Raw genomic sequence first — 144,179 nt, forward strand, 5'->3', positions numbered from 1 at the left:
GTCTATTCAGGTATTCCACAGATGCAGGGTACATCAAGTTGATTGTGGAGATTTAATCTGCTGCTCTTGAGGCTGCTGGGAGAAATTTCCCTTTCTCTTCTTTGTTCGCACAGCTCCTGGGGTCCAGCTTTGGGTTTGGCCCGCCTCTGCATGTAGGTTGCCTGAGGGCATCTGTTTCCCGCCCAGACAGGATGGGGTTAAAGGAGTGGCTAATTAGGGGGCTCTGGCTCACTCAGGCTGGGGGAGAGAGGGGTACGGAATTTGGGTTAAGCCTGCGACAGCAGAGGCCAGCATGACATTGCAACAGCCTGAGGCATGCCGTGTGTTCTCCTGGGGAAGTTGTCTCTGGATCAAGGGACCCTGGCAGTGGCAGGCTGCACAGGCTCCCAGGAGGGGAGGTGTGGATAGTGACCTGTGCTTGCATACAGGCTTCTTGGTGGCTGCAGCAGCAGACTTAGCTGTCTCTGGGGTCTGTGCTGATAGCTGCGGCTTGAGCCCACCTCTGGAGCTCATGTAGGCAGTGTTCTGAACCCCCTCTCGTTGTGCACCGGAAACAATGGTCTCTTGCCTCTTAGGCAGATCCAGACTTTCCCCCAGACTCCCTCCCAGATAGCTGTGGTGCACTAGCCCCCTTCAGGCTGTCTCCATGCAGCCAGTCCCAGTCCTCTCCCTGGGATCTGACCTCTGAAGTTGGAGCTTCAGCTCCCAACCGCCACCCATTCCGGTGGGTGAGCAGACAAGCCTCTCAGACTGGTGAGTGCTGGCTGGCACCGATCCTCTGTGCGGGCATCTCTCCACTTTGCCCTCTGCACCCCTGTTGCTGTGCTCTACCCCATGGCTCCAAAGCTCCCCACCCCGCCCACCCCCATCTCCACCCGTGAATGGGCTTCCTAGTGTGTGGAATATTTTCCTCCTTCACAGCTCCCTCCCAGAGGTGCAGGTCCCATCCCTATTCTTTTGTGTCTGTTTTTTCTTTTGCCCTACCCAGGTACGTGGGGGAGTTTCTTGCCTTTTGGGAAGTCTGAGGTCTTCTGCCAGCGTTCAGTAGGTGTTCTGTAGTTGTTCCACATGTAGATGTATTTGTGATGTATTTGTGGGGAGAAAGGTGATCTCCATGTCTTATTCCTCTGCCATCTTGAAGGCGACCCCCCCCCGTTATTTTTTCAAGACCTAGTTCTTCTTCCCAAATTTTATTTTATTTTTTTGAATTTTATTTTATTTATTTAACAAACTTTACAGTATTGGAATCATACAAAGTATGTTCTCCCAACACAATGGAACTAAACTAGAAATCAGTAACAGAAGGCAATTTGGGAAACTCACAAATATGTGTAAGTTAAAGAATGAACTCCTAAATAAACAATGAATCAAAGGAGAAATCACAAAGGAAATGAGGAAATATCAATGCTTTGAGATAAATGAAAATGAGATCACAACATTGAAACAAACTCAATAAGAAATGTAACATGTAAACAAACCTATAATCAGTAAAGAAACTGAATTAGAAATTTAAAAACTTCTCCAAAGAAAGTCCTAGTTCCAGATAGCTTCACTGGTAATTTCTACCAAATATTTAAAAGATATATTACCAATACTTCACAGGCTCCTTTGAAAAAATAGGAGAAAGGGGAACACTTCCAAACTCATTCTGTGAGGTCAACATTAATCTGACGCCAAAACCAGACAAAAAGACAACTGATGAAAATAAAACTACATACCAGTAGCTCTTATAATAATTGACACAAAAATTCTCAACACAATATGTGCAAACTGAATCTAGCAACATAAAAAAAAAAGAAAATTATACACCATGGTCAAGTGGGATTTATCCCAGGTTGATTTAAAATGTGAAAATTAATTATACCATGTTAATAGAATAAAGGACAAATACACATAATCATATCAATAGACAGAAAAATTGACAAAATTAAACACACGTTCATGTTAAAAATCCTCAACAGTCAGGAATAGAAGGAGTTTTCCCAAGTGAGAAAGGGCATCTGTGAAAAACTGACAGCTATTATATTTAATAGTGAAAGACTGAATTCTTTCCCCATAAGATCAGGAATAGAAGAAAGATGTCCACTTACACCACCTCCATTCAATATTTTACTGGAAGTTCTAGCCAGGGCAATTAGACTAGTGATGGAAGTAAAAGACCCAGGTTGGAAAGAAAGAAGTAAACTATATCTCCATTTACAGATGATGTGATCTTGAATATAGAAAATAAGGAATTCACTAAAAGAACAATTAGAACTAGTAAATAGGTTCAGCAACATTTCAGGATACAAAATCAACATAAAAATTGTATTTCTACACATTAGCAATAAGCAATCTGAAAATGATTATTAAGAAAATTCCATGTACAATAGCATCAAAAAGAATAAAATACTTAGGAATAAATTTAACAAAAAAAGTGCAAAATTCATACTCAGAAAACTATAGAACATTGTTGAAAGAAATTATAGAAGACCTAAAAGAATGGAAAAACATTCTGTGTTCATAGATCAGAGGACTTAAGTTGTCAAGATGTCAATACTCACCACATTGTTCTAGAGACTCAACACCATTTTTGTCAAAATCTCAGCTTCCTTTCTTCATAAATTTACGAACTAGTTCTAAAATTCATATGAAGTTGCAAAGGACCTAGGTTAGCCAAAATGATCTGGAAAAAGAAGAACAAAAATGTAAGGACCAAACTTCATGATTTCAAGACTTTTTACAAAGCTGGAAAAATCAAGGCAGAATGGTATTGGTATAAGTATGGACATACGGATAAATGAAACAGAATTTAGAGTCCAGTAATAAACCGTTATCTTATGGTCAATTGATTTTCAACAAGGACGTCAAATGATTCAATGGGGAAAAATAATCTTTTCAACAAATGGTGCTGGAACTACTGGATATCCACATGCAAAGAATGAAAATGAACCTTTTCCAAACACCATACACAAAATTAATTCAAACTGGATCATAGGCCTACATGCGATAGCTAAAACTATAAAACTCTTAGAAGTAAGCATAGGAGTACATCTTAGTGACCCTGAGTTAAGTAATGGCTTCTTAAATGCAGCACTAAGAGCCCAACCTACCAAAGAAAAAGTAGATAAATTGGATTTTAGCAAACTAAAAACCATTGTGCAACAAAAGAATACCATAATAGTGAAAATAGTGTAAAGAAAACCCACAGGATGGGAACAATTGTGAATCATTTATCTGATAAGGGACTTGTATCTAGAATATATTTATAACTCTTACAACTCAACAATAAAAAGACAACAGAATTTTAAAATGCACAAAAGATCTAAGCAGACATTTCCCTAAAGAAGACATACATATGGACAGCAAGCATTTGAAAAGATGTTCAACATCATTAGTCCACAGGGAAATACAAGCCAAAAGCACAAAGAAATGCCACTTTACACCTACGTGGATATTTATAATCAAATAGGTAGACAATGTCATGTGCTGGTGCGGTGCAGAAAGGAGAGCTCCTGTATATTGCTGGTGGAAATGTAAAATTGTGCAGCTGCCTTGGAAAATAGTTTCACATTCCTCGGAATGCTAAACAGAGATTTACTATAGCTATTTCACTCCTAGGGATATACCCAAGAGAAAGGAAAACCTACATTCACACAAAATCTTGTACATGAGTACATATAGTACTAGTATTCATAATTGCCAAAAAGTGGAAACAACCCAAATGTTCATTAATTTATAAATGGATACATAAAATATTATATATCTATAGCTATATACATATACACAATGGAATATTACTCAGCTACAAAATGGAATGAAATACTGATTCATATTGCAGCACAGATGAACCTGGAAAACATTATGCTAAGTACAAGAAGTCTGTCACTAAAGACCACAAATAGTATGGTTTCATTATATAAAATGTCCAGAGTAGGCAAATCTATAGAAACTAATAAGTGGTTACCCAGGGATGGGGGATAGAATATGGGTGACTGCTAATGAGTATCTGGTTTCTTTTGGGGGGGTCGTAAAAATATTCTAAAATTAGATTGCAGTGACAGTTGCACAACTCTGTGAATATACTAAAAAACATTGAATTGTATACTTTTAATAGGTGAATTGTATGGTATTTGAATTATATCTCCATAAAACTGGTGAAAAGATGGTATTGCAGTATTTCAACTAATCTAAATTGGAAGAGTTTCTAGTAAATTACCAGACTGAATTATATTAAATACTGAAAAGTTATGGCTGAATGGATAGAACAGCCATGGAAAGTTCAGATTTGGTTCATGGCTCTGAGAATGGACTTATGCTTTCAAGTTTTTACAAGTTAGCATCTGTCTCTCTGCCTATAAATGCCAATGAAAAATTGTGGTAAGTTTTAAAATCAGATCTACTCACTGGTCTCACTGCAAAAGTTGCTAGCCTGCCAAAGGCGAAAAATCACCCTGTGTATAGTTTCATTATGCAAGGCCAAAGGAGAAGCATGAGAAACTAGAGTTCTTTCTTCCCTGGGGGTAATGCCCCCTCATACCTTCTCCCAATGGAAGGGCAAGCTTTTAATGTAGCAACTGTCTACATGAAGAAAAAGGAAAGAAGTTCTATGAAATATGTAAAAATCTAATCCCCCACCATTGCTTCTATTTGACTCTCTTTTTTTGTTTGTTTTGTTTTGTTTTTAACGGAATGCTCACTTCAAAATATCACAGTATTAGTGAAATGCATTTTGGGTCCAAAACAAGTTATTTGCTCTTGTATTATAGAGTTCCATTTTTATATTTTACTATCCTTTGTATAGTAATTAGACATTACTATAATTTGTATTTTCCTAAGAAAAATAACTACTATCTGAACACAATTTTATTTTCAAAGTGGATTTGAAGAGTCATTAATTGGATTTCAAGATAAATTGATTTAGGAGGACAAGATGGGATATAGAAATACATCTGGGAAAGTAATGACATCAAAGGAAATAATAAATAGTATGTTCCCTTGGAAATGGACTGTAAACACCCTATGTCTGAATGATATTATACATCTGCAATTCCCAGCCCTGCCACCTAAGACCCAATTTTTCTGCCATTATAAACACAGCTGTTGTATGTTTTCTGCAACTGCAAAAAGAAAAAACAAATCTTATTGGCTATTGATGTATTACTATTGGTGCTGCTTTTATGAAGTCAATGGCTTTATTTGGCAAAATACTTCAGTGGCCAACACATAGGTTGAAATGATTCGAAGATGGAAATATTTTAGCCAGAAGAAGTAGGTAATGAAGGCAGATAGTGACCAAGGGCTCCCTTTGGGGCATTAATGCCACTGTGCCTAAGTGCTGTGAGTTAATTGTTATTACTTCTTCTGATAACTGGTATTTATTGGTTTATTTTTAAATCATGTTTCCCCATTTGACAATTATGAACAATTCCAAGCTTAAAGTGAGATGAGAGAATGCAAGAATTCATAACTGGACACGTGCAGGAAGAATCAGAGTTAGGGTCCTCTCCTCCCACTCAACCACTAAGTTTACAGATTTGGATTCACACTGACCAGGGAAGCGTAAGTTCAGAATAACAATTTTCAGTCTCCTTAATGTTACCCAGGCTTCTCAAAATCACTTTAATTTTCTATATTGAATGTTCTGTATTTATCTCTCAAAACTAACCATATAAAGCCCAAATAAAACAAAAAAATGATAAACTGTTTTCCTTTTTTTGTGTATATTTTTGTATAATTTAACACAGGCTGGCACATTACAGGGTAAGTTTCAGGACAGCAGCCAGGACAACTCAGGTATTTTCTGAACTGCCAGGTCCATTTTTTGATCAGAGCCAACAAGATTTACATATACAATGAACAGGAACTTGGACTAACAAGTTTGCTCTTTGTTCCTTGTGTAAACTGGAAAACATTATATATTTAGATGGTTATACATCATTCTCTCACTACCTCCATCCCCATGAAAAAAATGCATTATGGAAAGATTTATTTAGAAAGAAAAAGACATTTAATTATTATAAAAACAACACATGGGAATGCTCCTGCATGAATAGAATGGTAAACAGAATGAATTGTCTAATTTTCAACATAATTATACTATAGGAAGAGCTTTCTAATATATACTTTGTCCCCAACTAAATTTGTTGGCTGTGATTGCAAGATGATGTGAACTGTAAGGAATAAGAAGTTTAAACTTTGAAATTCCGGACTACTTTTTAAAGAATAAATATTCATTTACAAGAAAAATAAAATCTGTGCAAACATTGCAGTCTTGTATCGGTTGCAGGCAAGGGCTTTGCAGTCAGACCCACTGGGTTTAGTCCTGTTCTCTCAGGTACTGGCTCTTTCACCTTGAAGGTGTTAAAACTGGATAATAATTTGCCCACTTCATAAAATGATTGTAAAATTAAAAATTTAAAAAGCTACTTTAAAAATTTCTATTATTACTAAACTCTATTCTGCAAAATGCATTCAATTAAGTATCAATAAAATCACTTATTAAATTTGTATTATTTCTACCACTATACACAGTGACCTCAAAGTGAGGTAAAATGAAGGATGCATTAAATAGATGCTATTTAAGTTTAAAGATGGAAAGATTATAGTCATTAATTTTATTAGAGTATGTGTATTACATGCTTATTCAAGAATTGACTTACAGGTAGAGATGCTCTTTAAATTGCATATGAGAAGCTTGTACCAAAAGGTACGTCACAGCCTTCCTAAGTTCAGAAACATGAGACAGCACTTCAGCACTATGCTTAGGAGTCATTTTAAACAGAAAAATCACCAACAAAACACAAAAAATGTGAAAAATGCATCACTAAATAGACCAGGAAAAAGACCCTTGTTTACACTATGACACCTGAAACAAGAAGACAGAGTATCACCTTCTTTGACCTCAGCTGGGAACGTGCTCATTGGGCGACTCAGGTTTTTTGCCACTTACACATGTCCACCTGTGACCACGAAAGTATCATTGGTATAGATTTGGGGGTTACAAATATCTTTTAGAGAGAAAGCAAATTTTTAATTTTTTAATTATATTTATCAGAACTTTATTTTCATACAAATGACTGTAACAAACTCAGCTGGCTTTTTTTCTTTTTCTCTTGTTTTATCAAGGTATAATATTTTCCCTTTTTAAGAGTACAGTTCTGTGAATTTTCACAAATATGCAAGCAAAATCAAGATACAGACCAGTTACCACCCCTCAAAAATTCCCCATGATCTTGCATTGTTACCCTCTCCCCTAATCCCAGTCTCTGGCAACTGATTTGATTTTTGTCCCCATAGTTTTGCCTTTTCCAGAGCATCATATGAACAGAATCCTACAGCATGAAGCCTTTTGAGTCTGCCTTCTTTCACTTATCATGATGCATCTGCTATGCATATTTGCATATACGCATATTTGCATACACGCATATATGCATAATTCATCTGTATTGTTATCCATATGAGTACTTTCTTTTTCTTTTTGCTGAGTAGTATTCTATTGTATGAAGTCATAATTTGTTTTCCCATTCTCCACATGAAGAACATTTTGGTTGTTTCCAGGTTTTGGCTACCATGGATAATGCTGTTATGAACATTGATGTGCAGATGTTTATATAGATGTAAATTTTCATTTCTCTAGAGTAAATACTGAGCAATAGGATTGTTGAAGTATATAATTAGTGTATGTTAATTTTACCAGAAACTGCAAAACTGTTCCCATAGTGGCTGTAACATTTTGTATTTCTACCAGCAATGTTTGAAAAGTTTCAGTTGCTCTAAACATATTTGCCAGCATTTGATATTGACAGTTTTTGTTCATTTGTTAATATTTCCACTCTAATAACTATGTTGTGGTGTTTCATTGTGGTTTTGGTTTGCATTTCTCTAATAACTATTAATATTTAGAATTTTTTTCATGTGCTTATTTACCATTGATATAACTTCTTTTGTAAACTGTACAAATCATTTCCCATCTTAAAATCAGATTGTTTCTTTCATTACTATGGTGTTTAGAGTATTTATATATTCTAGATATAAGTTCTTTATGAGATATATGAATTACAAATATTTTCTTCTAATCTGTGGCTTATCTTTTCATTCTCTACAAAGTATCTTTTGAAGAACAGAAGTTTTAAATCTTGATGAAGTCCAACTTAACTGTTTTTCTTTATGGCAAATGCTTTTACTCCTGTATCTAAGAAAGCTTTGTCTAATATAAGGTCTTGAAGATTTTCTCTATATTAAGTTGAGAAATGTATATGGTAGAAGAAGGCTCATTTAAAAAATATGTGAATTTCCAATTGATACAACATAATTTGTTGAAAAAACTATCCTCATTGAATTTCCTTTGAAACTTTGTTCAAAATCAATTTATCATGTATATGTGGATCTATTTCTGGACACTACTCTATTTCGTTGACCTATAAATCTTTACCTTCATCATATCAGGCTATCTTGCTTAACACAACTTTGTAATCTATCTTAAATGATTGAAGTTGGAGGTAGTGTGAATTCTCCAACTTTTCACTTTTACACAATTGTTTTGGCGCTTCTTATTCCTTTGCCTTTTTATCTAAATATTTGAATTAACCCATCAACTTCCACCAAAAAGTTCTGCTGGAATTTTGATTGAATTTACATTGAATCTATAGATAATCATGGGAAGAATTGGCATGCTAATGATACTGGATTTTCTGATTCATGAACCAAGTATGTCTCCATTTATTTATAACTTTGATTGCCTTCATCAGTGTTTTGTAGTTCTCTGTGTACAGATTTTGCACAGAATTTGTTAGATTTATTCCAAAGCATGTCATATATTTTGATGCTCTTTTAATTTAAATTTCCAATTATCCATTGCCAGTACACAGAAATACTATTGAATTTTTAATTGACATTTTACCGTGAAAAATTTTTAACTAAGTCTAGAAGCAATTTTGTAATTTTTAAAAACAAATTCTACCTAGGCAACTGTTCCTCTACAAATAGAGATAATTCTATTTCTTACCAATTTGTTTGCCTTTTTCCTGCCTAGGACTCTCAGTACAATATTGAACAGGAGTAGTGAAAGATGATGTATTTGCTTTTTCCTGATCTTATTGGAAAATAATTGTCTTCCACAATTAAGTATGATATTAGATGTAGATTTTTTGCAAATTCTCTGTATAAAATTGTGGAAGCTTCTATTATCTTAGTTTGCTGACTGATTTTTTTATTTTCACTGGGTGTTGAATTTTGTCAGATGTTTTCTCCTCTTCCATTAGGCTGAAATTATTTTGCCTTTAGGCTGTTGATATGGTGAATTATATTAATCAAGTTTTAAACATTGGGCTAGTCTTATATTCCACGACAAATCTCACTTGGTCATGAATATTATCCTTTCGGTATAATGCTGGATCCAATTTGCTAAATTTTAGTTTGGAATTTCTCTATCTTCACGAGAGCTAATGATCAGAAGTCTTATTTACCTCTGTTTTCTCTGATTCATTTTGGTATCCAGTTAATTCTCTCCTTGGTGAATGGCTTGAAAAGTACTCTCTTATCTCAAACTTATGGAAGAGTTTGTATAGAATTGGTATAATTTCTTCCTTAGATATTTGATAGAATTCACTGATGAAACTATGTAGGCCAGGGGTTTCCATTTTCGGAAGTTTTTAATTATAGATTCAATTGCTTTAACAGTTGTAATTGTAGGCCTCTGTAGTAATGACCCCTCCTCATTACTGATATTGGCAATTTGCGTCTTTTTTATTTTTTAACATCTTGCTACTGGTTTATCAATTTTCTTGATCTTTTCAAAGAATCAACTGTAGGTTTTTTATTGATTTTCCTCTATAAACAACAGAGAACATTAGGTTTTATATTTTATTATATATAATGTATATTTATTTAAATATATAATTATTTAAATATATAATTAGGATAATCATTTATAACTATTAAATATATAATTAAATTTATTATACATTACAATATATAATTATATATAATTACTATAATTATCTTTATTTCCTTATTTCTGCTTTTTTTTTTTTTTAGTATGTCTAGGTGATAGCATAGGTAATTGATTTTAGACCTTTATTTTCCAATGTAGGTGTTTAGTACTATGAATTTTCAACTATATACTAATTTAATCCCACAAATTCATTTCATTCAGCTTTCCTTTGGCTTTCTTCTTTGACCCATGTTATTTTGTTGCCAAATAGTCAGATATTTTCTTGATATCTTTCTGTTGTTGATTTCCAACTTAGTAACTGTGATCAGATAATAATGATGATTTATGTCCTTTTAAATTTACTGCTTTTTAATGAGTCAGAATATAGTCTTCTTTGGTAAATATTTTGTGTACACATGAAATGTGTCTGCATTCTGCTATTTTTATGTAAAGTGTTCTGTAAATCTTAATTAGGTCAAGTTGATTAATAGTATTGTTCAAGTCTTCTATGCCTTAACTGATTTTTTTTCTCCCATTTTTTTTTTAAACATCTTTATTGGGGTATAATTGCTTTACAATTGTGTGTTAGTTTCTGCTTTATAACAAAGTGAATCAGTTATACATATACATATGTTCCCATATGTCTTCTCTCTTGCGTCTCCCTCCCTCCCACCCTCCCTATCCCACCCCTCCAGGCTGTCACAAAGCACCGAACCAATATCCCTGTGCCATGCGGCTGCTTCCCACTAGCTATCTACCTTACTACGTTTGTTAGTGTTAACTGATTTTTTTGTCTACCAATTATTAAGGAAAGGATGTTGAAACTGTTGACTATACCTGTTGGCTGCCTCATGTCTTCTTATTTCTATCATGTATTCCATGATGCATTTCCTTCATATATTGTGATGCTCTGTTATAAAGCACATAAATATTTAGGATTATTATGTCCTCTTCACAAATTGATCTTTGTATTAAAATGAACTTCTTTATTTCTGGAAATATTCCATGATCTCAAATCAACTTTTTCTGATTAATATAGCCACTCCAGGCTTTTTTTTTCTTTCTTTTTTATTAGTATTAGCATGATATATCTTTTTCCATCTTTTAACTTTATTTTTTTAAACATCTTTATTGGAATATAATTGCTTTACAATGGTGTGTTAGTTTCTGCTTTAGAACAAAGTGAATCCGCTACATATACATATAACCCCATAACTCCTCCCTCTTGCATCTCCCTCCCACCCTCCCTATCCCACCCTTCTAGCTGGTCACAAAGCATCGAGCTGATCTCCCTGTGCTATGTGGCTGCTTCCCACTAGCTATCTATTATACGTTTGGTAGTGTATATATGTCCATGCCACTCCCTCACTTTGCCAAGCTTACCCTTCCCCCTCCCCATATGCTCAAGTTCATTCTCTAGTAGGTATGCATCTTTATTCCCGTCTTACCTCTAGGTTCTTCATGACCATTTTTTTTTTACATTCCATATATACGTGTTAGCATATGGTATTTGTTTTTCTCTTTCTGACTTACTTCACTTTTATGACAGTCTCAAGGTCCATCCACCTCACTACAAATAACTCAGTTTCATTCCTTTATACAGCTGAGTAATATTCCATTGTATATATGTACCACATCTTCTTTATCCATTCATCTCTTGATGGACACTTAGGTTGCTTCCATGTCCTGGCTATTGTAAATAGAGCTGCAATGAACATTTTGGTACATGACTTTTTTGAATTATGGTTTTCTCAGGGTATATGCCCAGTAGTGGGATTGCTGGGTCATACGGTAGTTCTATTTTTAGTTTTCTAAGGAACCTCCATACTGTTCTCCATAGTGGCTGTATCAATTTACATTCCCACCAACAGTGCAACAGGGTTCCCTTTTCTCCACACCCTCTTCAGCATTTATTGTTTGTAGACTTTTTGATGATGGCCATTCTGACCGGTGTAAGATGATATCTCATTGTAGATTTGATTTGCATTTCTCTAATGATTAATGATGTTGAGCATTCTTTCATGTGTTTGTTGGCAATCTGTATATCTTCTTTGGAGAAATGTCTATTTAGTTCTTCTCCCCACTTTTGGATTGGGTTGTTTGTTTTTTTGATATTGAGCTGCATGTGCTGCTTGTATGTTTTAGAGATTAATCCTTTGTCAGTTGCTTCATTTGCAAATATTTTTTCCCATTCTGAGGGCTGTCTTTTCGTCTTGTTTATGGTTTCCTTTGCTGTGCAAAAGCTTTTAAGTTTCATTAGGTCCCAGTTGTTTATTTTTGTTTTTATTTCCATTTCTCTAGGAGGTGGGTCAAACAGGATCTTGCTGTGATTTATGTCATAGTGTGAGTGTTCTGCCTATGTTTTACTCTAAGAGTTTGACAGTGTCTCGCCTTACATTTAGGTCTTTAATCTCTTTTGAGTTTATTTTTGTGTATGGTGTTAAGGAGTGTTCCAATTTCATTCTTTTACATGTAGCTGTCCAGTTTTCCCAGCACCACTTATTGAAGAGGCTGTCCTTTCTCCACTGTATATTCTTGCCTCCTTTATCAAAGATAAGGTGACCATATGTGCATGGGTTTACCTCTGGGCTTTCTATCCTGTTCCATTGATGTATATTTCTGTTTTTGTGCCAGTACCATATTGTCTTGAGTACTGTAGATTTGTAGTATAGTCTGAAATCCGGGAGCCTGATTTCTCCAGGTCCGTTTTGCTTTCTCAAGATTGCTTTGGCTATTCGGGGTCTTTTGTGTTTCCATACAAATTGTGAAATTTATTGTTCTAGTTCTGTGAAAAATGTCAGTGGTAGTTTGATAGGGATTGCATTGAATCTGTAGATTGCTTTGGGTAGTAGAGTCATTTTCACAATGTTGATTCTTCCATTTCAAGAGCATGGTATATCTCTCCGTCTATTTGTATCATCTTTAATTTCTTTCATCAGTGTCTTATAATTTTCTGCATACAGGTCTTTTGTCTCCTTAGGTAGATTTATTCTTAGATATTTTATTCTTTTTGTTGCAATGGTAAATGGGAGTGCTTTCTTAATTTCTCTTTCAAATTTTTCATCGTTAATGTATAGGAATGTAAGAGATTTCTGTGCATTAATTTTGTATCCTGCTACTTTACCAAATTCATTGATTAGCTCTAGTAGTTTTCTGGTAGCATCTTTAGGATTCTCTATGTATAGTGTCATGTCATCTGCAAACAGTGACAGCTTTACTTCTTTTCAAATTTTGATTCCTTTTGTTTCTTTTTCTGCTCTGATTGCTGTGGCTAAAACTTCCAAAACGATGTTGAGTAAGAGTGGTGAGAGTGGGCAACCTTGTCTTGTTCCTGATCTTAGTGGAAATGGTTTCAGTTTTTCACCACTGAGGACTATGTTGGCTGTGAGTTTGTCATATATGGCCTTTATTATGTTGAGGAAAGTTTCTTCTATGCCTACTTTCTGAAGGGTTTTTATCATAAGTCAGTGTTGAATTTTGTGGAAAGCTTTTTCTGCACCTATTGAGATGATCATTCGTTTTGCTCCTTCAGTTTGTTAATATGGTTTATCACATTGATTGGTTTGCATATATTGACGAATCCTTGCATTCCTGGGATAAACCTGACTTGATAGTGTATGATCCTTTTAATGTGCTATTGGGTTCTGTTTGCTAGTATTTTGTTGAGGATTTTTGTTTGTTTTGTTTTGTTTTGTTTTTGTGGGACGCGGGCCTCTCACTGCCATGGCCTCCCCTGTTGCAGAGCACAGGCCCCGGATGTGCAAGCCCAGCGGCCATGGGCCACGGGCCCAGCTGCTCCGCAGCACACGGGATCCTCCCAGACCGGGGCATGAACCCGTGTCCCCTGCATCAGCAGGCGGACTCTCAACCACTGCTCCACCAGGGAAGCCCCTGTTGAGGATTTTTGCATCTATGTTCATCAGTGATATTGGCCTGTAGTTTTCTTTCTTTGTGACATCTTTGTCTGGTTTTGGTATCAGAGTGATCGTGGCCTCGTAGAATGAGTTTGGGAGTGTTCCTCCCTCTGCTATATTTTGGAAGAGTTTGAGAAGGATAGGTGTTAGCTCTTCTCTAAATTTTTGATAGAATTCGCCTGTGAAGCCATTTGGTCCTGGGCTTTTGTTTGTTGGAAGATTTTTAATCACAGTTTCAATTTCAGTGCTTGTGATTGGTCTGTTTATATTTTCTATTTCTTCCTGGTTCTGTCTCAGAAGGTTGTGCATTTCTGAGAATTTGTCCCTTTCTTCCAGATTGTCCATTTTATTGGCATATAGTTGCTTGTAGTAATCTCTCATGATCTTTTGTATTTCTGCAGTGTCAGTTGTTACTTCTCCTTTTTCATTTCTAATTCTATTGATTTGAGTCTTCTCCCTTATTTTTTTGATGAGTCTGGCTAATGGTTTATCAATTTTGTTTATCTTCTCAAAGAACTAGCTTTTACTTTTATTGATCTTTTCTATCATTTCCTTCATTTCTTTTTCATTTATTTCTGATCTGATATTTATGATTTCTTTCCTTCTGCTAACTTTGGGGGTTTTTTTGTTCTTCTTTCTCTAATTGCTTTAGGTGTAAGGTTAGGTTTTTTATTTGAGATGTTTCCTGTTTCTTAAGGTAGGCTTGTATAACTGTAAACTCCCCTCTTAGAATTGCTTTTGCTAGACCCCATAGGATTTGGGTTGTTGTGTTTACATCGTCATTTGTTTCTAGGTATTTTTTCATTTCCTCTTTGATTTCTTCTGTGATCTCTTGGTTATTAAGTAGTGTGTTGTTTAGCCTCCAAGTGTTTGTATTTCTTACAGAATTTTTCCTGTAATTGATATCTAGTCTCATAGCAGTGTGGTTGTTAAAGATACTTAATATGATTTCAATTTTCTTAAATTTACCAAGGCTTGATTTGTGACCCAAGACATGATCTATCCTGGAGAATGTTCCATGAGCACTTGAGAAGAATGTGTATTCTGTTGTTTTTGGATGGAATGTCCTACAATATCAGTTAAGTCCATCTGGTTTAATGTATCATTTAAAGCTTGTGTTTCCTTATTTATTTTCATTTTGGATGATCTGTCCATTGGTGAAAGTGGGGTGTTAACGTCACCTACTATGATTGTGTTACTGTCGATTTCCCCTTTTATGGCTCTTAGTATTTGCCTTATGTATTGAGGTGCTCCTATGTTGGGTGCATAAATATTTACAGTTGTTATATATTTTTCTTGGATTGATCCCTTGATCATTATGTAGTGTCCTTCTTTGTCTCTTGTAATAGTTTTTGTTTTAAAGTCTATTTTTTCTGATATGAGAATTGCTACTCCAGCTTTCTTTTTATTTCCATTTGCATGGAATATCTTTTTCCATCCCGTCACTTTCAGTCTGTATGTGTCCCTAGTTCAGAATTGGGTCTCTTGTAGACAGCATATATACAGGTCTTGTTTTTGTATCCATTCAGCCAGTCTATGTCTTTTGATTGGAGCATTTAATCCATTTACATTTAACGTAATTGTCTATATGTATGTTCCTATTACCATTTTCTTAATTGTTTTGGTTTTGTTATTGTAGGTCATTTCCTTCCCTTGTGTTTCCTGCCTAGAGAAGTTCCTTTAGCATTTGTTGTAAAGCTGGTTTGCTGGTGCTTAATTCTCTTAGCTTTTGCTTGTCTGTAAAGGTTTTAATTTCTCTGTCAAATCTGAATGAGATCCTTGCTGGGTAGAGTAATCTGGGTTGTCTTTTTTTCTCCTTCATCACTTTAAATATGTCCTGCCAGTCCCTTGTGGCTTGCAGAGTTTCTGCTGAAAGATCAGCTGTTAATGTTATGGGGATTCCCTTATGTGTTATATGTTGTTTTTCCCTTACTGCTTTTAATATACGTTCTTTGTATTTAAATTTTGATAGTTTGATTAATATGTGTCTTGGCCTGTTTCTCCTTGGATTTACCTGTATGGGACTCTCTGTGCTTCCTGGACTTGATTAAGTATTTCTTTGCCCATATTAGGGAAGTTTTCTACTAAAGTCTCTTCAAATATTTTCTCTGTCCCTTTCTTTTTCTCTTCTTCTTCTGGAACCCCTATAATTCGAATGTTGGTGCGTTTAATGTTGTCCTAGAGGTCTCTGAGACTGTCCTCAGTTCTTTTCATTCTTTTTTCATTATTCTGCTCTGCAGTAGTTATTTCCACTATTTTATCTTCCAGGTCACTTATCCGTTCTTCTGCCTCAGTTATTCTTCTATTGATCCCTTCTAGAGAATTTTCAATTTCACTTATTGTGTTGTTCATCACTGTTTATTTGCTCTTTAGTTCTTCTAAATCCTTGTTAAACTTTTCTTGTATTTTCTCCATTCTGTTTCCAAGATTTTGGATCATCTTTACTATCGTTATTCTGAATTCTTTTTCAGGTAGACTGCCTGTTTCCTCTTCATTTGTTAGGTCTGGTGGGTTTCTGCCTCACTCCTTCATCTGCTGTTTCTCTGTCTTCTCATTTTTCTTAACTTACTGTGTTTGGGGTCTCCTTTTCGCAGGCTGCAAGTCCATAATTCCCATTGTTTTTGGTGTCTTTCCCCAGTGGCTAAGGTTGATTCAGTGAGTTGTGTAGGCTTCTTAGTGGAGGGGACTAGTGCCTATGTTCTGGTGGATGAGGCTGGATCTTGTCTTTCTGGTGGGCAGGTCCACGTCTGGTGGTGTGTTTTGGGGTGTCTGTGGCCTTATGATTTTAGGCAGCCTCTTTGCTAACGTATGGGGTTGTGTTGCTGCCTTGCTAGTTGTTTGGCATAGGGTGTCCTGCACTGTAGCTTGCTGGTCATTGAGTGGAGCTGGGTCTTGGCGTTGAGATGGAGATCTCTGGGAGATTTTCGCCGTTTGATATTATGTGGAGTTGGGAGGCCTCTTTTGAACCAGTGTCCTGAACGTGGCTCTCCCATCTCAGTGGCACAGCCCTGACTCCTGGTTGGAGCACCAAGAGCCTGTCCTCCACGTGGCTCAGAATAAAAGGAGGAAAAAAAGAAAGAGAGAAAGAAGATAAAATAAAATAACATAAAATAATTAAAATAAAAAAACAATTATTAAGAAAAAATATTTTTAAGTAATAAAAAAAAAACAAAAATAAAAACGGACAGACAGAGCCCTAGGACAAACGGTAAAAGCAAAGCTATAGAGACAAAATTACACACAGAAGCATACACATACATTCACAAAAAGAGAAAGATGGAAAAATATATATATGCCATTGCTCCCAAAGTCCACCTCCACAATTTGGGATGATTCATTGTCTATTCAGGTATTCCACAGATGCAGGGTACATCAAGTTGATTGTGGGGATTTAATCCGCTGTTCCTGAGGCTGCTGGGAGAGATTTCCCTTTCTCTTCTGTTTTCTTTGTTTGCACAGCTCCCGGGGGTTCACCTTTGGATTTGGCCCTGCCTCTGCTTGTAGGTCACCTGAGGCCATCTGTTCTTCGCTCAGACAGGATGGGGTTAAAGGAGCTGCTGATTCGGGGGCTCTGGCTCACTCAAGCTGGGGGAAGGGAGGGGTACAGAGTGTGGGGTGAGCCTGCGGCGGCAGAGGCCAGCATAACGTTCCACCAGCCTGAGGTGCACCCTGCGTTCTCCTGGGGAAGTTGTCCCTGGATCACGGGACCCTGGCAGTGGTGGGTGGCACAGGCTCCTGGGAGGGGAGGTTCCTTAAGTAGAGCTCTGAATCCCCTCTCCTCGTGCACCAGGAAACAAAGAGGCAAGAAAAAGTCTCTTGCCTCTTCGGCAGGTCCACACTTTTTCCCGGACTCCCTCCCAGCTAGCTGTGGTGCACTAACCCCCTGCAGGCTGTGTTCATGCCACCAACCCCAGTCCTCTCCCTACTCTCAGACCGAAGCCCGAGCCTCAGCTCCCAGCCCCGCCCGCCCCGGTGGGTGAGCAGACAAGTATCTCGGGCTGGTGAGTGCCAGTCGGCCCTGATCCTCTGTGTGGGCATCTCCCCGCTTTGCCCTCCGCACCCCTGTTGCTGTGCTCTCCTCTGCAGCTCTGAAGCTTCCTCCTCCACCACCCGCAGTCTCCGCCCGTGAAGGGGCTCCTAGTGTGTGGAAACCTTTCTTCCTTCACGGCTCCCTCCCACTGGTGCCGGTCTCATCCCTAACCTTTTGTCTCTGTTTATTCTTTTCTCTTTTGCCCTCCCCAGGTACATGGCAGGGTTTCTTGCCTTTTGGGAGGACTGAGGTCCTCTGCCAGCGTTCAGTAGGTGTTCTGTAGGAGTTGTTCCACATGTAGATGTATTTCTGGTGTATCTGTGGGGAGGAAGGTGATCTCCACGTCTTACTCTTCCACCATCTTGAAGCTCCTCCCCAGCTATAATGTTTTATTTTGTTGTTATCTTAGGATTTGAGGTGCACATATTTAATTCATCACAGTCTATTTGCATGCAATATTATATCACATTATGTACAGGATAAAAACCTTACAACAGTATACATTTCTTTTCCCACTGCAGTTCTTTTTGCTCTTGTCATACATTTTACTTCCACATCTGTTTTAAATCCTACAATAAAAATGTTGTATTTTTGGTTTTTAATAGCAAATGAACATTCCTTAACAAATTTGTTAATACATATTTTATATATCACAAAATCTATCCATCTCAAGTGTTCAATTTAAGGATTTTTAGTAACTTTACCAAGTGATACAACCATTATAGCACATAAATTTTAGAATATTTCCACGTCCCAGTAATACCATTTATGCCAATTCACAGTTAATTGCTCTTCCACTCATAGCTCCAGGCAACCACAAATCAGCTTTCTTTCTGTATAAATTTGTCTTTGCTGGATATTTTGTCTAAATGAAGTCATAGAATATTTGATCTCTTTTGTTTTTCTTATTACCAATTTCAATTTTATTACTGGTAATTGGTCTCTTCATATTTTCTATTTCTTCCTTATTCAGTCTTGGGAGAATGTACACTTCCAGGAATTTGTTCATTTCTTCTAGGTTGTCCATTCTATTGGTGTATAATTGTTTATAGTAATCTCTTATGATTCTTTGTACTTCTGTGGTATCATTTGTAATTTCTTTTTCATATATGATTTTATTTATTTGGGCCCTCTCTCTTTTTTTCTTGATAAGTTTGGCTAAAGGTTTATCAATTCTGTTTATCTTTTCAAAGAACCAGCTCTTAGTTTCATTAATTTTTTCTATTGATTTTAGTCTCTAATTTATTTATTTCTGCTCTGATCTTTATGGTTTCTTTCCTTCCACTAACTTTGGATTTTGGTGTTTCTTCTGTATTTCTTTTAGGTTAAGATTAGCTTGTTTACTTGAGATTTTTCTTGTTTCCTGAGGTAGTCTTGTATTGCTAAAAAATTATCTCTTTAAATTGTTTGGGCTGCATCCCATAGATTTTGGATTGTTGTGTTTCTGTTTTCATTTGTCTCTAGGTATTTTTGATTTCCTCTTTGACTTCTTCTGTGTTGCACTTGTTGTTTAGTAGTATATTATTTAGCATCCACATTTGTGTTTTCTGCAGTTTTTTTTTCTTGTAGTTGATTTCTAATATTATAATGTTGTGGCCAGAAAAGATGCTTGATATGCTTTCAATCTTCTTAAATTTACTTTTACTCGAGCTTCATTGAGCTTCTTTGATTTGTGGGTTTAGAATTTTCATCAAATTTGGAGGAAAAAATTAACCATTATTTCTTCAAATTTTTTTTATGTACCCATCTCTCTCTCTTTTTCAAGCCTCCCAATTACATGCATATGAGGCTGCTTGAAGTTGCCCCACATTTTACTCTTGCTCTATTTATTATTTTGTTTTTATTTTTCCAGGGCATAGTTAAGTTACTTAGACAGAGTTTGATTTATTTTAGACTTGCTTTTAAGTATTTTTTTCTTTTTTTTTGGTGGGGGAGGGGCAACACAACAGCAGCCTGTAGTCTTGGGATGATTTTTGTTTCATAACTGAGGTAATGCCCTCTTAGTACTCTACCTGATACCCTATGCATTCCAAAGTTTATCCCACTCTGGCTGGTGGGAATACCAACTATTATAGGTCCTGTGTGAGCCCTGAGGACGACTTTCAGCTGATTCTTTACCTGGCTTCAGGTTGTTTCCTCATATTCATGTGATCATATCAGTGATCAGCTGAAAAGTAAAAGTGGAAAGTGCTCTGCAAATATCCAGAATTCTATTTCTGTGTGACTCTTTTCCCTCCATTCTGCTCTGCAAACACAGTTTCCTTTGTCTCTTTTACTTTCAACTCTGTCTCCTCAACTCAGGGATGGACCCATCTGGGTTCCCTCTTCCTGTACCGCAGCTTAGAATCTCTCAACACAGTAAGCTGGAGGAAGTTTAGGGCTCAATCTGCTTGTTCCTGTTTCTTAGAGACATTAAAAAATATTTATAAAATTTATTTGCAGATTGATTATAATCATCGTGATCAAGTATGACTTGATATACAAAATAAGTTATAAATACATTTTTAGGACTACATCTACCTCAATCATTAAGGTGAAAACCATTCCTGAAAAGAATCTGTAAAAGGACATATTAATCAAGAATACTATTACATACTAGGTAAAGCATATTTAAAAAGCCAAGAAAAGGCAGTTCATCTGTGGAGAGGAATCTGCTCTTCATATATATGCATATGTCCCATTTAGTTGCCATTAAACACAATTTGTGTCTGCTGTGATTGTTCCATCTGTTGGAATTCAACAAAAAGGTTATTAGTGACTGTTGATAGTTTATATTGTCAATGCTTCTACAATGAATGTCATCAAAGAATGTTTAAACTTCAAAGACACCTTGGAGATCCTCTGGCAGTTCAACTTCCTTACTTTACACATGAGAGTCAAGACCTAATATGTTAGTCAATTTGTTTCACACCACAAAACAAAACAAACAAAACACCTTTTAGAGTTTATGTTTAGAGGACATAACCCAGAGAATCTATCTTAGAGCTCCGAAATGATCAAATTGACTCAGAACTGGAGATGATCCGAAATGATCAAATTGACTCAGAACTGGAGAACACTACTCACATGTGCTTCACTGGTGGAAAATCGTTTCAGTAGACATAGGCTTAGATCAGTCTAGATGGTAACTTGTCGTTTATACCTTAGTGGATCTTTTATGACTGAGAGCAGTAGCCACACATAAGCCACAGTCCTGGCATTTAAAAATTCATCTCACATGGCTCAGCAAAGGCAATTTTAATAGTTGGATTTATAGAAGTATGAGGAGAAGTAAGAGAGAAAATAATGAATATTGAGACACTTGTAGACCAGCAACAATGGGAAGTTATTGCTCTACTTTTGAGTAATGATAATGTAGGGCTAAAATAGCAAGAAGAGAAATTATCTTCACAGGGACTCAGTGAGAGTGAAGTATTTAGGAGGCGTCTCTATAGGAGCTGGAGTTATGGAGGAACGCACCTGCTCTCTGAGCCACTGAGGCAAACAGAGTGGGATCAAAGAAGAGATATCCTGGCTTCTTCTTCTTCCTGCCCTTCAGGTCCCTGCCAGTACCCCTCAGTGTCTGAACTCAGCTGGAAACCAGTTTGTAAGGAGACTAGCTGACAGAGCCCAGAGTGGTGAGCTTCCTGTGCCACAGAGAAGAGCAGAAATAGGGAAAAACTGATCATGGAGACAGAGAATAACCAACACAGCTACATAGACTCAATTCCAAAGACAGTTCCTGGATGGACTTTGTTAAGATCAGTTTACTCTGCTGTTTTTGAGGAAGTAGTAATATCTTAGTTAACTAGAACTATTATTCACAGATAAGCATAAATAATTTTGAGCATCAGGGGTCATATCAGATAAAATAAGGCATCTTTTAAAAGAAGTTGGAATTTTAAACATATCCTATATCAACCTACTACATTCTTTCTCTCATTTCAGAGCCACTGAGAAGTATGGAGAAGTATGTGTGTTTGTCAGATGCTTCTATTAGGTTAATTAAGATGAGGATTAAAGTCTGATCATTGGATCTAGTTTGGAGATTGGTCACCTTGAAAAGAGAAATTTTGGTATATTGGTGATGGTGAAAATCTGTTATAATGTGTTTAAGAGAGAACTGTAAGAAAGTGTAGCAAATCTTCAGTGCATTTTTTTGTAAAAGGAAAAAGAAACGGCTCAGTAGCTGGCAAAGCAAGTTGTGTCAAAGGTTTCATTGTAATCAAGATAAGGGCATGTATCTATGTTATACTAATATATGTTAATGGCAAAAATAATAAAGAGGAAAAGAGAAAAATTGCTGAAATTATCCTTGAAGAGAACATGGGAGATCTTGTGGAACAAGAAAATGATTACCAAAGATTGTCATTATTTATGATCACGGGCATCGCTTTTCTGACCATTATCAAAGACCACCATTATTAAAGATTCTGGTAAGTGGGTCAAGAAGTTGGTAGGAGTCTGCTGTGCCACCTGGGGCTTGCGATTCCAGGACATTTTTAGGGCTTCAGTGGTTGGTGTGTGCTGGGACATCCCTCCAAAGTAAAAGGTAAATTGTTAAAACTTGCATTCCATAACACAAGAAAGGAAGCACAAAAGGGTGCTTTTGGTACAGGAGACAACACATTCTATATGTAGTAACATCGATCTTGTCCTGGTGACATGAACAATGGGGATTTGGGTCACTCCACCAGCTAAACCACTGAGACCAATGGAGGGGACAGCTGAGGAGAAAGGGAAATTAGAATACGTGATGGAGGAGAAAGATAAAAGGTACCCCAACTGCACCAGCTACACTTCAGGGGTTCTACCTTGAAATGGAAACTCTCCTATCTTTTTTATGAACATTCTTGAAAAACCCATAAAGTGCTGCACAAATGTAAGATCAGCCATTGGGTTTGTGCAAACATTTCTATTAGCAAATCATTCCCAGATCAAAACACTTTCCTATTAGGTAAGATTACCCTGGATGTGTCTGAGAGCCAAAAGTAACTGACAAAATTCCTTAGATGAAAATTATAAAAAGTAGACTCTACAGAAATCCTCCCACGGGAAGCAGCAGTTGACGGAAATGTACAACTAAGTACTTGGTTAATTCCTCTGAGAGCAAATAAGAACTCCCCAATCAACTGTGCAAGTTTGAGAATGAATATGCTTCCCCTGCAAGCGTGTTCCTCTTGCTATCTGTAGGACTGTCCTTGGGGAAGTTACCTCGACATTCATGTTGCAAATCAGAACAGCCTCATCATGTCACTTAACTGGGACCCTGGAGCATTATTGTAAAGGAGCTGCCCCCCTTGCAGACATCCATGTCCTGTTTGGTGGGAAGGTTGAGCCAGACAGTAATTGTGGGCCACAAGGAGACCCACCTGATTGGTCCCGGTGTCTGAAATTCAACTACTGTTCATTCATTTTATTTTACAACCATTTATTGTTTGCCTCTCACATGCCAACAACTCTGCTTGGCATTTTAGGGTTTAAAAATGAACAAGACACAGACCCTGCTGTCCTGAGACTTCAAGTTTTTAAGATTTTTTTTTTTTAAAGCTGGTAGCTCTCAAATTGTAGAGGTGACTGAACTGGGCCAGGGCCCAGGAATCTGCATGTTTAGCCAGTTACCATGGTGACTCCGATGTTACTGATCCCACCTTGAGAAATACTTCTCTACCACTTATGGAAGGTTATTTGTAGCTGGAAACAAGACCTCTTGGGAGGAAAGAAATTACAAAGGGAAAAATAGAAGAATGCTATGAGAGCTATGGTTACCATTCCAAATTAGGTAGGGTTTGTTTGTTTGTTTTTAGCCCATTTAATGAAATGTGAGTAAAGGCTCAGGTCTAGATTCAAAGATAAGAGCTTGGACACACTCATGGGCAATACCAGGAACTGTCAGCTTCGCACCCTGGGAGGGTGGGTGGTGTGTGGTAAGGTCCTCTCCAAATGCTGCTTCCTCTCAGTCTTGGTTGAGGCTCAGTCCACACTCCCCACACCTGGGAGGACAGCACAGCAGTCTCAACGCCCTCTCCCTCCTTGCTTTTAAGAGCCTCCAGGGAATATATTCAATCAGTATATACTTTTTCTTTCTTTCTTTATTTTTTTGTTTTGAAAATGTTGGGGTCAAATCCCTGAGAGAAACCCTGGTAGTGCTGCAAGTGGTCAATGCTCAAAAGAAACCATCAACAAAGTGGGTATTTTTAATTTTGTTTTTTTGTTATAATTTCGTTTAAATGTTTTTTTAATTTTTATTGGAATATAGTTGATTTACAATGTTGTGTTAGCTTCAGGTGTACAGCAAAGTGAATCAGTTATATATATAGGCCTTACTATATATATATATATATATATATATATATAGGCCTTCCCTATATATATATATATATATATATATCTCCACTCTTTTTTTAGATGCTTTTCCCACATAGGTCATTATAGAGTACTGAGTGGAGTTCCCTGTGCTATACAGTAGGTCCTAATTAGTTATCTATTTATATATAATAGTGTGTATATGTCAATCCCAGTCTCCCAATTTACCCCTCCCTCCGCCCTTTTTGCTATGGTAACCATAAGTTTGTTTTCTACACCTGTGATTCTATTTCTGTTTTGTAAATAAGTTCATTTGTACCATTTTTTTAGATTCCACATATAAGCGGTATCATGAGATATTCGTCTTTCTCTGACTGACTTCACTCAGTATGAGAATCTCTAGGTCCATCCATGTTGCTGCAAATGGCATGATTTCATTCTTTTTTATGGCTGAGGAATCTTCCATTGTCTATATGTGCCACATCTTCTTTATCCATCCATCCATCGATGGACATTTAGGTTTTGAGTGCTGACACCTTCTTGCTGGCTCTTGGTGAATCCCGCCCACAATTTCCTGCACTGGATCTACCACATCCTGGAGGCCTCTCATCATTCTCTCAGGGTTGCTGGAAGCCTATAAGCTCATAGATTATCTCAGTCTCTGAGCAGTTTTCTCATTATGAAAAAAAAATATTTTTATCTTTCTAAGCCTTTTTATCCTGTTATACCTTTTAAATAAAAATGATTGTCTATCTATGTATTTCTTGGAACTTTTAAAACATGATCCTGCTATTACAAGAGCTGCACGTTTTGTTCAGAACACAGCTCACATACTTTAAAACATTTATGGCCCGTTAATAAAGCCTCTGCTTGTTTCTAATATCAATCCTGTGGTTAAAACACTTGTCAGAGTAATAAACAACAGCATAATTAGAACGACTTCAATGAATTTAGGTCAATGTATCACTCTCTTAGAACACATTTTAAATTTATCACAATTACAGCCTGGGGAAAATTTGGCTTTTTGGCATTCACTAGTTTGTCATTATTTTGAGAGCAAATTGTTCTCAACCCAGAGTTCAAGTGCAGAGACAATAAAGCACAATGGCTGAATAAATGGGTTTTGACTGTCCTGAAAGGGTTTAGTTTGTATTCCTCCCATATCAAATAATAATTATTTCAGGATTTCTTGAGATTATACACAATGGTACTGTTTTTCCCCTAAAGTTGCCTATTGAAGCATATAGAAATTACAGTTTATATTGATTTATGCTCACTCTGTACCAGGAACCGTGCTGAACACCTTATGTGTGTTACACCACCGAGTAGTTGTTTCATTTTACATAAGTGAGAGTGTTGAGTCAGAGTGTTTAAGTACCTTTCTCAAGGTCATACATTTAATAAGTGATAGAACTAGACATAAAACCCAGCAGCTCTGGCAGAAAAATTCTCAACATGGTAAGTTTCCTCTGATATTCAAAGCCATCAAGTTCCCCCTAACCTCATAAAAGGAGTTTCTGAAGGACAGAGGTATACAAGAATATCCATTGCTTCAGTAAGGCCTAAGAAGGATGCAAATTGAAAGAAATGGACATTAAAAATGATGATGATGTGAGCACAAGTGACACTGGAGAGAGAAATGCTCGAGAACTGTGTGCTCAGAGTTGGACAGAAAAAGACAAAAGTGTGATGGCTGTACAGAGTCTGTTTTGTCTCGAGCTCTGATTGGTTTCAATTCCTGGAAATGCTTAGGATCTAAGGAAGCAAAACGTCAGAATGGAAAGACAAGGGGGCTCTAACAAATGAATGAGAGTGAGAATAGAACAGAAGGAAGCTGAAGAGCTGAGTTAGTTTCATGGAGGGCATTGTAGGCTGTGTTCAGGGGGCTGGATTTATTCTGAGTAGAGGAAAGACATCACCCCGAATGCTGCCTGATGAATGTGTTGTAGAGCAGCAGTCCCCAACCTTTTTGGCACAAGGGACTGGTTTTGTGGAAGACAATTTTTCCACAGACCAGGGGGCGGGGGATGGTTTTGGAATGATTCAAGTGCATTACATTTATTGTGCACTTTATTTCTATTATTATTACATTGTAATATATAATGAAATAATTATACAACTCACCATAATGCTGACAGGAGGCGGAGCTCAGGCAGAAATTCGAGCAATGGGGAGCGGCTGTAAATACAGATGAAACTTCGCACTCTAGCCTGCCACTCACCTCCTGCTGTGCGGCTCAGTTCCTAACAGGCTGTGGACTGGTACTGGTCCATGGCCCGGAGGTTGGGGACCCCTGTTGTAGAGGTACAAGGCAGGGAGCAGAGAGCCCAGTGGGGAGGCTATTGCATGCATCTAAGATGATGGGTTTCACTAAACAGGAGATGGTGAACTCAAGATACATTCTGGGAGTCGAGCCAATAGGAATTGGCAATGGATTGGATGTAAGGCATCAGAGGAAGATAAAAGTCAAGGATGAGTCCTTGAGATGACAGTAAAGGGCTGCTGGTGCCTTCTATTGAGATGGGAAAGATTAGGATCAGAAGAAGCTCAGGGAAAATCAAAAGCTCTGATTTTGGACATTTTGGGGGTGTTTTTTTAAAACATCCAAGAGAAGATTTTTAAGTAGTACATGGCTGAAACACAGAAGCTAGGATTCTGTATCTCCCTGAAAGAAGTCACAGAAATGGTGGTTGGGGTATGAGTCTCGGTTAGCAGGAGTGAAGGGCCCTGCAGGGTAGGCTGTCCGTCAAGATCAGGTCCTGGAATTCAAAGTGGAGGTGAGAGCTCCTTCACAGCCGTTTTTATGGAGGAAAAAAAAGAATGCCCAGCACCAAGTTCAATACAAGTGAAGCAAGAAAATTTTCAGCTGTAGCATCAGCTATTTCTGTTTGGGTATAGCTTTTGCTCAGGTTGGAAACTGCCGCAAGGGCTGGTGACACAGTTGAATCTGGTACCAGACACCTCATAGACTCAGACAGGCCATCCCTTTAAACTCACTGGTAACCCCCAGATACTCAGGTGGTGTTTCTTTTCCTGGCAGAGCTTCTAGTCCAGTGTTTACCCCCTTCAATGGTCACCAGTGGCCTTTCCTCCCAGAAAAAGCTTCCCTAGGTGATTCCAAGGTGAAGTTCTTTCTTTTTATTCTGTCATGTTGCCATGGCATCTCTGGACAATGAGCATTTATTTCTGTCAGGATGCCCTATCCCTCTGGTAGGGCATCCACCACAACAGGAACTGAGTAAATGATTCTAACAACATTGCCTTTAAAATAAGCCTATCATTTTTAGTTGTACAAATTATTCTAGGAGCAATAGAACCATTCTGTTACTGTGAAGACTTTATTCTTTTTTTTTTTTCCATTTTAGACATAAGGGGTGGCATCAGCTGTTTGTGAATCCAGAACATTCTCTTTGGACTGTTCTCAAAGGAACACGTCACTCAAAGCTGTTATCAGTAGAGAATTAAAGCTTCCACATGACTAGGTATTCAAAATGTAAATACAGCCAGCTATGGCATTTTAGAAACCTCAAAGTAAAAACTTTACCACTGAAGGAAAAAAATAACTTGAAAAGAGGACAGCAGGACAAATGAGGACAGCTAGTCTTTTTTCAGCTTATTTTTGTTGGATTCATTTTGAGTTTTGTAAACCGAGATCCAGTTAGATCTTGAAGAGAAAAATCTAACTGACATAATTCACTAAGTCAACCCTCACACAAAAAGGTTTTGAACGTCAAGGCACCATCAGCAGCTTTCTAGCCTCATGTCTTGATTGATCGGTTTAAACAGGGCTAAATATATAACTTTGTAAAGACATCAAATAAGAGCAGGGAAAATAAAAGTTCATGTGTTCTTTAGTGCTAAAACCAAAACAACAACAACAACAAAATCTATTCTTCTCTTTTAAGTAATGTCTTAAAAAAAAATCAAACCTAAAATTGTATTTGCTTGATTTCTTTCTACCAAATATATACTCTGTCTTTCTACAAAACTTACACTATTTTAAATTCTAAATTACACAACAAACGTGCTATAAAATTACATAAAGCAGAAGATGCCACAAGGAAACTTTTTCCTGAATAAAAATGTATAAAAACCATCTTTTTCCCTGAATGTCACAATCCTTTCTCATCTTCAATACTACTGCTCTAATCTCAACCATATATTATGTGCTCAACCAAAAGACAGATGGAATTCTTTTGGGAACTAAAATTACTCCTTTTGGGTGAGAATGCCTAAGTTCTTCGCTAATTTTATACAACATTTGCCAGCTGGGCTTTGCATGTTTGACTATTTGTGGGCATCTACCATGCCACAATACAGCATACTGTTTTTCACCCATTGGTTCATAGATGCTGCTTTATGGCCAACGATTTTGAGTCAATATGTAACTCATGAGAAGTTGAAGGATTAACTTTGAGTATTCGTATGTATCCTTATAGTATTTAAATAATCTTCACCACATCATTTGGTTCTCAATGTCAAACTCACAATAAAAATTGTGTTGTAAAATATAATAAGAAAGCAACTCAATTCCTAATAAGAGGCCACAAAAGCTCCTCTGTGATTTCATTATAAAGTATTATTTTGTGTGACTTCCATAGAGGAACAAATCACTTCTCTGTAAGAAGAAATGAAAATAGCCAATTGAAATCAGTGTCTTCAAATGGATTGTTTTAACTGCACATATTTCTTTTTAAAAAATTAATTAATTAGCTGCATTGGGTCTTTGTTGCTGCATGCGGGCTTTCTCTAGTTGTGGTGAGTGGGGGCTCATCTTCATTGCGGTGCGTGGGCTTCTCATTGCAGTGGCTTCTCTTGTTGGGGAGCACGGGCTCTAGGTGTGCAGGTTTCAGTAGTTGCGGTGTGTGGGCTCAGCAGTTGTGGCTCGTGGGCTATAGAGAGCAGGCTCAGTAGTTGTGGTGCACGAGTTGCTCCGCAGCATGTGGGATCTTCCCGGGCCAGGGATCAAACCTGTGTCCCCTGCGTTGGCAGGTGGATTCTTAACCACTGTGTCACCAGGGAAGTCCCAACTGCACATATTTCTATATACTCCTCAAAATGTAATAAAAATGCCAAAGATGGTAGATAAATTTCAAGTAGTAGAGTCCTGCTCCATGCATTAAGTGAATAATTACAATTGCTTGGTTATTTTGAAGTTTCACATAGAATGACCTTGATGAGTGAGATAAAGACAACTTTTGAGACAAAAAATGTGAAGCCATCAGTAGATTTTATACTCCAAAGAAATTTGGGAGTTGGTTCTTTCTCCCCCCCACCTTTTTTTTCCTTGAAAATATTTCCTTCAGTGTCTTTTATTTCTAAATAAATATTAGGGCTGGATTTTTAAGTAAAGAGGCAATTATAAGCATATTAACATTTCTACCAGACAGCAAAGATAGGGGTGGTCAGTCAACCCCAAACAGAATGCAGCTTGGCACTGGGCTGGGTCCACTGCAGTGACTCACTCTCCTGTCCGTCACCCAGTGAGGGCAAGAAGCTCCCCATCCTGCTGTGAACTTTCATTTAGGACAACGTCGTGGTGCTGCAAACCCAGAGGTGTGCTTTTATTTCAGTCCCACATTTCAAAGCCGAAGCCAAAGCCGAGGCGTGGTCTACATTAGGACTTTAAATAAAGTCAAACAGAATAAAATTCCCTTACTAGCATTTATTCTAAACTGCCTTGGCCAGATGGCTTCTTACAGGGAAAGGGAAAAAGAAGGGATACACTCGGCTTCCTTTCCTGCTGGCAGGCTGTGATTATTGCTAATGACCCACAGCTGTACACCCTCCCCCTCCCCACCTCTACCCTCTGCCACCCCCATCTTCCAGTTGCCTTCTTATTTAAGCTTTTCTCCAGTCAGCCTTGCAAGAGGGAGGTGGGAGGAAGCTTTATGATGGATCAACCTTCAAGACACCCTGAGTCGCGCTTCTCATGAAACCTGAACACGGCATCAGGCTCTGTTCCCAAGCTCAGAGCCCTGCAAAACCGAGCAAACCTACAGGTTCCAATTTTTCTAAACGTCCCAACAAACATTTGTGAATTGATTAAAGAAAAGCAATTTAGACATTGCCCTTAATCTTTTGAATATATCAGCCACTCCAGATATGGCTAAAAAATTAGATGAGCTCTGAATTCAGTACTGTAAAGAGCACTAGTCCTTTCTATAATTCTGCACACATAGAATTTCATATAATTCTGCATACATGGCTAAAAAAATTAGATGAGTTCTGAATTCAGTATTGTAAGGAGCACTACTCCTTTCTATAATTCTACACACATAGAAAGAGGGACGGGCAGACAGAGAGAGAATTTTTACTATAAATATTCTTATGAATAAATCCCTTGTGCTTGCTGCCCGTTACCTTCATCACCTAAATTGGTTTATACAGCCTGGGTTGGGAACGGCTTCCAATGAGAGCCTTTACGTAAAGGTCTTGAAATGTCTTTAAGATGCTTACTGGTCTACACTTGTGCCTATATTGTAAAATATATCAGTCTAGCCAGCTGCCCTCACCTCCGACATTATGTGCCCCCTGCACACGCTCTAGTGGTCCATCCTCAGAAGACAGGCTATGGCTGTTGCCAGGCAATGCTTTGGTTTGTTAACCATCATTAATATTAATGTTATGATGCGTACTGCTGTCATTATTAATAGTATTAAACTAATGCTATCAACTCTAATATTAAAATTAATATTATTGATATTAATATTTATTATTACTATCAATAATAATGAGTAGAGTTTCTATTGCCATGATGTTTGAAGTCTCTGATGGAACTTTTCTCAATTTTAAGGGCCCGTGGTCCTATGGTGTTGTTGCTCCTGGTGTCTACTGCTCTCCAAGCTGTGGGAGAGGACAGTTCAAAAAGTGTGACAGTAATTTGCACTGTCCACATGTTGGCCATCATCTTGCTTGTTGTTATTTCATTCTTTCTTTTTAATGTTCAATTGACTCCCACTCAAAATACCCTTTTGTGGAAATAATGTAAAATATGAAAATATACGTTCTTGGAATTCTTCAATGTCCTCTTTTTATAGCTTTTTCATCTCTTGTGTTCTATGAAATGTTTCTCCTTTACCTGGAATAAAATAAGTCCACGACCTGTACTTCCAAATCCTAGTTTTCATCAAGTCCAAAGGCAAAGGTCACTTCTCGCAGGAAAGTTTCTCTGACCACCCCAGCTCTCCCTCTCTAAACTCAATAGCATTTACTATGCACTTCTTACTCATTACCTTGTATTAAACTTATTAATGTATATTCCCTATGTCCCTGCATTTCCTATATTCTTCTTCTAGATTAGAAACCCCATGATACAGAAGATACACTACTGAAGTCCCTATTGATTTCTTGTAACACAGTGCTTTACTAGGCATTTGTCTTCAGTCTTTTTTGAATGACATGTCCTGATTGATCCTGATATATATATATATATATATATATATATATATATATATATATAATCAATATCATATATCTCACCTATTTCAAATCAGGACATGTATATTTATATATACACTTATAAAAGAGAGAGACAAATGTTTTCTTATACCTTACAAGGCAGCTATGTAACCAATTATTTCACAGAAATACTCCACCTGTATTTTCCTGAACCTCCAAGTTTGTATTGGGTTATTTTTACCACAATCTACCTAAAATATGTGCAAATAAAATGAGTTGATATTTGTAAAACACCTAAGAAAAGATACTCAATCTATCAATAGTCTCTCCCGTTTACAAAACAAAACACAAAGTACAACCCTCAGTCTGCCCACCATTCTCCTTCAGCTATCATACTCTCTTCTTTCAGAGTCAAACTTTTTGAGTGAATTGTCTATTATACCTACCTCTATTTCTTCCATTTCTTTTGTTCATTTCTTAGTCTGCTGAATTGGTCTTATAACTACTGCTTCCCAGACCACAAAACCCCCTTTTCCCTAAATTCAGGGAGTAATTTCCATTGCTCATCTTTCTTGATGTTGTGGGTACATTCAGTACTATTGACTCACTTCCTTCTGGAAACACCCTTCCCTTGGGTCCCATAACTATCTACTCCTGTGTGTGTGTGTGTGCACATTTTCCTACCTCTCCAGCAGCTTTTCTTTTCTTTTTTTTTTTTAACATCTTTATTGGAGTATAATTGCTTTAAATGGTGTGTTAGTTTCTGCTTTATAACAAAGTGAATCAGTTATACATATACATATATCCCCATATCTCCTCCCTCTTGCGTCTCCCTCCCTCCCACCCTCCCTATCCCACCCCTCTAGGTGGTCACAAACCACTGAGCTGATCTCCTTGTGCTATGCGGCTGCTTCCCACTAGCTATCTATTTTACGTTTGGTAGTGTATATATGTCCATGCCACTTTCTCACTTTGTCACAGCTTACCCTTCTCCCTCCCCATATCCTCAAGACGATTCTCTAGTAGGTCTGTGTCTTTATTCCCGTCTTACCCCTAGGTTCTTCATGACCTTTTTTTTTTTCCCTTAGATTCCATATATATGTGTTAGCATATAATATATGTTTTTCTCTTTCTGATTTACTTCACTCTGTATGACAGACTCTAGGTCCATCCACCTCACTACAAATATCTCAATTTTGTTTCTTTTTATGGCTGAGTAATATTCCATTGTATATATGTGCCACATCTTCTTTATCCATTCATCCAATGATGGACACTTAGGTTGCTTCCATCTCCTGGCTATTGTAAATAGAGCTGCAATGAACATTTTGGTACATGACTCTTCTTGAATTATGGTTTTCTCAGGGTATATGCCCAGTAGTGGGATTGCTGGGTCATATGGTAGTTCTATTTTTAGTTTTTTAAGGAACCTCCATACTGTTCTCATAGTGGCTGTGTCAATTCACATTCCCACCAACAGTTCCAGCAGCTTTTCTTAAGTTTCTTGTATAGGCTTCTTTCTCATCCCCACCCCCCACCGCCTTTTACCTGTCCTTTAAATTTTTGCACGTACACACTACTATATTTAAAATGGATAAGCAACAAGGCCCTACTCTACAACACAGGAAACTGCTCAATATTATGTAACAACCTAAATGGGAAAAGAATTTGAAAAAGAATAGATACATATATATGTATATGTATAACTGAATCACTGAAACTATCACAACATTGTTAATCAACTATACTCCAATATAAAATAAAAAGTTAAGAAAATAAAATATTTAAAAAATAAAAAATATAAATCTCTGTTCTCTAGGCATTTGTTTTTGATAATAGTCGAAGACAACAAAATTAACAATTGCTTATTTTGTGTCAGGGACTACACTTTTATGTGTATTGTCATTCAATTGTCACAACCTATATGAATAGGCACTATAGTTACTGTGAATTGTCAAATGTCTCAAAGAGGATACTTAAGGAAAGAAGATATAGGAAAAGTCACAGATCTAGTAAGTGGTAAAGCTGGGATGTGAACCAGGTTGTCTACACTCCCCTACCCTTTTTTATCCTCATGTACACCCTAGGTGACACTACCCCCTTGTGTAGTAAGACAGTTAATTCAAATTAACTTGAAAATATTTGTTCAGCTTATACACAGTGCCAAATATTGTGCTAAATGTTGAAAAAAAATATGAAAAAGTATGGTTTCTTACCTAGCTCTACATCACTAGTTTGGTGGAAGAAAGAAAGGAAAGTAAATTATTTTGGGGACTTTTTAAGATGAGGTAGGTAATGATAAAATTGAAGTTTAAATGACTTATGTGGACATTTGAGACTTGCAACACAGAAGAAAGAATTGAAAAGTTACATGTGCAATGTAACCTTTTATAGGGAAGAAAATAGTCAGAAGTGAAAGCGACTGAGGAAAGAACCATAAAAACACAAATTTTAGAGGTAAGTAGAGGAAGAGGAGCTGACAAAGGGTATAAGGGTATTTAGAGAGGAAAGAAGAGAAATAAGAGCAAGCAGAGTCATAGAAGCCAAGGGATGAATGAGATTAACAACAGGCATGAGTCAGTAGCATCAGATCATGTAGATAAGCCCACATGATTGTAGACTGGAACAAGGCCATTGGTTAGGCAATCATGAAGAAAGCCTTTGGTGACTTTGATGAGGTAGGACGTTAAAATATTTTTCCTATGGGAGAGATTTGAGTATGATTAAAGCCTGAGTAGGAGATAAAGTAAATGAAGAAAGTAAGTGCAGATGGCAGGGTTAATGTGGGAAGAAGTTCACAGTACTTCTGGCAATGGTAATTGGAACAATGGTTCAGAACAAACTTCTGCTGAGAACTTAACAAGCTGCCTAAGTAATGAAGTGATGTCCTTTGTATTTATACTACTTAGAGGTCATGGTACTTCTTGAATTTATGGCTTGATGTCTTTCACCAGTTTTTGAGAAACCACACCTTCATGATAAATTGTTGAAAACCAAAGACAAAGACAAAGAGTTAAAAGCTGACAGAGAAGAAAAGACATATTGTCCTCAAAATAGCGATTTTGGACTTCTCAACAGGATCTATAGAAACCAGGGAACAGTGGAATGATAATTTCAAGGGGCTGAAAGGAATTAACTGTCAACATTGAATTGTTAATGCAGAATTCTATGTAAAAATGTATCTCAAAAATTAATGTAAAATAAAGGCATTTTTAGAAAATAAAAAATAAAGAAAATTGCTTCCAGTAGATGTGCAATATAGAAATACTGAAAAGTGTGTTTAGGCAGAAGAAAACAATCCCAGATGAATGCTCAGAGATATAAAAAGACCTAAAGAACACTGAAAAAGTAAAAAGGTGTTTAAATCTAAGTAAATATAAGAAATAATGTCTGGGGAGTTTCAGGAAAGCAATAGTATGCAAGTTGGGAGACAGATAAATGATTATTCTAAGATTTTTGCATTGCCTGAGAAGTGGAAATATACTAATTCATATTAGACTTCGATAAGTAAAGACTTTATACAAAATCTCCACGACAACCCAAAAAGAATTGTAAAAAGGTGTGTAAAATGATGGTAGAGAAGAAAATTAGAATAATAAAATATATATTCCTAAAGAAGGCAAGAGCAGGAGGGAGATAAAAGCAGATAGGATAAAAATAAGAAGTAAGTGGCAGATTTAAGCCTCAATATTTTAGAAATTAAGTTAATACTTCAATTGAAGACAAAGACTGAGAGATTGTAAAAAATTCAAAACTAAACTCATGTCACAGGACATGTAACTTTAATGTAAGTTGAATATAGTTGAATGGTAAAAGTTACCCATGCAAACACTAATCAAAAGGAAGCTGGTATACCTACATTAACTTTTTTAAAAAAACACTTCAAACCTAAGAAGCATTACTAATGTTAAAAACAGACATTCATTATAATACAAAACTTCCATTTACCAGGAAGATATAATAATTCTAAATTCAGAAAAAAGTTCATGTGCTTCTGAAATTAAAGAGAAGGTTAGGAAGAATGAAGATTTAGGTCAAATCTGCATAACATTTCTTGGGTCACAGATTCCTTTGGAGAATCTAATAAATACTATTGGCTTTTACTTAAAAAAAAAAAAAAGAAACTGTACATAAACCCAAATTTCTGCTTACTGTTTAGTAAGAAGAAGTCCCTGAAGCAGGGGTTAAGAATTCCTGATAGCCTCTATTTTAAGTTTTAGAGGAAGAAAGAAAGTTTATGGACTTCCTAACTAAAAAAATTTTTTTTTTAAGTTAAGAACCCAAGTTCTTCTAAGAGTAAGATAAGTTGGTGCAGAATTGGAGGTCTTGAGAAACTTGTAGATTTTGGACAGCTGGCATGGAGCATGAGAAAGGGAAGTAGCTTAAAATTAGTGAAAATGTTGCTGTGTATATTTAAGCCTCTAACTGGAGTTTGAAATAATATTTTTATAACATAGCCTTTGAACACAGGAACTTCATTTTCTCTAACATTTCTCAGGAGCTGAGAGCAAAAGCAGAGAAAACAAATGGGTTGATCTAGGATTTGAGAGTAGTGCAATAGTGGGTCTTTGAAAAGAAAAGAGAAAAACTTGAAGATACTATAAATTGTGTTGGTGAGCTGATTGTGACATCAGGGATGGATAGGGATGAAAGTAAAAATGACAGAGAGCATATTTTGTGGTGGCATAGAACATGAGCTTTGTAGATGGGCAGACCTAATGCATAGAGAGAGCATTGCTGATAAACTTAACCTCTCTGCGGCAATGTTTCTCCACTGGCCAAATGGGGAAAATTAAAATACAGAACTTTGAATATTAAATGAGGAAATATATATAAAATTCTTAGTAAAAGTCATTATTGCCATCATATCAACTAGCTAGACAGGTCAAACAACTGGACATAATGAAAGATTAAAGAACAATTTTTATACAAGAGAGGATATGGAAGATGTGGACAGGAAGAAGTTGAAATCAAAAGGGGAATTTCAGAAGTGGGGCTATTTTGAATAAAAAAATTCAGAATTTGGCACTAGGAGTAAAATCCCAAACTGCAAATAAAAGCCACTGGAATCACATGGTCAAAAACACAGCGACCATCCCAGGGGGTTAGGAAGCATATCAACTCTTTTCAGGATTCTTGGCCTCCTTTAGGTTGTATAAACTCATTTTTTACTAAATTTAAAAAAATGTTTTAAGTTCTTAACCTTCCATATCTTAGTGTTGTTATTTATATTCATCAATCTTCTTGGTGTATCAATTAATCACTTATAGACACTAAGCATGAGGAAAATGATGGAGGTCAAAAGGCAAGAAGCTTGAAATACTGCATCGAACTGCGCTTTTCTGACACATGCCTGGTTAATACAGAATGATGACAATGAACTACTTCTGATAGCCATTGTAATTAAAAACAGCACATTTTTCAAAGTTCTAAGAAGAAGTGAATTCCTATGAACCCTTTTAGGGTTCAGTTCAGTTCAGGGAAAGGTTCAGTTTGATGTTATTCTCTGAATTAGCTTTCCAAGCCCTAATTACAATAATAGACATTATTTTACAAACTTGGAAAACGTTCATTTATATGACAGGTCCAAGAATCAAATGATCTTATTATCTTTCTTTTCATTTTGTCTTTCAAATGCTGACTTGAAAAGGCAGAAATAAGAAGTAATTATAAAGAAAAGTTTAAGGAGAGGAAACACTACATTCTTTACTAAATTATTTTATTAATTACATGACCCTATATTGATTAAAGCAACGCAAAATTCTTTCCAAAATTTAACTCTTGACAAATTAGAGAATATGTTCTCATCTAAGGATGCAATTTACCAAAAAAATTCTGATTCCACGATGATACAGAGCTCAATTATTGGGTGAACAACATGTTCCTGGAAGGAAATATCTTATATTTTAATTTGTAGATTTTTTTTTACATTTGTTTACCAAATGTGAGATGGTTTTTGTTGTTACTATTGTCCCTTAGCTATGAACAAAATGTGTCTGGAAGGCTGAAGATATACAGAAATGCTTTGACAAAACTCTTTGTCCCCCATCTTTGCAACTTCTGCCCATGATTCATTTCAAAATGGAATGCAATCAGTTCTGTCACTTCTCCTCTCCTTGACCTTCTTTTTCCCTTTGTTTAGAGCTTACTGTATAGCAAAAGGATTTCCTATACATTATTGATGAAATCACAGACCATGTCATGTTAACTTGCATAATTTTATTCATTTTAAAATGGAGATTAATTTAAAAAGAGGGAGAAGTGGAGAATGTGTGCAAACATCTTGGTTTTAATATGTGGTTATGCTTTGACAACCTTCATTAATCTTTGTGTGACCTCATGTAATAAGCCTTGTGGAGTCATCCTGCTGTAATTTAAAGACCAATCTGGACATTCCCATTCATTGCAGTCCACATCAAATCACACCCAAACCACAAATCTGATGCTAAGCCCTTGAAAACTGGCATTGATCATTACAGTAGGTTTCTTGGAGTGCTGATAAGGGTGTTTACCTGACAAATCATAAAGATTTCAAATTTTCTCTTTAAATAACTGTCTCCTTCCTTTTAAGTTCTAGTCTTCAGCACTCCCATATTTCCATGCCTCTTTTTCCTTTATCTTGAACTTGACTATTGAAATCCTGATTCTATCCTATACTAGAAATCTAGCCTTCGGCAAGTTCCTTACCTTTCTCAGTTTCCATGTTTGTAAAAGAGAGATATTAATAATACATACTTCATATGTATGGTGGTGATAACTAGGTGAGGTAATAAATGTAAATTTAGAACATTGCTTGTCATACATTATAAACTTAATAAATGTTAGCTGCCATTTTTTTTGAGGGATTTTCAAACATACAAGGTTAAGTCATTCCTATCATTTAAAAGAGGGACTAAGCTGTGGGCGATATCCCAGCTTAAAGAGTTGTGAAGAAGAGTTTAAAAATACTGGAATAGTACTTCTGCTTATTTCACTCTGTGGGTAGCTTGTTTTAGTCTTACATTTTCGCATCCTAAAGGGTTTTTTCATAATTTTAGCTCAAATCTATATCTTTTAGTTTGTCTCAATTTTTCTTAGCTTCTTTCATCTAAACACCAAGATAAAATCATCATTGATTTTATCTTGGTGTTTATTTTTTTCCTATGGCTTTAATTACCTTATTTATCTATCTGCCTACCTGTTTATTATATTTCAGTTGCTCTTCACTTGCTTTGTGGTATTTTTGAAAACATATTAAAACAATAGAGGCAATGCATGCTAACAATTGCTGATGGTTATCTATCTGCAAGATACTAGTCTACGGGCTTCCCTGGTGGAGCAGTGGTTGGGAGTCCGCCTGCTGTTGCAGGGGACACGGGTTCGTGCCCCGGTCCGGGAAGATCCCACATGCCGCAGAGCGGCTGGGCCCGTGAGCCATGGCGGCTGAGCCTGCGCGTCCGGAGCCTGTGCTCCACAACGGGAGAGGCCACAACAGTGAGAGGCCCGCGTACCACGAAAAAAAAAAAAAAAAGATACTAGTCTAAGGGCTTCATATGGATGATCTCATCAATCCTCACAACACTCTTTTGAAGTGGATATTATTATTATTTTCATGATACAGATGAGGAAATATAGAGGCTTCAATAACTTGTCCAAGTTTACATGGCCAGTAAGAAAAGGAAGTGGGATTTATAGTGTTTTATTTTGTAGTTTATTTTGATGATTCTTTCATTTTAATCTATCATCTTATCTTAGTGTATTATTTTCTGTCATAGCCTTATTTCCTAGTTAACAGTGGGAAGCAGCAAGTGGTATGGTGGTAGTGTTGCAGAACTCTGTCCATATTCTAACTGGAAGATATTAGATGCTTATAACTCTTCCAGGTGACCCTGCAGTGACCATTTTTGGATCCACCATCTGGGTGAAGTGGGAAGAATCTTGGGATTTGGAGTCAGACAAAGCCTGCTGACAGTATTACAGGAGAATTTTTACCCATAGGTTGCCCCAAATCTGTATTCTTATGTGGACTAAGAAGTTTACTAGCTCTGAACTTCAGGGAGCAGAATTTTAGGATAAAATTAATTAATCCTGCTGATAGACACTAACAGATCTTTCATGGAGAGCCTAGAGCTATAGATAATGCTGAAACTTCACACGAAATAGTTCCCTTTTCTGACTACAAGTTTCAGATCTTGAAAAAAAAAACCTAGTTTTAAAAATGTTTTTACCATCTTCCTAAGAGAATTGGATTATAGATCATTGTGTACATTTCTCCCCATTTTTGTCATCTCTCAGTTCCCAGTCCTCTATGATGAGACCTTATTTTTGTGAAAGCTTTCTCTATTGAGTAAAATCCTTCTAATTGGAAATCCTATCAGTCAATCAACTTGGGCCTGTATTATGATTACTCTCCAAATCATATCCAAGTTTTCTCTTGCTTCATCTAATTACATTGGAAGATTTCACAATTAGTGTTCCCCTCTGTAGGAATCTTGACTGAGAAAGCCTGAAGAAGACTTTTCTACCAAAACCTACGTTGGAATCCTTCTATTCTTGCTTATATAAACTAGATTTGCCTGTTTGGGATTGAATTAATCAACTAGTATCTATAATTTTGTGTAATTCTAAACTCTGTAAGGCTAATATTTTCAGGATTACTAACCCAGTATATTTTCTGGAGAGAGATTTTCCTCTTGGAATGTAACTGCATCGAAACCTAAATGTAAAGATACACTTTTTGTCATTTTTCTGTGAATGAACATCCTTCAGTTTGCACGTCTTTTAAAGCATAATTCAAAGACATGTGAGTATAATCTGATATTATTGGATATCACTTTTGTTAACGATGCCTAATAACCAATTAGCTTTTTTTTTTTGGCAGTCATATCCCAGTGTCAACTAGCTTAAACTTAGACTACAGTTATACATTATTTTCTCAATATGTCACTTATAGTCCACGTTTCTATAGTTAGGTAGTTATTAACTTTTCTACCCAAGTCAAGGGCTATGTGTTTATTCATTCTAAACTTTAATGAGTCAAATCTGGTTCATATTCAAATGCTGTGTTAGTTTATGTCCTAATTTTATCAAACAATATACTAGAAATCGCTACTAAATACATTAATATTGGCTGCAGGTAAGAACAATAGGTCATCTGTATTTTCACCCAAAGTGTTGAGTCCACCCTCAAAATTGCCTTGATGCACACGACTGTTTCCCTTGCTGCCTCAGGCCTTTGCTCAAGTGTCATCTTAGATGGGTCCTCCTTGAACATTCTTTTAAAAATGACAGCCTATCACTCCAAACCCTTGGTACTCCTTACCCTCTTTAATGCTTTATTTTTTTTCCATAATACTGATTATCTGGCTCATACTCTAGTTTACTTATTACTATTTCTGTTGGCTGTGTCCCGCCACTAAACATCCCCACGAAGGTAGGAGTCATTTTTCCTCTTTTATTCCTGCTGTATTCCCAGACCCCCACACAGTACCTGGGCTACAGTAGATGCTCAGTAACCATGTATTGAATGGATGAATTAGAACTCTTTGGTTATGAAAGCTTACAAAGTTTTAACTCTACCTAGTTATGCTATTGACTCCATGGAGTTTATAAGGTATTCATAAAATATTATAGCAGATATCTTGATGAAGTATAAAAAATATATATATTTAATTTATTCATTGGTTAACATTATGTATCATTGAAGCTTCAAATAAAGTCAGACTGATTAGATTCAAATCCTGGTTCTATTACTTACAAGCCATGTGCACTTGGATAAGCTTCTAATCTGTTCTTTTTTCTCTCTCTCTCTCTCTCTCTCTCTCTCTCTTTCTCTCCCTCCTTCCCTCCCTCCCTCTCTTCCTCCATCCTTCTCTTTTGGTAAAACTTTTCTCATTTGTAATGCAGGAAAACGTCATTTTCCAGTCTTATAGAGTTTTGAAATTAAATCAAGTGCCTGAAATATAATAAGAAGGTAAAATATATACAGTAAGAAGATAAAATATATACAGTAAAAAGGTAAACTTCCTGGAAAATGGTAATAACTCAATAAATGGTAGTAGGAGAGACTACTACTTTAACACCTTTTACTGGAAAAAAAAATCAGATGTATGCCTGTTTTAAAAAGTACCAATACATAATCATTCTTGTGTTATTCTTGTACAGTACTCCAGAACTTAAGCTTTTATGCTTGATTATGATTTTGATACCTAAGAAAAGTAATAGAAGTGTTAGATTTTGCAATTAATGTTATTCCATATACTGTATAATGAAAAATATTCTTCCATCGCACAAGCTTCCCTTTGGTAGCCAGAAGGGTCGTTTAGAAGTATGGTCATGAAACTCTGGTTACTTCCCAAAGCTTGTTACTCAAGTAAAAGCTTCCATAACTCTTAGGATTTTGCTTAATAAGAATAGTATTGTGAAACCACATAGTCCTGTGAGTTAAACATGTAGAACACAACTGACAAACCTTTAGCTAGACTAACCAAGAAAGACCTGACCTCAGTGTGCTTGTTATCATCTAGTTGACAAGTCAAAAAGGAAAAAAAATGAGATTTTTTCACCCTCACCTGTGTTTACCCAAAGCTGCTGGGATTTCTGGAAATTTTAATTATCTTAAAAATAATTCCAGATATCTAATCAATAATGTTTAAGTTCCCCCAGTCTCTCCTAACATTTATATCATAACTTCATTTGAAAATGTTTGTGGTGATCTGTTCCTAAACTATAGGAACTTCAAGTAAAACAAGAACATAACAATGCATTTAGGACTTTCAAAGCCACTAGGTAAAAGCAAAGATATATGTGAAACCTATGACACAAGAAACTCCAACAGAAAAAGCAAAAGAAAATTAAAAAAAAAAAACAACCAACAACCAATCTGTTGAATATGATTGCACATGAAACAATTTACCAATCTTGTATGTAGAATAAAACACCCAAAGGGCAGTCAGATTATTCATTAGGCTCCCCAAATCTCCAAATAATGGAGCAAATTTAGAGAGGTTATAAAATTATAATGTTTAAAGTGATTAAAGAGATAAAACAAGGGCTTGAAAACATAACTATAAAATTAGAATGAAAATAAGACAAAAAATAGAGCTTGTAGAAAAGGAACATATAGTTACTAAAATTAAAGTGTACTGAGTATATTTAAGGGCAGATTAAACACAGTTTAGAATATTACTGGATTAAAGCATAAATCTGTGAAAGAATCACTCAGAATTAAGCACAGAAAGATAAAGGTCAGAAAATCTGAATGAAACACTAATAGAGATGACAGAAAGAATGAGAAATCATGTATTTCTAAAAGAAGTTTCAGGACGAGATAATGAAAAAATTTTGGAGGAGGCAATATTTGAAGGAAAAATGGTTAAGAATTATTATACTTGAAGAAAGACATGGATCCTCAGATTGAAGTACAGTGTATGCTGAGAGGTTAGAAACGAATCTTTACTAAGGTAGGCATCTTCCCAGAGCATGTGTGTAATTTCCCAATTAGGGAGGTCCCCTGCTTCTTCTTCAGGAGCTTGTAGTCTCTTGTTCACTCTGGTGCTTGTTTGCAGTACTGCAGGTCCTCTGGTGCAACCACAGCTACTGAACCTACTTTTGTTCTGAATGACTCCCAGACATCCAAAGTATGCTGGTTCCCTGTCAGTACTCCAAGTCAGGTGAGACAGGAACCCCCCAGAAAAGCTGGAGTGTTGATGTTTCACTCTTCCATTTACCTCCAATGGGAGCAGATGTGGTGACTTGAGGGAAGGACTGATATAGATGAAATTAAATGGCTTTTATTACGCTTTCAATGTTGTTGCTCTCAGTTTTGAGCTTACCTGGGGTCTGTGAATTCCTAAGTGGTTTCTGGCATTCTTATAAAGGCTTTTGAATGATACATTTTTGTTCAGTTTGTGTTTCAGAGAAGGAACAGGTCCTGGTTCTTCTTACTCTGCCATCTTGCTGATGTCACATTCCAAAACATATCATTTTGAAAGGACCAACATTTAGATCAAAAGCAGATCCAGCCTTCTAATCCTAGCTAAACTGATCATTCAATAGTAGAGAAAACTAAATAAAGACAAAGAATTTACTACTGACAGACTTTTCCTAAAAGAGTGAGTTTTAGTAAGAAAAAAGTTACACCCAACAGAAAAAAATAGGATATGAGAAGTAATGGGACCAGGGGTTGGGGGTGGGGGGAGGATTGTTAGACATATTTGGCAATCTAAGTAGATTTTAAGTGGAAATTCAACCATAGGGGAAGGGGTAAAATGTTAAAAATTAAGTCTTCTCTGAAGTGACAGATAATAATAAGTGGATATGGGAAAGAAGCGGAAATCACAGTTAAAATGTTCTAAATTCATCATAAGTTTAGGAAGGAGGATGAGGCTAGATATTAACTTTGTTCTTTGTTAATTGTATGTGTTTATAATTTGAGGTCTTGATTGAAAAGTTAAAAAGAATATATATAACTTTCATATCCACAGTGTGGAAAGGGGCATAGAAAAGAAAAGTCAGTATAATTTTTAAGAAAGGAAAGAAATAAAAGAAAATATGGTCTTAATAAGTAGAAATCCTAAAATAGGATGACAAAGTGTATTAGTAATTACAATAAATATAAATGGATGAAATTCATCTGTAAATAAGTGGAGATTCTGGGACTGCTTAATAAAACATAATGGCAGAGAGGTGAAAGGAAAGCATGGAAAATGGTAGTAAGCAAACTATCCAAAAGAAACTTTGTTTCATAATACTAATGTGTATACATTTAATTTGAAACAATGACTATATTGTAAATAGATTCATTACTTGATAATAAAAGTAACATCTTAACAGGAAGCTATCTCAGTCTTAACATGTATACTTGGTATCAGTCAGATACACTGAGGAGACAGAAATAACACGGTAATTTTTTTTTTTTTTTTTTCTGTATGCGGGCCTCTCACTGTTGTGGCCTCTCCCATTGCGGAGCACAGGCTCTGGACGCACAGGCTCAGCGGCCATGGCTCACGGGCCTAGCTGCCCCGTGGCATGTGGGATCTTCCTGGACTGGGGCACAAACCCATGTCCCCTGCATTGGCAGGTGGACTCTCAACCAGTGCGCCACCAGGGAAGCCCAACACGGTAATTTTAACATGGAAGATTTATTATAAAAAAATTAGTTAAGAGGGAATAAAATCTAATTTCCTTTAAGAATACCCTGGCACTGAGGAAGAATACCCAAGGAAGAAATAATCTTGGAAGATGGGAGATACATGGGAGTGGATCCTCCCATGGCTGACATTTAAACTTCACTAGAAAGGGGATGGTTACAGGAGAAGTTCACCGGGTTGTCCTTGAGCTGGTCCAAAGTCAAAGAAGCACAGCTGGAGGGCAGAGAATTGCTGTGAGGGAGCCCGCAAGATTCCCTGGGAAGCTGCCTGTGGACGGGTGCTGTACCCTCTGGAAAGCAGCTTGGAACCTGCCAACAGTGGGGGTAGTGGGTGCTATTCAACTGACTGGAAGCTGTTGCTGGAAAACTTATTTGGGCACCCACAGAATTCTCCAGAAACTGTCCCCAGGGATGCCACTTGCTGCTGGGAATACACCCGTGGTGTAGGACCAAACTCAGCTGGAGTGGGGAGTGAGCTTATGGAGTGTCCTGCACACCAGCCTGTCACTCAGGAGCAAAAGGAGTAAAGCATAGGGAACCAGGAGAAGAAACTCCTCTGATAGTTGTCCACTTCCCTCTACTTATAAAGCTTGACATCATTCATCTGGCAAGGTAAACATGTCCCAGAATCACAAGCACACAGTGAAAGGTGGGTTCAGAGTTCAGAGGCAATAAATTGATAACTGGTACAGTACCTAACCAGAAAACTTAAAAATTTAAAAAAAAAAAGGACAGACAAGATATTAGTAGATTAATAAAATGTGAGGTGTTATTGCACACAGCTCTGTCAGAAATTGATAGATCAGATAGAAATCAATTACAATATAGAGTATTGCACAATAAAGTTAACTAGTTTGAAGTAACAGATGCTTAGAAACATGAATTCTTTCCAATCCATATAGAATATCTTCAAAAATTGGCCATAGGTCACAAGAAATCTCAATTCATTATAAAACTAATCAATAAACTATTTTATAGAACATTAAGGCAATAAAATTGAAAACCAATAACCAAAATATAACCAAAAATAAATACCTGAAAAATAAAAAATGGAAAACTAAAATAAAGAATAATGTAAGTATTATGAAAACATATTAAAACTGAACAAGAGTTTAAGGAATACATATTCAAATTTGTGAAATGCAGCTTAAGTGATATTTATAGGGAAATTTATTAACTGAGATGCATGTATCAAATAGAAGAAACGAGTGTGTTCGACCAAGTCAACAACTGCAAATTTAAAATACAAAGATTCTATCACTATTTTACTTCAAACCCCAGAGATTTTAGTTGTTGATGTTATCATTTTGCTAATCTGTTTGAGAGTTCACAGAGAGAAATGCCTCTTTTCACCCGGGAGAATCTACACATGTATTGAGGTGCATGTCTTTTCTATATAGTTTGTTTTCCGTCAGGGCATTTAATTTCTATATAATTAAATATTCCGGTAAAGCAGTGGAATGTGTTAATATTTTAGTGCTGAAATATAGAAATCTAATATTCATGGTCTTAAGATTGCCAATCCTAAAAAGAAATTTACAGAGAGAGAATAGCAAAATTTCCTACTCATTTATTCATTCATTCATTTCACAAATATTTATTAAGTGCCCTTTATGTGTCATATGTTTTTCTAGCCTATGGGGATTCATTAGTGAACAAAATCCCAGCTCTTATAGCTCTTCTATTCAAGTAGAGGAAACAGATGAAAGAAAAGAAGTAAAATATATAGTGGAAAGTACCACTGGGAGAAATAAGCAATAAAGAAGATATTAAAAATGTAATTAGAATCACTATATGAGATAAGTTGGCCAGAGAAGTCTTCATTGAGAAGGTGACTTTGAAACACAATCTGAGCACCTGAATAGTGAACTATTTGGACCTGGGGAGGAAGAACGTTCCAAGCAGAGGGTAAATCCAGGTGGCCAGGTGTGGTTACTGCTGTCAAGGGGGAAAGCAGTAAATGAGGTCAGAGAGGTAGTGAAAGCCCAGCTCATACAGTGTCATATCATTTTGTATGGAGTAGCCCAAATTTAAGCTCATCATTCTGGAGTAATTAATAGTAGTCAGCCTTTACCATTCAGCAAGGCTCTGGTTTGGATAATAAAATATAGAGTTACTATACTTTTTGTAAAGACTTGGGGTTTTGCTTATGTAAATGGAAAGCCATCAGAGGACTTTCAACATGGGGGTAACATGGTCTGATTTCATTTTAACAAGATCACTTAGACTGTTTTGTTAAGAAGAGACTATAAGGGAAAAAAAATAAAAGGAAAATCTCTCCAGAATCTGACCAGTCCTTCTCACCACCTTGTTACTACCATCCTGGTCCAAACCACCACCATTTCTTACCTGGATTGCCTAAATAGCTTCCAGATGAGTCTTCCGTGCTATATCTGGGTACACATACAAGCAAAATTTTTAAAGGAAAACACCTTGAAAAAAGTGCATTTTCTCCCTATGTTTCTAATGTTCATAACTTTTCTCTTTTATGCCTGTATAGTTATAAAAGAAAACAACGATTAATACTTCTTTCCTATTCCACTTAGTACCAAAAATATCCATTTTATTCAAGATTTGTCCTTGGACGCATTTGGAATGAAAACCATTATGTCGTTTCCTTTACAGAAATAATGATGAATTAATTATACCTCAGTTTCCCTTTTTCTCTGGTAGAAAGATAAAGATCCAGAATCAGAGCTGAAAACTCACATCTTACTTCTGCTCTATGAATGATACTTAGCTCCAATTTTTATAGAAGTGACCCTAAGATATACTAGTCATGTAACTCTATCAGAGCTGGTAAATAACTTTAATTTTTTCTTGATCATGTCTCCCTGACAGTTAATGTTTTTGAGATAAAAACTGAAAAACACTCCTTTGTCATGACTTTTTTTAAAATTTCCCTTGCTGGGTCTTGGGCGAGCTAGAAGTTTCCAGCCAATAGTTCCTTTTGGTACTAACAACGTCTCTGACAGAAAGCTTAAGGTTCTAGGTATCATTTTATTCAGAAACTGGACCAGAAGAGGATTTTATGTTTCTCTAGTAAAAATTCCCTACGGTGAACATTGAAGCAGAAAACTCAAAAAAACATATGATTCTATATGAAAAACAGTTTCATCTCACATCATCAGGCTACAAGAAAAACAGATAGGTATGTGAGGAAAAAAGGGCAGAATGTCTGAATGACCTAGCACAGCCTCACCTTCATACAGCCGTCCCCAATTCTTCTCCCCATTTCTCCTGAATTCGCCCTTCTTCTATGACAAGTCTACCATACAATTGTGTGCTTTAGTATACTTCCTTCTAATTTTTTGGTGAATGCTACTCTAAGTGTTCATCTGAACTGTCAAGTCATGTTTGAATGTATGTTGTGAGCTTTCTTTCTTTCTTTTTTTTGTATTTATTTTTGGCTGTGTTGGGTCTTCATTGCTGTGCGCGGGCTTTCTCTAGTTGCGGAGAGTGGGGGCTACTCTTTGTTGCGGTGCGTGGGCTTCTCTTTGCGGTGGCTTCTCTTGTTGCAGAGCACGGGCTCTAGGCACACGAGCTTCAGTAGTTGTGGCACACAGGCTTCAGTAGTTGTGGCACACGGGCTTAGTTGCTCCGCGGCATGTGGAATCTTCCCAGACCAGGGCTCGAACACGTGTCCCCTGCCTTGGCAGGCAGGTTCTTAACCACTGCACCACCAGGGAAGCCCGAGCATTCTATATGATGTTAGTAACTGAGCCATCCAAGGGCTCACACAGGAACTGCTCAGGGGAACCCTGTGCTGGGAGACGAACTCTAATCCATAACTTCGTACTTCTCTAAGTGGTCACTAGCTGCTGCTGCTGCTTCTCCAAGCAGGTGTACACTGCACTTGTCATTTACACTGACATAGGATACCCTGGATGTTTTCCTACTTAATAAAGTACAGGTTTTTTTTTTTTAGATTCCGCATAAAAGCGATATCATATGATATTTGTCTCTGACTTTCTTTACTTAGTATGATAATCTCAAATGATATAATACCAATGAACTTATTTACAAAACAGAACAGACCCACAGACTTAGAGAACGAACTTATGGTTACCAGGGGTAAGGGTAGGGGGGAAGAATTTTTAGGGAGTTTGGGATTGACATGTACACACTGCTATATTTAAAATGGATAACCCACAAGGACCTATTGTATAGCACAGGGAACTCTGCTCAATACACTGTAATAACCTAAATGGGAAAAGAATTTGAAAAAGAGTAGATGCATGTATATGTATAACTAAATCACTTTGCTGTACACCTGAAACTAACATAACATTTTTAATCAACTATACTCCAATAAAACAAACAAACAAAAAACTACAGGGTTAGTGGTTGCCACCGAAATATTGATCACAATCATCATGATTGTTTCCAACAACTTCCTGTAGTACTGTGGCCATACACATACTTTGTCAGTCTTAAATGAGTTTTGTCATTTTGAATATTTAAAATGCAGTGAGGTTGAAGCATAAGTTTTCCAAGCTTGAAATCATAATGAATGGATTGGAATTACACCATGTTAATCTAATATTATCTATTTAGTAAAAGGAAAAGGTGGTATTTTCATTTCAAGAGGAAAGTATTCAAAATTGTTTAAAAATTGTGTTTGCATTTAATTATCTTACGAACATACTGAGAACCTCTATCATGTCTAGAATTAATTTAAGCTCTGAAAAGAGCAACAATATTTGCCTTTTATCACCAAAATCTTAAAATGATGATTAATTTAACTCATTCTATTTCTATCTACTCAGATGTTATATCAATAAATGGAAGCTGTTATTGATCAGAAACAGTTAGCCTTTAGACGAGAAAAATTAACCATAACTAAATATTAGAAATAATGTCAGAGAAGGAGCTTAGTTACATCATAAGTTTTCATTCCAAGAAATTTTGGATGAATGTTGAGAATGGAAATCAGAGTAGAGAAGCTCCAGTCCTGGAAGCCTGAGACAGTGCCTACCCTACCGTATGATCCCAGTATTACTAAAACCTGATTACCCAGGGCTGAGGAATATTCTACGTATATATTTGGGAAGAGGGAGTTAAAGCAGCCAGGCTGTGGTCCACTCATTCCTTTTACCAGGGTACACCCCCAGGGGAAACAAAGAGCCGTTTCTCCTTTTCAACTGAACTCTGAGTGAAGAGACTAATAATTTTATTAGGAGAAAGAGACCTTGTCTCTGAAAATGTTCTTGGCTATAGATTACAGCTCCTAGACAGCCATGTAGTCTGTACAGTTCTCTGGAGGCAGAGTGGAGATGTTTTATGGCTGAAATGCTCTCACTGTGTGAGTGACCCCCTGGACCTCACTGAGAGACCCATCTATTCAGGGTCAGAGGGGCCCATCCCAAATGTCCCAGGCCACTCTCTGCTCCATTGTAGGTTTCTGAATGCCTGTATCCTTGTAATAATTAAGTGAAGCAGATACTGGGTAAGATATCTGTGTTATCTAAGTCTGATGTGATAATTCAATCCTTTGTGTTAGTCCAGTAACCAGTTACTACTATTACCTAAATCAGTGATCCTCAAACATGACTATGCATAAACATTACTTGGGGAGCTTGTAAAATGCATATTCCTGGCCTCCACTCCTAGAGCTGTTGATTGGGTAGATTTGGAGAGGGGACCAGTACCTGTTTCTTAACTTAGAAATGTGTATGTGACAAAAAGATTTGTAAATATCTCTAAACCAATCTTATGTTTGCACAATTCTATACTTTTTCATTGCATTAAAAATATCTTCAGTGTTATTTATTCCTTGAATTTTTTTGCTTTTGCTTATATTATTATATTTGCCTAACACACAGAAGCTGAATTAGTGATGAAAATAGAAAGGGGAGATGATCCCAGTCTCCTGTCACATAAGATAGTGCATTTCTTCACAAAAACCCTTTTGAAGGATTTATTGAGGATTTTGAAAGACTCCTTCCAAAGTATTTGATTGGTCTTCTATTTTTTTTAATAAGATGTCTAAATGTTTAAAATTTACAGTTAGAGTCAATTTACAGTTAGAGTCAATGTTGAACAATTTATTCCATGCAGTATATAAAGCACCTTTTAAAGATGAATGTTTGATTTTTATCCCATTTCTTTCATATGTTTCACAACTATATTTGGCACGTCTTAATTAAACCCACTATTTACTTTCAGTGGTGACGGTGGGTCTATGTTCAAACTAAAGGAAAACTAGAAGGTTGTGGGGAACATGAATTGGGGGAGAAGGAGAGGGTCTTCCAGCAAGTCTCCTAAATATACAGTGTTATCCCAAACAGAGAAATACTTGGCAATTACAACCCCACCTTCTAAAAGAGGTATGCAATTCTTATATTACTAAGTATAACCTAGTGCCAGTCAGATTACAGAAGCAATATATTCTGCAAACATACAATTTTCTGGCCACATCCTTGGTCTTATATTCCAGTTTTTAAAGTTTCTGTCTCTCTCAGTGGAGTGTATTTGTTTTTTCTATCTCTCTTGTTTCTTCTACCATAAAACATTTTACATCAAAAAGGTAGACCCAAATTAATAATTAGGAAAGAGGGAAAATTACATTTAGCCAAGTATAGAAAAACTTAAGGGGTTTTAAGTTCTATTTAGTACACGCAAAACCCAACTTCCTCATTCAAGTTAAAAAAAAACATGCATACGGCTCATTGGTTGTCAACTGGCTTTTACAAAACACCATCTTGATGAATTAAGAGTAAATGAATGAGAACCATATGGATAAATATCCTTTGAAATACACCCAGGATTAAAAAGTTTAAGAAAAATAGCTCTTGGCAAACATATTTTTGTAGGTTCTGTTGGAATGAAAGTGTTTGAAAAATAGTCTGAAGTGTTTTGTGGAACCCAAATTTCAAAGTCCCAAATTTTCGAAGTCATAGGGCAAATGTGATGATGTTGAACCCTCAGGAAGGTGAAGGTAATGGTCTTATTCTAGGAGGAGATCAGAGAGCATATTGCCTTGATCATTTTGGGAGAGTTATTCAAATAAAGATTCATTTCAGAGTTTACAGTACAGAGATAAAGAGACGAGCTCTAGCTCATTGTTTCTCAATCTATTTCTCCTTATTTCTTTCCTAAACGGTCTTTTTAGACAATTTTTTTCTGATCCCCCCCATAAAATTCTATTACTAAAAATGTACTGTACATCTGCTTATATATTTGCTTCATAATTAGGAGTTTTTTGCACCTCCCAGAACCAAATTTTTCCCTCTTGAGGGTGATATTGTCCCCTTTTGAGAATGTATATTCCAGAGCAATGGTTTGCTATCAGGAGCATTTTTATCCCTGAGGGGAAATTCGGCAATGTCTGAAGACATTTCTGATTGTCACAATTGCAGGGTGGGGTGTGAAGAGGGATGCCACAGACAGCTAGCGGGATGAAGCCAGGGGTGTTTCTAAATGTCCTACATTGTACAGGACAGACCCTCACCAGAAAGAACTATCTGGTCTTAAGTGTCAATCGTGTTGAGGTTGAGAAACGCACTGAGAGACAGACTGTTTGAATTTGAATCTTAGGCAGGCTCCTAACTCACTGGATCATCTACAGTTTGGGTCTGTAAAATGGGGATAACCATAGTACCGTCTACATAGGGCTAGTGTGAGGATTAAATGAGTTAATACACAGAAAACACTGAGAACAGTGGCTGGCACACGGAGCAGCTTAATAAAAGTTAGCTACGATTATTATTTTAAATCACATTATCCTGGAAACAACAAGGTCTCCCACCAAATTACAGAAATGTATAAGCATCACAAAATCTTTCTTGGAATTTACAGATGTCTCTTCATTTTCCTGAAGTGTGAAGAGTCAACTTATCCCTATTCCAGCTTAACTTCAGAAGACATTTTTGTAGTGGCAAGGAAACTATTAAATTTGGCAGATAGGTGATTAGATGAACAAATATAATAGGAAAGAATCATGGCTGCTACTGCAGACTAATGTATTTTCATTATACTCTGAAAAAAAAAAAAGAGACCTGAATGTAACAGTGTAATAAATACTTTTCTTGGGCTTCAGTGGACAATCAAAAAGTGCCCTTTGACAGTCAATATATCCTGGTGGCACTTCAGGAAATGCTGTTTTTAATGAGAATTTTAAGGTTTGTAGCATAGTGAAATATGAATTAGTGACTCTGATGTACTTGTGTTACATATATCTTTGCAAAATACTAGCCGTAGTCTTGGAGCTCCTTGCTATTTGTTTTTTTTTCTGTAAGAATGGTAGGTTTTGCATGTACAATGCAAATGATATGAGTAAATGGGGCTTGCTGGGTATACAGCAAAGCATGGTTTGTTACAGAAAATCAGATACCATTCCTTTCCCTGTCATGTTATAAAATAAAAATAGAAAATGAAAGGGGTGGGGGAGAATCCTTTTTGCTTTCATCTCAAGTCCCACTGATTTGCCATTTCCTAATCTGAGCTGATTTTCCAGGTGATCAGTTCAGTCCTCACTGTTTCTCTGATCTTCTGTGAGTGTAGCAGAAATAGGCAGAAATCATCCACAGGAGATGGTTATCACTAGGTCTTCTACTTTTTCCTCATCTCCCTCAGCCTCCTAAAATCTCAACAAAACTTTGGAGAGAAGGGTGTCCTGTAACAATCTCATGGATGAAAGAAATGGTGAGGGTCAGAGAGCACAGTCTTTGGAGAAAAACTTCCTGGACTGGAATTCTGACTCTGCCACTTCCTAGTTCTGGTCTCATTACCTGGGTAGGATGGATAAGCCAGCACCTGGGATGAAATCACCTATGAGCTGTGCCTGGTCCATAGACCTGCTCACGATAGGACATAAACTTCTGGTCCTTTGCTGATCTTGGCAGTACTGAATCCCCACCACAGTGAACACAACCCCCCAGGGTTCAGCAGGCTGAAGATAGAATGGAGAATACCCTTTATTTAAAATATGACCTTCCCATTGCTATGCTGGTATGGCAAGTCTCACTTTGTTTTACAGAGGGATTTCTTAGGAGTGTCCACTTTTTTAAAAAAAATGATAAGCTTCTAAATTTCACCAGCAGTGAAAATCACTTCCAACCAGAAACAAGAGCCAGCAGCCTCATTCTTGGGTGTGACTAGAAAGCATCACATAAACCTGTCAATGTTGACTTTGTTTTTGTAAAGTCCCTGAAGGCTAAATGCCCTTCAAATTTATCCTTCCTTAGAATCAACATTGTGAAAATGACCATACTACCCAAAACAATCTACAGATTCAATGCAATCCTTATCAAACTACCAATGACATTTTTCACAGAACTAGAACAAAACATTTCACAGTTTGTATGGAAACACAAAAAACCCCAAATAGCCAAAGCAATCTTGAGAAAGAAAAATGGACCTGGAGGAATCAGGCTCCTGGACTTCAGACTATACTACAAATCTACAGTAATCAAGACAGTATGGTACTGGCACAGAAACAGAAATATAGATCAATGGAACAGGATACAAAGCCCAGAGATAAACCCACACACATATGGTCACCTTATCTTTGATAAAGCAGGCAAGAATATACAATGGAGAAAAGACAGACTCTTCAATAAGTGGTGCTGGGAAAACTGGACAGCTACATGTAAAAGAATGAAATTAGAACACTCTCTAACACCATACACAAAAATAAACTCAAAATGGATTCAAGACCTAAATGTAAGGCCAGACACTATAAAACTCTTAGAGGAAAACATAGGCAGAACACTCTATGACATAAATCACAGCAAGATCCTTTTTGACCCACCTCCTAGAAAAATGGAAATAAAAACAAAAATAAACAAATGGGACCAAATGAAACCTAAAAGCTTTTGCACAGCAAAGGAAACCATAAACAAAATGAAAAGACAACCCTCAGAAAGGGAGAAAATATTTTCAAATGAAACATCTGACAAAGGATTAATCTCCAAAAGTTACAAGCAGCTCACGCAGCTCAATATCAAACAAACAAACAACTCAATCCAAAAATGGGCAGATCTAAATAGACATTTCTCCAAAGAAGATATACAGATTGCCAACAAACACATGAAAGGATTCTCAACATCACTAATCATTAGAGAAATGCAAATCAAAACTACAATGAGGTAGCACCTCATACCAGTCAGAATGGCCATCATCAAAAAATCTACAAACAATAAATGGTGGAGAGGGTGTGGAGAAAAGGGAACCCTCTTGCACTGTTGGTGGGAACGTAAATTGACACAGCCACTATGGAGAACAGTATGGAGGTTCCTCAAAAAACTAAAAATAGAATTACCATATGATCCATCAATCCCACTACTGGGCATATACCCTGAGAAAAACATAATTCAAAAAGAGTCATGTATCACAATGTTCATTGCAGCTCTATTTACAATAGCCAGGATATGGAAGCAACATGTCCATCGACAGATGAATGGATAAAGAAGATGTGGCACATATATACAATGGAATATTACTCAGCCATAAAAAGAAATGAAATTGAGTTATTTGTAGTGAGGTGGATGGACCTAGAGTCTGTCATAAAAGTGAAGTAAGTCAGAAAGAGAAAAACAAATACCATATGCTAACCCATATATATGGAATCTAAAAAAAAAGCATTCTGAAGAACTTAGGGGCAGGACAGGAATAAAGACACAGACGTAGAGAATGGACTTGAGGACACGGGAAGGGGGAAGGGTAAGCTGGGACGACATGAGAGAGTGACATGGACATATATACACTACCAAATGTAAAATAGAAAGCTAGTGGGAAGTAGCCGCATAGCACAGGGAGATCAGCTCGGTGCTTTGTGACCACCTAGAGGTGTGGGATAGGGAGGGTGGGGGGGAGACGCAAGAGGGAGGAGATATGGGGATATATATATATGTATAGCTGATTCACTTTGTTCTAAAGCAGAAACTAACACACCATTGTAAAGCATATATACTCCAAAAAAGATGTTTAAAAAAAAAAAAAAAGAAAGGCATGAAGAAGAAAATTTTAAAAAAAAAGTCCTTCCTTCCCCTCTTATGAACGAACTGTCCTTATTTGGGCACTCTTGGCTCCCAGACTCAGTGTGCTGCTGCACAGCCAGCGTTGGAAAGGAAAGTCAAGGGAGAAGGTGAGAAGGATCTGCTCCGTTTGGGGCTGGGTCTGCGGCAGACTCTTCCCATGTCCCCAGCATACACGTCTGCCCTCTCTCACTCTGCTCTGCAGTCATAATCTTGCTGCATAAAATCTCTAGAAATGTCTAGATGTGAACATAACATTTCATTGAATTCATACGGAGGTTATTTTTCTCCCCGCTCCTGGGAGTTGGGAGATGAGGAGGGTAGAAAACGACAGCGGCCCTTTGTGAATCAACCAGGACCCTTTCAACAGTGACCTGGTGGGTCAGAGGCAGGGGTGGAGTCAGGGGCTGTCTTTCGAGGATGCAGTAGGTACACCTTCAGTCTGTCTGATTCTAGAGCATTGCACCCAGAGGCGCTTGATTCACAAAATGATTGTGGGTCGCCATTCATGAGCCGGTGTCCTGCCTCAGCTACTAATGACTGGAAAATTCTGGAAAAACTATCTAACCTCTCGGTACCACAATTTTCCTCAGGTGTTTCAAATTTCGGGAGTAGGGGGTGGGTGGGGAGAAGATGGATACAGCCAAGGCTTACCTCACAAAGTCTTTATGAGGATCAAAATGGGATAAATAAAGTCCTCTGTAAAGCATAAGTTTTATGCAAATGTTACGTGGGTTTAATATTAGGAGAATTTTGGTCCACACCAACTTGTTTTTTCTTTCTCTTTCATCCACCATATTCTTTAATACATGTTTTTAGATTTTTTTATTGAAGTATAGTTGCATTACAATGTTGTGTTAATTAATGCTGTACAGCAAAGTGACTCAGCTTTACATATATATACATTCTTTCTCATATTGTCTTCCATTATGGTTTATCACAGGCTACTGAATATAGTTCCCTGTGCTCTACAGTAGAACGCTGCTGTTTATCCATTCTGTATATACCAATTTACATCTGCTAATCCCAAACTCCCAATCCAACCCTCTACCCGCCATATTCTTTAATCTCATTTAACCCATACCCATTTTAGACTGATGGCTCTCTGAATGCCCACATTATAAATTGTGTCAAAAATCCCAGAGAACAGTACGGAAACTGAATAAATGTTGATTTAAATCTAATTTTCTACAAGGTGTAAGAAGATAGCGCCATAACAATTCCCTTTAGAATTCACCTAATAGAAGTAGGAAAAACTGATTGCCACCATTTTATATGTGAAGAAATAGAAGAAGGCACTGGTCAAACAAGACCTATCTTAGGAGCTAAGAATTTCTAATTCTACAATTTTACTGGAAACCCTGCTTTCTACAAAAGATCTTAAATTTGCCCTTTGCTCTCATGAATAAAAAGACTGCCCCTTTGCCTGGCTTCTAATGTGTCGCTATTTTATTCTTAGGTTAAATGTGTGGGAGATAACATTTCATTCAAGGAAAACTTGAGCTGAAAGGCAAAGAGGGAAATTTCACAGCTAGGAATTTTAGGTTCACAGACCTTTTCTTGTACTCGAGAAAGTAGGATACGTACTGAAATGTTAGAAATGTCAGATCACTCGCTTATTTAGCTATTCCAAAGTAAGAGTTGACAGCTGAGTCTGAAAGCATAGTGTCTGTTGTTCAGACACTTATTTAGAAGACTTCAGTTAATTTTAGTGTGGGTGGAGAGAATTCTATTTATTTGAAAATGTAATATAGATAGTATGTAAACAATGTGAGAGGCTATGTTTTCTAATGCTGTATCTATCCACAAATGTATTTTGAGTACTTAATATGTGTCAGGCATTGTGCTAGCAGTGAGCATTTAAAAATAATAATAATAAATGGTTACTGTCTCTCGTTAGAGAGATTAGGCAAAAATATTCAAAAAACAAGAAAGAAAACATTTGACCGAGTGCCAGGTGCAAGGGAGATAGTGCTATCAGAAGTCAGAGGATGTGAGACCATGAGGGGACTGAAGGTCGGGGAAGCATTTAATAAGGCAGAATCTGAGCAGGGCTTTAACAGAATGAGTGGAATTTGAATACATGAGGAAAAGGGGTAAGGGTACCAAGGAGGCTACGGGCAGGTTGGGATAACCTGGAGGAGGTGGGGTTTCCTGTCAGATGGAAGCAGTACACAGGGTTACAAGGGCAGGGCTGGATGGGATTGTAGCCGGTCTTGATCATGATGGGACCCATGGCAGAACCTCCTTCCTTTTCCAGGGAATCCCATGGTAAGGAATGTTATTTTAGTAATATTAATATGATAATCATTTGCAAGACTGATGCAAAGGACGAGAACAACAAGGAAGATAGTGCAATAAACCTGGATTTGGAATTGGGAGGCAGCAGGGAAAAGTGTTTAAAAGTGTGATACACAAGGCGTCTTTCCAAATTCATGCATAACTCTCAGCAATGCCACCCTGATGCACTTGTTGCTGTGAAGGGCAAGCCAAAAGCCAATAGTCTTTTCCAAACAACCAAATCCTATGGAAAAGCCACCCCTTCCTTCAAGGCTTTCACTGTTATTTGAAGAACTTTCACATTTGATGACTTCTACTGAGACCCAAGTTTTTCTCTCAAAATGAAACAACTCCCTTCTCATTGCCCCTCGTAAGAAGCCTCATTCTTTCAGCAGCACAGAGCTCTTTCCCCTATCTGGATATAAAGACTAATGCATCTTTCTGCTTCTTCCTTTTTCTTCCTTCCCAAAATTTATTTTTTAGACTAGAGGTATCTAGATGCTGGGATTCTGCCAGCATTACTTGGCATTAAATTTCCATTCTAATAAAAAATGATCCTAAACTGGAGCAGGACCCTGTGAGGCCTTCCAGGGGACAGACTCCCCCTCCACCACCATGTCTCTCACCTCTTGTTTGTAGAAAACTTTTAGCCTCCTAGGCCTCCCCCCCCAGTTCCAAAGAGCAGATTCAATCAGAGAAGTGAGAAAATGCAGAAACAAAGGAAAACAGTTAAGTAAGATAAAGTAATAGTTTAGCTTTAAAACAAAAGTCAAGGACCCTTATTTCCTACTCAAGGGCTATAAATAATATTCTGAGCCATATCCATGAGTTGTTCTATAGATACTAATCCCCCCCACCAGATGGAAGAAGTGGACTGAGTGCTGACAAAAGCACACAGACCCTAGACCGTTTGGAGCCATAACGTTGATAATGTTGACTCCCCAAAAAACACCAAATTACCTCACCACCAACCAGAAATCAATCAGAAAAATGTCCACAGGCTGATCAGGCCCCCTGTGACACTCTCCCTGACACTGCCTTTAAAAACCCCTCCCCAGAAGCCATCACAGAGTTCAGGGAAACACGAGCTGCTTGTTCTCCTTGCTTGGCACCTGCAATATACACTGCACTTTCCTTCATCACATCCAGCTGTCAGTAGACTGGCTTTGCTGAGTTGAGTGAGGGGATGCAAGTTTGGTAACAGTCCGGGTGGTGGTAAGAGGGTGTTCTCAGTGCCTCCGTTCGAATGTGTTTATCACATTATTTCCTGAGGACAGGGTTTTAAGCAGTAAGACCAAATGATTTTACTTGGGTTTGGCTCCACTTGAAATGAGATCTCCTGACCTGCCTCTTTCCTTCTGAAAGTGATCAACGCTCTAGGTGTTGCTAATGGCTTTACTCACATACGTTATCTCATGAAAGCCTCACAACACTCCTATAAAGTAATCGTACATATTATCGTGTCATTTTTCAGGTGGGATTATTGAGGCAGAGAAAAACTTGCCTGGGGCTACACAGGAAGTGGATGACTCAGGGTTCTAGCAAGTCTATCTGGCTTCTGCATGTGCCCTCCTAACCACTAGGCTACACTGCCTTGCACGTGCCTCCCATCATAATTGCCTTTGGTCTCCTGTGTTTTATGAAATACTGTCACATTACACTCTCTCTCTCCTGATTCCCTCAATTATATGATGAAATCTTAATTATTTTCCTTTTTCAGATGAAAAAGGGAGGCTTACACCATGAAGGGATACTTAATAAATGTTGTCTCGGGGACTTGAATTCAAGATATCTCTGGAGTTGTTTCACTCGTTGTTGTTTTCATTATCTGATCTTTGTACGTGTCAGAACTCTGGAGCTAGTCAGGAAGAAAAGATAGTAGAGCAACAGTGTGCTGGAGTTGTGTATTGATGTTTTGATAGTTAGAATATAAAATAGTCATAATGCTCACCATGTAAGATAAAAGAGATTTATATATTTTTTTCTCTTTCTTTTTCTTCATATGCTAAAAATGCTCTGAGAAAAACCATAAAATGTAAAACAAGTATTAATACCTGTGACCACATCAGTTTTTTCTCCTACTTATGATTAAATGGAGAAAAGCATCTTTTTACTGATTTATGAAATAATATTAATAAAGACACACATACCACCACCTATGGATCAAAGGAAAACATGCATGAGGGCCGTAAACGCTTAAGTATTTCCTCCCCAATATGTTGTTGGAAAACCCCTTTGGTTTTTCATTGGATGAAGGTGCAGTTTCCTTGACAACCAGTTTTCTGAACAGACTGCCTATACCTCAGCGTTCTACAGCTTGCTGTAAAGTCAAAGTGTGATATTCTTACAAGATGTGCACAAATTTACTGAAGGAGTGACTTTACAATTTGTAGATGATTTCTACTAGACACGACAGAGAAGATGTTAGCTAACTGAGAAAAAGGAGGTTCTAAATCCTTAGCATCCAGGACCATAAAAAGCTCTTAAACTTACGGCTGTTACTTAAATAAAAATTGCTATTTCTTTGTGATTATCTATCTATGTCTGCTCGTTCATTAACCCAGAAACAGGTCACTCTGGGTTGATACTAACATTTATCTAAAGATAAAAATATTAGGAAAGAAACAACTGGTTAGCCGTTGTTAGTCATCGTCACCAGGAACGGTGCCAAATTGCCCCAGCTGACCGTGAGCATCCGGCAAAGTCTTCCCGAGAAGCTTCCTTTTCCAGGGGACTCTTACTGCCTCCGGGAATTTCTGTGCAGCCAGAAAAGAAGTGAAGCAAATGGGATTGAGTTTGGCAGGGATTTTCAAATAACTTGTTTCATTTCTAGAAATGGGAAACCTAACTAGCCTGTAGGCATTTGTCCAGAAGCACCACACTCAGGTTCATTTTTCTTTAGGGGAATATGACTATATATTTTTCACCACCTCTTACTCTTGGATTAAAAATAAAAAATCACAGCTTGATCTCTGCAACCATGAATATGCCCTTTAAAACACGGCTATGTCTTCCACATACTCTGGTCCATGCCTTGTCTTTAAAATGCATAATTTGTGTCTGTGTGAGGCATCTCAACTTCCAGTTATGAGCTTATATTTAAAATTGTATTGATGGATATATGTATTATCCTGAAAGGGATTTCAGTTCTTCTATAAGACCCTAAAGGCATCCACGATTCATAAGTGTGTTGATAGCACTTCTACAGTTTCCTGCCTGACTTTCCATCCTTCCTTCTTTCTCACCGATGATGCAGTTCTGCCCTCTTTCCATCCTCACATCCTCCTTCCAAAGCAAAACTTCCCATACTTCTACTCTATTCCTTGCTGCTTTATCCTGACTGTGTAGACCACATTTTTTGGGGGGTGCAGATTATGCAACATATTTACACATTTAATCAATTAAAGCCATGAGTTAGTTAACAGACCAGGGTAATACACATTAACTCATCACATGATAAACCAAAGCCCAATATCAAAGAAATGACACAAATCCTGGACTCGATACACTTCAGAGCTTCCCTTGGAGGTCAAAGAGCAGCTGTAAGTGTTTAGCTGAGCAAGTTCTAATAAGCACTTGGAAGGATGCAGTGTTAGTGACATGCAGAGAGGATCTTTCTTTTATTGAAAATGACATTTATATGACACAGCTTATAAGATAATGAGTGCAGTCAGTTCTGGGTAACGAATGGGGCCAAGTGCTGAGCAAAGCAGGACTCCTTCAGTTTCGTGAAGCCATGGTGTTTGCTAAACAACAGAGCAGAGGGGTGGGAGTGTGTGACTTAACCTCTCATGAGCCCCCTGGGAAAGGACCGTGTGGCACATCTTAGAAACTGTGCTCTTCCTAAACATGCAAGCACTTTGAAGATTGATCTTTCTGTAGGAAGAGATTTCTTGCCTGGTTCGTGTGGGAGAATGAGATACAGAAGTTGTGCAGAGAGGCACACTTGCTCTCAAAGGAAATGTTAAATGTATATGTTATTTTCATTATGTCTCACGATCCATATGTTTTGTGAAAATATGTCACTGTTATTTTTACTTAATGTGGAAATTAATTGAATTGCATCTTGTTTACACTGTTTCAGAAGTACATGTTTTCTCTGAAACGTCTCTTTTCCAGCCCCACCAAAGCTTCCCCCTCAACACAACAGGTGACTGGTTCTCCTTTTTCTGGCGAGAAAATGGCAAACATCTCATAGAAGCCTCTAACAGGGCTTTCTCTCAGTGTTTATTATCCCTGTGTTGATCTTTTCTCCAAACTCAAGGAAGAAAAGCATCTCTTCTCTCTGAGCAACATTTTCAAGGGTTTACTGAGTCACATTACTTCGAAAATCCTCCAGGATTAAACTCTCAAGTTCTTCTTTTCACCTTCACCTCTCTGGGTTCTAATTTCTTTCAAATTGTCCCAGGCTTTTCTCATGTAGAGAAGTCCATTTGCTCTTTACTGTCTGGGAAGTTTGTTCCACTCTTCTCTCTGATGTTAACCAACTCTCATAGTTGGTTAAGATTGGGAGAAGGAAATAGAGATGCATGTTTTCATTCTTTTGGAGTTATTTTCTTCTCTTATCTGCCTGCCTGCAGGAATATATATTTGGTTCTGCTCCAGATTCCAGATGGTAAGGGAGCCAGAGTCAGGGCAAATCTTACCTTCTAAAGGCAGGTCTATCCGCCAACTTCTTTCAATCTCCTCCCCTGGTTCTCAACAAATATGTAGCAACGAATGGTTCTTCTGGATTAGGCGTGAGTTGAGTGTTAATAGTCACCTAAAGGTGGCTGATACACACTTTCCAATTCAGCTTTAATCAGTGATAAAGTGGGTAGTTTGAACTTTATCACTCTGATTTTTTTTACCTACTCTAAACGTATTTTTGTCCATTCTAAACTCCAAATGGAATGGGGTTATGAATACCTCCTCAAATTTCCTTAATGCAAGGAAACATGCTCTGCTCACTCTAGCTTCTTCTTTTTTAAAGACTTTAGTTTTTTTAGAGCAGCTTTAACTTTACAACAAAATTGAGAGGGCCGTACAGAGATTTCCCGTATACCCCCTGCTCCCATACATCCATAGATGTTCCCAATATCAACATCACTCACCAGAATGGTACTTTATTTTTTTTTTAACCAAGGATGAACCTACACTGACACATCATAATCACCCAAATCCGTAGTTTACCTTATCATTGTACATTCTATGGGTTTGGACAAATGCATAATGACGTACATCCAGCATTATGGTATCATACAGAGTATTTTAACTGCCTTAAAAATCCTCTGTGCTCTGCCTATTCATCTCCCTCCACCCTTGCCTCTGACCTTTTTATTGTCTCCATGGTTTTGCCTTTTCCAGCAAGTAATATAGTTGGAATCGTACAGTATATAGCCTTTTCAGATTGGCTGTTTTCACGTATTAATACACAATTTACGTTACTCCATGTCTTTTTTATGGCTTGATGGCTCATTTCTTTTTAGTGTTGAATAATATTCCATTGTCTCTGTTCACTTAACTGAAGGACATCTTATGTACTATCAAGTTTTGGCAATTATGAATAAAGATATTATAAACATCCATGTACGCAGGTATTTGCGTAGATATAAGTTTTCATCTCCTTTGAGGAAATACCAAGGGACACGATTGCTGGATGTATGGCAAAAGTATGTTTAGTTTTGTAGGAGACTGCCAAACCGTCTTGCAAAGTCGTTGCACCATTTTGGAATCTCACCAGCAACTGTACAAGAGTTCCTATTGTTTCTCATTCTCACCAGCATTTGGTGTTGTCAGTGTTCTGGATTTTGTCCACAGGTATATAGTGGTATTGCAGTGTTGCTTTAATTTGCATTTTCCTGATGACATACGATGTAAAACATCTTTTCAAATGCTCATTTGCCATCTGTAGAGCTTCTCTGTTGAGGTGTCTGTTAAGGTCTTTAACCCATTTTTAAAAATCAGGTTGTCTATTCCACATTGCTGTTTTTAAGGGTTCTTTGTATTTTTTGGATAACATACTTAATCAGATGTGTCCTTTGTAAATATTTTCTCCCAGTCTGTGATTTGTCTTCTAAGTCTCTTGATATTTTCTTTTGAGGAGCAGAGTGTTTAAAATTTTAATGAAGTCCAGATTATCAATTATTTCTTTCATGGATTGTGTCTTTGGTGTTACAACTGAAAAAGAATCACCATCATCATCTAGGTTTTCTCCTATGTTATCTTATAGGAATTTTATAGTTTTGTGGTTTACATTTAGGTCTATGCTCCATTTTAAGCTGATTTTTGTGAAGGGTATAAGGTCTGTGCTAGATGAATTTTTTCATATGGATGTCTGGTTGCAGTCACACTATATGTTGAAGAGGCGATCTTTGCTCCACTGTGTTGCCTTTGCTCCTTTGTCAAAAATCAGTTGACTATATTTATGGAGTTCTATCATTGACTGGGCTCTCTATTTTGTTCCATTGATCTGTTTGTCTGTTCTTTCACCAGCAACACACCGTCTTGATGACCATAGCTTTAGAATATGTCTTGAAGTTGGATAGTGTCAGTCCTCCAACTTTGCTGGTCTTTCTTCAATATTGTGGTGGCTCTTCTGGGTCCACCCTCACTTCTTCATCCAACCTTTCTCCTTATTTCTGTCGAACTTCTTAAAATGTGTCATCTATACCTGCTGCTGTCATTGCTCATTTATTCAGTTTATACAAATATAAAAATATATTCATTATATATGCATAGGTAGTAACTTCTTTTATTAAATGAATACATACTCATTAATTTTTTTTTTTTTTTTGCGATATGTGGGCCTCTCACTGTTGTGGCCTCTCCCATTGTGGAGCACAGGCTCCAGACGCGCAGGCTCAACGGCCATGGCTCATGGGCCCAGCCGCTCCGCGGCATGTGGGGTCTTCCCAGACTGGGGCATGAACCCGTGTCCCCTACATCGGCAGGCGGACTCTCAACCACTGCGCCACCAGGGAAGTCCCATACTCATTAATTTTTAAAATCAGCTGACAGTAAAACATTTATAAAGAAAAACTTTACAAACTCTATTCTGTCTTTCACCTCCAACCTACCTACTTCAACTTGCCAAGAGAAATATTTTTATTTTTTGTTTCTTCTAGAAGATATTTCCATATTTTTAATGTATGCTTGTGCTGCCCTTCTTTGATTTATCAACTATTAGTCACTATTTATGTCTGCTATGATAGAGAATGACTTAGTTTATACCATTCCCCACCCTAGGCTCTAATTTAGTTTAAGTTAGTAAACTCTATTCACACCTTTCTTGACTAACAGCAAACTCATCACCTAGCCAGTCACTTCCATCTTTAAAATATACCTTGAACCTAATTTCTTCTTGCTAATTGCACCCATCACCATCTAAGGTCAGGTCTTTTAATATCTTGTAGGGACCGCTTACCAATTCCTAACTATTTTTTCTGGTTTCAACTCTTAGCTACCTGCTGTCTATTCTATACTCAGTAGCCAGAGGGACTTAAACAAAATCAGTTCTGATGCACTCTGCCCTCCAAAGACTTCCCATCTTCTTGGTATTTCTAGTCTTCCCCACATCTCCTAAGACGTACATGATTTGGATTCTGGCCACCATCTCATGCCGTCCTCCCCACTGATCACTGCGTTCTTATCCTATTGAGTTTCTTTTTATTTCTTGACTACATCAAGGATGCTCCCCATGGGGCCACTGCACCTGCTGTTCCCTCAGCCTGGAACACATTGCATCAGATATTTAGGTACTTCTCCCATTCACTTCATGTAGGTCTCATTTGAATAGTCTTACATTTGAAAGTCATCTCATTAGAGACACCATCCTTGACAACCTTATCTAAAAGAAGCCCCCTCCCTTTCAAAATCCTGCAATCTCTCTTTAAACCCTTATCTAGAATGTGAGCTACATGAGATCAGGGGAAAGGTTGATTTTTGTCATTGTAAATCTCCAGCACCACAACAGTGCCTGGTATTAAAGTGTGATCAACAAAAATGTGTAGATGAATGAATACATAAATAGACCACTGCTACAGAGAAAGCATAGGTGTTTCAGTGGTGTTCTAGATATGACATCCTTGAAGTCTTAAACCCTAGAGGGTCATCATTCCATAGAAATATGAAAATGAGAGAACAGTTGCACTTGGTAAGCATCCTCAATCCTTAAGGGTTATAAACCTCTTAAAGTTTGCCCCTTCTAAGGGATCATGAGTAGTTTTCACCTAGTTAGAAACTAAGTTAGGCTCAGTTACTTCAATCAGGCTTTTTTTTTTTTTCATTTAGGTATTTCAGAAGTCTTTCCAGTACAATCTTTCTGAGTAGGCTACCAGGGAATCCATTTGTAAATGGTGTAACTATGAAATATATTAGCATGTGTTAACAAGAGAGGCCATTCATGCTCCTTTGTCCATAATCTTCAATTTTGAGATTGCACTGTGTAGAATTATTTCTTTTCCTATTAGAAATAATCCACCATATTGAAACATCATACCCTTATCCCCAGCCATCCTTCCTCAGCACTCCAGTTCATCTCATTTATGCACTCTCTTATCCAAAGCCATGCTATTAACGAGCACTGACTCCTAAAACATCCTACATATGTACCTAGCTCACTGGTCATCTCTGTCTGGAGATGCCACAGAAATGTTAAATGGAACAGGAAATGTGTAATTATTTTCCCCAAATCTGTTCTTGTTCCTGCATTTCTCATTTAAGAAGACTGAGAATGATACCAGGTCTCTTTTTCTCATATAATCTGTGTAAGCAATTAGTCACCAACTTTCATAGATTAGACCTCAGGAGATCTGTCTGCTTCCCTCTGTGCCCAGTAAGACCTCTGTCCTTCAGAATTCTCATCACTACCCTATCACTCATAAATACAACTCTGACTTAGGCTAACATTCCTCCAAACTATCCTCTCTGTCTCAGGCAAATTCACATCTGGGCATGCTCCATGTCCTTCAGTGACTCCATGGTTCTCCAGGATAAAGGTCGATTAAAGAGTTTCACACTATGCCCTTCACTGTTAGACTCTGTTCATCTCTCTAGCCCAGCCTCCTGTCACTGTCCTGTGCAGATTCTTTGCACCTGCTGTTCTGAAAGCTAACAGTTTGCCAAACACACCATGGTGTTTCTTTCACATTTTGTTCCCTCTACTTCAAATGTCCTTGGCTACAGTCTCTGTTCAGTTCATTTCTACTTGTCCTTTAAGACCAGCATAAGCATTATCTCTGGTAGGAATCCTTTTCTGAATTCCTGGTGTGATTTATATTCCCTTCCTTGGTTCTCCCAGGACAATGTGTGTAGACCTCTTTCATAGATTCATGATGCTGTACTTGCTTGCTTACTATCATTATTCACCTCTCTATACTCTCTTATTTGTGTATATTGCCAATTAAACTCCTAAAGGTCAGTGGTGGTGTTTTGATCATGTTTATATCCCTACTGGCTAGCCTGGTAATGTTCATGAAGCACCCATGGAAAGAAGGAAGAATGAATGAAGGATAGGTTTACTACTTAGACCTAGAAGACACTTCCAGAACCAAAATAAAGCCATGCTGCAGCCTCATAGCACTGTGGGCAAACATCACAAGCTGCAACATAGAGTGTGAACTATGAGGATGACAACCTTTCTATTTTGGTTTTTAACCAAAAAGTAAGCATTATTTAATTGTGTAATGCAGCCCTGGTGTGTGTTTGTGTATGTGTGTTGGGCGGGAGGTGAGGGGGTTTGCACAGCAAATGTGACCTCGGGGGACTTGATTCAATTCTGTTGTCTCATTAATTCCTTTTCCACATGCATTTACATTGTTGTTGTTGTTAATCTGGATGTGACATATATCATAAATCAGTCTCTTTATATATAGTATGTACATAATTCAATAAACAAGGAGATAGATGGATAAATAAGACAGATCTCTATAGCACCGATACAAGTACCAAATTACGAAGACCTAAAAAGTGTCCTAAAGCCATAGATAGAGTGATGAAAAGTTAATACACTTGAAATTCCTCTCATGGTCCTTAAACTAAAGAATTGGTACACTGTCTTCCTAATAACTAAGATTTGAAGAGCATAGATTTGTTTCAGGCATTTACAGTTCCCTTCATTTCCTGCCATCTCCCCCATATCCTTTCTTGTGAACATCATGTGTTTAGGTTTGGTTCTAATTAGGGCCTGAAAATTGTTGCTTGATTGTACAGTCATAGCAACATAAAAAGTGGGGGGAAAAAACTATTTAGCAGATAAGAATTTACTACAGCAAGACATCCAATTGTTGAATAACCCCAGTGTCCTTCACCTCAAAAACCCTGCCCAGAAGGCCATTCCAAACATTTATTACTTGCAGAATGAAAAAGTACTTCCTTATGTCTGTGCTAAATTTATTTTGCCCTAACTTTCATTAAAGCTTCTTTGTGCTATATAAGCTGAAAGGGAAAAGCAACCTACATTATCTACACTTAGATTCTGTGCACTTTAATTAGATCCTATGTGTCATTTCCATTGCAAGAAGGGTCTGTCCTACCAATCCTTGTGATTCATTCCTTCCCAGCTATTGTTATCAAGCTTTCAGCATTTTTCTTTCTTTTCTTTTTTTTTAAAATTTAATGTTGAAAAAAATTGACTGTTGAGATGTAGATATGCATCCTCAAAATCATTTACTATATAGAATTCATAGAATTTAACCAGAATTACACTTGTAGGATGGATACATCTTGACAAAAGAAAACAAAAGCAGCGGCTCTGATGGGTGCTGATAAAAGTGTTTCCCCTCTGGCCAGCATGTGATTAAGCAGAAGAGCATAGAACAGATTTTTAAGATTTTTGACATTAGGGACCACCTCTGTTATGTGCTCTGAATTGTTACTGGCACCCCATAGGTGTTTAATAGATATTAATACTGCAAAGTTTAACAATAAATGAAAAAGGAAGAACTGATCTGAAGACAATCCAGTAGTGGATACATGTTGGAAGATATGATTCATTGTTTTCAAGGATAATATTCCTGTATTTCACACATAATCTGGAAGATTTAAAATTTTATGTTTCATTTGAAAATAATATAAACGCTACTCGTAGCCAAATTCTTCATTTAGTGCAGAGTAAAATTTCATTTTCAGATCAAACAGAAATAGAGGGATGTAAACCAAATATGTAGACCAAGTCATGATGTACAGTTGTATATCCAGAATTAAGGCCAGATGGGGCTATAAAACTAGCCCCTAAATCTCAACATTGAATTCCATGTGTTTCAGCAGAATAAGATGGCATACCAATCAGGAAATAGGTAGGCACTGGAATTATTCTTCTGCAGTTTCTTGCCACTCTTTTCTCCCTATCCTGTCAACCACATGTACATGCCTAGAAATGGGGCCTCCTAGATTGAGGAGAGGCAAGGAAAAAGGAATAAGGAAAAAAATAAAACGGTGTCCCAGAGGGAGAGAAGTGACAGTGGACATTGTGCAGAGGCAGTTTTTACTCACTCAGATGTTGAATATAGAAATTAGCAGTGATTCCTCCAAAATAGAGCCCAACTCCATCTTGTCAAATCCAAGAAATATTCATCAGATCTTAGAATTACTTATTCATAGAGGTGGAAAGGACTTAAGGCCATAAGATTGGTCTTCCTTCATTTGGGTGGACCTGGACATTAGCAGTTGGCTTATTTAGACTCCTTTTAGCCTGTGTGAGTCAAGTGGATTTTTTGTTTGTTTGTTTGATAAATCAGTCAAACAATAGGACTGCCCACTTTGACCCACTCTCTACCTTCCCCCCAAATTGTCTTATGGGAAGAGACACTTTATTATTCGATTATCTTATCAACTCATATACTGTGTAAGAGATGTACTTAGACCCAGTAACTGTTTCACAGAGAAAACATATGAGGTCACACAGACTATTAACCCATAACTTCTTATTTTTCATGGATGTAGAAAACAAACTTATGGTTACCAGGGAATAAGGAAGGGTGGGATAAATTGGGAGATTGGGACTGACATACACACACTACTATATATAAAATAGGTAACTAATAAGGACCTACTGTATAACATGGGGAACTCTACTCAATACTCTGTAATGGCCTGTATGGGAAAATAATCTAAAAAAACTGTATATGTATAGTTGATTCACTTTGCTGAATACCTGAAACTAACACATCATTGTAAATCTACTATACTCCAATAAATTTTTATTTTTAAATCCATAACTTTTGAATAAGAACAGATCAGAATGAGGGTTCCATCAATCTCTTCACCCTCAAATTGGAAAGAAAAAACAAAACAAAATGATGCAGTAAAATAATTTAAGGGAAACATATAGTAAAGAAATAGGAAGGAGAATACATATTCATTTATTCATACCCCACTTTACTCCAGAAAAGAATGTAAGAGAATTTACAAAATATGATATAATGGGATTAAAAAAACGCCAATCTTTTATAAAATCAGGCACCCCTCCCCCACAAAATGGTGAGTATGTAACTATTTGAGTCAGATTTTTCTCACAATACTGACTATAGCATATACCAAAGTCATAGATTTTTCTCACAATAGTGACTATAGCATATACCAGAGTCAAGTAGACTCAAGATTATATGTGAACTTTTCAGTTTCTAAGGTATTCTGTGGTGCTTCAATTTTGACTTGAGAGATGTCAGATTACCTAGAGGAAAATCCCAAATAGTGTCAAAGTGCATTATGGCAATTGCTGTTGACATTAACCAGGCTTGAAAGTTCTTGCCAGAAATGACACTACAGTTCAAGACCACATTGACTGGCTAGAACTAGGCATCATTCTGGAAAGCATTGCTTGTCAAAGATAAAATATTTTGACATGCTTGCGTGTCTGAACTTGAAGTTCCATGAGGATCACAAATTGGGAGGCTAGCCATGGCTACTAAAAATGCTCAGCTCGCTCCCTCCTCAAGTGAATTTGAGACTAAAGTGGCAATTTAGGTTACAGACTTATATTCCAGACAAAGCCAGTGTGATTGACTCTCAGGGAAACAGAAAACTCTGACCTCGATACAGGCACAAGGGCAGTGTCCTTGAAGGACAACCTGAAGATCAAGCTCTCTCTTTAATGAATAAGCCCAATTCCTCAAATTCCATCTTTTAAAAGTCAATCCTTTGTTTTAAGACTTGGATTTTCCCCTTAAGTAAATATTCCACAAGGAAACATGACAAATTAAGTTTTTAGTGTTATCAGAATGCAGTCATTAGTAAAAGCAGGGATAAATATCTTCTCAGTAGGTTCAAGGAAAGGGAATGGGAAAAAGACAGAAAGAGGGTAAAGGAACTTACCTTGGTTTACAGTTTTGCCAAGAGTGGTCTTGGATAGTAGGCAAGATAGCCTAAGGCATCCAAAACCAAAGAAATGCAAGGAAAGAAAGCAGAAAAACGCAAGAGAGTAAAGCTATAAGATGGATTTTTCAAGGCATTATATAATGATTTTCCTGAAGGTATTGAAACAAAATAAAATCACTATAAGAATAAAAGAAAGTTCCAGAAAACAGAAAGTGAGAATCACCTCTGTTTCTACTATTATTCTTACAAAGCAGTTTTCATTTTTGCATTTTCCTTTATATTTATTTTTGCAAGCATAGGATGTTCAAATCACTTGCAATATGATTTTAACATATTTTTAATATGTTTGCATTTAAATGATATAAGTATTATACATGATTTCACTTCATCTTCAAACTTTTAAGTGGCTGCAAAAGATTCCATCGTCTGGTTAAACCAATCATTCATTTATTCAACAATTATTTATTTAATGCTCACCACGTTCCAGGCACTGTTTTAGGAACTGGGCTTAACAGCAGAGAATGCAAGGTTCAAAATTCTGTTCTCATAGAGCTGGCATTTTAGTAGTAGACACAGACAATAAGTAAATAAATATGTAAATAATTATGTAATAAGAAATGGGGAGAGTTCCGGGAAGATGGCGGAAGAGTAAGACGCGGAGATCACCTTCCTCTCCACAGATACACCAGAAATACATCTACGCGTGGAACAACTCCTACGGAGCACCTACTGAACGCTGGCAGACCTCAGACCTCCCAAAAGGCAAGGAACCCCCCACGTACCTGGTTAGGGCAAAAGAAAAAACTAAACAGAGACAAAAGAATAGGGACGGGTCCTGCACCAGCGGGAGAGAGCTGTGAAGGAGGAAAAGTGTCCACACACTAGGAGCCCCTTCGCGGGTGGAGACTTCGGGAGGCGGAGTGGGGGAGCTTGGGAGCCGCGGAGGAGAGCACAGCAACAGGGGTGCGGAGGGCAAAGCGGAGAGATTCCAGCGCAGAGGATCGGGCCGACCGGCACTCACCAGCCGAGAGGCTTGTCTGCTCGCCCGCCGGGGCCGGCGGGTCTGGGAGCTGAGGCTCCGGCTTTTGTCGGAGCGCCGGGAGAGGACTGAGGTTGGCGGCGTGAACACAGCCTGCAGGGCGTTGGTGCGCCGCGGCTGGCCGGGAGAGAGTCTGGGGAGGGGTCTGGACCTGCCGAAGAGGCAAGAGACTTTTACGTCCCTCTTTGTTTCCTGGTGCACGAGGAGGGGGGATTGGGAACGCTGCTTGGGAGAGCTCCGGAGACGGGCGCGAGCCGCGGCTAAGAGTGCGGAGCCCAGAGACGGACATGGGACGCTAAGGCCGCTGCTGCCGCCGCCAGGAGGCCTGTGTGCGAGCGCAGGTCACTAGCCACACGCCCTTCCGGGGAGCCTGTGCAGCCCGCCGCTGCCGGGGTCCCGGGATCCGGGGACGGCTCCCCCGGGAGAGCGCACGGCGCGCCTCAGGCTGCAGCGTCACGCCGGCCTCTGCCGCTGCAGGCCCGCCCTGCAATCCGTGACCCTCCCTACCCCCCGGCCTGGGTGAGCCAGAGCCTCCGAATCAGCGGCTCCTTTAACCCCGTCCTGTCTGAGCAAAGAACAGACGCCCTCCGGCGACCTACACGCACAGGCGGGGCCAAATCCAAAGCTGAGCCCCTGGGAGCTGTGAGAACAAAGAAGAGAAAGGGAAATCTCTTCCAGCAGCCTCAGAAGCAGCGGATTAAAGCTCCACAATCAACTTGATATACCCTGCATCTGTGGAATACCTGAATAGACAACGAATCATCCCAAATTAAGGAGCCCTGTGGATGAAAGGCTCTTGGTGCTGCAGCCAGGACTCAGTGCTGTGCCTCTGAGGTGGGAGAGCCAACTTCAGGACACTGGTCCACAAGAGGCCTCCCAGCTGCACATAATATCAAACAGCAAAAATCTCCGAGAGATCTCCATCTCAACGCCAGCACCCAGCTTCACTCAACGACCAGCAAGCTACAGTGCTGGACATCCTATGCCAAACAACTAGCAAGACAGGAACACAACCCCACCCATTAGCAGAGAGGCTGCCCAAAATCATAATAAGTCTACAGACACCCCAAAACACACCACCAGACGTGAACCTGCCCACCAGAAAGACAAGATCCAGCCTCATACACCAGAACACAGGCACTAGTACCCTCCACCAGGAAGCCTACACAACCCACTGAACCAACCTTAGCCACTGGGGACAGACTCAAAAAACAAGAGGAACTACGAACCTTCAGCCTGCAAAAAAAAAAAAAAAAAAAGGAGACCCCAAACACAGTAAGATAAGCAAAATGAGAAGACAGAAAAACACACAGCAGATGAAGGAGCAAGATAAAAACCCACCAGACCTAACAAATGAAGAGGAAATAGGCAGTCTACCTGAAAAAGAATTCAGAATAATGATAGTAAGGTTGATCCGAAATCTTGGAGATAGAATGGACAATAGAATGGACAAATTGCAAGAATCAGTTAACAAGGACCTAGAAGAACTAAAGATGAAACAAGCAACGATGAACAACACAATAAATGAAATTAAAAGTACTCTAGATGGGATCAACAGCAGAATAACTGAGGCAGAAGAACGGATAAGTGACCTGGAAGATAAAATAGTGGAAATAACTACTGCAGAGCAGAATAAAGAAAAAAGAATGAAAAGAACTGAGGACAGTCTCAGAGACCTCTGGGACAACATTAAACGCACCAACATTCGAATTATAGGGGTTCCAGAAGAAGAAGAGAAAAAGAAAGGGACTGAGAAAATATTTGAAGAGATTATAGTTGAAAACTTCCCTAATATGGGAAAGGAAATAGTTAATCAAGTCCAGGAAGCACAGAGAGTCCCATACAGGATAAATCCAAGGAGAAATACGCCAAGACACATATTAATCAAACTGTCAAAAATTAAATACAAAGAAAACATATTAAAAGCAGCAAGGGAAAAACAACAAATAACACACAAGGGAATCCCCATAAGGTTAACAGCTGATCTTTCAGCAGAAACTCTGCAAGCCAGAAGGGAGTGGCAGGACATATTGAAAGTGTTGAAGGAGAAAAACCTGCAACCAAGATTACTCTACCCAGCAAGGATCTCATTCAGATTTGATGGAGAAATTAAAACCTTTACAGACAAGCAAAAGCTGAGAGAGTTCAGCACCACCAAACCAGCTCTACAACAACTGCTAAAGGAACTTCTCTAGGCAAGAAACACAAAAGAAGGAAAGGACCTACAATAACAAACCCAAAACAATGAAGAAAATGGGAATAGGAACACACATATCGATAATTACCTTAAATGTAAATGGACTAAATGCTCCCACCAAAAGACACAGATTGGCTGAATGGATACAAAAACAAGACCCATATATTTGCTGTCTACAAGAGACCCACTTCAGACCTAGAGACACATACAGACTGAAAGTAAGGGGATGGAAAAAGGTATTTCATGCAAGTGGAAACCAAAAGAAAGCTGGAGTAGCAATTCTCATATCAGACAAAATAGACTTTAAAACAAAGACTATTAGAAGAGACAAAGAAGGACACTACATAATGATCAAGGGATCAATCCAAGAGGAAGATATAACAATTGTAAATATTTATGCACCCAACATAGGTGCACCTCAATACATAAGGCAAATACTGACAACCATAAAAGGGGAAATCGACAGTAACACATTCATAGTAGGGGACTTTAACACCCCACTTTCACCAATGGACAGATCATCCAAAATGAAAATAAATAAGGAAACACAAGCTTTAAATGATACATTAAACGAGATGGAGTTAATTGATATTTATAGGACATTCCATCCAAAAACAACAGAATACACATTTTTTTCAAGTGCTCATGGAACATTCTCCAGGATAGATCATATCTTGGGTCACAAATCAAGCCTTGGTAAATTTAAGAAAATTGAAATTGTATCAAGTATCTTTTCTGACCACAACGCCATGAGACTAGATATCAATTACAGGAAAAGATCTGTAAAAAATACAAACACATGGAGGCTAAACAATACACTACTTAATAATGAAGATATCACTGAAGAAATCAAAGAGGAAATCAAAAAATACCTAGAAACAAATGACAATGGAGACACAACGACCCAAAACCTGTGGGATGCAGCAAAAGCAGTTCTAAGGGGGAAGTTTATAGCAATACAAGCCCACCTTAAGAAGCAGGAAGCATCTCGAATAAACAACCTAACCTTGCACCTCAAGCAATTAGAGAAAGAAGAACAAAAAAACCCCAAAGCTAGCAGAAGGAAAGAAATCATAAAAATCAGATCAGAAATAAATGAAAAAGAAATGAAGGAAACAATAGCAAAGATCAATAAAACTAAAAGCTGGTTCTTTGAGAAGATAAACAAAATAGATAAACCACTAGCCAGACTCATCAAGAAAAAAAGGGAGAAGACCCAAATCAATAGAATTAGAAATGAAAAAGGAGAGGTAACAACTGACACTGCAGAAATAAAAGAGATCATGAGAGATTACTACAAGCAACTCTATGCCAATAAAAAGGACAATCTGGAAGAAATGGACAAATTCTTAGAGAGGCACAACCTGCCAAGACTGAACCAGGAAGAAATAGAAAATATGAACAGACCAATCACAAGCACTGAAATTGAAACTGTGATTAAAAATCTTCCAACAAACAAAAGCCCAGGACCAGATGGCTTCACAGGCGAATTCTATCAAACATTTAGAGAAGAGCTAACACCTATCCTTCTCAAACTCTTCCAAAATATAGCAGAGGGAGGAACACTCCCTAACTCCTTCTACGAGGCCACCATCACCTTGATACCAAAACCAGACAAGGATGTCACAAAGAAAGAAAACTACAGGCCAATATCACTGATGAACATAGATGCAAAAATCCTCAACAAAATACTAGCAAACAGAATCCAACAGCACATTAAAAAGATCATACACCATGATCAAATGGGGTTTATTCCAGGAATGCAAGGATTCTTCAATATACGCAAATCTATCAATGTGATAAACCATATTAACAAACTGAAGGAGAAAAACCATATGATCATCTCAATAGATGCAGAGAAAGCTTTTGACAAAATTCAACACCCATTTATGATAAAAACCCTGCAGAAAGTAGGCATAGAGGGAACTTTCCTCAACTTAATAAAGGCCATATATGACAAGCCCACAGCAAACATCATCCTCAATGGTGAAAAACTGAAAGCATTTCCACTAAGATCAGGAACAAGACAAGGTTGCCCACTCTCACCACTCTTATTCAACATAGTTTTGGAAGTTTTAGCCACAGCAATCAGAGAAGAAAAGGAAATAAAAGGAATCCAAATCGGAAAAGAAGAAGTAAAGCTGTCACTGTTTGCAGATGACATGATCCTATACATAGAGAACCCTAAAGATGCTACCAGAAAACTACTAGAGCTAATCAATGAATTTGGTAAAGTGGCAGGATACAAAATTAATGCACAGAAATCTCTGGCATTCCTATATACTAATGATGAAAAATCTGAAAGTGAAATCAAGAAAACACTCCCATTTACCATTGCAACAAAAAGAATAAAATATCTAGGAATAAACCTACCTAAGGAGACAAAAGACCTGTATGCAGAAAATTATAAGACACTGATGAAAGAAATTAAAGATGATACAAATAGATGGAGAGATATACCATGTTCTTGGATTGGAAGAATCAACATTGTGAAAATGACTCTACTACCGAAAGCAATCTATAGATTCAATGCAATCCCTATCAAACTACCACTGGCATTTTTCACAGAACTAGAACAAAAAATTTTGCAATTTGTATGGAAACACAAAAGACCCCGAATAGCCAAAGCAATCTTGAGAACGAAAGAAGGAACTGGAGGAATCAGGCTCCCAGACTTCAGACTATACTACAAAGCTACAGTTATCAAGACGGTATGGTACTGGCACAAAAACAGAAAGATAGATCAATGGAACAGGATAGAAAGCCCAGAGATAAACCCACGCACATATGGTCACCTTATCTTTGACAAAGGAGGCAGAAATGTACAGTGGAGAAAGGACAGCCTATTCAATAAGTGGTGCTGGGAAAACTGGACAGCTACATGTAAAAGTATGAAATTAGATCACTCCCTAACACCGTACACAAAAATAAGCTCAAAATGGATTAAAGACCTAAATGTAAGGCCAGAAACTATCAAACTCTTAGAGGAAAACATAGGCAGAACACTCTATGACATAAATCACAGCAAGGTCCTTTTTGACCCACCTCCTAGAGAAATGGAAATAAAAAGAAGAGTAAACAAATGGGACCTAATGAAACTTAAAAGCTTTTGCGCAGCAAAGGAAACCATAAAGAAGACCAAAAGACAACCCTCAGAATGGGAGAAAATATTTGCAAATGAAGCAACTGACAAAGGATTGATCTCCAAAATTTATAAGCAGCTCATGCAGCTTAATAACAAAAAAACAAACAACCCAATCCAAAAATGGGCAGAAGACCTAAATAGACATTTCTCCAAAGAAGATATACAGAGTGCCAACAAACACATGAAAGAATGCTCAACATCACTAATCATGAGAGAAATGCAAATCAAAACTACAATGAGATATCATCTCACACCAGTCAGAATGGCCATCATCAAAAAATCTAGAAACAATAAATGCTGGAGAGGGTGTGGAGAAAAGGGAACCCTCTTACACTGTTGGTGGGAATGTAAATTGATACAGCCACTGTGGAGAACAGTATGGAGGTTCCTTAAAAAGCTACAAATAGAACTACCATATGACCCAGCAATTCCACTACTGGGCATATACCCTGAGAAAACCATAATTCAAAAAGAGTCATGTACCAAAATGTTCATTGCAGCTCTATTTACAATAGCCCAGAGATGGAAACAACCTAAGTGTCCATCATCGGATGAATGGATAAAGAAGATGTGGCACATATATACAATGGAATATTACTCAGCCATAAAAAGAGACGAAATTGAGCTATTTGTAATGAGGTGGATAGACCTAGAGTCTGTCATACAGAGTGAAGTAAGTCAGAAAGAGAGAGACAAATACCGTATGCTAACACATATATATGGAATTTAAAAAAAAAAAAATGTCATGAAAAACCTAGGGGTGAAACAGGAATAAAGACACAGACTTACTAGAGAATGGACTTGAGGCTATGGGGAGGGGGAAGGGTAAACGGTGACAAAGCGATAAAGAGACATGGACATATATACACTACCAAACGTAAGGTAGATAGCTAGTGGGAAGCAGCCGCATAGCACAGGGAGATCAGCTCGGTGCTTTGTGACCGCCTGGAGGGGTGGGATAGGGAGGGTGGGAGGGAGGGAGACGCAAGCGGGAAGAGATATGGGAATATATGTATATATATAACTGATTCATTTTGTTGTGAAGCTGAAACTAACATACCATTGTAAAGCAATTATACTCCAATAAAGATGTTAAAAAAAAAAAAAAAAAAAAAAAAAAAAGAAATGGGGAGTGATGAGTGTTTCGAAGGAAAACAGAAAGGTATATCAGGAAAAGGGGTTAGAAAACCAGCAAGCGAGAAGCTCTGTTAGGTAAGATAGTCAGGAGGACCTCTCTGAAGTGAAGACCCTTAAATAGTGATAGGAATGAAAATCTCCTGGGGAAAAGCATTAAGCAGAGGGAAGAGAAAGTACAGAAGCCCTGAGGTATTGTCACACTTGAAGTTTGCAGAAATTCAAAGAAGTCAGCCCAAATGGAATGTGTTGGCCCAATGAGAGGCTCAGAGTCGACAGGAGGCTAAGTTGTACCGGTCTGGATCTGAGGACACATACTTGGGACTTTGTATTTCTTAGTGTGCTTGAAGTCTTTGGAGGTCTGAGGGCATCGTTCTCCTAACCTAGACATTGAGTGCTTTGTAGAGGGTTGGTTACAGAGACTGAGACAAGAGGTGATGTTGGGAAAGCCAGCAGGCAACTATCGTAATGATCGAGGCTGAGCAGAAAAAAGTGGTGAGATTGAAAATTAGAAGCAACAGGATTTATTCGTGGGTTAACTGTAAGATGCAAGAAAAAGAAAGATTAAGGTACTTCAAGATTTTGAGCCTGGGCAATTCATGCCATTGACTATGTTAAAAAATATTTTTCAAAAAGTTAAAAACATACAAATATCGTGGGTGAGAAAATCAGGAGACAGGTAACACTGGTTTGAAGGAGAATGAAAGAGCTTGGAGTTATATAGGCTCAGAGAAGGAAGGTTGGAATAGGTTCACTAGGTTAGATACTAAACTTGTTCATGACCTCAAGTTCAATAAAATCGTAACTACTTGCATCTTGATAAAACAAAAATCTTCAGGTTAACATGTACTTACATAGAATGTGAGCCTTTAATAAATAACAGATGTGAATCATACCAAGGCACCTCTTTGTGTGAGTCTATCCAACAATATTCCAAGATGACACTGAAAGGACAAGTTGTCCTCCCTTTGCCTTATTATGAAGTGTCTGATATTTTATTTTTGTGAAAACTGAGATAGTAACCACTAGCAGAGGAGAAAACTGAAGAGAAGGGTCAGTCATCATTTAATTGTTGGTCCACTGTTAAACATTTGATTTATGTATAATATTTTAATATTATAAATCATAGAGTTTGCTGTCTTTTTTGTTGGGGGTGTGCCCTTAAAATGAATTCCCAATAAAGGAAGTAATTGGTCCCTATATAATTTTGATATTTTATATTGAAAAGTATTTGCATTTACTACCAATATGTTATTCCAATTAGTTTTTTTAAATCTAGCCCGGGGAATTCACCTATTACATGTCCATGGTATGTTTTTTAGTACTACTATAATTTCTTTTTACCTTGTTATCTTGTTTTCCAGATTTTACCTGTCTCTAAAAGCTGTTGATCTCGGTTTGTGTGTCTGTGTGTGTGTGTGTGTGTGTGTGTGTGTGTGTGTACACCAGGGAGAGATCACTGGATTAGCAAAACTGCTTCCAATCTAAAGATTTACTTAAAACATTTAAAGTCATTGTATTTGACCCAGAGTTGAAAGACAGTTTTTTAAAAGGACTTATTATTGTGTCCTGTTAAAGTCACTATGAGAATCAAAAGGGCTTACAAGATACAGTTACTGCCTTGAAAAAGTTACAACTGGCTTTATCTTTATGAGTTAGGACTATGATTTCACATATGGATACGATTTGACAGAAGCATAGTACAGGACAGAAATAAAAACATCAGCTTTGGGGATAGTCTTGACATGTACTGGATGTGTATCTCAATATCTCTGATTCTTGTTTTTATTATTTATAAAATGAAGACAATTTTATCCAGATTGTAAGGGTATTGTAAGAGTTAAATATACATGTACTATCCATTAATATCCACTATCTATCTATCTATCAATAGTCTAACTCATCACATACAATAGCACGGACCACAGCACATAATTAGCAACCAGTAAATAGAATCACTATTGTGGTTTGTATTTCCTCAAACATTTTATTCTGAATCAGATCTCTGAATTTTTACACCTGTCCCCTGTGACTCGATTTTTCTCCACTTTCGCCACCTGCAACTCTCTCAAACCTCCCACTTTTTCAATACTCAGCTTAGTTATTTTCTCCGTGAGACCTTCTTGGGTCCACCAAGGTGAGTCTATCATACTGTAGCCCAGCTCTGTTCTCCCAACACCGGGCACATATTTGGCTTAAAGATGGATATCAATCATTATGTCATGTGAATAACTGAAGAAGAGTCTAAGAAATCATATAGTTACCTATTTATTCAACTATTTCACCGAATCATGATAAAGCTAAAGCAAGATGCCCAGAGGAGTGTGTCCATATAAACTTCAGACTCTCTTTAGCACTTTCATCTCTGTAAGTAAGCACACAGAAAGCACTACATAAAGGCCTCAAAATTAGAAAATCATTAAATATTATATGCTTCTCTCCTCTTTCCCCCATGGTCAAAACACATGGTGTTACTTTAAAGTCAGCAGAGCTTATAACAGGCATTTCACATTCATAACTTCAATTAAACAGAAGAATCGAAAAGTAACAGATTCCACAGGTTTAGAAGAAGACTAACAAATATTTACAAATAAAGAATTTGGAAATCATGTCATAAGAGCCAGCATGCAGGAGGCTAGATAATAGTATTCACAGGCCATCTAACCCATGCTTTTTCAAACGGTGCTTGAGATTTGGAGCTGTCATAGAAAACACTCACTGCTTCTTGAGTAGTTTTCCGAATATAATCTTAATGTCATGTTCACCAGCCAATGACAAGATAGGACCACCCACAACAAAGCTCTGGAATGCAGCCAGTTCACCAGCCTTGCTCTAATACTGTCAACAATTCCACGCTGCTGTAACACACATGTAAACATGGCCTAAAAGGCCAACAGGTGTGCCTCAAACTGGGGAAAAAAAATAACAGACTAAATCGAGGCTGCAAAGACACACCAAAGACCTGAGTAGCATTAGTTTAAATAACTAGTAAGCAGTAATTACTGTCTAAACAAAGAAGCATTTATTTGTAAACCAAAGATATGGGGGTTTTTTGGGAGGTGGGGAATCAAAATCACCTGGAAGCAAAAGGACAAAACCACAAGAGCTATAACACTATCCCCAGAAGGAAAAAAACACCATCATTTTCATAGAGGAAGAATGGCCCTCTATGCAATTAATAGCTCTGGGTGACCTATCAGTAAAACCTGTACAAAGGACTCATGTACTGCATGTGTCTTGATGAGCTTGGATAATTCTAGTGACAGTAGAGCACCTGCTCTAGGATGTCCAGTAAAAGTGGTTTCTTGGATTTTCTAGAGAGGAAGCTGCAAGGAGATGTCATGATCGCATGTCTGCAAAAAAATCTGTGTCCACTGAGGTACAGAACCTGGGTAGCAGAGACTTAAACATGTGAATCCAGGTGACAGTGGTAGTAGGCATATGAGCAACCAGGCATTGCACAGAAGTTACTGGAAAGATTAACAGGGGAGCGGTCCTTATGGTGGTAAATCTGAAAAGGAAGATTCCAGGGCACAGGTGAGGAGAATTAAGAAGACAACACTGAGATATTGATAGCAGAGCACACAGAAAGCAAGGAATCTGTAGATAGAACAGATTTTAAATTTGACCTCAGGAGAAAAATGAAGTGAATACCTAGAAAGATGGGCAAGAGAAGGTTGTGATAAATAGAAAACATGCATTTGGGTTCATGCAGATGGGAGAAGAAGTCAGGTGGTCAATCCAGGGCGAATATCCAGTTTGAGGGTTTCAGTTAGTGACATCAACCAGTAATATCTCTGATTAGAAAGGATCATAGACTATATCCTTAGAATGGATCAGATAGATGCAATTGTCAAAATATGTTCAGTATTGGCCTGCTGAGAGGATATAGAAAAGGATGTACTATCTACGTAAATCCTAAAAATGAGAACTCCCGCCCGCCCCCGACATAGCTGGTTTTGTTTGATAACTGCCTATTAGTCTTTTAAATGTAATTGTACACATCCAGGACCCTGGAAGCTGTGCGAGTAGTTGATGGCCCTTCCCACTGTCTGGGAGGTTGGGAAAACTCTAAAAAGCTGTTCCCCCAAATCTCTGGCCCCTCATAAGCTTTGTCTCACCCTGGGATTCTTCGGGTAAGGTAATCAAATAGAAGGAAATGGTACTGAAAAGGAGAAGAAGCAGCGGCGAGACCACCAGCCTGAGAATAGTAATAAGGAAGGAGCAAGAATGGAAGAAGTGAGGCCAGTAGAGAGAATATTAGTTGTCGTTGGCAGCCTTTTGCGTGATGAGGAATCTGGGCCACCTCCTGTCCCTGTCACTATCATGTGTCACTGAAGTATTAAAGTTAGTGGCAGGGAAAGCACAGGGTAAAAATGGAAGCCAATTCTATTCCACTTAAATGCTGAGCATTTCTAGCTGACTCCAGCCGTACCTGTGTCTGGTTTATCAGAAGACTTCTAAAGAGCGGTACAGCATGCAGCTTTTAAAAGATATTTGCAGATTTGTGACCACCTAGAGGGGTGGGATAGGGAGGGTGGGAGGCAGATGCAAGAGGGATGGGATATGAGGATATATGTATACGTATAGCTGGTTCACTTTGTTATACAGCAGAAACTAACACAACAGTGTAAAGCAATTATACTCCAATATGATGTTAAAAAAAAAAAAAGGCATCTGCAGAGTCAGAGCCTATCAGAAAAGTTTTAGGGCACAAACAAGGCCTCAGATTAATGCATCTACTAAATCATTTAGTTGAAGAAGAGAAGAGAAAGTTTAACAGGTGAATTACAATAAAAGAATATTTAAACACACAGGTAAACCAAAAACAGAAGTTTACCTCTATAAAGGGAACATATTTTTAATGTTAAGAATATTCCATTCTAGGACTTCCCTCGTGGTCCAGCAGTTAAGGCTCTGTGCTCCCAATGCCGGGGACCCGGGTTCGATCCCTGGTTGGGGAGCTGGGTCCTGCATGCATGCTGCAACTAAAACGATTCTGCATGCTGCAACTAAGATCCTACATGCCACAACTAAGAGCCTGCATACTGAAACTAAAAGATCTCTCATGCTGCAACTAAAGATCCTTCAGACAGCAATGATGATCATGTGTGCTGCAACTAAGACCCAGTGTGGCCAAATAAATAAACAAATAAATAATTTTTAAAAAGAATATTCCAGGGGGAGACCTTCAAGATGGCGGAGCAGTAAGACGTGGAGCTCACCTTCCTCCCCACAAATACATCAAACATACATCTACATGTGGAACAACTCCTACAGAACACCTACTGAATGCTAGCAGAGGACCTCAGACTTCCCAAAAGGCAAGAACATCCCCACATACATGGGTAGGGCAAAAGTAAAAAGAAAAAACAGAGACAAAATAATAGGGACAGGATCTGCACCTCTGGGAGGGAGCTGTGAAGGAGGAAAAGTTTCCACACACTAGGAAGCCCCTTCACTGGCAGAGACAGGGGGTGCATGGGGGGGAAGCTTTGGAGCTATGGAGGAGAGCGCAACAACAGGGGTGCAGAGGGCAAGGCGGAGAGATTCCCACACAGAGGATCGGTGCCGACCAGCACTCACCAGCTGGAGAGGCTTGTCTGCTCACCTGACAGGACAGGTGGGGGCTGGGAGCTGAGGCTTGGGCTTCGGAGGTCAGATCCCAGGTACAGGACTGGGGTTGGCTGCGTGAACCAGCCTGAAGTGGGCTAGTACACCACAGCTAGCTGGGAGGGAGTCCAGGAAAAAGTCTGGACCTGCCCAAGAGGCAAGAGACCATTGTTTCAGGGCACGTGAGGAGAGGGGGTTCAAAGCACAGCCTCAACGAGTTTCAGAAACCAGTGTGAGCCGCGGCTATCAGCTCAGACCCCAGGGACAGGCATGAAACACTAATGCTGCTGCTGCAGCCACCAAGAACCCTATGTGCGAGCACAGGTCACTATCCACACCCAACCCTCCCCAGAACCTGTGCAGGCCACCACTGCCAGAGTCCCATGATCCAGGGACAACTTCCCTGGGAGAACACCTGGCATACCCCCGGTTGTTGCAACATCACACTAGCTTCTGCCGCCACAGGCTCACCCTGCATTCAAATTATAACTACCGTACCCCTCCCTCCTCCCCCTGACCTGAATGAGCAAGAGCCCCTTAATCGGCCACTGCTTTAACCCCGTCCTGTCTGAGTGGGGAACAGATGCCCCCAGGCGACCTACATGCAGAGGTGGGGCCAAATCCAAAGCTGAACCCCAGGAGCTGTGTGAGCAAAGAAGAGAAAGGGAACTCTCTCTCAGCAGCCTCGAGCAGTGGATTAAATCTCCACAATCAACTTGAGGTACCCTGCATCTGTGGAATACCTGAGTAGATATTATATCATCCAAAATTGAGGCAGTGGACTTTGGGAGCAACTGTAGACTTGCGGTTTGCTGTCTGCGACTGATTTGTTTCTGATTTTTATGTTTAGCTCAGTGTAGTGTTTAGCACTTCTATTCGTCGGTGGATTTGTTTATTGGTTTCATTGCCCTCTTCTATTTTTTTAATTATTATTCTTTTATTTAATAATTTCCTTTTCTTTTTTTATTTATTATTTTTTATTTTTCTTTCTTTTTTTTTTCTCTTTTCTTCTGAGCTGTGTGACTGACAGGCTCTTGGTGCTCCAGCCTGGTGTCAGGCCTGAGCCTCTGAGGTGGGAGAACCGAGATCAGGATGTTGGGCCACCAGAGATCTCCCAGCTCCATGTAATATCAATCAACGAGAGCACTCCCAGAGATCTCCTTCTCAATGCTAAGACCCACCTCCACCCAACAGCCAGCAAACTCCAGTGCCGGTTGCCCCATGCTGAACAACTTGCAAGACAGGAACACAACCTAACCCATTAGCAGAGAGGCTGCCTAAAATCATACTAATTTTACAGACACCCCAAAACGCACTACCAGACGCGACCTTGTCCACCAGAAGGACAAGATCCAGCCTCACCCACAAGAACACAAGCACCAGACCCCTCCAACAGGAAGCCTACACAAGCCACTGAAGCAACCTCACCCACTGGGGGCAGACACCAAAAACAATGGGAACTATGAACCTGCAGCCTGAGAAAAGGACACCCCCAAACACAGTAAGTTAAACAAAATGAGAAGACAGAGAAATATGCGGCAGATGAAGGAGCAAGATAAAAACTCAACAGACCAAACACATGAAGAGGACACAGGCAGTCCAATTGAAAAATAATTCAGTGTAATGATAGTAAAGATGATCCAAAACCTTGGAAATAGAATGGAGAAAACATAAGAAATGTTTAACAAGGACCTAGAAGAACTAAAAAACAAGCAAACAATGATGAACAAGAGAATAGATGAAATTTAAAATTCTCTAGAAGGAATCAATAGCAGAATAACTGAGGCAGAAGAATGGATAAGTGACCTGGAAAAGAAAAGTGGAAATATCTACCATAGAGCAGAATAAAGAAAAAAGAATGAAAAGAATTGAGGACAGTCTCAGAGACCTCTGGGACAACATTAGACACACTACATTCGAATTACAGGTGCTCCAGAAGAACAGAAAAAGACATAGTCTCAGAAAATATATGAGGAGATTATAGTTGAAAACTTCCCTAACATAGGAAAGGAAGAATTGTCAATCAAGTCCAGGAAGCACAGAAAGTCCCATACAGGATAAATACAAGGAGAAACACACCAAGACACATTAACCAAACTATCAAAAATTAAATACAAAGAAAAAATCTTAAAAGCAGCAGGGAAAAGCAACAAATAACATACAAGGGAATCCCCATAAGGGTAAAAGTTGATCTTTCAGCAGAAATTCTGCAAGCCAGAAGGGAGTGACAGGACATACTTAAAGTGATGAAAGGGAAAAACCTACAACCAAGATTACTCCACTCAGCAAGGATTTCATTCAGATTCGACAGAGAAATTAAAACCTTTACAGACAAGCAAAAGTTAAGACAATTCAGCCACCAAACCATCTTTACAACAAATGCTAAAGGAACTTCTTTAGGCAGGAAACACAGGAGTAGGAAAAGACCTACAAAAACAAATCCAAAACAATTAAGAAAACAGTAATAGGAATATTCATATCAATAATATCCTTAAATGTAAATGGACTAAATGCTCCAACCAAAAGACATAGACTGGCTGAATGGATACAAAAACAAGACCCACATATATGCTGTGTACAAGAGACTCACTTCAGACCTAGGGGCACATACAGACTGAAAGTGAGGGGATGGAAAAAGATATTCCATGTAAATGGAATACAAAGAAAGCTGGAGTAGCAATTCTCATATCAGACAAAATAGACTTTAAAATAAAGAGTATTATAAGAGAAAAAGAAGGACACTAAATAATGGTCAAGGGATCAATCCAAGAAGAAGATAGAACAACTGTATATATTTATGCACCCAACATAGGAGCCTCTCAATACATAAGGCAAATACTAACAGCCATAAAAGGGAAAATCAACAGTAACACAATCATAGTAGGGGACTTTAACACCCCATTTTCACCAATGGACAGATCATCCAAAATGAAAATAAATAAGGAAACACAAGCTTTAAATGACACATTAAACAAGATGGACTTACTTGATATTTACAGGACATTCCATCCAAAACCAAGAAAATACACTTTCTTCTCAAGTGCTCATGGAACATTCTCCAAGACAGATCATATCATCAGTCACAAAACAAGCCTTGGTAAATTTAAGAAAATGAAATCATATCAAGTATCTTTTCCAACTGCAGTGCTTTGAGACTAGGTATCAATTACAAGAAAAAAACTGTAAAAAATACAAGCACATGGAGGCTAAACAATATGCTACTAAATGACCAAGAGATTGCTGAAGAAATCAAAGAGGAAACCAAAAAATACCTAGAAAAAAATGACAATGAATACATGATGACCCAAAACCTATGGGAGGCAGCAAAAGCAGTTCTAAGAGGGAATTTTATAGCAGTACAATCCTACCTAAAGAAACAAGAAAAATCTCAAATAAGCAAACTAAACTTACAACTAAAGCAATTAGAGAAAGAACAAAAACCCAATGATAGCAGAAGGAAAGAAATCATAAAGATCAGATCAGAAATAAATGAAAAAGAAATGAATGAAACAATAGCAAAGATCAATAAAACTAACACTGGTTCTTTGGGGAAATAAACAAAATTAATAAACCATTAGCCTGGCTCATCAAGAAAACGAGGGGGAAGACTCGAATCAACAGAATTAGAAATGAAGAAGAAGTTACAACTGACACTGCAGAAATAAAAAGGATCATGAGAGATTACTACAAGCAAATATGCCAATAAAATGGACAACCTGGAAGAAATGGACAAATTCTTAGAAAAGCACCACTTTCTGAGACTGAACAGGAAGAAATAGAAAATATAAACAGACCAATCCCGAACACTGAACTTGAAAATGTGCTTAAAAATCTTCCAATAAACAAAAGCCCAGGATCAGATGGCTTCACAGGCAAATTCTATCAAACATTTAGAGAAGAGCTAACAAACACCTATCCTTCTCAAACTCTTCCAAAATATAGCAGAGGGAGGAACACTCCCAAACTCATTCTACAAGGCCACCATCACCCTGACATCAAAACCAGACGAAGATGTCACAAAAAAAGAAAATTACAGGCCAATATCACTGATGAACATAGATGCAAAAATGCTCAACAAAATACTAGCAAACAGAAGACAACAGCACATTAAAAGGATCATACACCATGATCAAGTGGGTTTACCCCAGTAGTGCAAGGATTCTTCTATATATGCAAATCAATCAATGTGATACAACATATTAACAAACTGAAGCATAAAAGCCATATGATAATCTTAATAGATGCAGAAAAATCTTTTGACAAAATTCAACACCCATTTATGATAAAAACTCTCCAGAAAGTAGGCATAGGGGGAACCTACCTCAACATAATAAAGGCCATATGTGACAAACCCAAGCCAACATCGTTCTCAATGGTGAAAAACTAAAACCATTTCCATTAAGATCAGGAACAAGACAAGGTTGCCCACTCTCACCACTATTATTCAACATAGTTTTGCAAGGTTTAGCCACAGCGATCAGAAGTAAAAGAAATAAAAGGAATCCAAATTGGAAAAGAAGTAAAACTGTCACTGTTTGCAGATGACATGATACTGTACTAAAGAATCCTAAAGATGACACCAGAAAACTACCAGAGCTAATCAATGAATTTGGTAGAGTAGCAGGATACAAATTTAATGCACAGAAACCTCTTGCATTCCAATACACTAATGATGAAAAATCTGAAAGAGAAATTAATGAAACACTCCCATTTACCATTGCAACAACAACAACAAAATACCTAGGAATAAACCTACCTAAGGAGACAAAAGACCTGTATGCAGAAAACTATAACACATTGATGAAAGAAATTAAAGGCGATACAAACAGGTGGAGAGATATACCATGTTTTTGGATTGGAAGAATCAACATTGTGAAAATGGCTATACTACCCAAAGCAACCTACAGATTCAATGCAATCCCTATCAAACTACCAATGGCTTTTTTCACAATACTAGAACAAAAATTTTCACACTTTGTATGGAAACACAAAAGACCCTGAATAGCTAAAGCAATCCTGAGAAAGAAAAACAGAGCTGGAGGAATCAGGCTTCCTGACTCCAGACTCTACTACAAAGCTACAGTAATCAAGACAGTATGGTACTGGCACAAATACAGAAATATAGATCAATGGAGCAGGATAGAAAGCCCAGAGATAAACCCACACACATATGGTCACCTTATCTTTGATAAAGGAGGCAAGAATATACAATGGAGAAAAGACAGCATCTTCAATAAGTGGTGCTGGGAAAACTGGACAGCTACATGTAAAATAATGAGATTAGAACACTCCCTAACACCATACACAAAAATAAACTCAAAATGGGTTAAAGACCTAAATGTAAGGCCAGACACTATAAAACACTTAGAGGAAAACATAGGCAGAACAGTCTATGACATAAATCACAGCAAGATTCTTTATGACCCACATCCTAGAGAAATGGAAATAAAAACAAAAATAAACAAATGGGACCAAATGAAACTTAAAATCTTTTGCACAGCAAAGGAAACCATAAATAAGACTAAAGGACAACCCTCAGAATGGGAGAAAATATTTGCAAACGAAGCAACTGACAAAGGATTAATCTCCAAAATATACAAGCAGCTCATTCAGCTTAATATCAAAAAAAACAAACAACCCAGTACAAAAGTGGGCAGAAGTCCTAAATAGACATTTCTCCAAAGAAGATATACAGATTGCCAACAGACACATGAAAGGATGCTCAACATCACTAATCATTAGAGAAATGCAAATCAAAACTGCAATGAGGTGTCACCTCACAGCGCTCAGAATGGTCATCATCAAAAAATCTACAAACAATAAATGCTGGAGAGGGTGTGGAGAAAGGGAACCCTTTTTGCACTGTTGGTGGGAATGTAAATTGATACAGCCACTATGGAGAGCAGTATGGAGGTTCCTTAGAAAACTAAAAATAGAACTACCATATGACCCAGCAATCCCACTACTGGGCATATACCCTGAAAAACCATAATTCAAAAAGTGTCATGTACCACAATTTTCATTGCAGCACTTGTTACAATAGCCAGGATGTGGAAGCAACCTAAGTGTCCAATGACAGATGAATGGATAATAAAGATGTGGCACATATATACAATGGAATTTTACTCAGCCATAAAAAGAAACAAAATTGAGTTATTTGTAGTGAGGTGGGTGGACCTAGAGTCTGTCATACAGAGTAAAGTAAGTCAGAAAGAGGAAAACAAATACCATATGCTAACACATATATATAGAATCTAAAAAAAAAAAAAAAGGTCATGAAGAACCTAGGGGCAAGACGGGAATAAAGACACAGATCTACTAGAGAATGGACTTGAGGATACAGTGGGGGGGAAGGGTAAACTGGGACAAAGTGAGAGAGTGGCATGGACATATATACACTACCAATTGTAAAATAGATAGCTAGTGGGAAGCAGCCACATAGCACAGGGAGATCAGCTCGGTGCTTTGTGACCACCTAGAGGGGTGGGGTAGGGTGGGTGGGAGGGAGATGCAAGAAGGAAGAGATATGGGGATATATGTATACATATAGCTGATTCACTTTGTCATACAGCAGCAACTAAGACAACAATGTAAAGCAATTATACTCTAAAAAAGATGGTAAAGAAAACCATAAAATAAAACAGTGCTCAATTTTACTGGTTAAAAAAATAAGAAAAAATGTTATATTCAGATGCCCTCATAGTATAGTCAAATTGTTTAAATTTTCAGAAATGGAAGGCATTCAATCCTGGAGGTGTGTGGGGAAGGACTCATGGTACTAATGAAACCACCTGCCCCTGAGCAGCTGCTACTGATCCTGTCTTGGCTGAGTTCATGATGTTTTAAGAGTCAGGAATTTATTTCTGCTGAAAAAGTCCTGAAACACTCATGTCTTTCAGATATTTTGGGGAGAAATCTCCTGTCCTGACACACTCAGGATTGGGAATTGTCTAGTTGGAAAGTATGGCATTTCTTTTAAAAGTTGAAAAATAAAAGGCACTTACAGTGGGTGCTGCTTTATTTAAAGCAAATCAGGGTGTTTGAAAACTGCTGAGTTAAAGAAAACGTGATTCCAGGACGCCTTTGCTGTCTTTGGCCCTTTTTTTGTGGGGAATTCAGAATAAATCACAAAGTTGTGAATATGCTCCATTCACATTCTTGAGTTTTAATTCATTAAGAACTAACTCTTCATACATTTTTACATTGACACATCACTTGACTGATATACATCATGTACCTTTAGTTCTTAAATACCGTTTCTTCCTTAAGTTGTGGCAGAAAAGCTTTAAAAGTATATTTCATAAAGTCACTTATTAACAAATCAAATTCAGTGGTTTATCCAAAGAAGTTATATTTGAATACTGTAAATAACTGGCTTCAAACACAAAACAAGGACGATGACCATGATACCTGTTTCCTTCTGTGCACAGATATCACCACATAAAAGCAGGGCAAGGTTACTTTGCATTTGTAGCCAGCCCATTTTTACAGGCTTATACTAGGATTAAAAATCAAGACGATCCATCTTTGTAATCTACCAATGAAACATTTAAGGTACAAATTAGAACCTTGTACCTACAAGGCATTATTTTTCCTACAAAGATTTCTAATTATTGGGTTACACACATGGGTGCTTGTGACACACATGACCAGTGCACCTTTACAAGCTCCCTGCTTCTGGAATTTGGGAATTCTGAGAGCCCTTGGTTTGAAAGACTCCCAGTGAGTTACAGCAATACCTTTGGCAGAGTGACCTTTTCCCATCCCACTCTCACCAACGCAGCGTCCAAGAGAATGCTTCTGAGTTTCGCTGCCTCATCAACTCATTTCCTCTGCCATTCCCAAATGCAGCGCTTGGAGCTGCAGTGAGTTCTCTTAAACACCTCAACGATCCCAATGCCAAAGGTCACTGGACTGGTCCAGAGTTAAAGTTTCAAAGCATCTTGGCATAAGCAAACCTCCTGACTTTCCCCTCTTCCAAGGTAGCTGCAGTGCTAACTGCAGGTGAAGTGTGTATGCTTCTCTTTTTGGAAGACTGCTGGACAGATTCCCAGGGCCTCTGACAATTACACACAACCAACAGGCGGACCCAGCCAAGAGGCAGTTTGCCTTTTATGTTCCAGGGTGCTAGGTTAAACCCTAACCCCCTGGAGATTTGCATACAATCTCATCCAGGTTCCTTGGAATCATTAGTGATTGGCTAAATTCACAACTTTGATTTGATGTGGTTAATCAACAAAGTGTTTGAACGCTTATCAAAACCTTATCTAAACCTACATATCTAGACTTAAGAATTTAGTACTCATAGTGTCCCTTGGGATTGGAGACTGAGAAAACAGACTTTTATAGTGTGTCAGGGCCTTGAGTGCTGACAGATATGAGAAAAACCCCTGGCAAGAGAAGAAAAAAAGTCAAATATTTTCACACTTAAATAATGTATTTCTTTGTAGACATTGGTTTGGATATTTAAAGTCAGTGATTATTTTTTAAGTTCTAATTTGCCCATCTTTAACAGACACTTGCCTATAACCACAATTACTATTCTTTTTAGTGGTCTTAGATCAAAGATAACCAAATAAAGAATTCTGTTTTTACATCAAAATCTGTTCTTCATTAGGCATACAGGACCAGTCCTAATATCGTTCTCGGCACCCTTCAGCAAAGAGCCCAAGCAGGGTAAAAATTTCCACTTACCTCACGTATGCACTGCTCAACCCATGACATCTAAAATAAAAGTCCTCCGCTCTTGAAGTAGAACATATAAAACAGCATCTCACTGGATGGGGAAATAGTGTGAAAACAGTATTTTTAGAGTTTAGGAAGGGAGGTCAATTGACTTTTTTTCCCTTAAGAATAGTATAATGAACCCAATTCAATATCACTCAGCTTCAACTATTAACTCATGGCCAGTCTTCTTTCATGTACTACCACATCTTACCACCCCAGGTTTGTTTGTTCTTTTACCTTTTTACCCTCTTCACCTGTTTCTCTCACCCCCTACCCCCTGCTTCTGGCAACCACCAATCTGTTCTCTGTCTGTATCTATGGGTTTGTTTGTTTTAGATTCCACGTAGAAGAGAGATCACACAGTATTTGTCTTTCTCTGACTTATTTAAAGCCCTTGAGGTTCATCCATGTTGTTGCAAATGGTAATATTTATTTTTTAATAAGATAAATAATATTTATTTATTAATAATCCATTGTATATGTACATAGTGCATATTCCATTGTATATGTTCATATATATGTATTTACATATATGTGTGTGTGTATATATATATATAGAATTATGGTATATATACCATAATTTAAAAAACAAATCCATTCATCCATCAATGGACACTTAGGTTGCTTCTACAGTTTGGCTATTGTAAATAATTCTGCAAAGAACATAGGGGTGCCTATATCTTTTTGAGTTAATGTTTTTGTTTTCTTTGGATAAATACCCAGGAGTGGAATTACTGGATTGTATGGTAGTTCTATTTTTAGTTTTTTTGAGGAATTTCCATACTGTTCTCCATAGTGGCTGCACCAGTTTACATTCCCACCAACAGTGCATGAGGGCTCCCTTTTCTCCACTTCCTTGCCAACACTTGTTATTTGCTGTCTTTTTGATAATACCCATTCTAATAAGTGTGAGGTGGTATCTCATTGTGGTTTTTTGCATTTCCCTCACGATTAGTAACGTAGAGCATCTTTTCATGTACCTGTTGGCCATCAATTGACACTTACAAAAATAATTTCTTTATAAAAATCAGTGTATGTCATTCCAAAACTTCCTGCTCATTTCTTTATGCTAAAGATATGATAAAAATTTGTCTCCTTCTGACTATAAATGAAGATATAGTATCTTAGTTCAAACTACTGTAACAAAATACCATAGACTGAGTTGCTTATAAATGACAGAGTGTTATTTCTCACAGTTTTGGAGGCTGGAAGCCTGAGATCAGGGTGTCCACATGGCTGGGTTCTGGTGAGAGCCCACTTCCATGTTGCAGACTGATGATTTCGTGTTCTGTCTTCCCATGTCAGGGAGCAGAGGCAGGAAGCAAGCTCATCTAATGACTCATGTAATGGCACAAATCCCATTCATGAGGGCTCCACCCTCACAACCTCATCCTAATCCTAATTACTCCCCAAAGGCCCCACCTCCTAATACTACCAAATTGGGGGGCAGGGTTTCAACATGTAAGTTCTGGGGGAACAAAAACTTTCAGTCCATAACATGGTAAACTAAACAGTGAAATATCTCAGCGGCTCAAATATCAAGAGGTGTAAATATCTATAGTGCATGAAAAAAATTTTCTTGTAGTCACAGGGGAAACATGATAAGAAAATGGGCAAAAATATGGATTTGCCAAAATAAAATAAATACATATGCACACATACACCTGCACATGAACACACATACAGAACACACACACACACACCCCTTCAATATTTGTCTTCCAGTTACAAAAGTAATTCGGGTGAATTTTCTACTTTATAACATAACAGTGGCAACAATAACTAATACTTATGGAGTGCTTGCTATGTGACAGATGGTGTTTGAAGAACTGTACATAATATTGTTATCATCTCCATTTCTCCTATGAGGAAACTGAGACACAGAGCTAATAAAAATGGTGGCGCAAAGAAACCAACCCAGGAATTATGGCTCCAGCTCTTTGCTACCATGCAGACTGCCTCTGTTCAGTTTCAGAACCTTATTTTAATTTATTTTATTTTATTTAACTTGAAGTGTAATTGATTTACAATGTTGTGCTCATTTCTGCTGCACAGCAAAGTGATTCAGTTATACATATATACATTCTTTTTCATATTCCTTTCTATTATGGTTTATCACAGGATACTGAATATAGTTCCCTGTGCTATACAGTAGGACCTTGTTGTTCACCCATCCTATATATACTAATTTGCATCTGCTAATCCCAAACTCCCAATCCTTCCATCCCCCACCCTCCCCTCCCCCTTGGCAACCACAAATCTGTTCTGTATGTCTGTGAGCCTGTTTCTGTTTCATAGATATGTTCATTTGTGTCATATTTTAGATTCCACATATAAGTGATAGCATATGGTATTTATTGTTCTCTTTCTGACTTACTTCACTTAGTACGATAATCTCTAGGTTCATCCATGTTGCTGCAAATGACATTATTTCATTCTTTTTTATGGCTGAGTAATATTCCATTGTACATATATACCATCTCTTCTTTATCTGTTCATTTTTTGATGGTTATTTAAGTTGTTTCCATGTCTTGACTATTGTAAACAGTGCTGCAATGAATATTGGGGTGCATGTATCTTTTCAAATTATGGTTTTGTCAGGATCATATTTTATAATCAGTGTTCATAGCGTGACCAGATGGCATGAAGAACATCCTGAATCGAAGGATAAGTTATATTTAATATGCTGTCAGCATCATAGTTGATGTGTTTTTGGTTTTAAATTATCTCCCAGTAAACCAGATTATTATTTATATTAGAAAATGTCCACATTCAACATCTGTACTGATGTTTCACTGTTTATTATCAAGTACAAAACTCTATATGTCCACGGGAATTTAAAGATTAGCAACTGAATTAAAATGTTATCTTAGTATTTCTTTATGTAGAGATGAGGCGATCAGCCTATTTTCCTATTGCTTGTCTGAAGCTGTAAGTTTTACCTTAGACAAACATTTATTTTACCTGGCTGTTTAGCGAAGATGTTAATGTGACACTAGTTTTATCTTGGTGGGTTGAATTTGGCTGCATTTCAACCTGTACTGGTGTCCAGCTTCCATTGTGGACAGAGACCTGAGAATTTTTTTACACCAGGAAATAGAGATACACATTGATTAGGGAGGCAAATAGTGGGTTGTTGTTCCCTTTTCTATGCCTATAGTTCTTTTTCCTCAGACATTCTACATAACCTCAGAATTCTTCTAAATAAAGTGTTAAAGGCATCTTTTGCCATAAAGGGCAGTTAGCAAGAAAATTAAAATATATTTGCCTTCCTTCCTCTGGATTATTTATTTCTGGATAGAAGCTGATCTTGAGAATTAATGAACAAAGCAAACACGTAGTGGTGGGAGTGTGACTCAAAGAGAAGTATGGTGAGCAATTAAACACAATCTCCGACCAAAATTTATAGTGATTAGAACATTCTATTAGAACATAGAATCAGACGACTTATGACCAAGCTCTGCCACCTTGGTAAATTGCTTATGTGCTCTGAACTTCAGTTTCCACATCCAGAATATGGGAATAATAATATTATTTACCCCATATACTAAGTACTATTGTAAGGAGTTTGTAAGCATTCCATGAAAAACACTTAGTAAAATGTAAGCACATATTAAGTCTTTAGGTGCTTGTTATTATTAGTATCATAGTGCTGGCACCTAGTAAGTGCTTTAAGTGTTAAATAGTATTATTAGTATCATAATAGCATGATTACCATGGTATTGGCACACAGTAAGTGCTTTAAATGTTAGATATTATTACCATTATTGTTATTATTGCTATTATTCCTAGGAACTTACAATGTGACAGGTAGTGCAGAAGATACTATATTACCAAGATAAAAAAAATGTATCTTCTTCCATGCTATGGTTCATAATCTAGTCAATTCTGAAATAATTTTGAGTTCACCAAATAACTTTTCACATTAGAAATATTACATAAAAAGTGAATGAGGAATGAATCTAGTACGAGCAGTAGAAAATAGATTCAGGAATTTAGACAATGACATCAAGGAGATGGAAGACGAGGACAAAAAGTGTCTTTCTGGAGTAATAGCCTGTGAGGAGGAGAAGGACATGTCCAAGATGGAAGAAGGAATGTATCGTAGAAGAACCTTGAGATTGAGCAGATGCTTTAATATATCACAGGCAAAGAGAGACACACACCGGGAATCGGGGAAGCAATTACTTCCAAGCCTGTATATTTAGGACTATAAAAAAGAAAAAAAACGTACAGAAGAAAAATCAAAATGCTATCTTCACAATGTGGAGAATGAGTTTCAATGGTTAAGGGTTTCCATCTGTCAGTCATCTTAAGTTAAATTTCCAAGTTGTGTCATTCATGAAATAAAAATTTAATTATAAATAGTAGTAGCAGTTGTAGTGGTAACAAAACACACCAAGCATTACTACTACTATAAATCATGTACTGGAAACTTGTAATAGGCTGTTTCATAACATGTGCCAATACCGATAGACATTTTTGTTAGAAAAAGGAAAGTATTTTGAAAGATTGTTAAGTGTAGAAATAGATATCATTCACTATCAGCCCAGGAAATTAGATTTTAAAAGGCCTCTTTACAATAGAGCATAAAGTATTACGTTTGTTTCACAGCTGCATTATATATAAGTACTGTGTTTCCCTCCCACAGGGAATAAAGTATTTTCTTGCAGAAAAGAAATGAACTCCAAAGCAATGTGAATTGTTAAGAAGTAAAGTACGTACAATCTCATACAGAGGAATTAGGTAAGAGTGATCAAGAAAATTATTTCAACACAACAATTAGCTGCAGCAATTAGAAGATGTTAAAGGTCTGGAAAGGAGTGTTCTTTACCATATGGGAGTCATTAATAAATCAGTATCACATTTGACAGCTATTCAAATAGTCTATGACTAACTTCAATGTCAGAGTTTCCAGAAATCTGTATTTATTTTGCTATATCAAAAGAAAAAGGGGAAATGTATTTCTACACAAAAATACATTCATATATTGATATGAGAGCAATTAGTAACCTATGGGATAAAGGTAAACCAATTTTTTTTTTGTCTAATGGCTTCCATTTTGTACATTCATAAAGAAAAAGCACTCCACATTACTAGGCAGTATAAATTCTATTAAATTATCCTCATGAGGTAAGCAAACATTTTGTTTTCAACTCTGATATTTTAGGACTAATAGAGACAGGGGTTTGGCTACATAATAGTTCTCCTAACTAGTAGATAAAAATCATCTCCTCAAAGGTATCTTTAAAACTCAAACTCAACACTTCCCATATTTAAATTGGTTATTTACTACACCTTGTGCTTATATGAAAGAGGCATGAAAAAATAATACATGTTTCAGTTTAGTCCCATCATAACAAATCAAACTGTATTAGATTCATACCCGAGGTAATATACAGGTCAATGTGTTACATAATGAAATGCAGGGCAGAGCCTCATTCTAAAGCCTTCCTTTGAAGGTAAATTAAATAGAAAAAAAATCTTCAGCAATGTTTATACTGCATAGTTTTACATCATCACTGATTCATGTACAATGTTGCTTATTATTATTCTACAATAAATTTGGTTGATTTTTGGACAACCTCATTGGCAAAAGGGTTTTTGTAATGTTTCCACTTTTTAATGTCTTCTTAGAAGTTAAAATTTTCCTCTTCTCTAGTAATTTCCAGCTTTTTCCATTTGGTTGCTATTACCATTTATTTTTCTTACGTTTCAACTGGAAGAGCCGCCAAGCAAAGATGTCTTTTCAGGGCATGGAGGTTGGAGTGCCAGTGCGGGGTTACAATATCTCCACTTGGTGGTTGCCTGCCAGTCGCCAAGAAAAAGGGGATCTCATTCTCTTTTCCTGGCACTTACAACTGGCCCTACAACTCATCTTTTCTTAGATGCTTAGCAGGGTTGTGACGAGTTCATTTTAACACATAGATTTGAGAATCTGAGGATGCGACTGAGCAACACAGGTTGAGGGAGGCTTTAGATGAAATAGTGGCACAGGAAACTAAACTGTGAGTTTTGTTGAAAGTATAATAAACTTGACAGATGAGGAGGAATATCAGTAGCACTGAAAGAATGATTTGGCTGTTGGAGACATGCCAAGACCTTGGGGGTTTTTTGCTCCCTTACCCCCTGTTTTTAACTTGAGAAACAACATACGAGTAGAAGAGGTCTTTTAAGGCAGCTTCTTTGAGGAGAAGCATGAAATAAGCCCAACACAGTGAAAAAGGTCATAAGGCATTGAAGGAAGCATTGGGCAGGGGGTTGGTGTTGTCCTCTGTGTTTGTGATTTTATGTAACTTTGAATGTGTTCCTTAACCTTCCATGCCTCATTTTTTTCCTGTTCATAAAAATGACAGTAATTACACTTGCCACCTGTGTACCTCAAAGGAGAGAGGGAGGATGAATGAAAGGTCTGTCAAGGGCTTTGAACTTTCCAGAATAAAGCTTTTATGAGTCCATAAAGTACAAAGTAGTGTCCTGTGCTTGTATTTTTCCTGGCAGTTACCCCCTGCTCTCAGGTTCTTTGCACGCCATTGGCTACTTGTCTGGTCACCGTCAGAGCCATTCTAGAGAAGTGTCAGGCTGCTGCTGTTTTCCACCCGAGGCTAGGGAGGTGTTTTGCACTTGGGTCATTGTATCCAAAACTTTTGTTCCTGTTTCCTTGTGCATGTTAGATTATTTTACAGGCATGGAAGCACGGGGAAATAACATGAGAACCAATGTGGGAAACATCAGCTCCGACATTCCCAAATGACACATGAATACGAGCATCTCTCGTCTCAGAGCCAACTTGGAAGGCGACAAAACATCTTCTATTATTGTAAAAGAAACGTTGGTCCTGCCAAAAGCAATGTTATATCTTATAAATATTTTGAAACAATATTTATATTCTATCACCCTCTCTCTCTTTTTAACTTTTCTGGTTTTCCTTGAAAGTGGAGCCAGAAATAATTTCTTGGCTCTTAAAGTCAAAAGTTGGATCTTTAAGGTAGTCAATCCTATTTGTGTTTGACTGAGGGGGCTTTGAAGGTACTTGATCTAGATCCTGTGCCCTGCAAATCAGCGATGCTTGTGAGGGTCCTGAGAGGAGCCGGTGCTCAGGGTTGTGGTCAAGTCACAGCTTGGGCGCTCCAAAACACAGTGTTGAAAGTTGAAAAGAAACCTTGAAAGTTCACATGGTTCAATCTCTAGACTTTGAGTCTTCCCTCAGTGAGAGAAAAAAATGGGGCTCATAACTTGGGGAAACAACCTTTTTTTGTAGGTTATTTTTTCTGATTGATTGAAATACAGTTGATTTACAATGTTGTGTCAGTCTCAGGTGTACAGCAAAGTGATTCAGTTAATACATACATATATATATTTTTTCACATTCTCTTCCCTTATAGGTTATTACAAGACATTGAGTAGTTCCCTGTGCAATACAGTAGGAACTTGTTGGTTATCTATTTTATATATAGTAGTGTGTTTGTTAATCCCAATCTCCCAATTTATCCCCCCCCAAAACCTTTCCCCTTTGGTAACCATAAATGTGTTTTCTATATCTGTGATTCTATTTCTGTGTTGTAAATAAGTTCATTTGTATCATTTTTTAAGATTCCACAGATAAGTGATATCATATGATATTTGTCTTTCTCTGTCTGACTTACTTCATTTAGTATGATAATCTCTAGGTCTATCCATGTTGCTGCAAATGGCATTATTTCTTTTTTTTATGGCCGAGTAGTATTCCATTGTATATATGTACCACATATATATATTTTTTAACATCGTTATTGGAGTATAATTGCTTTACAATGGTGTGTTAGTTTCTGCTTTATAACAAAGTGAATCAGCTATACATATACATCTATCCCCATATCCCTTCCCTCTTGCGTTTCCCTCTTTATCGATGCATCTGTTGATGGACACTTAGGTTGCTGGGGAAACAACTTTTGAAGCATTAGAATATAACTTTCTTCTTGACCATTACTGTTGCAGTAGACAGTAATAATTAATTAATTAGCTCATCCAATAATTTTATCAAATGTTTATGTGCCAAGCAACATTGGAGAATTTGAGGGAATTAGAAGACTTAGTCCAGGTCCTCCAAGATATTCAATTCATTCTCAAAAGAGAATGCTCAAATATCAGGCATTACACATAGGCAAAATTTTAAAATTTACTTAATCATTATAGACTGCTGAGAATGGGGTGCACACACACACACACACATTTTTTCTTCTTGATGCTCTAATGCTTAAAATGTTACCCTGGTTGTTAGTCCTGGATTTCTAAGTTTGGCTTAAGACTTTGAGCCCCATTGAAATGTGACTTCCTCTTGGGGAGGAGCTAAAGGTTCACATTGGCGTCATTCACTTACTTGCCCCTCGAGTGAATTTCTTTTTTTTATTTTTTAACATCTTTATTGGAGTATAATTGCTTTACAATGGTGTGTTAGTTTCGGCTTTACAACAAAATGAATCAGTTAAATATATACATATGTTCCCATATCTCTTCCCTCTTGCGTCTCCCTCCCACCCTCCCTATCCCACCCCTCTAGGTGGTCACAAAGCACCGAGCTGATCTCCCTGGGCTATGAGGCTGATTCCCACTAGCTATCTACCTTATGTTTGGCAGTGTATATATGTCCATGCCTCTCTCTCATTTTGTCACAGCTTACCCTTCCCCCTCCCCATACCCTCAAGTCCATTCTCTAGTAGGTCTGTGTCTTTATCCCTGTTCTACCCCTAGGTTCTTCACGACATTTTATTTTTCTAAAATCCCATATATATGTGTTAGCATACGGTATTTGTCTCTCTCTTTCTGACTTACTTCACTCTGTATGACAGACTCTAGGTCTATCCGCCTCATCACAAATAGCTCAATTTCGTTTCTTTTTATGGCTGAGTAATATTCCATTGTATATATGCGCCACATCTTCTTTATCCATTCATCCGATGATGGACACTTAGGTTGTTTCCATCTCTGGGCTATTGTAAATAGAGCTGCAATGAACATTTTGGTACATGACTCTTTTTGAATTATGGTTTTCTCAGGGTATATGCCCAGTAGTGGGATTGCTGGGTCATATGGTAGTTCTATTTGTAGTTTTTTAAGGAACCTCCATACTGTTCTCCACAGTGGCTGTATCAATTTACATTCCCACCAACAGTACAACAGGGTTCCCTTTTCTCCACACCCTCTCCAGCATTTATTGTTTCTAGATTTTTTGATGATGGCCGTTCTAACTGGTGTGAGATGATATCTCATTGTAGTTTTGATTTGCATTTCTCTAATGATTAGTGAGGTTGAGCATTCTTTCATGTGTTTGTTGGTAGTCTGTATATCTTCTTTGGAGAAATGTCTATTTAGGTCTTCTGCCCATTTTTGGATTGGGTTGTTTGTTTTTTTGTTAATAACCTGCATGAGCTGCTTATAAATTTTGGAGATTAATCCTTTGTCAGTTGCTTTATATGCAAATATTTTCTCCCATTCTGAGGGTTGTCTTTTGGTCTTGTTTATGGTTTCCTTTGTTGTGCAAAAGCTTTGAAGTTTCATTAGGTCCCATTTGTTTATTTTTGTTTTTATTTCCATTTCTCTAGGAGGTGGGTCAAAAAGAATCTTGCTGTGATTTATGTCATAGAGTGTCCTGCCTATGTTTTCCTCTAAGAGTTTGACAGTTTCTGGCCTTATATTTAGGTCTTTAATCCATTTTGAGCTTATTTTTGTGTATGGTGTCAGGGAGTGACCTAATCTCATAGTTTTACATGTACCAGTCCAGTTTTCCCAGCACCACTTATTGAAGAGGCTGTCCTTTCTCCACTGTATATTCCTGACTCCTTTATCAAAGATAAGGTAACCATATGTGCATGGGTTTATCTCTGGGCTTTCTATCCTGCTCCATTGATCTATATTTCTGTATTTGTGCCAGTACCATACTGTCTTGATTACTGTAGCTTTGTAGTAGAGTCTGAAGTCAGGGAGCCAGATTCCTCCAGCTCTTTTATCATTCTCAAGATTGCTTTGGCTATTCTGGGTCTTTTGTGTTTCCATACAAATTGTGAAATTTTTTGTTCTAGTTCTGTAAAAAATGCCAGTGGTAGTTTGATAGGGATTGCATTGAATCTGTAGATTGCTTTGGGTAGTAGAGTAATTTGCACAATGTTGATTCTTCCAATCCAAGAACATGGTATATCTCTCCATCTATTTGTATCATCTTTAATTTCTTTCATCAGTGTCTTATAATTTTTTGCATACATGTCTTTTGTCTCCTTAGGTAGGTTTATTCCTAGATATTTTATTCTTTTTGTTGCAATGGTAAATGGGAATGTTTTCTTGACTTCACTTTCAGAGTTTTCATCATTAGTGTATAGGAATGCCAGAGATTTCTGTGCATTAATTTTGTATCCTGCTACTTTACCAAATTCAGTGATTAGCTCTAGTCATTTTCTGGTAGCATCTTTAGGATTCTCTATGTATAGTATCATGTCATCTGCCAACAGTGACAGCTTTACTTCTTCTTTTCCGATTTGGATTCCTTTTATTTCCTTTTCTTCTCTGATTGCTGTGGCTAAAACTTCCAAAACTATGTTGAATAAGAGTGGTGAGAGTGGGCAACCTTGTCTTGTTCCTGACCTTAGTGGAAACGCTTTCAGTTTTTAACCATTGATGATGATGTTGGCTGTGGGTTTGTCATATATGGCCTTTATTATGTTGAGGAAAGTTCCCTCTATGCCTACTTTCTGCAGGGTTTTTATCATAAATGGGTGTTGAATTTTGTCGAAAGCTTTCTCTGCATCTATTGAGATGATCATATGGTTTTTCTCCTTCAATTTGTTAATATGGTGTATCATGTTGACTGATTTGTGTATATTGAAGAATCCTTGCATTCCTGTAATAAAACCCACTTGATTATGATGTATGAGCAGTTTAATGTGCTGTTGGATTCTGTTTGCTAGTATTTTCTTGAGGATTTTTGCATCTATGTTCATCAGTGATATTGGCCTGTAGTTTTATTTCTTTGTGACATCGTTGTCTGGTTTTGGTATCAGGGTAATGGTGGCCTCGTAGAATGAGTTTGGGAGTGTTCCTCCCTCTGCTACATTTTGGAAGAGTTTGAGAAGGATAGATGTTAGCTCTTCTCTAAATGTTTGATAGAATTTGCCTGTGAAGCCATCTGGTCCTGGGCTTTTGTTTGTTGGAAGATTTTTAATCACAGTTTCAATTTCAGTGCTTGTGATTGGTCTGTTCATATTTTCTATTTCCTCCTGATTCAGTCTTGGCAGGTTGTGCCTTTCTAAGAATTTGTCCATTCCTTCCAGGTTGTCCATTTTATTGGCATAGAGTTGCTTGTATTAATCTCTAATGATCGTTTGTATTTCTGCAGTGTCAGTTGTTACTTCTCCTTTTTCATTTCTAATTCTATTGATTTGAGTCTTCTCCCTTTTTTTCTTGATGAGTCTGGCTAATGGTTTATCAATTTTGTTTATCTTCTCAAAGAACCAGCTTTTAGTTTTATTGATCTTTGCTATTGTTTCCTTCATTTCTTTTTCATTTATTTCTGATCTGATCTTTATGATTTCATTCCTTCTGCTAACTTTGGGGTATTTTTGTTCTTCTTTCTCTAATTGCTTTAGGTGCAAGGTTAGGTTGTTTATTCGAGATGTTTCCTGTTTCTTAAGGTAGGATTGTATTGCTATAAACTTCCCTCTTAGAACTGCTTTTGCTGCATCCCATAGGTTTTGGGTCATCGTGTCTCCATTGTCATTTGTTTCTAGGTAATTTTTAATTTCCTCTTTGATTTCTTCAGTGATCACTTCGTTATTAAGTAGTGTATTGTTTAGGCTCCATGTGTTTGTATTTTTTACAGATCTTTTCCTGTAATTGATATCTAGTCTCATAGTGTTGTGGTCGGAAAAGTTACTTAATACAATTTCAATTTTCTTAAATTTACCAAGGCTTGGTTTGTGACCCAAGATATGATCTATCCTGGAGAATGTTCCATGAGCACTTGAGAAAAATGTGTATTCTGTTGTTTTTGGATGGAATGTCCTATAAATATCAATTAAGTCCATCTTGTTTAATGTATCATTTAAAGCTTGTGTTTCCTTATTTATTTTCATTTTGAATGATCTGTCCATTGGTGAAAGTGGGGTATTAAAGTCCCCTACTATGAATGTGTTACTGTCGATTTCCCCTTTTATAGCTGTTAGTATTTGCCTTATGTATTGAGGTGCTCCTATGCTGGGTGCATAAATATTTACAATTGTTCTATCTTCTTCTTGGATCGATCCCTTGACCATTATGTAGTGTCCTTCTTTGTCTCTTCTAATAGTCTTTATTTTAAAGTCTAGTTTGTCTGATATGAGAATTGCTACTCCAGCTTTCTTTTGGTTTCCATTTGCATGAAGTATCTTTTTCCATCCCCTTACTTTCAGTCTGTATGTGTCTCTAGGTCTGAAGTGGGTCTCTTGTAGACAGCAAATATATGGGTCTTGTTTTTGTATCCATTCAGCCAATCTGTGTCTTTTGGTGGGAGCATTTAGTCCATTTACATTTAAGGTAATTGTCGATATGTATGTTCCTATTCCCATTTTCTTAATTGTTTTGGGTTTGTTATTGTAGGTCTTTTCCTTCTCTTGTGAATCTTGTCTAGAGAAGTTCCTTTAGCAGTTGTTGTAGAGATGGTATGGTGCTGCTGAACTCTCTCAGCTTTTGCTTGTCTGTAAAAGTTTCAATTTCTCCATCAAATCTGCATGAGATCCTTGCTGGGTAGAATAATCTTGGTTGCAGGTTTTTCTCCTTCATCACTTTAAATATGTCCTGCCAGTCCCTTGTGGCTTGCAGAGTTTCTGCTGTTAACCTTATGCTGTTAACCTGTTAACCTTATGGGGATTCCCTTGTGTGTTATTTGTTGTTTTTCCCTTGCTGCTTTTAATATGTTTTCTTTGTATTTAATTTTTGACAGTTCGATTAATATGTGTCTTGGCATATTTCTCCTTGGATTTATCCTGTATGGGACTCTATGTGCTTCCTGGACTTGAATAACTATTTCCTTTCCCATATTAGGGAAGTTTTCAACTATAATCTCTTCAAATATTTTCTCAGTCCCTTTCTTTTTCTCTTCTTCTTCTGGAACCCCTATAATTCGAATGTTCGTGCGTTTAATGTTGTCCCAGAGGTCTCTGAGACTGTCCTCAGTTCTTTTTATTCTTTTTCTTTATTCTGCTCTGCAGCAGTTATTTCCACTATTTTATTTTCCAGGTCACTTATCCGTTCTTCTGCCTCAGTTATTCTGCTATTGATCCCATCTAGAGTATTTTTAATTTCATTTATTGTGTTGTTCATCATGGTTTGTTTCATCTGTAATTCTTCTAGGTCCTTGTTAAATGTTTCTTGCATTTTGTGTATTCTATTTCCAAGATTTTGGATCATCTTTACTATCATTATTCTGAATTCTTTTTCAGGTAGACTGCCTATTTCCTCTTCATTTGTTAGGTCTGGTGAGTTTTTATTTTGCTCCTTCATCTGCGGTGTTTTTCTGTCTTCTCATTTGGCTTATCTTACTGTGTTTGGGGTTTCCTTTTTGCAGGCTGCAGGTTCGTAGTTCCCGTTGTTTTTGGTGTCTGTCCCCAGTGGCTAAGGTTGGTTCAGTGGGTTGTGTAGGCTTCCTGGTGGAGGGGACTAGTGCCTGTGTTCTGGTGGATGAGGCTGGATCTTGTCTTTCTGGTGGGCAGGTCCACGTCTGGTGGTGTGTTTTGGGGTGTCTGTGGACTTATTATGATTTTGGGCAGCCTCTCTGCTAATGGGTAGGGTTGTGTTCCTGTCTTGCTAGTTGTTTGGCATAGGATGTCCAGCACTGTAGCTTGCTGGTTATTGAGTGAAGCTGGGTGCTGGTGTTGAGATGGAGATCTGTGGGAGATTTTTGCCGTTTGATATTATGTGGAGCTGGGAGGTCTCTTGTGGACCAGTGTCCTGAAGTTGGCTCTCCCACCTCAGAGGCACAGCACTAACTCCTGGCTGCAGCACCAAGAGCCTTTCATCCACACAGCTCAGTAGAAAAGGGAGAAAAAGTAGAAAGAAAGAATTAGTAGAAGTAGAAAGAAAGAAAGAAGGGAGGGAGGGAGGGAGGAAGGAAGGAAGGAAAAACAGAAAGAAAGAATATAAAGTAAAATAAAGTAAAGTAAGATCAAATAAAGTTATTAAAATAAAAAATTATTATTAAGAGAAAAAAAAAAAAAGACAAAAAAACGGCCAGATAGAACCCTGGGACAAATGGTGGAAGCAAAGGTATACAGACAAAATCTCACACAGAAGCATACACATACACACTCACAAAAAGAGGAAAAGGGGAAAAAATCATAAATCTTGCTCTCAAAGTCCACCTCCTTAATTTAGGATGATTCCGTTGTCTATTCATGTATTCCACAGATGCAGGTACATCAAGTTGATTGTGGAGCTTTAATCCGCTGCTTCTGAGGCTGCTGGGAGAGATTTCCCTTCCTCTTCTTTGTTCTCACGGCTCCCAGGGTCTCAGCTTTGGATGTGGCCCCGCCTCTGCATGTAGGTCGCTGGAGGGCCTCTGTTCTTCGCTCAGACAGGACGGGGTTAAAGGAGCCGCTGATTCGGGGTCTCTGGCTCACTCAAGCCGTGGGGGAGGGAGGGGCACGGAGGGCGGGGCGAGCCTGCGGCGGCAGAGGCCAGCATGACGTTGCACCAGCCTGAGGCGCACAGTGCGTTCTCCCGCGGAAGTTGTCCCTGGTCCCGGGACCCTGGCAGTGGCGGGCTGCACAGGCTCCCCGGAGGTGGGTGTGGATAGTGACCTGTGCTTGCACACAGGCTTCTTGGTGGCGGCAGCAGCAGCCTTAGTGTCTCATGCCCGTCTCTGAGGTCCGCGCTGTTAGCTGCAGCTCGCGCCTGTCTCTGGAGCTCCTTTAAGCAGCGCTCTTAATTCCCTCTCCTCGAGCACCAGGAAACAAAGAGGCAAGAAAAAGTCTCTTGCCTCTTCGGCAGCTCCAGATTTTTCCCCTCCCGGCTAGCCGTGGCGCACTAAACCCCTGCAGGCTGTGTTCACGCCGCCAACCTCTCCATGCGCTCCGCCCGAAGCCTGAGCCTCAGCTCGCAGCCCCGCCCGCCCCGGCGGGTGAGCAGACAAGCCTCTCCGGCTGGTGAGTGCCGGTCAGCACCGATTCTCTGTGCGGGAATCTCCCCGCTTTGCCCTCCGCACCCCTGTTGCTGCGCTCTCTCCCGCGGCTTCGAAGCTCCCCCCCTCCGCCACCCACAGTCTCCGCCTGCGAAGGGGCTCCTAGTGTGTGGAAACATTTCCTCCTTCACAGCTCCCTCCCACTGGTGCAGGGCCGTCCCTATGCTTCTGTCTATGTTTATTCTTTTTTCTTTTGCCCTACCCAGGTACGTGGGGGGGGTTTCTTGCCTTTTGGGAGGTCTGAGGTCTTCTGCCAGCGTTCAGTAGGTGTTCTGTAGGAGTTGTTCCACGTGTAGATGTATTTCTGGTGTATCTGTGGGGAGGAAGGTGATCTCCGCGTCTTACTTTTCCGCCATCTTGCCGGAAGTCCCTCGAGTGAATTTCTGATCCTCAATTACAGTCAGCTTCTGGTGTGGGTGAGTCAGATTTGGGGACGTCAGATGGCTTGGCAAGGTTCTTTTTGCCACATAATTTAATTTATGAATAATCATCTATTTCATCCTACTACTCCTTCTCTAATTTGATTTTTCTCCTTAGCCACCAAATCATTTTAATGAATACCAATTGTGAAAAGCATATTGTGATGTAAATATGGTGAAATGAGAACAATTTGATCATTGAAATTCCAAAGACTTTTTCATATATCTTTGATTAGACCGTTAGCTAGCTGTAGATTTATAAAAGGCATTCTATTCTAGAACATAAGGTGCCTGTACTAACCAAAAACACTTAATATCACTTGGATTGTGTGATGTGTAATGTCAGGCTTCAGAGAACTTCTATTCGTTCTCAGAAGGGAATGAAACAGAATGCCCATGACAAAGCACAAACGAGACAATTTTATATGTAGCATTTAAAGTGTGAACCACAACAATCTTTTTAAAAAGGTAGCTGGCCAGAGGTAAGGCTGAGGAGAAAATTGAAATAAAATGTGTATTTCATGAATTTATTTCATAACTATATCTTATACTACAGACCTTCCAAATCTATCACTTTATCTCAAAGGTGGTTGGGGACTGGTAGGAGAGAGTCAAGCCATTCTCAGGGTATCTCAAAATCACCGTAAATCATTAACAGACATTTCCTCATCACCTCTATGAATGATAGCTTGTAGGGCTGGAGAGATCGCAGGCAGAGGCTCTCTCCTTAAAGAGTTGACAGTATAGTGTGAAGACAAGCAAGTGGTGAGTCATCACAATTCAGGGTGGGAAGTAGAATGATATTTTATGCAAAGGTGTGTTTATTTTTTAAATTTTTATTGGAGTATAGTTGATTTACAGTGCTGTGTTAGTTTCAGGTGTACACTGAAGTGAATTAGTTATACATATACCTATATCCTCTCTGTTTTAGATTCCATTCCCATATAGGTCATTACAGAGTACTGAGTATTCCCTGTGCTATACAGTAAGTCCTTATTAGCTATCTATTTTATATATAGTAGTGTGTATATGTCCATCCCAATCTCCCAATTTATCCTCCCTCCCTTTTTCCCCCTTGGTAACCATAAGTTTGTTTTCTACATCTGTGACTCTATTTCTGTTTTTTAGATAAGTTCATCTGTACCATTTTTTTAGATGCGTGACTTTGCTAAGAATGGGGTGTCAGGAAAGGTGTCCTCCAGCCTTTGATGTCTTGAATCTCAAACAGAAGGAGATACCTGATGGAGAAAATTCTAGGAAGAGGAACAACTTATTTGAAGACGTATGTTTGAAAGACTGAGATGGCCTAAAACCTACAGTAGGCAGTGCATTATGGTTGAGTTGTAAGCAAATAATGGGGAATGTCAAACATTTTTGTTATGATGCTTGACTCAGCATCAGGGACAGATCTGGCCTGGAGAACAGACTAGAAGCAGGCAGTACCATTACAAACCAGTAACCCAGATGAAGACAAATGGGTCAGTGGGATATGGAGCCCGAACTAGAGGACGAGGGGAAAAGCCATTTGCCCAAGTCTCACATTCACAAAGAGCCTACATGTTTAGATTTTCCCTGTTATTTCCAAACGAATTGATACCAAATATATGGGTGTTAGATTTTTTTACTTAAGTATAAACATGAGTCTGTATTATAATTTCATAACTCTTTGGACATACCTTCATTTTTTGAATATGTAAATCATAAAAAGTAGAAGAGGACCGCACCTCCCTGGTCCTGCTGTCAGGAAAAATGGAAGAAAATGTTAGATTTGAGAGTTCTTTAACCTGTGCAGGTGAAATGTCTTGCCCAGGTTTGTACAGTTGGCTCATGGAGAGACAGCAACGTAGCAATGCCCTTTTCGAGCCGAATGCCCTGTTTTTATATTCCTTATGTCAGAGCAGCAAATAAACTACTCTAAGTTGCAACTACACAACCACATACAAACATTACTTTTTTTTTAACTTTTTATTTTGTATTGGAGTATAGTTGATTAACAATGTTGTGTTAGTTTCAGGTGTACAGCAAAGTGATTCAGTTATATGTATACATGTATCTATTCTTTTTCAAATTCTTTTCCCCTTTAGGTTGATTGTCATACTGAGTGAAGTAAGTCAGACAGAGAAAGATAAATATATGCTATCATTTATATGCAGAATGTAAAAAAAATGATACAAATGAACTTATTTACAAAACAGAAACAGACTCATAGACTTAGAGAACGAACTTATGGTTACCGGGGGGGAAGGGATAGTTAAGGAGTTTGGTATTGACATGTACACACTGCTATATTAAAAACGAATAAACAGTAAGGACATACTGTCAAGAATTACTATTTGTTTGATGCTTACCACTGTGATGGAGAGAACAGAAAAAGACAATGATATATATTTTTTTGAGGTGAGAAGGCATACGTGCTAAATAAGGTAATGGGAAAAAAATGGTGGTTAGTTTCAATTAGAGAAAGAGATTAAATAGCTAGTGAAATAGATTAACATTACAGTGGAGGAATTGCAGACAAGTAGAACCATCCAGGCCTGGGGTAGTAACAGATAGCATGGTTCCCCCTTGTCCTCCAAATTCGGCCTTGCCCTTATCTTGTTAAGGACCCTTAGAAATTTTCTATTTCTTATACACATTTAAGATTGCTCGATCTAAATAAGCATCGTATTCTAGGTCTTTATTTTGTAGGTTAACTTGCAAATGCAGTTATTTAAATGAGTAGAACAGATAGTGGAACAAATCTAAATGTAGCCAGTCTGAGTGGGTAGTAAAGGATTAAAAAAAAAATAAAACCTGGCAAATCCCATTGATGGATGCAAATCTTAAAGAGTTTATGCAATGGTGACACAGATTTTCAAATAGCTAATATTTGGGCACCTGTAGATTAACATTCAGTAAACTTACAACTTCAAAAGATCTGCCCAGGTTGGATGCATTATTTTCCCATCAACTGTATTAACCACTGCCACAGTTGAAAAGACAAACAAATCACAAACATCCGAGAAAGAGATGAATTAACATGAGGAGGAGGAAATCTGCTGGCTGCAACCGATACAGCTTTCCCTTTCTTTCTACTGGACTGTCTCCAATCCACCCTAAATTGCTGAACTGACATGTGGTGAACTTGGACGACCCAGAAGAGGCGAAACACATCCAGCTGTGCGAATCTGGCAGTCTGCTCTTTCACCTGGTATTTTTGGAGAGCAGATCCCTTGCCACACTTTTGGATCAATCAGTTTTCGTAAGTTAAATGATTTCCCAGTTTCCTGGCACAGGCAATGAAAACCTATCTCAGGAAAGATGGAGTTCATATAGCAGACTTGCAAGTTATTCCTCATCCAGTGGGCCTGAATGAGTGTGAGCTGCAGAACTGTAGAATTTGTTTTATTTCTTTGATTGCCTTTGCTCCTCCTGAAAAGGAGGAGCTAGGTAATAGTTTGGGGATTCTTTTATAGAATTCCTATAGTGTAGATTTTAATTTCTCTGGAAGGTTTAAAGCATAACACAGCGTTTTCCCAGCACACGTATTCATTCTGTCCCATATTTGAGTGTTGAAGGCATTTGTGCTCTATCCCGGAGCTCAAAATCTCTGTGCTTTTCGACCCATATCAGCTACAGCCCAGTTCTTTTCATCTTCTCAGGTATTCAACTGATAACTGTTGGCATACTTTCATTGAAAATCAATGAGAGTATTGGAAACTTCCTCCTCTTTGCATTCTAAGCATTTATAATCCTATAGAAAAGGTAGAAAATGTAATCAAGGTATTGCACTGTATTGCAGGATATCACAGATGGTTTAGAAAACATGAAAGAGAGCAGAAAGATATTTATTTCTAGTTGGGGGGTCAGGAATGAACCATTGATGATGAATAAAAGAGCCCGGTAATAAGTAAATGGACAGAAAACGGTGTAAACTAGGAGGGAGCACGCAGAGCCAGAGATCTCAGGCTGTGTGTCGGAAACTCGGGGTGGTCCCCGGAGGCTGGAGAGAACATGCGTGCACCGCTGGGGAGTCGCTCTCAGTGCAGATCAACCCACTTCCTTGAGCAACTACAGGCACTTTTGGAAAAGTTGGTCAAGACCAAGCCTTGCAGGCACTGGGAGCTGCAGGTGGGAGCTCGGGCCTTAACCCACTGGCCACACGCTGGTACCTCAGGCTGGCAGGAAGCACCTTGTGCCTGCCGTTCCAAATGTCCCAGGTGTGCTTTCCTTGTCTCTTCTTCAAGACCACAGCCAAAGGAGTTACTAATTATGTCCTCCATACGACACAAGCTCTCCTCTGTTTTTGAATTTACTGCTTTCTTTCCTGAGCCATTTTCTTGTCTCTACTTCTCGTGCAAACTGGAAGACTTGCTTCAGATACCACCGCCTCTGCCCACCTTTTCTCCATTTCCTCCCTGGGCCCTACCTGTGAAGTGCATCTAAAGTTATACACAACCTTGTTGACAGTCGTTATTTTCTAATATGTATTAAGGTGAAGTATGGACGTATCTTACCTACCCAATTATAAGAACATGGAGGAACATCTTTGTTCATGTGTTTTCTGTGTATACCTCCAGAAATGAGCAGTCAGCTACACATGGAAACTCAGTAAATATTAGTTGGATGGATAAATGAATGGGGAGAAAGTTGGAGCATAGGGACCACACGATATGTTTGGAAGGTTAACTTTCAAACAAAATTCTACAGCTAAAATTCCTTTCCATTGTGAAAGTGGATGTCTTTTGGTGCATAACTATAATAAAAGCACATTGATTTTATAATAATAAAATCATACGGATTGGCGATGGAATGTGGAGTTAAGTTTGGATAAGAGAGCATGGTTAATGAAATGCATTTTATTATTTCCAGGATTATCTATCTTAAACTACAAAGTATGTACTAACAAATTGAAGTCAGTTATTAAAACATGTTTCCAAGATCTATATTATATATAGTTTTTTCAAATTTTCAAGAAACAACACAAATCATGGGAATGACATTTAAGGAATATTTACTGCATTTAATCTTTTATTGCAAACATTGCTTTAAATTTTATGCTATGGTTTCTACAATTAAATTTTGAAAATGTATTTCAAATTTTATTTGGTATGATAATACATACTGAGTTTTAATATTCAAAATTCTGAGTTGGCGATACCTTTCTTAATATATGATAAAAACAAGGGTATAGTAATTATGTCCTGCATACTTTTGATAATTGATTAGAACATGTGTGGACAAATAGAGAACATAGGGCTACATATGGTTTCATAACTTATTTTCTACTTCAGAGGTAAACAACACATCTTCCTAAATTATACTCTTCTGTAGCTTTTAAATTGTAATTCTAGCAATCAATTTAAAAATAGTGGAGTCTAAATTACTTTGAGATTAAAACATGCCAGTAAATAGATATAATGAATTGTTGGTTCAATTCCTAATTGAACTGCAGAGGCTCTCATTTTGCAAATTGAGAAGCTAAGCTCACTGTTTTGAAAAAGGGATTAAGTAATTAAAGAATTTTATCAAGAGCAAGGCTGATATATTCTAAGTGGAGACGCTCTACTTCTCCAAATGGTCTAAGACATAATATGATCAACTATTTTTTTTTTCCAAATGTGCCTGCCAACAACTCAGGATTAGGAAAAGTACTAGACTAAACACCAAATCAGAAAGAGTACACAGATATTTAGAGTCTGAACTAGAAGAAATAGGAAACCTGATGACTAGAAAATAATGAATTTCAACCCATTCATTGTTCTACTGGTTCCAGCGTAAGGTAATCAAAATTCTTTAGAGTCTGGGAAAAGGACCATTAAATTATGACAAAGTGGGAACTTTATGAACAAATTTTAAATACATGAAGACATCAGTGTGACTTAGATGAAGTAGATCATACTATGTCCAACCATAAGAGTGCTGGTCTGTAGATTAAAATCACTTGGTTAAAAAATAAAAATCTCCCACAAGAACAGCTTTTGCATAATGGGAAAATAATAATTGCTTTCTCTACATACTGATAGTGTAATATTTGTTGTCAGTTGTTCTTTTTTGATCCCTAGTGTGTCAAGGGCCACAGAATGCTGGACCCTTCTTTCCAGAGACTTACTGATGGATAAAACAACCCAGAAACTGTGGGCAGGACACATACAGGTTGCTGGGGTCTCTTTAGCGTCACAGGAGTTATTTGTGGAGGATTATCCACAGGTTAAATGGTACAACTCCTGAGGCAAAGTAAAGAGCTTCTCCAAAAGCACAGAATTCCCTGGAAGCAGCTCTGTAGATTGGTTGAGTTTCTAGACAAAATAATAGAAGAATATGATTACGGATGAGAAAAATATGGACAAAAAAGTGTCAAAGAAGAGAGCAGAGCTAAGAAGAGAGATGGAAGTGTTTGTAATTGACAGGGATCTGGATTTGAATGCCTGGTAGAGAGGGAGCAAGATTTAAAAAAAAATCTGTCTCAATTAATTAACTTTTTATTGAGTTGTGATTAACATACAGTAGTATATTAGGGCTTCCCTGGTGGCGCAGTGGTTGAGAGTCTGCCTGCCGATGCAGGGGACACGGGTTCGTGTCCCGGTCCGGGAGGATCCCACGTGCCGCGGAGTGGCTGGGACCGTGAGCCATGGCCGCTGAGCCTGCGCGTCCGGAGCCTGTGCTCCGCAATGGGAGAGGCCACAGCAGTGAGAGGCCTGTGTACCGAAAAAAAAAAAAAAAGTATATTAGTTTCAGGCATACAGCATAGAGATTCTTTATCCCTTCCTTTTACTTAATATGCTTGCATCCATGTGGTGGATGGTGGGCATAAATGTTACATAGTAACTATGCTGCTCTGAGCTGCTGGGCGGTGTCAACAGTGCCACCCAGGAAGTGTGCTGTCACCCACGTTTCCATGTGCAAGGGGGGGGGTGTACTTTTTCAACTCAAACTCAAGCAACATGTAATGTTTCCTGCCAAATGGGAATTTTGACTCATTCCACGATTTCTAGATGTCTAGCATTTTGAAAGATTAAGAAACTAAAAGGAAATCTATGTGTCCATTAATCATTAAAAACATCTCTTGGGTACTTAATAGGACGCTCTGTATCTGCATCTCGGCAGCCCTCGATGGCCAGAATCAGAGCCAGAGCAGCAACTTTAAAATCTCTAAACATCAGCTTTCCTTGGGAGGAATGTGTTTTAAGGAAGATTTGCTAAAGGATGCATCATTCCATGGAATCTCAGTGCTCACTGTTTTTGGAGAATTCAGCACAGTGCAATACTGATAAATCAAAATAGTTCAAATCGGAATGTTGAAGAAGCTGGGGGTTGTTTCTACACGATGTTATTTCCTTCCCTCTGCGCCTCCCTTTCTGTACCTTATTGTCCCCACCCACCCCAGGAGACAGTGTTTTTCTGACCTTCTCTCATCTCTCTTGCCTAACCTCCCCGGCCCACCCCGTCACCAGCTGTGTGAAATGCAGAGATTCCTTGGAACTAACCCTCATACCATAGCAGGGTCACTTGGTACAAACACTTAAAAAATAAAGCATCCCTGGCCACACCTAAATGTACTGAACCAGATTCAAGAGGCCACTAGCAACATTTATTAGATTTTATGACTGTTCAAAGCTTTAGGAAATCAGTGAGAATACTGGAGATGGGGACAGACTTTTGCATTTTGCTTTAAGGCCACTAAATCCAGAAAGCAAAAGAGTAAACCATTTTCATATGTAAAGTGTCCCTAAAAGTCCTGCCCTGCCCACATGATTTTTTAAACATGAAAAGCACAGAATAAACGAGAAGCAGCCCTACAGATTTATCTTGAATTAGTCATGAGGGTAAGAAGGACTTTTATAGAATCTAATTTCCATTTATTTGCTAATTATAAAATGCCTATTGACCGACTCAGAAGTGAAATCCTAAGTGGATATAAGGGGCTCAAGTCACTGAAGTAATAACTTTATACTGGCGCTATCACAGACTCACGAAGTGCATTTTATATGTTTCAGAATAAATTATTGACACTCATCATATGACATTGAAATTAGAGTAGATGGTTGGCACAATGAATTGTAGAATTTGGCTTTGGTCTTAAGGATCCTTTAGTTCAGTGGTTTTCAAAAATGTCTTAAGTAATTTAAGTCATATTTTTCAAATGAAATCTTACATAAGACCATGATATAAAATATTAATAAAAGTAGAGTTGTTCTTGTTAAAGCAGGAAAAGGAGTCAAATGTAGTCAAATCTCTGATTCTACAGAAGAGGGGATTTAGACTCAGAGAGGCATTTAGTTTACAAAAGAAATCAGTAAGAGAACTGTGAATAAAACACATGTTGTTTGATTCTTGATCCAGACCTTTTTTGTCAGTAAATTATGATCAATCAAGAGCAGATACCTGATAATAGGAAAATTAGATCATTTAGATTCAATGACTATTAGTTTGTGAGAGCTTTCATAACAAGGTACCACTGAAACTACAGAAATGTATTCTTTCGCAGTTCTGGAGGCTAGAACTTCAAGTTCAAGCTGTTTGCAGGGTTGGTTTCCTCCGAGACCTCTCTCCCTGGATTGTAGACGGTCATCTCCTGTGTCCTCACATGGCCTCTCCTCTGTGTGTGCCTGTGTCCTAACATCCTCTTCTCATAAGGACACCAGTCCTGTTGGATTTGGACCTACCCATAGGATCTATTTTATCTTAATTACTTCTTTAAAGGTCTTATTTCCAAATACAGCCGCCTTCTGAGGTCCTGGTGGTTGAGACCTTAACATCCAGTTTTTTTGAGGAGGACACGGGTCAACCTATAATAATGACCACCCCAAAACTGATTAATTCTGGATTCATTTACACTTTTTGAAATAGAAAAGTGACCCACATCGGATTCGGTGCTGGCCTTTTAACTTGTCAGCGCAGCGATTTCAAATGATGAGTCGTGATGCGCTGTGAGTGACAATCTTTGGTGAGGGGTGTGGAAAGTAATCTGTTACTAATTTGTTATACCTCACTTAAATCTCATCAGTATTTAAATAACTGGCATATTTTTAAAATGCTTTCTAGTCATGTTAAAAAAATCTAAAGTGAGAGTGGGTTTAAAGTTGATCCTATAACCCACTCGCACCGGGTGAATATTTTTCCTTTAAAGAAAAGAATGATTTTATAATCACACCCCTGAGAAGTTGCCTGTAGCTCACGGCTTCACTCTGCTCTGTCACTGGAGTGCCCAATGCCATTGTACCAACAGCTGCCGTCGGCATTACAAGTCACCTCTAATGTTTGTTTATGTTTAAATCCAGCACGTCTATGGGGCAATGATGTGCGTGTGACCTTCATCCACAAAGTATGTGATGGCAGCGTAAGGGTGAGGAACCAATGAGTAGCAGCCCTATAGCTAAAATAGTATTAATGTCAGGGAGCTGGTCCTTCTTTGTGCTTGAACGCACCAGAAAATAAAAAGACCCAAATAAGCCTTATGCCCCATTTAGGTTAAAAAAAAAAAAATCCCTGTGCCATAGCTGTAGACCGCTCTGAGTCAAGGAAAGACGCTTTAGAATTTTTTAAATGCAATGAAGTAAGTTCCAGATACAGAGAAAGGGCAACACAGTTTCTCAGGTCCTTAGCTCAACTGGCAACTATTCTGGACCTTGAAAGCAGCTCAGCTGAGAACACCTGATGGGCTGGAGCAGGTGGCAGGTGGCAGAGGCCACGGGGGAGGGGCCAGGAGAGCATGTGGGCCTGGCCTTGGCTCTGCTGCAGTAACACCAGGCCAAGTCGGAGGAGACCTTCTAGCCCAGTGGCCCTGCTGTCACCTGCTTCCAGTTCCGAGAGTCTGGAGGAGATATAAGCCCTTGCTTTTAAATGTATCTGGAGGGAGGAATAAATTAGGAGTTTGGGATTAACGTATACACGTGACTATATATATTAATAAAATAGATAACCAACAAGGACCTACTGTACAGCACAGGGAACTATGCTCAATATCTTGTAATAACCTATAAGGGAAAAGAATCTGAAAAGGAATACACACACACACACACACACACACACACACACACACACGTATGTATAACTGAATCGCTGTGCTGTACACCTGAAACTAACATGATATTGTAAATTAACTGTACTTCAATTAAAAAAACAAGTAGAGAAGGGTCTGAATATCTTGGATCTCAAAAAAATTAAAAAAAACAACTGTATCTGGAGGCCACGATACTGCCCACCTGATAAAATCTTCCCTCCAGTCTCCATTTCTTGGTCCCCATCTACCTTGCAATCCTGCGGGAGGCTCCGCTGTGGTCGAGTCTCACAACAGCCACAGCAACTCAATTCTCATGTTCCAAAAGAGTTCAGCTCTCACTCTGTGTCCCGACCATCATTTACAACTCAGATTACCCCAGGGCGAGACATTAGCTCGGTGTTAAGAGAAAGCTCATTGGAATAACTTTTACCTTGGTGGGAGGAACTAATGAGCAGGCTATCTTGCCTCTCCAGGGGCGCTTGTATTTCAATAATGGAAATTTGTTAACTCAAGTGAACTGCCAATTAGTGGACAGTGTCGCTGGGAAAAGAGTAAAGAAAGTTTTCAGACAGGAAAGGAAATCTTTCCAGAAAGGAAACTTCCTCTGTGTCCCCTAAGTCTCATTCCTCTGTACCCCTACTTATAAATTTTAACTCTAAGCTTCTGGAAGAATGATCGTGGTGAGATGAAAACACCTTGCAGAATTGCCATAGATTGTGAGAACAGTCTTGTTGACAACGTGCTTTCTAAAGTGAAACAAGTGTTTATTTTGTCTCTATTTGTTAGGCGCTATCTAAATGAACTGAAGAACACTTTCATAACTTCCAAATAGTTTTCCACTGAAAAATTTGAGGCGATCTTCTATATAAACAAGAATAGGGTATGCAAGATTTCGGGGTTTTTCGCAATTTGTTAATAGCTGTTTAAGTGTTTTTGTTTTGTTTTGGCATTGGCGGAGATGTAATCATGCAGAATGGCGGTTAGCCTGAAGGAATTTAGAATTGGACTTCGTCGCCTTAAATCCAGGCTCTGCTGCTGACTGCTTATGGATTTGGGGCAAGTTGCTTTCTCCTATCTGTGCCTTGGTTCCCTCCTGTTCAATCACAGTCCCTGTGTTCTACAGCCACTCTGAAGAGTCTATCCATCAATTCAAAGTGCTTCTCGTAGACCTTGGAACCCACAAGGGTGTCAATGCTCACTAAGTGCTAGCTATACTGTTGTTGTTGTTCTTGCCTTTATATAGCCTGTGCACTTCCAAAAGCAAACTTCATTTCACGTTCAAAGTCCTAAATGTTGAATATGTATCATGTCACCCAGACAGAGGAAGAAAAATCTGGGGCATACGATTGCAACAGCTAAGTGCCGTAATACGCCCACAGATACTTTCAACTGAACGGCACCTAAACGTGACTTCATTTTCCATTCCTTGTGACTGTACTAACAGTTTATAAATAACTACACAGTAACCTCTGAGGGAGGCCTGGCATGTCCGGTTTTGGTAGTAGCCAGCAGGGCTGAGGGTTGCTGGCCCATGTGCAAGAACAAGCTCCCCTATGCTGGCCCTTAGCTTCCAGGAAATACCTTCCTTATTAGTCATTATTGCCTGATGGTTTCCTAGTGATAGAATGTTAATGCTGTATGAAACACTATAAGTTCTAGGCTGGATTAGGAGATTTGTCCTGTACTTTATTATTCTAGTTTGAATCATTAAAGTGCTCACCTTGTCAAGGGAAAAATATGTCATATATTTCAAAGAGTTTCCAATGTCATGGTAGATTTAGTCTTATAATTAAGAGTGGAAAAAGTCAGTGGGACTAGAATGCTAGAGATTCATTCTATCTGTGGATGCGTTATTGAGGGCCTACTGTGCGCTCGGCATTGCTCTAATAAGAATAAGACGTGAAAAAAAAAAAAAAAAGAATAAGACGTGGCCTGAACCTACACGGACATTTGGCAATTGTGGTCTTGTCAGGGAGACAGACCTATAGGGCATCAAACAATGGAAGAAATAGCACTGTGTGTGTCACAATTCTGTAGTAATTTAAAAGAAAAATTTCTTGGCAAAGTCTTCTGAATTGGGGTCAGATATTTGAATATGGCCAAGCAATCAGCAATGATATTTGAGAACTTTTAACCTCGATTTCAAATGTTCCACTTGAGAACTAGAATGGCTGGCATTTCATTCTTCCAAAAGCCACTTGGTAACCAGATCTCCAAACAATAAAATGCTGAAGAGAACCTTTTTGTGATATGAAACTTTTCTGCTAAGAGAACAGAACAGCACAGAAACTACCATAAAAATGTGCCCAGGGGGATACCGCAGGGTACCCACTCTATGTGTAAAACTTTTTACCAGGTGTCACCAGGAATCAAAGGTACCCAATAAATGTTAGATGAATGAAGAAAGGGAGGAGGAGGTGGGAAGAAGGGGTGTGATAACAGGCACTGGCCACCCAGTGCGTAACCTTTAGCAGACTCTAGGCAGGAAGTTAAGCCATGTAAACCCAGCATGAAGGGAGTCTGTCCTGCAAGGCTATTCTGCTATCACCTTGATGTTTTACACTTTATCTTCAAAAAGCAAAGAATGGTGCTAAAACAGCCCTGACCCTGGGCTTTTCAGACAAATATTAAAGATTAAGCTAACTTCTAAATTAGCATTGATGATTGAAGGACTGAAATCCAATTTCTTGGATTCTAAAGGGCATTTTATTTTGGGTAGTATGCTTTAGGAACATGACTGGACCCCAAACATATTTGGTTCTCTATAACTGCTAGTTGTGCTTTACCAGTCTAGCTCTTTCTTCCCAGATAGTGTTTATGATGAACATTCAGAACCGAAGTTCTTAGCCAGTAAAGGTGCTTTTTCTCTTTCTTACGAAGGATACTCACAGTGTCCTAATGATACTCTGAAGGATGTGACTCACAGCGCGTACTGACTGTGATGTATTTGAAGAAGCTTCTTAAAATTGAAGGTAATCACCTCAGTTACCTGTGGTCATGGGGCCCAGGCAAAACACAGATAGCTGAACTTTCAAAAATAAACAGATACTTCTTAAAGTTTCAATTTCTTGTGTAGAGGCTGCCAGGAGGAAAAAGGAGACTCAGATTTCGGTTCCTCTTATGTCTTCTACAATGGACTGAATGTTTGTGTTTCCCCACAGTTCATATGTTGAAATTCTTAGCCCCGACGTGATGATATCAGGAGGTGGGGCCTTTGGGAGGTGATGAAGTCATGAGGGTGGAGCCCTTATGAATGGGACTAGTGCCCTTATTAAGAGACCCCAGAGGGCTCCTTTGACCCTTCCGCCAGGTGAGAGCACAGCAATGCTATGAACCAGGAATCGGGTTCTCACCAGAGCCCAATCATGCTGGCACCCTAATCTCCCAAGAATTGTGAGAAATAAATTTCTTTTGTAATGAGCCACCTTGTCTACAATAAATTGTTACAGCAGATCAAATGGGACTCTGACACCTTCTATATCAAAGTATTTTTTCTCTAATAACATAGTGCAAACAATGACAATAAGGGAATGAAGAAGAGGCTTGGTGTGGCTGACAGACCCTGGAAAGGTCCCTGTGTCCATGCCCTGGATAACCTCCACCACTTGCATGTGGAAGGGACCTGTGACTTGCTTCTAATCAGCAGAATCAGAAGGTGGTGATGGGCTAGAATTCCTGTGATGACATTATGTTATAGAAGATTCTTTCTTAGGTGACTGCAGTGGGAGATCTTTCTTGCTCGGTTGATAGAGTAACGAAGTCTGGTTGACAAAGCTCACTTTTCAAAGACCTGAAGGCAGCCCCAGGACGGGGGGACTTAATGGCCTCCAGGACCTAGTGGTGGTCTGCAGCTGACAGTCTGCTCAAAGCCTGTCTCTCCATCAGAGGACAGCAGGGAAATGGATTCCGCTCACATCCCAAATGAGCTTGGAAGGCGATTCTTTTCCAGGAGAGTCTCCAGATAGAATGAGGTCCCGCTGACACCTTCATTGCAGCCCGAGACTCTGAAAACAGCACCCAGTTAATACTTGCCCAGACCACTGACACGTGGACACTGTGAGATAATAAATGTGCGTGTGTTTCAGGCGGTTAAATTTGTTGTAATTTGTTACACAGCAAGAGAAAACGCATACAGGTCTGGGCTTCTGAAAGTGGGGGGGCTGCTATAACAAACCCCTGAAATGTGAGAGTGGCTTTGGAACTGGGCAGTGAGCAGAGGCTGGGAGAATTTTGAGGAGTGGATGGAGAACCCGATTTACCTCGAATCATGGAATGGTTATGGAAACCTGGACTTTAAGAACGTTTGAGGAAGCCAGGAACGTGGTATTGGAAACCAGAGAGATGGGAATCCTTGTACATAGTAGCAGAAAGATTGATGCAATTGTCTCCTTCAGCTGCTTGCGGGGCCCAACCTGTAAGTCATAAAGTTGGATACACAGCTAAGGAGATTTCCAAGCAAAGCTATGGGAATGCTACTTGGTTTCTTCTCGCTGCTTATAGTAGGATGTGAGAGGAGATAAGTAAATTGAGCAAAGAATTGTCCAACAGAAAGGAACCCGTGCTTGATGATTTGAAAATTCCTAGCCTTTCCAGATGGCAAAAGATGCTTAAAAGTAAGAATTCCTTTTTAAATTTTTTTTTTCCTGGCACGAAAGCATGCATTAGAGAAAAGGCCAAGAATGTGATGATACTAGCTTTTGGTAAAACCTCAGAAAGATCAAAAGGTCAGAGTATTCAGTCCCAAGGGATGAAGTGTGTGCTTCACAGGCCCTCAATCAAACCAGGGAACCTCTAGGAAGTTGAAGGGGATTGTTCCTCAGCCATCTAAGAAGGAGGCCACCCTACAGAAGGGTTTATCTCAAAGAGAACTGTGGATGTGGCTTTCGTCTAATGGTGTGAACCCCACAAAGTTGTTTAGAAAATTATTTCAACAGAAACAGTGCTGAGCTTGGACTGAAAGACATAGAGAGAGAATGAAAGGAAAAGAGGCTGTTAAGCCTCAAATTTCTACTGCCTGCAGTCAGACTGATGATTACTCAGTGCAAACATGTGAGAAGAAGGAAGGGCGATCAAAGGATGTAAGGAAGGATCCAGGCAGAGCCAAGAGCCCTGGAGGATTATCCCAGGACTTGACACCTAACCGAGGTACCCTGGCTGGACCTGAACCAGCTGCGTTTCGGAACTGACTCCTTTCACCTCCCATTTCCTGCTTTTGGAACTGGGGTGTCTATAGACGTCACCCTGTGCCTGCCCTCCTAGTGTATATGGGTGGGTTGGGGCAAATTACTCATCTCTAGGTCTCACAGGCCTGGAGATGGAGAGGAATGGTATGCAGGAGCTGTACCTAATGGATTACAACCAGGGGTCCCCTCACACCTGCGCCTGATCTAGTTTTTTTTTTTTCTTTTGGCCACGCTGCACGGCTCGTGAGATTTTAGTTCCCCGAACAGGGATCGAACCCTGGCCCCTCGGCAATGGAAGCGTGCTGTCCTAACCGCTGGACCACCAGTGAATTCCCTGCACCTGAATTAGAAGATGTGATTTTGGACATTAAGCTTATGCATGGTGGGAAGAGACTCTTGGACCTTGCCAGTGGTGAATGTATTTTGCCCATAGGAGCATCATGAATAATTGGGACCATAGAGCCTACGGCTGGCTAAGGTGGTTCCCATGCTCACACCCTCTATAGCCCCCTACCCTTGAGTGTGGGCAGGACCTGTGACTTTCTTCTAACTAATAGAATGTGGCAAAGGTGGTATCACTCCTGAGATTAGGTTACAATTTTTGGCAAAGATGATGATGGATGTCACTCCTGTGATTACGTTACGCTATATAAGACGGGAGAGGGTTAAGTTAGCAGACCATGGTGGGGGACTGTCCCTTGTCAGCTCCGTGAAAGCAACAGCCATATTGGGGAACTAAAGGCTGCCCAGAAGGAATGGGGGTGGCCTCCAGCTGACAGCCAGACGAAAGCTGGCATCTTCAGTCAGACAGTCTCCAGGAAATGAATTCTGCCAACAACCTGAATGATCTTGGAAGTGGATCTTTCTCTAATCGAGCTCCTAGATGAGAATGCAGCATAATAAGCTGTCACAAATGCAGAAGCTTTAAACAGCACAGATATATTATCTCACAGTTTCCTTAGGGGAGAGGTCTGACGCCATGGTTGGATTTTCTACTCAAAAGACAAGACTGAAATCTAGGTGTGGGCAGGGCTGGTCTCTTGTCTGGAGGGTCTGGGACTACTTGGCCACCAGCCTCATTCAATCATTGGCCAAGTGCAGGTCCTTGCATTCATGGTGCTGAGGCCCACAGTTCTCTGCTGGTGGAGAGCCAGGGCCCAGCTCCTGCAGACTGCCCTAGTTCCCAGTCATGGGGCCCTTCCACCTTCAGGCCAGCAGTGCTGCAGTGTATCCCTCCAGTGCTTTGAATCTCTGACTTCCTCTTTTGCCATCAGTGGGAGAAAGCTCTCTGCTTTTAAGGGTTTATGTAATTATATTAGGCCCACCTAGATGATCTCCATATTTTAAGGCCAAATGTGCCATAGTAGCATAACTTCATCACAGGAGAGCTGTCTCATCATCGTCACAGCTTCCCAGAAGTGGGATGGTACATTTGGGTGGGACCAGTTTAGAAATTGTGCCTACCACAGCATCTTCAGAAAACAGGAAAAAATTAATAGTTGTTTTCTTTACATGAAAAAAAAAATCTCACAGGGGTGTTCAACATGAGCAATGCATGTCTTACACTTCACTTTTTCTTTAATACGTCTATGAACAAAACAGTATAATTCAGAAAGCCTTTCTTTTCTGAGTTCAAAATAGTTACGGTTTTCATGGTTTATACCAGTCCCTTAGGTCCATCCACAATGGAAGTATTGCTCTTACCATCTTTTTCCCTTCTCTAACCTTCTGCTCAGATGAAAAGATCACAGATTCTAAGACGGTTCAATTAGATGAGAGAGTTGTGTAAAATAATTGCTTTCTCTTTCTAAATTTTAAGAGGAAGTCTTCCAAATAGCAAAGGGTCTTTTCTCAGTCCACTCTCCAAAGAACTGCACTTTCCAGGCCCTCCATTTCTGCCCCTCCAAATACTCCTGCTTTCACGGCAACCTCAGATCCACGGAGCCTGTTTGCTTCATGACCATCCCTAACGGTCAGGATCTCCCACAGGACTGAGTGCCCAGGGGAGGGATGCCCAGTTCTCTGGCTAAACTGCACTCTAGGGACTGAACCTGCCTACAGAGGAAACTTTTCTCTCTTTTTTTTGCATCATCTACCCACAGGGGTAGCCCTCTCAATAAGAATGTTAAAAACCGATATTTAAGCGTACTTCTTCCATTTCAGGCACTAGAGTATGTGCACCACGTAATGAATATAATTCTACAAGCTGGATGGTGTCTTTATCCACACTATACAGTTGATGGAAAGGAGGCCCAGGGAGATTAAGGAATTTGACCAGGGTCACATCACTTGTTCTTGGCAGAGGTGGGAGTTGAACTCACTGAATGTGATTCCGAAAACATGCTCTTAAATACTCTGCTCTACTGCTGCTCTATTCATTTGCCCTTTATGGACATTCTTAAAATTAAAAAAAAAAAATTAAGGTTTGGAAAGACCTTACATTCAATAGATGAGGAAAACAAGGCCCAGAGATTTAATGTAACTTGGTCGCATTTGCACAGCTGCTTAGAAAAGCCACAAGGGAAACCCAGATTTCTTTATGCTAACCTGAGCAGAGGTGGTAAATGGAAAGGAGGGAGAAAGAAAGAGGACACTTACGAGCACTAGGAAACCAGACTCAAGATTGTACACGTAACTGCATTAGTGTTTTGTAGGTTAATGACATGCATGTAAACAAGTCAGAGATGAAAAGTATACATGACTCTCTAATTATAATGTAAAACAACTTTCTGATGGCTTACCTCCAGAACTATTTTCCTGTTTACTTGATACTAAAGACAAGTTATTTATCAAGCATCTTTGTTTAAACAGTTGTCTCCCGAATGCCTACACTGAACTAGCACAACTGAAGAAGGTGAAAGATGGTACACGTTTAAATTCTAGGCTCCCAAACATAAAAAGCAAAATCTTCTACCTGCAGCTCAGAATTGTTAAAAAAGACTCCCTTGTACACCCTCAGGACCAGGATGGTCACTGCACATATGAGACATTTAAACAAATTACTAGATGTAAGAAAAGGCCAGAATGCCTCACTTAAGCTTGATGTTGAAATCCTTCTACTGAGGCCTGACATCACTTAGCTCTGAGGTCACCTGGGCACTCCCGATGTGAGATCAGGAGAAAATGCAGTTACTAATTTTCCAGAATCACATAGATCTTTTCATCTAAGAAAAATGTAAAGTGAATAAAGAATCACTGGCATAGTTAAAATATTTTGAAAAATTTGGATTAATGCTTTTAAATGAATAGATAGCATCTTCAAATTGGTCCAATTAAGTCAGAGCAGTCAGTTCACAACATATAACTTGTGGTTTTTAGCAGGCCTGGACATAAAGGCCACTGGTGAGCATTTAATAGAATTTGTCTCCAGAGAGGTTAAGTACACGGCCACTATTCTTCAGCTGATAAGTGGTAGAACCAGCAAAGCAACACAGGAGCATCTGATAATAAAGATAAAGCCAAAGTAATTTTCAATACACCACACTGCATTCTGCTCTTGTGGGATGCTTCTTCTAGGCATTTTATTCACTTTCATCGTCTTCCATCAATCCTCTCTCTTCTGTCGGGAACCAGTAGGTTTCCATACGTTTGTGTTCATGGAAAAGAGGAAAGTACAGAGGAAAAGCTAGTGGGAGTTAGAAAAAATGATGCGTCGGTTATGATGTGAATTCAAGGATTTCATGGGACTCTGCCCACAGAGAAATGTGAAAATATAGCTCTCGAGTCCTTGCTGTGTCCTGTAAAGCCTGACACCATCTGGTCTTTCTCCGATCTCAGTTTGTACTGCTCACCCCATGTACTGGTTAAGGTGCTTCCAGCTGCCATAACTAACAAACTGTAATATTTCAGTGGCAAATAAATAAATTTCAGTGGCAAATACAAATAAAATGTATTTATTTATTTATTTTTGGCTGCATTGGGTCTTCATTGCTGCATGCGGGCTTTCTCTAGTTGCGGCGAGCGGGGGCTACTCTTCGCTGTGGTGTGTGGGCTTCTCATTGCGGTGGCTTCTCTTGTTGTGGAGCACGGGCTCTAGGCGCACGGGCTTCAGTAGCTGTGACACGCAGGCTTCAGTAGTTGTGGCTCGCGGGCTCTAGAGCGCAGGCTCCATAGTTGTGGCGCCTAGGCTTAGTTGCTCTGTGGCATGTGGGATCTTCCCAGACCGGGGCTCGAACCTGTGTCCCCTGCATTGGCAGGCAGACTCTTAACCACAGCGCCACCAGGGAAGTCCCAAAAGCTGATTTCTTGCTTACTTAGCCGTCTAAGGAAGACAATGGGGTGGGTGGGTCGGAGAAGATTCTATCCTACCCAGACGTTCAGGCACCCAGCGTGGCAGAGCTCATCCATCCATCTTCAACAGGAAACTTCCAAGGTTGCCTTGGGCACGAACACCCAGCTGACAGATGGAAGCTGCTCACTTGGCCCCATTGAGAAGCAATGAGGTGACTGTGGCTTCCTCGCTGTAACTCCACACTGTGGAGGGGACATGCTCAGAGGGCAGCTAATTATACCTACCACACCTGCTCACGCACCTGCCTTCAGCCATGGCAGCCACCTTGTTCCCTGAACACGCTGAGCCCTTTGCTACCTTAGGGTCTGCCTGCCTGCTCTTCTACCTGGCTGCATGCTGGCTCTGGTGCCAGTCCAAAGGTTATGTTCTCACAGAATCTTGTCTTGACCACTCAATACAAAAAGTCCCAACCCCCTGAGATGCCTTCACATCATGCTCCTTAATTATAGGATCTCAAATTATCTTAACGTACTTACACCTTGTTTGTTGAAGAACTCCCATTGCTACAATGCAAATTTATAAACCGAAGGGACCTGGTCTCACTGATCAGTCTTTGTATCCTCGTTGCTTAAAATAAGAGGAACTCAGTTAATATGTATTGAGTCCCGAATCAACATGCGTTTGTCCTGCTCAAACACTTTCAATACCCACCCCTGCTGCCAGTAAAACAGAATCCACACACCTCGGGCTGTCAGACATCATGTACTGTGTCTACCTTCTCTCTGCTCTGAACATAATTTCCTGCTGTCTTTTCCCTGCACTGAGCATTCTGTGTTCCAAAACCTTGGGATTATTTGCTATTGCTTTAAACTACAGTATTTCAAATCTGTCCTTGCAGGCACTGTGTCTTCTACCTGCGATGCATCCCACCCATTCCCCTAAATCTGCCCCTGCCCGTTGCTTAATTACAGTAAGTCCCCTACACACCAACGAGCTCCATTCCGAGAGCTCATTCGTAAATCCAATTCGTTCGTTAAGTCCAACAAAATTAGCCTAGGTACCCAGCTAACACAATCGGCTATGTAGTACTGTACTGTAATAGGTTATAATACTTTTCACACAAATAATACATAAAAAACAAACAAACACAAAAAATAAAGAAAACATTTTAAATCTTACAGCACAGTACCTTGAAAAGTACAGTCGTCCAGTACAACAGCTGGCAACCAGGGGCTGGCATCGAGTGAACAGGCAGGAAGAGTTCCTGACTGGAGGAGGGAGAGGAGGTGGGAGATGGTAGAGCTGAAGGATCCTCAGCAATAGGAGATGGAGGGCGAGCTGCCATTTCACTCATGCCTGACGTGGATGGCACAGGTTCTGGCTCCTTGCTGGATTCAATTCTATCTACCCTCTTGAAAAAACGATCCAGTGATGTCTGGTTAGTAGCTCTTCTTTTCTTGTCATAGATGACATGGTAGCACTGGATTGCATTCTGAACGGCTGCTGCAATATTCGTGTACCATTCTACATTCAGGTCCTATGCCTCAAAAACTAGCAGTGCCTCCTCAAATAAAGAAAATCTCCTTGCCATTTCCTGCGTCCTGAATCTCTTCGATTCTTCAGTTACTTCTTATTCCTCTTGTCTCTCTTAGTGCTTCTTAACAGTACCAGATACATCAGCACTGCTTTTTTGCTTGCTCCTGGACATCCTGAGCTTGAAATAAAGATACTGTACTACTGTACTCTATACAGGACTGTACAGTAAAGTACACAAAAGCACAACCACTTGTAGAGGATGCATGCACGTGACAACGTACGCCAGACACGTGGACTAAGTTACGTGATTGGACATGCAAACACACGTTGGCATCTTTGAAAGTTCGCAACTTGAAGTTTCGTATGTAGGGGGCTTACTGTATTCCTCAAGACTCTCCTCAAACTCCTCTCAGAAGTCCTCACTGAACTCCTCACGTTGACTGAATAGTATTCCTCCTCTCTGTAGCCTCAGCTTTAGTCCATAATGAGATCCACAAACCCTTCCCTAACACACCCCATGTGTGCCAGAACTGTTCTTGGCTTTCTACATAACTCACCCTTTTGTCCTTCGGAAGAGCTCTATGAAGTGGGTTCTAGCTCCCATTTTACAAGTGAAGGAACTGAAGTGCAGAGAAGGTAAACAGCCTGCCCGAGGTCACACAGCCAGTAGCAAAGGAGCTGAAGTTCAAGCCCAGTTGGGGAGGTTCCGGAGTTCACGCTTTCAACCATGGCACTGACCTGCCACCCATGTGTCTATGAACTAGCTTGTATTAGTATACACCTGTGATAGCACTTAACCATTGGTTTGTCACTACAGGGACAAAAAAGTGGTTACAAAGGAATGCGTTAAGTATAGCTATTCCCTGGAAAATGTCGGGCTGGTGATCAATTAATTCATTTCAGATCTCTGAGGTCCAGACGAGTGACTGACGCACTGGGATCCTGGTAAATATCGGACATGTAATTTGAGTTGATACCCATCACTGCTTACTTTGTACCCGGCAGTGTGCTAGTCATGTGATACCATATGACCCTCACTTTTCAGGTAAGTGACCTCCTCAGGTCACACAGGTAGGAAACTGGCAGACCTGAGAGGCTTAGCCCAGGCAGTGGAGTCCTGCCTGCTCAGCCAGCACACATAACCAGGAGAGCAGCCTGTGTACTTCAGGGGGCCAGCCCAAGACTAGACAGTGTGGTTGACCCTGGGGGCTTGGGCCCAGGACTCTCCACTCATGTGCAGGTCAGAGAAAGAGCTGGGACATGAACTGGATGAGTGGACACACACACTTTGTTTTTAGTCTGTTACTACAGTCTGCTATTTAACAAGTGGCCCCCGGGAGTGATCTTAAAGAAGAAATTCAGATCAGATTTAGGTGGAAATCCCTCCTGTACTAAATATAATTTACATTCCATGGGATTTCTTCTCTACGAAACCATATGTAATTTCAGACACATGGAAATTAGATATTTGTCATAAACGGATATAATCATTTATTGATATTGCTTTGTGTGATTTTGATTGAAACCTGCAAGGCAATTTATATTCCACGGAGTAAAAAGAAAAAAAAATGGAATCAGTGAGATTAAAAAGCAGAGAACAAAAAAAACCCCATGAAACTTTAAGCACAAAAGTTATGACCAAAGAATTATTTTTTTCTAGAAAGCTTTCCAGAATACTTCTATTTAAAGATAATTTTTTTGGTATGATCGACATAATCTGGATAATAGTGTTTGTATTACTATATGTTTAGTGCAATCCATTGATGCTTCAACCTGTTTTAGATGGGACCAGGCATTTTGAAAAATCATAGCTTAATGTATTGGCTCATGAAATCTTGAATATGTTGTGCACAGTAGACTTTTATCAATATTATTTCAATTTTTCTATTACTGAATATTTTTTTATTTTTGTCACAATGATTTCTACAAATTACGCTATCAAAGAGTTTTAGGAAGAATTTTCTGAAATTCTTGAAATAGTGATATTATCAGATCTTAGTATATGAGACCGAGGGAAATCTGATCTCTGAAGGAAAAATCTAAGAATTCAAAGCAAGATTAATTCAAATTAAGTGGGATTGGATGGTCTTAGAAAACAAGCTCCAAGCAAATGCAGGTACCATGCCTAACGGTGTAGGGGAGAAATGCATTTGCAGTGCTATAATAGTTTCCTAGGGTTGTTGTTACTAAATACCACGTACTGAGCGGCTTAAATAACAGAGATTTACTGTCTCACAATTCTGAAGGCTGGAAGTCCAAGATCAAGGTGTTAGCAAGCTTAGTTCCTTCTGAGGCTGTGAGGGAGAATCTGCTCCATGCCCCTCTTCTAGCTTCTGGCGGTTTGCTAGCAACCTCTGGCATTCCTAATCTTGTAAATGCCTCAGCCTAACCTCTGTCTTGTTCACATGGTGTTCTTTCTGTGTGCATGTCTGTGTCTGGTCTCAATTTTCCACTTTTTATAAGGACACCAGTCATTTTGGATTAGGGTCCACCCTTGATCATCTGCAAAGTTTCTATTTCCAAATAAGGTGACATTCACAGGCTGGGGTGAGAGCACCAACATCAACTGGGGGGGACACATTCAACCCATAACAAGTCCACAAAAGGATGGAACTCTTAAATTACAAGACATAAATCAGATTAGGATAGGCAGGGTATGATCTCTATACTCCTAACCTCTCATGTTCTGGGAGATGAATACTGTAGCCTAGGGCTGTACGAGGATACAGAGGTGAGTTAGGACAGCCTCCTGAGAGATGATATGGCCCCATTTCTTTAAAGAGAAGAACAAAATTCTCTATGATAATGAGGCTTCCCTTGTGAGGTGACAGGCTGCCAAGCAACAGCTTTGATATCTCCCCAGTTCCTAAGAATTGGGACAGTCCAAATAAATTATTTTTGTGCGTGTGAAACTGTTTCTGCAGCCTCCTTTACATTATCCTAGGTCACACAACTGAGCACACAGTTGAATCTTGAGTGTTGCATCTTGACCTTCCTAGGTTAAGGATGAGAAGAAGACTGAACCCCTAGTGCATGGTTTGTAAATGCATCAGCCCAACCTCTGTCTTGTTCACATGGTGTTCTTTCTGTGTGCATGTCTGTCTGTTCCCAAATTTCCACTTTTTATAAGGACACCAGTCATTTTGGATTAGGGTCCACCCTTGGTCATCTGTAAAGATTCTACTACTAAAGAAGTTCACATTCACAGGCTGGGGTGAGGGCACCAACATCCTGGGGGGGGGGGTACATAATCAACCCTAATCCAGAGGAAGAAGAAGTATTGTCTTGTGAATTTGGCAGAGAAATCTTCATTCATCACTGGTCCCATCAGCAAAACAGTCAACGCCCAGAATGATGCAGATTTGCAAGGCACTCGTAAGAAAGAGTGAGGTGTTGGTGCAGATGCAGGAATGCTCTGACCTGCATCCAGCCAGAATCGTCCTCTTGGGAAATGTGGTCTGGGGGCACTGGGAACCACAGCTCACTGTGTATAACTGAACTGCCATATGTGTGATGAGAATAAGCTGCAAGAAAAACTCTGCCCAAGGGAAGTGAGGAGAAGACAGAAGGCTGCTGCTGGGGATTATTGAGCACTGACATGGCTCAGCCCTGATTGATTCCCGTCATTAGTATTTCATCTATTCATTCAGCAAATGGTTATTAAGTGCCAGGTATTGTTTTATGAGCTGGTCACAGATAAGTTTACTCTCGTGGAGTTTGTGATCGAGGGAAAAGTTAATAAATAAGCAAATGACAATCTAGGATGCCACTCTAGATAAATTATCAAGAAGAGAAATAGAAGGTGTGGAAGTAGTGCCAAGGAGCGTTACTGTTTTATATAAGGTTTTCAGAAAGACTTTGCTGAAAGGTCAATCTGAACAAGACTCGGAGGAGGTGAGAGAGTGTGCTGTGAGCTATGTGAGAAAAGTTAGTTCTAGGAAAAGAGAACCAGAAACGCCAAGGCCCTGAGGCAGCAACCACTTTGTGTGGAACAGAACGGCACAGACTGGAGTGGAGGGGCAGGCGAAGAAGGGCGTTATGTCAGAAGTTTAGGGGGAGCCTCGATCATAGACCATTGTGTGGACTTCTGAATTTAGTGAGCAAGATGCAACGGTCTTCAGTAGAAGAATAACATGCTCTGAAGCACATTTAAAATAGGTTCTCTCTGGCTTCCATGTTGAGAATAGATGAGCGTGGAGCCGGGGGAGAAGGGGGGAGACTAATTATGAGGCAACCACAATAATTCTGGTGTAAGATAACATACTGAATCAAGGCAATAGATTTGATGGTGGAAGAAAAGGTTTAATCCTGGATAAATTTGGAAAACTGTTGCATTAGGACTTCACGAGGTACTGAATACAGGTTTTGAGAGAAAATGAGTAGTGATGGTGACTCCACAGTTCTTGTCATGAGCAGTTGGAAGATTGGGGCATCTTTAGAACGACTAGGTTTAGTGGTCATCAGAAGTTCAGTTTTGAGCATGTTAAGTTTGAGATTCCTATTTAGACAGTCAACAGGAGATGTCAAGTCATAGCTGGAAATATGACTCTGGAGTTTAGGGGACAGATTAAAGGATGAGATCGAAATTTGGTCATTCTCACCACATAGATGACATTGAGATACATGAGACTTGATGAGAGCACCTGGGGAGTGGGCGTAGCTAGAAATGGGAGGGAGAGATGGGGCTCTCCAACATTTAAAAGTCAGTAGATGAGGGAGAACTAGCAAAGAAGGCTGGGAAAATGTGGGCAATGAACCAAGACAAGAGTTAAGCAAATATGTCCTGGAAGCGAGGCGTAGAAAGCGCTTCATGAAGCAGCGAGAGATCAAGGGTCAACAGCTGCTCAGTAGTCAAGTTAAATGTGGGCTCAGGACTGCCAGCTAGATTTACACCATATAGATACCGTCAGATGCAGATGGACACCTGATTCGACTTGGATCAAGGACAGTTAGGATGAGAGGAATTGGAAATACAGGATTTTTGCAAAAATGGGGAGTTGAAAAATGGGGCAGTAGATGGAGGGCAATATGGAATCAAGACAGTTTTTTTGTTTGTTTGTTTTTGTTTTTTGAAAGATGGGAGAAATCATGGCGTGTTTGAATGCTGATGGGTAGAACAGGACAGGGAGAGGTGCTGCAAGAGAAAGAAGAATTGGTGAATGTCACGTGGTGCTCCTCAATAATTCAGAAATGAATAGGACTGAATCCTGAGATAAACTATAGAATCAAGTATAAGGATTAGAGCAGAAAAATGTGCAGTATTTTAGAAAAACATAATGGCTTCCAGACATACCACAGTAAATTATGACCTGATTGAATGCGTTATTATATCTAAGGAATGCAGTGATCTGAAATTAGTTTGGTCAGACATTGGATATGGAAGAAAGCAAATCACAAAAGCCAAGCTTAAAAGTTCCAATCACACACTCTCCAGGGGAGACAATGTTAAAGTTTAAATTTGTCATATCCCTGGTAAAACATAATGTGGAAATGGATGCTTTAATTTATCTTCATTGAAAGTTGCGACATATCTGAACCATTTAACTAATTCCCATTGTCTAAATTTCATGAGTGCCAAGCGACTTTCAAATTGTCACTCAGGTTACTACCATGCTGGCTCTGCCTTCTCGCTCCATGTTCTGATGTACAGGACAGCCATAGCCTAGACAGTGCACAGAAAAATACCCAGGACGAACCCTAATCTTCCCTATCCTACACTGAGTGTTGCAACAACATGCTGATTTGGGACCCCAGCATCCTATAAAGTTGTCGTGGTCGTTACTGTTTCCATCAGTTTTGTTCACCAAATATACCCTAGTCTCCTTCTCCATCGCTTTTGTGGGGACCTGCTTTGCAATAGACATAATTTATGTCATTTCTGGGAAGACACTTCAAGGGTCAGGACACTATTTGTCATCTTCCTTTCTTACTGCTTCAGCAATGGTGAAGGTACAGAGATTGAGGCTCCCTTAGCCTGAGTTTTTGAAAGAGGACAATGGTGGACTTGTAGAATGATAATGAGAAAAAAGACCATTGCTTTCTAAGCCACTGAGAACTTGGGGTTGCTTTTTCCTGAAGCATCCTATCCTGACTTTTACTGAAAGGATCCATTATATTGGGACTACCAAGGACATGTTTTGCGTGTACCAAAGACTAAGCCTTATCCACTCTCACTCAGCATATTCAATAGTTGATGACATTCTTTTCTGCCTTAGGGTTTGTCCTTGCCTTCAGTTCACATGTTTTTATTTTGAATAGTAGGTAGTGTCAACTGAAAAAAAATGCACAACCTAAAAGTTGAGGATTATGTTTTATTTGGTGGACAAAACTGAGGACTTAAGCCTGGAAGACAACCTCTCCAATAGCTCTGAGGGACGGCTCCAAAGAGGTAAGGGAGGAGCCGGGATACATACGAGTTTTGCAACAAAAACTGGGTAGTCAGAACATCAAAAGATTACTGTTAATTAAAGAAAATCAGATATCAAGTTAATGAACTTAGAGCTTTTTCTATGTATGGGAAGATGCAAGAGTCTGGGCTTATTAAAATCATTCCTTTGATATGCACCTCAGCTCTCTAGGGCCAGTATCCTGCTTCTCTCCATCCTGAGTCCCCTCAGGTGCACAGTTGGGGGTGGCTGTGGTGGCTGCTGCCTTGATGGCCACGACATTCTTTATTTACTGATATGTCAGGTGACACTTTTCATCTACAGTAGTATATTACAGCACAGTGGTTAAGAACAGAACTTGGAAGCCGAGCATGTTAAATCTGTGCTGCCCATTATGTCACTAAGCGATGCCATTTAAGCAGAAAAGGATTATGTTATCTACGGAGCTTCCCTGGGAAATTATTTCTTCTACTTATGTTCAGGATACATTTACCTCTTGAGATGAGGACTGAAGACATCCATCAATTACTTTGCAAATTAGACATATTTGAGCCTCGCAGATATGTTCTAATCCCTACTCCTCCTTCCAAGCAAATTCCCAACAAGGTAACAGGAAAAATTGTATAAGGGCTATCAAACTCAAGAATAACCTGGTATTAAAGCTCAGTTTTCTAGTATATTAGGCTTATTTGTTTTAACTACATAGTGTGCCCTAAGATGCCTTTGGTTAAAGTTTATTTACCCCTATGAGCTGCACTTGTGCTGATCACTGCTAGAGAATAGGTTTTTGTTTTCTTTTCCTGAGATTAACAAAATGGCGACTGGGGCTTCCCTGGTGGCGCAGTGGTTGAGAGTCCGCCTGCCGATGCAGGGGACGCAGGTTTGTGCCCCGGTCCGGGAAGATCCCACGTGACGCGGAGCGGCTGGGCCCGTGAACCATGGCTGCTGAGCCTGCGCGTCCGGAGCCTGTGCTCCGCAACGGGAGAGGCCACAACAATGAGAGGCCCACGTACCGCAAAAAAAAAAAAAGAAAAAAAAGAAAAAAAAGAAAATGGCAACTGATTTCATATGATATTTTATTTCAAATTTTGCATATTTTATTTAATTTTTTTGACATCTTCTCTTTTTAATCTTTATTGGAGTATAACTGCTTTACAATGGTGTGTTAGTTTCTGCTTTATAACAAAATGAATCAGTTATACATATACATATGTTCCTATATCTCTTCCATCTTGCATCTCCCTCCCTCCCACCCTCCCTATCCCACCCCTCCAGGAGGTCACAAAGCACCGAGCTGATCTCCCTGTGCTATGCGGCTGCTTCCCACTAGCTATCTACCTTACGTTTGGTAGTGTGTATATGTCCATGCCTCTCTCTCACTTTGTCACAGCTTACCCTTCCCCCTCCCCATATCCTCAAGTCCATTCTCTAGTAGGTCTGTGTCTTTATTCCTGTCTTACCCCTAGGTTCTTCACGACATTTTTTTTTTCTTAAATTCCATATATATGTGTTAGCATATGGTATTTGTCTCTCTCTTTCTGACTTACTTCACTCTGTATGACAGATTCTAGGTCTATCCACCTCATTACAAATAGCTCAATTTCGTTTCTTTTTATGGCTAATATTCCATTGTATATATGTGCCACATCTTCTTTATCCATTTATCTGATGATGGACACTTAGGTTGTTTCCATCTCTGGGCTATTGTAAATAGAGCTGCAATGAACATTTTGGTACATGACTCTTTTTGAATTATGGTTTTCTCAGGGTATATGTCCAGTAGTGGGATTACTAGGTCATATGCTAGTTCTATTTGCAGTTTTTTAAGGAACCTCCATACTGTTCTCCATAGTGGCTGTATCAATTTACATTCCCACCAACAGTGCAAGACGGTTCCCTTTTCTCCACACCCTCTCCAGCATTTATTGTTTCTAGATTTTTTGATGATGGCCATTCTGACTGGTGTGAGATGATATCTCATTGTAATTTTGATTTGCATTTCTCTAATGATTAATGATGTTGAGCATTCTTTCATATGTTTGTTGGCAATCTGTATATCTTCTTTGGAGAAATGTCTATGTAGGTCTTCTATCCATTTTTGGATGGGGTTACTTGGTTTTTTGTTATTGAGCTGCATGAGCTGCTTATAAATTTTGGAGATTAATCCTTTGTCAGTTGCTTCATTTGCAAATATTTTCTCCCATTCTGAGGGTTGTATTTTGGTCTTGTTTATGGTTTCCTTTGCTGTGCAAAAGCTTTGAAGTTTCATTAGGTCCCATTTGTTTATTTTTGTTTTTATTTTCATTTTTCTAGGAGGTGGGTCAAAAAGGATCTTGCTGTGATTTATGTCATAGAGTGTTCTGCCTATGTTTTCCTCTGAGAGTTTTATAGTTTCTGGACTTACATTTAGGTCTTTAATCCATTTTGAGTTTATTTTTGTGTATGGTGTTAGGGAGTGACTTAATCTCATACTTTTACATGTACCTGTCCAGTTTTCCCAGCACCACTTATGGAAGAGGCTGTCCTTTCTTCACTGTACATTCCTGCCTCCTTTATCAAAGATAAGGTGACGATATGTGCATGGGTTTATCTCTGGGCTTTCTATCCTGTTCCATTGATCTATCTTTCTGTTTTTTTGCCAGTACCATACTGTCTTGATTACTGTAGCTTTATAGTATAGTCTGAAGTCAGAGAGCCTGATTACTCCAGCTCCTTTTTTCGTTCTCAAGATTGCTTTGGCTATTTGGGGTCTTTTGTGTTTCCATACAAATTGTGAAATTTTTTGTTCTAGTTCTGTGAAAAATGCCAGTGGTAATTTGATAGGGATTGGATTGAATCTGTAGATTGCTTTGCGTAGTAGAGTCATTTTCAAAATGTTGATTCTTCCAATCCAAGAACATGGTATATCTTTCCATCTATTTGTATCATCTTTAATTTCTTTCATCAGTGTCTTATAATTTTCTGCATACAGGTCTTTTGTCTCCTTAGGTAGGTTTATTGCTAGATATTTTATTCTTTTTGTTGCAATGGTAAATGGGAGTGTTTTCTTGATTTCAGTTTCAGACTTTTCATCATTAGTGAATAGGAATGCCAGAGATTTCTGTGCATTAATTTTGTATCCTGCTACTTTACCAAATTCATTGATTAGCTCTAGTCATTTTCTGGTAGCATCTTTAGGATTCTCTATGTATAGTATCACGTCATCTGTAAACAGTGACAGCTTTACTTCTTCTTTTCCGATTTGGATTCCTTTTATTTCCTTTTCTTCTCTGATTGCTGTGGCTAAAACTACCAAAACTATGTTGAATAAGAGTGGCGAGGGTGGGCAACCTTGTCTTGTTCCTGATCTTAGTGGAAATGCTTTCAGTTTTTCACCACTGAGGACAATGTTGGCTGTGGGTTTGTCATATATGGCCTTTATTATGTTGAGGAAATTTCCCTCTATGCCTACTTTCTGCAGGGTTTTTATCATAAATGGGTGTTGAATTTTGTCAAAAGCTTTCTCTGCATCTATTGAGATGATCATATGGTTTTTCTCCTTCAATTTGTTAATATGGTGTATCATGTTGATTGACTTGCATATATTGAAGAATGCTTGCATTCCTGGAATAAACCCCACTTGATCATGGTGTATGATCCATTTAATGTGCTGTTGAATTCTGTTTGCTAGTATTTTGTTGAGGATTTTTGCATCTATGTTCATCAGTGATATTGGTCTCTAGTTTTCTTTCTTTGTGACAATCTTGTCTGGTTTTGGTATCAGGGTGTTGGTGGCCTTGTAGAATGAATTTGGGAGTGTTCCTCCCTCTGCTACATTTTGGAAGAGTTTGAGAAGGATAGATGTTAGCTCTTCTCTAAATGTTTGATAGAATTCGCCTGTGAAGCCATCTGGTCCTGGGCTTTTGTTTGTTGGAAGATTTTTAATCACAGTTTCAATTTCAGTGCTTGTGATTGTTCTGTTCATATTTTCTATTTCCTCCTGATTCAGTCTTGGCAGGTTGTGCCTTTCTAAGAATTTTTCCATTTCTTCCAGATTGTCCATTTTATTGGCATAGAGTTGCTTGTAGTAATCTCTCATGATCTTTGTATTTCTGCAGTGTCATTGTTACTTCTCCTTTTTCATTTCTAATTCTATTGATTTGAGTCTTCTCCCTCTTTTTCTTGATGAGTCTGGCTAATGGTTTGTGAATTTTGTTTATCTTCTCAAAGAACCAGCTTTTAGTTTTATTGATCTTTGCTATTGTTTCCTTCATTTCTTTTTCATTTATTTCTGATCTGATTTTTATGATTTCTTTCCTTCTGCTAACTTTGGGCTTTTTTTGTTCTTCTTTCTCTAATTGCTTTAGGTGCAAGGTTAGGTTGTTTATTCAAGATGTTTCCTGTTTCTTAAGGTAGGATTGCTGTAAACTTCCCTCTTAGAACTGCTTTGGAGCATCCCATAGATTTTGGGTCGTCGTGTCTCCATTGTCATTTGTTTCTAGGTAATTTTTAATTTCCTCTTTGATTTCTTCAGTGATCACTTCGTTATTAAGTAGTGTATTGTTTAGCCTCCATGTGTTTATATTTTTTACAGATCTTTTCCTGCAATTGATATCTAGTCTCATAGCGTTGTGGTTGGAAGAGATACTTGATACAATTTCAATTTCCTTAAATTTACCAAGGCTTGGTTTGTGACCCAAGATATGATCTATCCTGGAGAATGTTCCATGAGCACTTGAGAGAAATGTGTATTCTGTTGTTTTTGGATGGAATGTCCTATAAATATCAATTAAGTCCATCTTGTTTAATGTATCATTTAAAGATTGTGTTTCCTTATTTATTTTCATTTTGGATGATCTGTCCATTGGTGAAAGTGGGGTGTTAAAGTCCCCTACTATGAATGTGTTACTGTCGATTTCACCGTTTATGGCTGTTAGTATTCGCCTTATGTATTGAGGTGCTCCTATGCTGGGTGCATAAATATTTACAATTGTTCTATCTTCTTCTTGGATCGATCCCTTGACCATTAGGTAGTGTCCTTCTTTGTCTCTTCTAATAGTCTTTATTTTAAAGTCTATTTTGTCTGATATGAGAACTGCTACTCCAGCATTCTTTTGGCTTCCATTTGCATGAAATATCTTTTTCCATCCCCTTACTTTCAGTCTGTATGTGTCTCTAGGTCTGAAGTGGGTCTCTTGTAGACAGCAAATATATGGGTCTTGTTTTTGTATCCATTCAGCCAATCTGTGTCTTTTGGTGGGAGCATTTAGTCCATTTACATTTAAGGTAATTGTCGATATGTATGTTCCTATTCCCATTTTCTTAATTGTTTTGGGTTCGTTATTGTAGGTCTTTTCCTTCTCTTGTGAATCTTGTCTAGAGAAGTTCCTTTAGCAGTTGTTGTAGAGCTGGTTTTGTGGTGCTGAACTCTCTCAGCTTTTGCTTGTCTGTAAAGGTTTTAATTTCTCCATCAAATCTGAATGAGATCCTTGCTGGGTAGAGTAATCTTGGTTGCAGGTTTTTCTCCTTCATCACTTTAAATATGTCCTGCCAGTCCCTTGTGGCTTGCAGTTTCTGCTGAAAGATCAGCTGTTAACCTTATGGGGATTCTCTTGTGTGTTGTTTGTTGGTTTTCCCTTGCTGCTTTTAATATGTTTTCTTTGTATTTAATTTTTGACAGTTCGATTAATATGTGTCTTGGCGTATTTCTCCTTGGATTTATCCTGTATGGGACTCTATGTGCTTCCTGGACTTGATTAACTATTTCCTTTCCCATATTAGGGAAGTTTTCAACTATAATTTCTTCAAATATTTTCTCAGTCCCTTTCTTTTTCTCTTCTTCTTCTGGAACCCCTATAATTCGAATGTTCGTGCGTTTAATGTTATCCCAGAGGTCTCTGAGACTGTTCTCAGTTCTTTTCATTCTTTTTTCTTTATTCTGCTCTGCAGCAGTTATTTCCACTATTTTATCTTCCAGGTCACTTATCCGTTCTTCTGCCTCAGTTATTCTGCTATTGATCCCATCTAGAGTATTTTTAATTTCATTTATTGTGTTGTTCATCATGGTTTGTTTCATCTGTAATTCTTCTAGGTCCTTGTTAAATGTTTCTTGCATTTTGTGTATTCTATTTCCAAGATTTTGGATCATCTTTACTATCATTATTCTGAATTCTTTTTCAGGTAGACTGCCTATTTCCTCTCCATTTGTTAGGTCTGGTCGGTTTTTATCTTGCTCCTTCATCTGCTGTGTGTTTCTCTGTTTTCTCATTTTGGTTATCTTACTGTGTTTGGGGTCTCCTTTTTGCAGTCTGCAGGTTCGTAGTTTCCATTGTTTTTGGTGTCTGTCCCCAGTGGCTAAGGTTGGTTCAGTGGGTTGTTTAGGCTTCCTGGTGGAGGGGACTATTGCCTGTGTTCTGATGGATGAGGCTGGATCTTGTCTTTTTGGTGGGTAGGTCTACGTCTCGTGGTGTGTTTTGGGGTGTCTGTGGACTTATTATGATTTTGGGCAGCCTCTCTGCTAATGGATGGGGTTGTGTTCCTGTCTTTCTAGTTGTTTGGCATAGGATGTCCATCACTGTAGCTTGCTGGTCATTGAGTGAAACTGGGTGCTGGTGTTGAGATGGAGATCTCTGGGAGAGTTTCGCCATTTGATATTATGTGGAGCTGGGAGGTCTCTTGTGGACCAGTGTCCTGAAGTTGGCTCTCCCACCTCAGAGGCACAGCACTGACTCCTGGCTGCAGCACCAAGAGCCTTTCATCCACATGGCTCAGAATAAAAGGGAGAAAAAGTAGAAAGAAAGAATTGGTAGAAGAAGAAAGCAAGAAAGAAAGAAAGAAAGAAAGAAAGAAAGAAGGGAGGGAGGGAGGGAGGAAGGAAGGAAGTAGGGAAGGAAGGAAAAAAAGAAAGAAGACAAAGTAAAATATAATAAAGTTATTAAAATAAAAAACTAATTATTAAGAGAAAAAAAAGGAAAAAAATTAAAAAAAAATGGACGGATAGAACCCTAGGACAAATGGTGGAAGCAAAGCTATACAGACATAATCTCACACAGAAGCATATACATACACACAAAAAGAGGAAAAAGGGAAAAAACCATAAATCTTGCTCTCAAAGTCCACCTCCTTTATTTAGTATGATTCGTTGTGTATTCATGTATTCCACAAATGCAGGTACGTCAAGTTGATTGTGGAGCTTTAATCCGCTGCTCCTGAGGCTGCTGGGAGAGATTTCCCTTTCTCTTCTTTGTTCTCACAGCTCCCTGGTCTCAGTTTTGGATGTGGCCCCGCCTCTGCGTGTAGGTCGCTGGAGGGCGTCTGCTCTTCGCTCAGACAGGACGGGCTTAAAGGAGCAGCTGCTTCCGGGTCTCTGGCTCACTCAGGCCGTGGGGGAGGGAGGGGCCCGGAGTGCGGGGCGGGCCTGCGGCGGCAGAGGCCGGCATGACGTTGCACCAGCCTGAGGCGCGCCGTGCGGCTCGCACCCGTCTCTGGAGCTCCTTTAAGCGGCGCTCTGAATCCCCTCTCCTTGCGCACCAGGAAACAAAGAGGGAAGAAAAAGTCTCCTGCCTCTTCGGCAGATCCAGACTTTTCCCCGGACTCCCTCCCGGCCAGCCGTGGCGCACAAACCCCTTGCAGGGTGTGTTCACGCCGCCAACCCCAGTCCTCTCCCTGCGCTCCGACTGAAGCCCGGGCCTCAGCTCCCAGCCCCGCCCGCCGCGGCGGGTGAGCAGACAAGCCTCTCGGGCTGGTGAGTACTGGTCAGCCTGATCCTCTGTGCGGGAATCTCCCCGCTTTGCCCTCCGCACCCTTGTTGCTGCGCTCTCCTCCGCGGCCCCGAAGCTCCCCACTCCGCCACCCGCAGTCTCCGCCCGCGAAGGGGCTTCTAATGTCTGGAAACCTTTCCTCCTTCACAGCTCCCTCCCACTGCTGCAGGGCCGTCCCTATGCTTCTGTCTATGTTTATTCTTTTTTCTTTTGCCCTACCCAGGTACGTGGGGAGTTTCTTGCCTTTTGGGAGGTCTGAGGTCTTCTGCCAGCCTTCAGTAGGTGTTCTGTAGGAGTTGTTCCACGTGTAGATGTATTTCTGGTGTATCTGTGGGGAGGAAGGTGGTCTCCGCGTCTTACTCTTCCGCCATCTTCCCCTTTAATTTTTATTATCCAGAACTTAGTAATATATGTTAAGTGCTTTATAACAATTTAAGCTT

This window comes from Leucopleurus acutus, assembly GCF_964270905.1.
Source record: "Leucopleurus acutus genome assembly, chromosome: 2".
Classification (NCBI taxonomy): Eukaryota; Metazoa; Chordata; class Mammalia; order Artiodactyla; family Delphinidae; genus Leucopleurus; species Leucopleurus acutus.